At 46.9% G+C, this 135,155-nt stretch overlaps 15 protein-coding genes across 28 annotated transcripts; 8 read left to right on the top strand and 7 right to left on the bottom strand.

The window, feature by feature from the left end:
• Positions 1 to 838: 838 nt before the first annotated feature.
• On the top strand, positions 839 to 1,375 carry LOC133918140 (zinc finger protein 36-like). The gene has a single exon (XM_062361877.1). The coding sequence runs from the start codon at positions 839 to 841 to the stop codon at positions 1,373 to 1,375; it is 537 nt and encodes a 178-aa protein (XP_062217861.1).
• Positions 1,376 to 10,573: 9,198 nt separating this feature from the next.
• Positions 10,574 to 15,113, bottom strand: LOC133920125 (ethylene receptor 3-like). Of its 11 annotated transcripts, XM_062364782.1 has the most exons (7): positions 14,815 to 15,113; positions 14,684 to 14,703; positions 14,476 to 14,588; positions 14,022 to 14,361; positions 13,767 to 13,913; positions 11,862 to 13,666; positions 10,574 to 11,604 (listed from the first exon to the last, which is right to left on the bottom strand). In XM_062364782.1, exons 6-7 carry the CDS (start codon positions 13,647 to 13,649, stop codon positions 11,080 to 11,082), a joined length of 2,313 nt encoding a protein of 770 aa, XP_062220766.1. In that variant the 5' UTR covers positions 13,650 to 13,666; positions 13,767 to 13,913; positions 14,022 to 14,361; positions 14,476 to 14,588; positions 14,684 to 14,703; positions 14,815 to 15,113; the 3' UTR covers positions 10,574 to 11,079. The 11 variants fall into 11 exon arrangements, with proteins under 11 accessions (XP_062220766.1, XP_062220769.1, XP_062220771.1 ...); XM_062364785.1 differs by having other exon boundaries at positions 14,022 to 14,131; positions 14,272 to 14,361; positions 14,476 to 15,113; XM_062364787.1 differs by having other exon boundaries at positions 14,022 to 14,079; positions 14,272 to 14,361; positions 14,476 to 15,113.
• A 20,750-nt stretch (positions 15,114 to 35,863) lies between these two features.
• LOC133918139 (AT-hook motif nuclear-localized protein 20-like) lies at positions 35,864 to 46,449 on the bottom strand. Its single transcript, XM_062361875.1, has 2 exons — positions 46,275 to 46,449; positions 35,864 to 36,955 (listed from the first exon to the last, which is right to left on the bottom strand). The coding sequence occupies exons 1-2, from the start codon at positions 46,447 to 46,449 to the stop codon at positions 36,126 to 36,128; spliced, it is 1,005 nt and encodes a 334-aa protein (XP_062217859.1). The 3' UTR covers positions 35,864 to 36,125.
• A 6,249-nt stretch (positions 46,450 to 52,698) lies between these two features.
• LOC133920124 (bet1-like SNARE 1-1) lies at positions 52,699 to 56,572 on the bottom strand. Of its 2 annotated transcripts, none has more exons than XM_062364779.1 (6): positions 56,454 to 56,572; positions 56,292 to 56,338; positions 54,274 to 54,421; positions 53,309 to 53,365; positions 53,166 to 53,225; positions 52,699 to 53,076 (listed from the first exon to the last, which is right to left on the bottom strand). In XM_062364779.1, the coding sequence occupies exons 2-6, from the start codon at positions 56,303 to 56,305 to the stop codon at positions 52,987 to 52,989; spliced, it is 369 nt and encodes a 122-aa protein (XP_062220763.1). In that variant the 5' UTR covers positions 56,306 to 56,338; positions 56,454 to 56,572; the 3' UTR covers positions 52,699 to 52,986. The 2 variants fall into 2 exon arrangements, with proteins under 2 accessions (XP_062220763.1, XP_062220765.1); XM_062364781.1 differs by having other exon boundaries at positions 54,274 to 54,418.
• A 91-nt stretch (positions 56,573 to 56,663) lies between these two features.
• On the top strand, positions 56,664 to 59,943 carry LOC133920123 (deoxyhypusine hydroxylase-B). 2 transcript variants are annotated; one of them, XM_062364778.1, is made up of 7 exons: positions 56,664 to 56,952; positions 58,233 to 58,366; positions 58,446 to 58,672; positions 58,755 to 58,893; positions 59,309 to 59,435; positions 59,521 to 59,639; positions 59,730 to 59,943. In XM_062364778.1, exons 1-7 carry the CDS (start codon positions 56,796 to 56,798, stop codon positions 59,757 to 59,759), a joined length of 933 nt encoding a protein of 310 aa, XP_062220762.1. In that variant the 5' UTR covers positions 56,664 to 56,795; the 3' UTR covers positions 59,760 to 59,943. The 2 variants fall into 2 exon arrangements, with proteins under 2 accessions (XP_062220762.1, XP_062220761.1); XM_062364777.1 differs by having other exon boundaries at positions 56,667 to 56,952; positions 58,446 to 58,686; positions 58,802 to 58,893.
• Positions 59,944 to 65,113: 5,170 nt separating this feature from the next.
• On the top strand, positions 65,114 to 68,157 carry LOC133920122 (uncharacterized). Its single transcript, XM_062364776.1, has 5 exons — positions 65,114 to 65,403; positions 66,547 to 66,830; positions 66,919 to 67,008; positions 67,167 to 67,567; positions 67,657 to 68,157. The coding sequence occupies exons 1-5, from the start codon at positions 65,184 to 65,186 to the stop codon at positions 67,919 to 67,921; spliced, it is 1,260 nt and encodes a 419-aa protein (XP_062220760.1). The 5' UTR covers positions 65,114 to 65,183; the 3' UTR covers positions 67,922 to 68,157.
• A 1,147-nt stretch (positions 68,158 to 69,304) lies between these two features.
• On the top strand, positions 69,305 to 70,334 carry LOC133917766 (LOB domain-containing protein 16-like). The gene is made up of 2 exons (XM_062361625.1): positions 69,305 to 69,759; positions 69,865 to 70,334. The coding sequence occupies exons 1-2, from the start codon at positions 69,430 to 69,432 to the stop codon at positions 70,180 to 70,182; spliced, it is 648 nt and encodes a 215-aa protein (XP_062217609.1). The 5' UTR covers positions 69,305 to 69,429; the 3' UTR covers positions 70,183 to 70,334.
• Positions 70,335 to 78,724: 8,390 nt separating this feature from the next.
• On the top strand, positions 78,725 to 80,510 carry LOC133920120 (malonyl-coenzyme A:anthocyanin 3-O-glucoside-6''-O-malonyltransferase-like). The gene has a single exon (XM_062364775.1). It carries the CDS (start codon positions 78,990 to 78,992, stop codon positions 80,346 to 80,348), a length of 1,359 nt encoding a protein of 452 aa, XP_062220759.1. The 5' UTR covers positions 78,725 to 78,989; the 3' UTR covers positions 80,349 to 80,510.
• A 2,100-nt stretch (positions 80,511 to 82,610) lies between these two features.
• LOC133920119 (RING-H2 finger protein ATL1-like) lies at positions 82,611 to 84,451 on the bottom strand. The gene has a single exon (XM_062364774.1). It carries the CDS (start codon positions 83,659 to 83,661, stop codon positions 82,705 to 82,707), a length of 957 nt encoding a protein of 318 aa, XP_062220758.1. The 5' UTR covers positions 83,662 to 84,451; the 3' UTR covers positions 82,611 to 82,704.
• A 408-nt stretch (positions 84,452 to 84,859) lies between these two features.
• Positions 84,860 to 86,565, bottom strand: LOC133920118 (2'-deoxymugineic-acid 2'-dioxygenase-like). The gene is made up of 4 exons (XM_062364773.1): positions 86,283 to 86,565; positions 85,788 to 86,035; positions 85,342 to 85,663; positions 84,860 to 85,252 (listed from the first exon to the last, which is right to left on the bottom strand). Exons 1-4 carry the CDS (start codon positions 86,472 to 86,474, stop codon positions 85,004 to 85,006), a joined length of 1,011 nt encoding a protein of 336 aa, XP_062220757.1. The 5' UTR covers positions 86,475 to 86,565; the 3' UTR covers positions 84,860 to 85,003.
• A 6,493-nt stretch (positions 86,566 to 93,058) lies between these two features.
• LOC133920117 (serine/threonine-protein phosphatase PP1) lies at positions 93,059 to 97,120 on the top strand. 2 transcript variants are annotated; one of them, XM_062364772.1, is made up of 5 exons: positions 93,059 to 93,252; positions 93,419 to 93,644; positions 94,900 to 95,459; positions 95,548 to 95,742; positions 96,789 to 97,120. In XM_062364772.1, the coding sequence occupies exons 2-5, from the start codon at positions 93,467 to 93,469 to the stop codon at positions 96,804 to 96,806; spliced, it is 951 nt and encodes a 316-aa protein (XP_062220756.1). In that variant the 5' UTR covers positions 93,059 to 93,252; positions 93,419 to 93,466; the 3' UTR covers positions 96,807 to 97,120. The 2 variants fall into 2 exon arrangements, with proteins under 2 accessions (XP_062220756.1, XP_062220755.1); XM_062364771.1 differs by having other exon boundaries at positions 93,401 to 93,644.
• A 960-nt stretch (positions 97,121 to 98,080) lies between these two features.
• On the bottom strand, positions 98,081 to 99,933 carry LOC133920116 (lysM domain receptor-like kinase 3). The gene has a single exon (XM_062364770.1). It carries the CDS (start codon positions 99,801 to 99,803, stop codon positions 98,538 to 98,540), a length of 1,266 nt encoding a protein of 421 aa, XP_062220754.1. The 5' UTR covers positions 99,804 to 99,933; the 3' UTR covers positions 98,081 to 98,537.
• Positions 99,934 to 116,964: 17,031 nt separating this feature from the next.
• LOC133920115 (uncharacterized protein C24H6.02c) lies at positions 116,965 to 118,737 on the top strand. Its single transcript, XM_062364769.1, has 2 exons — positions 116,965 to 117,105; positions 118,004 to 118,737. The coding sequence occupies exons 1-2, from the start codon at positions 117,033 to 117,035 to the stop codon at positions 118,486 to 118,488; spliced, it is 558 nt and encodes a 185-aa protein (XP_062220753.1). The 5' UTR covers positions 116,965 to 117,032; the 3' UTR covers positions 118,489 to 118,737.
• Positions 118,738 to 118,798: 61 nt separating this feature from the next.
• On the bottom strand, positions 118,799 to 124,559 carry LOC133920113 (ABC transporter G family member 28-like). Its single transcript, XM_062364767.1, has 14 exons — positions 123,973 to 124,559; positions 123,742 to 123,818; positions 123,183 to 123,461; positions 122,879 to 122,942; positions 122,651 to 122,797; positions 122,441 to 122,475; positions 122,260 to 122,333; positions 121,295 to 122,142; positions 120,897 to 121,193; positions 120,334 to 120,816; positions 120,053 to 120,201; positions 119,668 to 119,957; positions 119,476 to 119,597; positions 118,799 to 119,362 (listed from the first exon to the last, which is right to left on the bottom strand). The coding sequence occupies exons 1-14, from the start codon at positions 124,218 to 124,220 to the stop codon at positions 119,206 to 119,208; spliced, it is 3,270 nt and encodes a 1,089-aa protein (XP_062220751.1). The 5' UTR covers positions 124,221 to 124,559; the 3' UTR covers positions 118,799 to 119,205.
• Positions 124,560 to 124,737: 178 nt separating this feature from the next.
• Positions 124,738 to 128,846, top strand: LOC133920114 (serine/threonine-protein kinase PCRK1-like). The gene is made up of 5 exons (XM_062364768.1): positions 124,738 to 125,074; positions 125,919 to 126,298; positions 126,853 to 127,113; positions 127,299 to 127,421; positions 128,083 to 128,846. The coding sequence occupies exons 2-5, from the start codon at positions 125,921 to 125,923 to the stop codon at positions 128,602 to 128,604; spliced, it is 1,284 nt and encodes a 427-aa protein (XP_062220752.1). The 5' UTR covers positions 124,738 to 125,074; positions 125,919 to 125,920; the 3' UTR covers positions 128,605 to 128,846.
• Positions 128,847 to 135,155: the final 6,309 nt, after the last annotated feature.

Here is a 135,155-nt window from a genome sequence, read left to right as displayed (position 1 = left end):
TGTGAATACCAATTATAAATCATCTGGTGTGAGTCTGCGAGTTTAGAGGCCACCAAAGGGTGAGCTATAAATTGGACAGGCTCGCCCGCAAGAAAGATGGGGCGTATAAGACTCGTTTGGTTCATATTTATATGTTATCGTATTTTGTCACGTTTAAGGTTAGGTAGATTTGAAGTCATAGACTAAAAAAAGTGTAGTAAGATTATGTTAGTCAGTCTAAGATGGGGTGATGATTATTTTCATCACAAATGTGACAAGTTAGACAAAAACATTTGACAAGCTTATTCTTAGGCTGTGAAACAAACAAGCCCTAGTCTTTCCGCCATGAATTAACCAGCCGGCCGGGTGCATGCAACTGTAGGCATTAGCAAGTTGAACAAGTTATTTAATTAGCAAGCCTGCAAAACCCTAGCTTGGAGAAGCAGTCCAGTTCAGGGTAAAAGATTTCGGGCCGGTATATCTGATTGCTAATAATACCGGGGAAAAAAAACCCTAGGTCCAGTTGCAGCTAGGCCAGAAACGAACCAACAACTCAAACTAATTCGCAGCATGCACTTGACTGCAGAAGAAAATAAAAATGTTCAGGCCGGCAGGATGACGAAAGAAACATTAACAAGAGTAACACACACATCAATGCACACTAAGCTCTGATATTGTAGTCACGGCAGCTAGAAAATAACCACATATTATACTTGCCACCTCGCGTTTCTTTGTCGCGCTTGACCATATCAGGCACCATTTGCATCTGAAGACCATACCAGATCCTCCAAGAAATAGCCTAAAACCCTAGCTCGTAACTCTGCCTACCTAGCTTCCTCAATTTAGCTCCTGTAGACACATGGAGTTCAGCCAAGAACGGAAGGAAGATGGTGCAAGAACCCCGAGCTCAGAGGCTGATGACGTCGAAAAAGAGCTGCACAATAAGCGCACCGGCGCCAACGGCGACGACGACGAGGGAACAAGGCAGCCGTACAAGTGCACCTTCTGCATGCGGGGGTTCCCGACGGCCCAAGCGCTGGGTGGCCACATGAACGTCCACCGTAAGCACAGGGGGAAATCAGGACCGACCGTCGCCGCAGCGGCTCAAGGAAGCAGCAATTGCTATGAGCAATACTCGACGACGCTTGTGGCGATCGGCCAAACTCATCCGGCGGCGAGTGCGAGCGAGGTGCCGTCCACGGCGGCCTGTGAAAGCTTGTTCCATGCCGAACGGGTGGCGCCGCAAGAGCTGCGGCTGTTCGGCCCTTACTGCGCCGCTGGTCGTGGCAAAGAAGACCGACGAGATCATCAGTACTTCTCGAAGGATAGCGATGGTGATTATGGTGAAGGGGAGGATCTGGATTTGGAGCTCAGACTTGGGGGTGCTGGTTCATGATGAGAGTAAGTAGATCTACCGTGCCATGCTGAAGTAGTATATATGTGTATCTGCATGAATCTCTCTCTCTCTCTCTCTCTCTCTCTCTCTCTCTCTCTCTCTCTCTCTCTCTCTCTCTCTCTCTCTCTGGCTAATGAAGCTAGATGCTGCCTACACAGGAATTAGAAACATCTGGAGTTCTTTTAGATTGATGGAAAAACTAATTCCAATGGAATAGAAGATTTCCTGGAAAGATCTGGTTAGTACTTTACATTAGACTGTGATCATGGTTCGTGCACAATACCTATTTCTACCGAGGATTAATTATTAGTGATTTTGGAGGTCTTTGCTGATTCCCAGGATTCAGGAAGCCTAAATTTGTGACCAATGAATTAGGGAGCACAGCACATGGCGGCCGAACATCTCTTTCTCTCCCCAATAGTCAATAGTCCTCCGTAATAGAGAAATTGTACACATATACTTACCTTGTATACATCTTCTGATTGAGGATATGTGTAACCTTCCAAATACCGGTTTTAACCGTCCATATATGAAAGGACACTCCCATTGATCTGGGAGTGCGGTGCTTGCCTCATTCTCCACCTTTCTACATGGTATCAGAGATTCTTCCGACCCTTTCCGCTTCCTCCCTCTAGTGCGTCGGTGCAACCTCTGCCGCACCCAACCTCGCCGCGTGACGCCCCTCCACACGTGCCGTCAACGCCATGTCGACCAACTCCACCACCTCCTTTGCCACAAGTGCCTCTCTCATCGACACCACCGTCCATGCCTTCATCAACCCCTACGCCACCGTCGCCATGAAATCCCATGTTTTTGTCACCCTCGAACTCAAGAACACCAACTTCAACAAGTGGGTCTCTTCTTCCAGTTGATGTGTGGAAAATTCAGGCTCATGTCTCACATTGACGACTCTCCTCCACGCCCCGTCGATGCTCAATGGGAGCAGGCCGACTACTGTGTTCGCAGCTGGCTCTTTGGCTCTGTCTCGGACGACGTCCTCAACCTCGTCATGGAGCCGAATCAGGACACACGCGCTCTATGGGTCACCATCGAAGAATTGTTCCAAGCGAACAAGGAACTGTGCGCCATCTTCTTAAGTCACCAGTTCCACTCGATGACCCAGGGCGATCTGTCCATTTTAGAGTACTGCCAGCACGTCAAGAGGTCACCGACTCCCTCCGCGACGTCAGTCACATTGTCTTTGAATCACAACTCATCCTCAATCTCCTGTGTGGCCTCAATCCTCACTACTCCAACACCGCCGAGGACATCGCCAACATGCCTGTGCTCCCCATATTCGCTAAAGCCTGCTTCATGCTAGACCTCAAGGAGCTGCACCTAGCCAACAAGGAGAAGGTCACCACTGACACGACTCTCCTCGCGGCCGGCCCCTCCTCTTCCTACGGCTTGGGCGGGTGTTGCTCTTTCACCCCATCCCTGGCAACCGGTGGCTCCTACTCCTCCAGCCGTGCCAGCGACCCCAAGCGCTCTGAAAACCATTGTGGTGGCAGCCGCAATCGCCCCAACACCGGCCGCGCGCAACAGCAGGCCGCCCCCCAGACCGCCCCCCCCTCTGGGTACAGGCACCCCAACAATTACCATGGTAGATATTTATTTCCTGTATAGGGTAAAAAGTAGCTATTCTAACCTAGCGGTCCATGGATTTGTTTTAATATGTGGGCGGCTCAATCCGGCGCGTGGCGTGCCCCTAGAGCCGACCTCCTTGGCCCATATCTGCAGGCCCATACGGCTTTTGCACCCTCGTAGGCCTCCCTGCTACCGACCCAGAGCTGGGACTAGGCTGGCCTAATTGCGGCCCTAAATCAGTTGTCGGTGCAAGGTCCGGGCCCTTGTGTCATGGACTCCGGAGCTACCTCCCACATGTCATCCACGAATGGTATACTCCTCTCTCGCCTCCCTCCCTATCATTCTGTCATTACAGTAGGCAATGGCACCATCATACCTATCGCCCCTCGTGGTCATTCCATTGTTCCAACTGCCTCCTCTAACTTTGCCCTCAACAATGTCCTCGTTGTCCCTTCTCTTGTTCATAATCTTCTTTCGGTACGACAATTTACTCGTGACAACCATTGTTCAATTGAATTTGATGCCTTAGGTTTCTCTGTCAAGGACCTCCTAACCAGGCGCGCGATTCTTCGCTGCAATAGTTGTGGCGATCTCTACACCCTCCCTTCGGTCCGCTCCACCACTGCCGCTCAAGCCAACCTTGCTGTCTCGACAACCGTTTGACATCAACGACTCGGCCATCCTGGTTCCACTGTCCTCGACACCCTTCTAAATAAGTCAATTATTTCATGTAATAAAACAACTCACACGCCTTGCCACTCATGTCAGCTTGGCAAGCATGTGCGCCTGCCCTTTAGTAGTTCCACCTCGTGCACCTCTGCACCTTTTGAACTAATTCATCGCGATGTATGGACATCCCCAGTCACTAGCATTTCAGGCTATTCATATTACTTGGTACTCCTTGATGATTTTACTCACTTTTGCTGGACTTTTCCCCTTAAATGCAAATATAAGGTTCATCAGCACATCGTTCATTTCACCTAGTACATACATACTCAGTTCGGCTTGCCTCTAAAATTTCTTTATGCGGACAATGGCACTGAGTTCGTTAACCACGCCACCACCACTTTTCTCACAGCCCACGGCATCCTATTACACCTCCCCACAAAATGGCAAGGCCGAACGAGTTCTCCGCACAAATAATAACTCCATCCGCACCCTCCTGCTCCATGCATCCATGCCTCCCTCCTATTGGGCCGAGGCACTTGCCACTGCTACCTATTTGCTCAAACAGCGTCCATCCTCTTCAATTAACAACTTCATTCCCTTTGAGCTCCTACATCGCAAACAACCTGACTACAACCATCTCCGTGTATTCGGTTGTCTCTGCTATCCTAACCTCACTGCCACATTCCCACACAAACTTGCATCACGTTCCACTGTCTGTGTTTTCTTCGGATATCCAACATCTCACAAAGGGTACAGGTGCTTTGATCCCACAACGAAACACGTGATTATTTCGTTCCACGTTGTTTTTGACGAATCCTCCTTCCCTTCCATGACCTCCTCAGCTACCAGTGACCGTAGCTCCTCCTTTGGTTTTCTCTCCGATGACTATGTCATGCCGGTGTTACGCACTGCTGCCACAGCATCCCCCACTATGACAGCTCCGTCTCCTTCTGACGTTAAGCGCTCGCAATCTCCCTCGGTAGCTCCGTTGCACAGCGACGTTGAGCAGTTGCGGCACTCTCCGACCCCCTCGACACAGTGCTCGAGCAGGCCTAGCGCAGGCTCCCTGGTCGCGCCCTCTTCTTCACCACGGACTGCACCCGCGCACCTGGTCGTGCTAACAGTGCCCATGCCTTGCCTCACTGCTGGTGATGCCACCATGACCACGCCCGGCCCGGTCGCACCTGTGGCCCACCTGGATGGACTCGAACCTCCAGCGGTCGCGCCCGAGCTGGTCGGCCCTCATGTGTTCACACTAGCACCCTAGGTAGTCGCGCCTCCGTCACAGGTGTTCGCGCTCGTGCCTGGTCCACCTGCGCTCCTAGCTCCAGGACTACATCACATGGTGACACGAGCCCGACCAGGCATCGTCAAGCCAATTGACAAATTCAACCTCTCCGCCACTCATGCTTCGATTTCTCCGATCCCATTGAACTATCACAATGCGTTGGTTGACCCCAATTGGCGGGCTACAATGGCGAATGAGTTTCAGGCTTTGGTCAACAATGACACATGATGTCTCCTACCTTGACCCCCCAGTGCCAATGTCGTGACGGGCAAGTGGATTTTCAAACATAAATTCCACTCCGACGACACTCTGGCCCATCACAAGGCACGTTGGGTTGTTCGGGGCTACTCGCAGCAGCACGACATCAACTACGATGAGACGTTCAGCCTGGTTGTCAAGCTCTTGACAATGCGGGCTGTCCTTAGCATCGCCGCTTTGCACTCCTGGCTGATTCATCAACTTGACGTAAAGAACGCATTTCTCCATGGTCACCTTGAGGAGACGGTTTACTGTCAGCAACCCTCGAGTTTTGTTGACCCCTTTGCTCCTGACCATGTCTGTTTACTACAGAAATCACTCTATAGTCTGAAGCAGGCTCCCCAGGCGTGGTACCAGCAGTTCGCTACATACATTTGTTGTCTCTGCTTCGTCGCCTCGTCATCTGACACGTCTCTCTTTGTCCTCAAAGATGGAGACCGCGTCTCCTACCTACTACTATACATCGATGTCATCATCCTCACCACTTCTTCAGGCAACCTTCTTCGGCACATCACTAAGCTCCTTCACTCAGAGTTCGTAATGACAGACCTCAGCGACTTGCACTTCTTCCTCGGCATCTCCATCATGCGTTCCTCCGAGGGGTTCTTTCTGTCCTAACGCCAGTATGCGCTGGACTTCCTGCAGAGCGCCGGCATGGCCGAGTGCCACTCCACTGCGACACCCCTGGACACTCATGCCAAGCTATCTGCCATAGAGGGTGCCCCTGTCGCCAACCCTTCGGAATACAGGAGTCTCACGGGTGCTCTCTAGTACATCACGCTGACTCGCCCTGACTTGGCATACGTTGTTCAGCAAGCGTGCCTCTTCATGTATGATCCTCGTGAGCCGCACCTTGCGTTGATCAAATGCATTTTGCGCTACGTCAAGGGCACCCTATCGACTGGTCTCCATCTCGGCACGTCTCCCGTCCAATCCCTGACTGCGTACTCCGACACAGACTGGGTTGGCTACCCTGACCCATGATGCTCCACGTCCGGCTACTGCGTCTTCCTCGGTGAGAACCTAGTCTCTTGGTCTTCCAAGCGCCAGGCTACGGTCGCACATGCTATTACTGAGTGCTGCTGGCTTCGCCAACTACTTCAGGAGCTCCACGTTCCGATTGCTTCGGCGACCGTTGTATACTGTGACAACATTAGCGCCATTTACATGTCATCCAACCTTGTTCAGCATAGTTGCACGAAGCATATCGAGATCGACATCCATTTTGACCATGAGAAGATCGCTCTTGGGCAGGTTCGAATTCTTCATGTCCCGTCCTCCCACTAGTTCGTGGACATCATGACTAGAGGCCTGCCTGTCTAGTTGTTTATGGATTTTAGATCCGGTTGTTGTGTCCAAAATCCTCCTGATGTGACTGCGGGCGGGTATTAGAGAAATTGTATAGCTGTACTTACCTCGTATACATCCTCTAACTGAGGATCTGTGTAACCTTCCAAATACCGGTTTCAACAGGCCAGATATGAAAGGACACCCCTATTGGGAATGCGGTGCTTGTCTCATTCTCCACCTTTCTACACTCCGATTGCAACATGCGGTTGCATTGCAGAACAAGCAGAGGTAGCACGATATGATTTTTTACATCAACTGACCATAATGAGCCTATGTGTTTGCTTTCATGAGTAGTTAGTAAAATGATTAGAGTGACAAATGGGATGGGGGCTATTCTATTCAGATGGATGTATCGTGTATAAATAGACACATTTGTTGGTCGATGCCATAGAAACAGTAGATGCTTCACATCATCAATATTCGCAACTAACCTTTTATTCATTCTAAAAAAAACAATGCCGGGTTGTGGAGGGCCAAAACCTTACTGAGCCAGAAGCTCGTCCGGATCCAAACGATGCCCAAGTGGATCCACTTTCCTCCCGGGAATACTCCTACTGTACGTCACCTATGTTACTCGAATCCCAATTTCACGCACCCCGCTCCCACTCCTCCTTCGACTCCCCGCATCATGCCGCCTCCTCGTTCAAGTTCCCCATTGCCCTCGCACAGAGAGCGCTCCCTATCAGCTTCATTTTCCAGGCGGCGCGCCTCCACGAATCTTACAAGGTATGCCTCTCCTTCCCTCCCTTCGACCACAACGCGCGTGCTTGTGTGCTTTATCTCCCTAGCCCTCTTCTTGTGTTTGGCGTGGATCCTCCCGCTCCCCTCCGCCGCCAGCATAGGCACCTCCGCCTGGAACATTCAATGCATTTTCTTGTAACTTTTTTCTTACAAAATTGGAACAATTTTTTCTTTCTATGGGAACAATTTTATTCTGTTCCGGAATAATTTCTTACCGCGTTATGGGCTCACCGGTGTTGAGGAAGACCTTGACGAGCAGCGGGAAGACACAGGGTGTGTGAATGGTGGCGGCAGAGTAGTTTCAGGTGGCAGTGGGGTTGGGCTTGAGGTGGAGGGTGTGCAGACAATGGTTTTTTGAGCCCCGTAAGTGACATATAGTAGAGAAAAATATTTTTTTGCCATCACTAAGACGAGGCTTCGATAATTTGCCACCTTCAACCTGCAACACCTTGTTGACACTTTGATTATTTTTCATTATGGCATATTTTAATTTATTTTATTTTCTTTTCAATTATGCAGCCATGTGAAAGGACCAACTTACCCCTCCTATCACCACCGCCGCCAGCGTGCTTCCAGCAAGTCAATGGTGAGCCGTCACCGCTGGCTGTGGTGAAGACATCTCTACCTCTCATTCTCTTCCCTTTTTTCTCTTTTCCTCCTCCAACAAGGAGTTGCTCCCGTTCAAGATCTGGGCACAGCTCGTGCAACTCATCCCTTGTGTAGTCAGCAAGCTCACACGCCTCCAATCCTGGCCTCACCTATGTTGCACTGAATGTTGACACCATCGATTTGGGCCATCGTCGCTCGCTACCGCAAGGGAAAGGGCCACCGTCCCTAGCACCACCCGCCGTCGCCAGATCCAAAGAGGAGGGGTAATTTGGCCCTTTCACGTGGATGTTTAGTTGAAAAGAAAAGAAAATAAATTTAAATAGGCCATAAAAGCAAATAATCAAAGTGGCAATAAAACTAGTGGCAAATTATCAAAGCCTAATCTTGACGGTGGCAAAAAAATAAATCAATTTTCTCCCTCGGCGGGGGTGGCCATGTCCAGGAAGTGGTCGGCGGCAGATCGGAGGGATGCCGCCCGGCGCATCTCCTCGCGGTCTCGCCGCACCCCCGCCGCGTCCAGTTTCGAAGGCTCCTTCCCGGAGCATCTTCCGGCTTTATTTCCTGCTACGAGCAACTGGAACTCTTCTCGGAGGCGTTGGGGAGCCATTCCCGCAGATCAGATGTTCACACCCATCTTCTAGCTGCAGCTAGTCAGCTATTCTAGCAAGTCAATTAATCAGACATTCAAAAAATATATGTACAACATGTGTGTTGAGGGAAATGTTTATGCAATCTCCCAGCATTATGGAAACCGCGCATGTTAAATTCTTTTGGACACCTGAGAAACTAATTTGGACCTATTTGCCAATAACTGAAAATGTTCAGGACTTATGTTTCGGGAGAGCATAGAAGAACTGCTCTAGCTGAAAGTATTTCAAACCTCTCAAATGAAAAAATTCAAAAGTGTTTTAATTAGATATATGCAATATTTGCTAGTTATTTATCCACGAAGACAGTTTTTTTTGTTAATCGATTGTGATTCATCTTGAATTGGGATTTGGTTCTCAGCTAAGCGCTAGTAGCTACTGAATTTACGCAATTGGAAGTTTTGTTTTCTTCCTCTTTCTTTGGTGAAACTTTGATCTATTAATTCATCATCTGATGTATGCGTGTCATATGTAATCAATTGTGGTTCTTCCTGTCTAGAGAGCAGCATAACAATGCTTTCATATTTTTTCCTGAATCTATTTATGATAGATACAACAAATGGTTTCAGCAGATATCATTCCTGACTGAAAGTTTTGAGGCAATTATTTTCCTGATAGTAATTTTGAACCAAATTAAGATATGTGTGCTAACTGCTATCCTTATGCTGACAGATGTCTCATTTTTAGGAGTCTCTTTTGGCCATACATATGGATGAATAATACAACAGAGTATTTTTTTTTTCAATAATAAAAACAGCAGAATTGGCTTCAAACATTGATGATGTAATACCAATTCTTTGGAAAGGTTGTTGAACCTAGCTACTTGGTTTGTTCTTTGTGGTGGAGAAGTTGTTTATTTGTGGCATCCTAGTGCAATGCATTTAGCCTGCAGGTGCAGACATATATACTGATTGAAATAAGAACACGACATTATTGCCATGACTTGGGCATTAGAATTATCAACAAACTAATTATTGGCAGTTTATCGTAACGAGTCATCCTGAAAACATTTTACTTGCAATATTGATTCTACTATAAGTTTGCTTAATTTGTCCACTGGTTAAATATACCCACGGTCGTCTTCCAAACACTGAAGCAAAAACAAGTTGTAGCAGGACTCCCAGATGAGCAGAGGGCTTGGACGTGCATGCCGATTGACACGCCGGCGTTCCACCCGCCGGTCGCCTCTGATAGAGCAGCAGAAGTACAGGGGGTCGAAGCCACCGGGGAGGGAAAAGGAGGAGGCCGGAGCGCCGGGGAGTCCTCATCATGCCGCGGCTGCAACTGAGCAGAGGCAGAGCTACTAGTCCGTGATCGCTCACAGCACAGCAAATGGAAAGCGATTGAAGCTGGTCGTCAATCACGCCGCACCGCCTCTGCTTCTGCTGCTTGTTCTTCATGTACAGTGGGGTCGCAGCGCGATAAACATGAGCCCTGGTCCTGCGACGACAAGGTTTCGTTTTGCCTTCCGAATCCCGATGGCGATGCGCATGCGGCGAACCCTTGAGGCCAGGGAGTCGATTGACAAGGGCAGAGGGCATGCACCATGCAGGTCTTTGATCCGTCTGCTGATGAGGAGCAGGAGATCTGCAGATGCTTCTACTTCCAATCCTGATGGCTGCTTTGATTAATCGATCTAATCCATCTCTGTGCGACTCTACCTGAAGCTCGAGGAAAGACCTGTGTCATGTGATGCGATGCGAGCTCGATCCGATCACACGGCCCTCGTGCCTGCCTGCCTGCCTGCCAAGTTCATCGCCACCACCTCGATCCTCCTCCACCACCCCACATGGCCACGTTCTGCCACTTCTAAACTCGAGAATCATGTCTGCTCTGCTAGATCTGCTGCTACTCAAGTCAACCATCAGATCTTTCTTTCTATTTCGTGCTGCAATCCTGCAACCGTAGATGGTAGATGCAACTGGAACCACATGTTAGCAATTCTAAATACAGAATTGAAACCCATGCAATAATGCTACCAGAAACAAGTAGGAGCCCGCATTTACGAAATCTGAATTCAATGATTTCTTTTGGGTTATCGTTCGTGCCTGCAGTCCAATATGCATGGCTGAGATCAATAATTTGCTCATAGGAGGATAAATACATCATTGTAGATAGTTTTTCTGCTTCCCAAATTGGGTCAATCTTCACTTCCTAAATACAATTCTGCATTTCCCCCCTTAAACGGGTCAGCTAAGTAACAAAATTTCAGTCTTATTGCCGGTACTGATCATTACATATCACCTAAGTTTCTATCAGAAACTCTTTTTCAGGCACTTCCCATCTACTGATTGTCATTGCCACCAGCCCACTACTTACTGAAGGAGGAGGTCCCCGGCAAGTCTTCAGTACTCCAGCACACCAGAAACCCTTAATAGGCTAGCCAATGTGTTCTCGGCGTCAATGCGACCTTTTCTACCAAAGGTCTTTCAGACTCTTCCGTCTGCTATGCTGGACGGTGTGGTAGTATTCATTGTCAGTCACAGCAATGCCAGATTTCGCCAAATTCAGAGTTCAGAGGTCTGGACAAGGAGACAAAAAGAAACCAGCAAACATCATGAGTTCTGAAGAATTCGCGTGAGCTCTTCTTTAACTTCATGCAGAATAAGCGGCTTCTTCAGGACACCGTTGATCCCTGACTGAGCGCACTTCTCCCAAACATTTTTCTCGGATGTCATGGCCATGACCAAAGGCCATTGCACGCTCCTGTACTGCCTGATCCTCGAGGCAACATCCAACGGATTTACGGATGCCATTCCAAGGTTCACCACGACGAGCTGGAATGAGGTAGAGGAGGGGCCAACGGAGTTCATGAATCCTGGACCTGAGGGGGGCGAGGAAACTATGCAGCCAAGCTTCTCCAGGAGTTTCCGAGCCACAACTAGGTTGATGTCATCGTCATCGATGAGCAGAACCTTCAGACCTGCTATTTGGCTTGATGGCGATGAGTATTGCAGATCAAATGATCCACCGAGGCTGAAACTCGAGAGAGAGGGTTGCAGCTGGAATCTCAGGACCAGGGTCATGCTCTCCGGGAGTCCTTGGCCATCAAGAATTGCCCAGATGTTTCCTTGCATCATCTGTTGTAAGCATCAAAAGGAAAAATGACAGCAATATTAGTGACTGAAACACAATTGCTCTATGTACTGCTAGTCCTCTACAATCTAGGCTCATGACATGAACTGAATTTGAATTTAGACACCATAAGCCAACATGTTTCAAATAAATATTTTTAACAAAAGCAATAGATGTTTATTTGTTTGAAGGTAGTAGTCAGATTCAGGTAAAATGCAAATGACATACATAAATCATGATGAGCAGACTAGTTTCAAAGTACCTGCACAAGCTTCCTGCACATGCTGAAGCTGAGCCTGAGATCAAACCCCTCGGCACTTGGCTTCCGCAAGAACTGCGCGAGAGAGCTTGATAAGTCAGCACTCTGCTGCCTCTTCACCCCAATAACAAACTTAACCGACGAGTGCCCACTGGAGTAGCTTGGCCTCCATGGATCCCACCTCTGGACAAGACTGTCCTCGGGCGCCTCATCATCAGCGCGCACCCGGAACGTGACATTCCCCGCATCAATACGACCAATCAGATTGCCAACCATGTGCAGCAAGACATGGAAAATCCGCCGCTCGTCGCCAATGACAAGGTCCGGCAGCGCGTTCTCGATGTGCACTGCGAAACCAAACCCCCTGAAGTCACAGAGACACCTCGTGACGCAGGCGGCATCCCTGATCATGGAGTGCAGGTGGAATGGATGCGTCTCCAGCGGGAAGCGCTCCTCGTTGACGGCGGACATCTCCATGACATCGTTGATGAGCGTCGAGACAACGGTAGCTGTCCGCGCCATCGTATCGACTACAAGCTTCTGCTCGGGCGTCAGGCCTTCCTCCTGCACCACGGACGCCAGTCCCAGGATGGAGTGGATGGGCCTCCGCATTCCCTGGCTCATGACGTGCTGGAACGCGTCCCTCGCCTCGCTCGCCATGAGTGCGTCCCGCCTCGCCTGCAGCAGCTCGCGGTTCTGCTCGGCCAGCCTGTCGCGCATTGCCTGCGACTCCTCGAGGAGTGAGGCGTGCGAGAGCGCGACGGCCACCTGACCGGCGACCACCTCGACGATCTCCAGCTCGTGCGGTGCCCAGTTCCTGTCACTGGGAGGCACCAGAACTAGCACGGAGTAGCTCGTCTGGATCACCTCCGGCGTCCCGCCCTTGAAGTCTGCGACCTTGAGCATCGGCATCCGAATCGCGGCCACAGTGCCGGTCCCCTCCTTGCCGCTGCCGCTGGCCGACCCAAGGACCGAGTCCGGCGGGAGCAGCTTGACGCCGTCGCTGCTCTTGACCTGGAGCACGTCCGCGTCGTCCGCGCTGACAACAGCTTCGCCGTCGCTGCCCCGGCGGAGCTCGTGGGTGAGGCACATTGCGGACTTGTCCTCGGAGGGCATCCAGACGGCGCAATTGTTGAGCGAGAGCACTCTGGAGAGCTCGATGAGCGTGGTGTAGAGCACGGTGTGGCGGTCGAGTGAGCGGCGGATCTCCCGGGTGAGCATGCGGACGTGCCAGCTTGCCTCCTCCTGCCGCTTCATGAGGACCACCTCGCGGTCGAGCTCGCGGGCCTTGTTCCAGAGCAGGCTCTCCCGGACCTTGACGCGCAACAGCTGAGGGATGAGCGTCAGCAGCGTGATGGCGGTGAGGAAGGACACCAGAGCCGTCAGGAACTTGGCGGCGGTGAGGAGCAGGACGGCCATGAACGGGTGGGGCTCGTTGGTGAACGCCGCCAGCAGGTGGGTGAGCCCGCACAGCACGATGAAGGCGCCGAACTGGACCAGCACCCACCGGAACGGGAGGAGGTGGCGGAGGCCCGCGACGAAGTAGAGGAGCTCGAGGGGGATGGAGAAGTAGGCCGCCGCGATGAGCAGGTCACTAACCTTCTGCCACTTGAAGATGTTGTCCAAGGTCCAGAATCCAGTGCCGTCGCCGCCGCCTCCGCTGTCGCAGGCGCAATGCGGGTACCCCGCGTCGCCGGCGGCGGTAGGCGCGGTAGCAAGCACCAAGAGCAGGAGCCATCGCATGGCGATGGGGGAATGGCGTTTCGACGAGCATCTGAATCTTGGAGGCATCGTCTGGTCCAGTTCAGCTGCGCCAACGCAATGACGCAAATTGGATGAGCAAATTGGCCCAAGTTGCCGAGGGAGAATGTAAAAAAATTCCAACTTTCGCATAATTTGAGACTGTACCATTTGATTAGCGCAATCTATAATCTTGGCAGCATTGTAGCGTCAAGCAAGCAGGAGATTAGCGTGGCCTTGGTTAGTCCGAAATGGCGGCGATTCCAACCAACAAAAATATCAAAACCTGGCGACCACTCCAGCATTATCCGCCATCTGTATCAGCACAGCAAATCAATCAGAATCAAATAACATTCCGATGATTTTAGGACAGTTGGAGTTGGTAGATTAGTCCCAATATTGTAGGTTCCTTTCTCAACTTACCGGAAAGACCAAAACTTTAGCTGTCCCACATATCAGAGGAAGGACCAGGGGACTAGGACTAGAAATCGATAGATTGGTTCGAATTAAACGCTGTTCTGCGTGAATATGAGCTGAAAGAAAGAAAGAAAGAACTAATTGGGGTGATCTCTGTCGCATTTCTATCCTTGAACAAGGGAGAAATGGAGCAAATCCCACAAATTCCGAAGCTGCAGACATCGACACAAGCTTAGGGAAAGATATGAGACGACACCTCAAGGCTCATCTCAGCACTTGTTCTTGCCTGGAACAGTGATCCTTGCAATATCTATCTGGTAGTAACAGGGAAGGGCACCATCCAGATCTGCAGGTGACAATAGGCAGCAGATTGCCTTGATTAGTGGGGGAAAGAGAGAAACTAAACCAAAATGAAAGCACTTTAAAGCGATCGACCAATTGGAGACTTGCTCCGACCAACCTGACGAACCACCAAGGCTACTGGAAGGTTAGGCCAAGAGGACGAAGAGGAGGGGATGTCTGAGAGAGCAAGGGGAGACATTGGCTAGTCGTGGAAGAAACCGAAGCATCAAGCTGCAAGTGGGAGAACAGGAAGGTTCCGGTGGGGATTTGCCACTAATTAATATGATGAACAGTTTTCTTAATTGGACTAATCGGGCGATTCATACCACTGCAGCTGCAGAAGAAACTGGCCCGGCACAACAAGACAGGAGAGAGAAAATATCAAGAGAACCCCACAAACAAAACCTTCTCTCTTTGTTCGGATTGATTTGTACAAAATCTATTGTATAGTACTTACTTTGGGCCAGGATTTACTGCAGTTGTTCCGGAAATGTAACCAGCTACAATCTGCAATTTTTTTTAGAAACCAAACACCTCCTCGCAAAAAAGGTACCAATAAGAAACCAAACACCTCCTCGCAAAAGAAAAAAGAACCCTTGGCGCAGTTGGGAGAAGAAAGATATTTTTGGTTGGGAGGAGGCGAGGAGCCATTCCAGCCAGCCACCCAGAAAGCAAGCGTTGGTTGTGGAGTGGATGGCAGCCTGCTGGGCTGAGGTGGCAGTCCATGGATGCCCGAATGGAACACGTCAGTGAGGGAGGAGTAGCATCGCGTTGCCAATTGCTATCTATCTACAGTTCATCCCCAAAGGCCAAAGCAAAGCAAAGCAAAGCAGAGATGGTGAGGAGAACCTAGACATCCTCTCCGTCCGCCGGATCTTCTGCGGCGGCCGGCAGCCTGAGAGCTACCTTTCCTTGGCTGCAAATAGTTTAAGGCTGGACTTATTCTCAGCTGCTTACCCTTATCCATTTTTTTTTTTAAAAAGGTTTCTCTTTGAGCACTAGTTGCTGGTCAGAGAAAGGGATGTGAATAGGCCTTGCAATGCAAGGTTCATCTCCCCTTAGCTGCCTGATTATTATTATATATCGATTATGTATGTCCTGATAGTATATGGGAGCTACATGCATGTGGTCGCCATGCCATACGTATAGTATACGTCGCAGCTTCTACCACTGAGCGTACGTATACGATGTTATTCTTTTTAGATCCCGGCCAGCAGCAGCTAGCTGCTAGCGTCACCAATAAAATAATCAATGGACGCATGCATCATGATCCATGCAGGTTTTAGCCTGATGCATTTTCATCTTTGAATTTCTTGTTACAAGACATCTGATTTCATTGATTACATCTAAAAAATAATGTTTACCAGTGCTATAGATTTCCAAAGAAACCTGAACCGTCTCGTTACGTTCCTCTCGCTATAGTAAAAGAGGTGATTTTGTTTCTGGTGTCGATCTCATCGACCTCTCGGGCCTAGCAGCCTCTCCGGCGCTAGTGGAGGGGGGAATAGATGGATGGACGCTGAGAGGTTTTAGTAGGGTAGGTTTTGTTTCGTAGGCTGTAGATTAGGTTGCTTTGGTATAAGTTAGGGTTTTAATGACACCTACGGAGATGCTTGGTCGGTTTTTCTCCTGCAGTCCATCTCTGGCGCGGCCATCACCCTTGTCGACATCTCCTGCGACAGATGGAGGTATGTGGTACCAGTTGTGTTGTTGAAAATGCGTGTGTGTGTGTGGGGGGGGGGGGATGTTCTCCAATCCCTTTGCCTTGTTTGTGTTTCCGAGTAGCTGGGCCTTGATTTGGTGGCGTCGGACAATTGATTTACTCTATTGATTTGGATGATGAAGCTACCGATACTCGTTCATAGTGAAAGATGTGCTATGGAGGTCGAGATGGAAGTGACTCAGTGGTGCGGGATCTTGCAGCTTTCCAATGTTTAGGCCTTCTCATTCAAATCAGCAAGAGGAGGGATGTCCTTTGTTTTTGTCAATTCGCATCTTTTTGCGCTAGCACGACAGCAGGACACACAGCAGATGGCATGGGACGGGAAAAAGAGAACGATAAGGGTCTCAATATCATTTTCTGTGTTGTTTAGGTCTAGTTGTAAAAAGGTTATACTGTTTCTTTTAATATAATCCTAACCCCTCACCAAAAATTTATAATGATTCATGCAGGTGTTGATCGCTATCAAATATTGATGGATGCATCACGGGGCTGATGGCAAATGCGGCACGTGATCCAAGTGGACCCGTCTCTCTCGAGACAAGACTCGAAAGAGAGATGATGTGCTTGGTTTTGCTTGCGAGCAGCTCCCTCACCGCCATTCTAGTACTCTACTGCGATATTGCATTGCCAATCTCTCATCTCTCCGCTACCTTAGCCTTGCTACGTTTCGATTTCAGCTTCAATTTTCCTCTCTTCAGAAATTACCCGCCCAATCTTGGCAAAATCAATAAGAAATTAGCAACCAGTCGAAAGCGAGGGACGACATACCACACTACCAGCAAGCTAAATAGATAGATTATCAAAAAATAAAACAGAGAGAGAAAAGAATTATAACGACCTTGTGTTCATATTTTCATGGGCCGGAGATAGTAGCCACATCAGTAAGAAAGAATTAGTTGCAGAATTAAACGTAGACTGCTGGACCAGGGAAAAAAATTTCGTCGTCCTAGCAGGCCGAAAGCACAACTACGAGAAAATGGGCCTTGCCATACACTGTTGTAAATAGGCCGAGCAAGGATGTACTATGTAGGTAACCGAAACAAGAAGTAATTACACGCAGTATAGATTCCTCTAATAAATAAATAAATAAATAAAAAGAGTAAACGCAGTATTGCTATCTAATCTAATGTGGATTAGGAACTAGCTCACAGCGCATATATATTACTATCTAATGTGCGATATCCAAGATTGATAGAAGAATTGGTGGCTATTCCAAGCATGCATAGCATAGGATACGATGAAAACTCCAAGAGGTTGTTTGGTTGGGCTGATGTTTTTAGTTTTTAGTTAAAAATTTTACTTTTGGTTTTTGTTTCTGGCTAATGGTCTTTTGTTATTGGTTTTTATAATAAATTTTAGCTTCTCACACACTAAAAACTAGAAAAAATTATCTCAGCTTGCTTCTCAATTTTTAGTTCTTTCCCTCGTAAGTCAGCTTTTCAGCTTTTAAAAGTTAGCTAAACAACCAGCCGTTTGATTGGGCTTTTGCTAGCTTCTACTTGTGTGTGATTGGTTACTAGTATGGGAGTAGAGATGGGCTCTCGAAACCCGATATTCGATATTCGACAGGTAATTACTTCATTAGGGGGTAAGTATGGATCTCTTTTCATACCCGTGTGTATGTTAACTGGGCAAAATCACCACATATTAGGTAGATTAAGTACGTGTCCATTCTCCTGCCACCCGTACCCGTGTATCCATAGGTCTTCAACCTCCCATGCCACCACCAGATGGCCCAACTAGCCCAATTGTCACACTGTAAAACCCTAGAACCGCCCATCACTCAAAGTTCCTGAAAGCGTTGTATATTTTGGAAGAATACAGGATGTATTGATCTGTTAATGAAAGGTTACATATATAAGCCATCCCGTCCTTATCTCTTGACCTGGAGACCGGTAGATTAGGAAGGGAGGCAGCCCAGGAAGGCAAGTCGGATCCTTATCTGTATGCGTGTGCATGGCGCAGGAGAATAGGAAAGCCGGCAATCCAGGGAGGCAAGCAACGGCAAGCACTGTCTATACGTATGCATGGCATGCATGCATACGTATAGTCTAACACTCCCCCGCAGTCGCAACGGTAGAAGGACGAACGTTGAGACTGGACCAAAATTCCGTAAAGACGGACGTAGGCAGACCCTTGGTGAAGATGTCGGCGTACTGAGAGGTCGTCGGGACGTGTAGAACGCGCACTTCGCCAAGCGCAACGCGCTCACGAACAAAGTGCAAGTCGATCTCCACGTGCTTGGTACGTTGATGTTGTACCGGGTTGATGGAGAGGTACACAGCGCTGATGTTGTCGCAGTAGACCACAGTGGCGCGCCGAAGGGGACTGTGGAGCTCGAGCAACAATTGGCGTAGCCAACAAGCCTCTGCGACTCCGTTAGCAACAGCACGATACTCCGCCTCAGCGCTTGATCGGGAGACCGTGTGTTGACGCTTTGAAGACCAAGAGACAAGATTGTCACCAAGGAAAACACCGTAGCCCGAGGTGGACTTACGTGTATCGGGACAACCGGCCCAATCAGCGTCAGAGTATACAACAAGGTCGCCGGGATTGGTGCGATGAAGAAAAAGGCCATGATCCAAAGTGCCCTGAAGGTAGCGCAGGATCCGTTTGATGAGGGCAAGGTGCGGCTCGCGGGGATCATGCATGAAGAGGCAGACTTGCTGGACGGCGTAGGCAATATCCGAACGAGTGAAAGTCAGGTACTGTAAGGCCCCAGCAATACTGCGGTAGTGTGTCGGATCAGCGACTGGCGCACCTTCTGCGGAGAGCTTGGAGTGAGTATCGACAGGAGTGCTGCAGGGCTTACATTCGGTCATACCAGCACGCTCCAAAATATCCATGATGTACTAGCGATGGGAGAGGTGGAGAGAGCCATCCTGACGACGAACAGAGACTCCAAGGAAGTGGTGAAGAGGGCCGAGGTCCTTCATGGAGAAAGCATTCTGAAGAGCATTGATTGTCTTCCGAAGGAGAGAATCAGATGAAGCTGTCAGAATGATGTCATCCACATAGAGAAGCAAATATACTGTGTCGGCATCGCGATGAAATATGAAGAGTGATGTGTCGGACTTAGCTTCCACAAATCCAAGTGACAAGAGATGGGTAGCAAAGCGACTGTACCATGCACGCGGAGCCTGTTTCAGACCGTAGAGAGACTTGTTCAAGCGACAAACATGATCTGGGCAGGCAGGGTCAACAAATCCAGACGGCTGAACACAGTACACAGTCTCAGTGAGAGTACCATGAAGGAAGGCATTCTTCATGTCCAGCTGATGAATAGGCCAATCACGTGACAGAGCTAGAGTGAGAACTGTGCGAATAGTAGCAGGCTTGACCACTGGACTGAATGTCTCATCGAAATCAATACCGGGACGTTGCGTGAATCCGCGGAGAACCCAGCGAGCCTTGTATCGATCGAGAGAGCCATCAGGAAGATACTTGTGGCGAAAAACCCATTTTCCTGTCACAATGTTGACTCCTGACGGGCGAGGAACCAAATCCCATGTAGCATTAGCCTGCAGAGCATCATATTCCTCAGTCATCGCAGCACGCCAGTTCTGATCAGCAAGAGCATCCCGGTATGTTCGTGGCACGGGAGAGACTGCGGACGCATGAAGGTTGAGCCTGGCAATCGGGACGCGAAAGCCGGTCTTGCCCCGAGTCACCATGCGGTGATTATTGGCAACAGGGGTAATGGGAACAGTAGTTGACGGAAGGGGTCGTGCTCCACTGGCAGCAACCTGCGGCAGGGTGCCAGCAGGGGCAGTGGAACTCGGACCCACAAGCGTGGCGCGTGGAGAAGAGCCATGCGAAGAAGCCGTCGGTGTGAAGGCCGCCGAGGGCGCGCTCGGAACAGCTGAGGAAGGCCCAGGCGCACGCACGTTCGGCCGGGGCGACGAGGACCCGGGTGCATGCACACTCGGCTTGAGCGACGCAGGCCCGTACGCATGTGGCGGGAAGTCGGGCGGACCGGGACATGGCGCAGGCGGCAGAGGGTCGGCAGGTGATGGAGACCCCACCGACGATGTACCTGCAGGACCAATGGGCAGCGGGAATGTACCGAGCTCGGTCAAAAAAATCAAAATCATCGTTAGTGAGAGTGGCATTGGATGCTTCGACGAAGGGAAAGGATGTTTCATCGAAGGTGACATGCCGGGAAGTGATGATTCGGTTGGAAGCTAAATCAAGACACCGATAGCCTTTGTGTTCGGAGGAATAGCCAAGGAAAACACAAAGGGTAGAGCGAGGTGACAGCTTGTGTTGAGTGGTGGCGGAGAGATTGGGGTAGCATTTGCATCCAAAAACACGAAGATGAGAATATGATGGTTGAACTCCGTGAAGAGCAAAGTACGGGGTGGAGAAGTTTAGAGTTTTGGTTGGATGGCGGTTCAGAAGGTAGGTTGCAGCGTGCAAGGCTTCAACCCAATAGGAGGAAGGAAGGCTAGCCTGAAACATGAGAGAGCGCACAATGTTATTAGTGGTGCGGAGGATACGTTCGGCCTTGCCATTTTGTTGAGAGGTGTGTGGACACGACATGCGGAGTGCAACGCCATGAGTAAGGAAGAAAGTGCGTGCTGAGGAGTTATCAAACTCACGTCCGTTGTCGCACTGAACGCTTTTGACAGTGATGCCAAACTGAGTGCGAACAAAGGAGAAAAAGTTAGAGATGGTGGAAAAGGTGTCGGACTTTAAGCGAAGAGGAAAAGTCCATAAAAAATGGGAGCAGTCGTCGAGAATTGCGAGGTAATATTTGTAACCTGAGACACTGACAACCGGAGATGTCCAAAGGTCACAATGTATTAAATCGAAATTATGGGAAGCATGGGAGCTAGAAGTGCTAAAAGGGAGACGCACATGGCGACCTAATTGACAAGCATGACATAAAGGTTCAGGCACACTTTTATTACATGAAATAGCATTGGAAGATACTAGCTTATGCATAGCTTCATGACCAAGATGGCCGAGACGACGATGCCACAGAGTGGAGGAGGTGTCAGTGGCAAGGGCATGTGGCGTGGAGGAGGCGCTGGTAGGGTGAAAAGGGTAGAGCTCTCCAGAACTATTGCACCTGGCGATCACGCTCTTGGTTCGAAGGTCCTTTACAGAAAAAACCATAAGGATCAAACTCGACAGAACAGTTATTGTCAATTGTAAACTGACGAACAGAGATTAAATTTTTGATTATTTGAGGAGTGACTAGGACATTATTAAGAACAAGTGGACCTAAGGAAGAAGGAAATGAAACTGAACCAGTGGCAGAGACCGGCAAGGATGACCCATTGCCGACAATGATGGTGGGTGGACTAGAAGGAGAGACATGGAAGGAAGTGGAGAGAGTACCAGCGTCTGACGTCATATGCGAGGTTGCACCCGAATCCATATAGAATTCGGTGGATGACGGCGGTGGCGTGAGAGTCATGGTGGTGAAGGCGTTGGTGAGGCCTGCTGATCCCAGGAGCCGGGAAGAGACATGGGGCCCCAGAGGCCCGGAGGTGCCATTGTGGGCGTGGGTGTTGGCGCACCGGCCGCGGTGGTCGGATAACCAGACAGATGGGTCACCGTGAATGCCTAAGCGCGCTGGGTCTGCTGCTGTGGAGCGTTCGGCCGAGGGCCGAGGATGGACACCGGTGGCCGTGCGGGCCAGACCTGGACAGTGCCCGTCCAGGGGTTGAAGAAGGAGGGCCAGCCCATCTGGCCAGAGGAGGTGCCATTGTTGCCGCCGAAGGAGTTGCCGGAGGAGCTGCTGTTGTTGCGGCCGCCCCGGTTGTTGTTCTTGCGGTTGTTGCGGGTGGCAGAGGAGTTGGAGGATGCACGATTGCTGCTAGACTGGGGTGCTCCACCGTGCTGACCACCGATGGAAGAGCCGGCGCCCGTAGTTGATCCCCTATTGCCGGAGGAGGCGATAAGGGCGGTAGACATGGAGCCGGGCTTCGACGCCATGGTAAGCTCCTCAAGAAGAAGATCCGAGCGAACCTCAAGGAAGGAGGGAAACGGACGTTGTTGCTTGAGTAGCGTGGTCATATACGAGAATTTCTCGTTTAATCCGCGCAAAACGGCGAGGACGAGGGTGCGATCTTGGATGGCCTCGCCTAGGTCACCGAGAGCATTGGCCATCCCTTTCATCTTGCGACAGTAGTCGGAGACGGAGAGATCGCCTTGAGCAAAATTGCGGAATTCTGCATCAAGATGCAAGCCGCGGGTCTCTCGGTTCCCGAGAAACCGCTGCTCGAGGGCAACCTAAATGATCCGAGCCGTGGCAGTGTGAGTCATGACGATGTCGAGGAGCTCGGAGGTGATGGTGCCATAGAGCCAACCGAGGACGGTGCACTCCATCCGTGCCCAGGCGGCGTTGTCAGGGGCAGCAGCATCAGAAAGGACGTGGTCGCTGAGGGCATACTTGCCCACGGCGAGGAGAAAGAGCCCGCGCCACTTGGAGTAGTGAGGCGAGTGCAAGTCGAGGACGACGGGGACGAGGGACTTGATGCTGAGGATGGTGACTGCCTGTGCGTGGAGAGAGGCGATGGTGGTGGCTTCAGAGAGAGCCACGGCCTGAGCATCGGCCACGGCGTGCGCGACGGGCGTGATCGGAGCTTGCTGATGGGTGATGTCGACCCGGCGAAGACGCTGGAGCTCCGCCTCTTGATCGGCGATGGCCTTGAGAAGGCGTTCGATCTCGGCGTCCTTCTCTGCCTCAGTCAAGAGACGAGCCATGGGAAGGAGCCGAGGAAGAAAGATGCTGCGGCGGCGAGCTTGGAGAGCCGGCGGAGGCAGCAGAACAAGGTTAGCGGAAGCAGGATCGAGCGGCTGCAGGATCAGCGACTCGTGATACCATGAAAGCGTTGTATATTTTGGAAGAATACATGATGTATTGATCTGTTAATGAAAGGTTACATATATAAGCCACCCCATCCTTATCTCTTGACCCGGAGACCGGTAGATTAGGAAGGGAGGCAGCCCAGGAAGGCAAGCCGGATCCTTATCTGTATGCGTGTGCATGGCGCAGGAGAATAGGAAAGCCAGCAATCCAGGGAGGCAAGCAACGGCAAGCACTGTCTATACGTATGCATGGCATGCATGCATACGTATAGTCTAACAGTTCACAACCCCAAAATCTCAGACCCGTGCTGTGCGGTCGTGCGTGTGAAGCACTGAAGCCGTTGTCTCCTTCGTTGCCCCTCTTGGCTACCACCGCCTCCTCCTCCTTCGTCGCCCCTCTCAGCCGTTGTCGTCACCCCCTCATGGATCCTAGCTGCCACCATCACTGGATCACCGCTACCGTCACCCCAAACCATCTATTGCGGTGGTGGCCCTACTCGGGTTCACATCATAGAAAGCAAACAAGTCTATTACATCATAAAACAAACGACTCTAAACGACACTAAACTGCTACTGAGGGAAAACTACTAGCTCAAGAACTGTCACCACCCTCATAAAGGTCCTACGGTGCAGCACGCAGAGCGGCATCAAGGCGGAGCTTCTTACGGGAGGGAGAGCATGGCAACTCTGGCCCGGGCATCTCCTCTGGGTCCTCCTCCGAGTCATCACTCATCATAGCCTTGAGGGTGCAAATCCTCTCCTCTGCCTCGGCGAGCCTCAAGTGCACATTGTCTAGCTCGTCAAGGGCTCTGTCCAGCTCCTAATTCAAGGTGTCGATGAAGCGAACCTGCTCCACCAGTCTGACATCACCCTCCCTATTGGTGGTGGCAAAGGTGACCTCCAAGCTACCACTCCTATGTTGTAGGTAGAAGCTGTACCCTGTAGTCTGAATAGTGTTATGGTACTCTGCGTAGAGGACTAAAAGTGCCTCGCGAGCTGCGTCATAGATCCCAACACAAAGGTCTGTCTCAGCGCGAGGGTCGAGTGGATCATGCGCACATTATGGCCGTCGTTGCCCGGGCGCTTCTCGAAGATGATCACCTCCACCATTCAAGTGTAATTGTGGCTATTGAGCAGGGTCCTAATCCCCTCGTAGATTGGGACTCCTGATAGCCTAGACCCTCGAGGATCTTCCAAAGCTTACAAGGGAACTCTCCCGCCTAAAGTCCTGAAGAGTAAAACTTAGCCGGCTGCTGGAACGCCCAAGTGGCCCCTGCAGGAGCTCTAGCAGGAATGAAACCATTAGTCTGCTTGCGGGGCATCTGCTTCGTGCATGCCATCTAAAAATTTTGAATGAGAGATGAGTTAGTAACTATTTTACAAAGTTTTATAAACAACAGTGATAGAAGGGAGAGCAGAAGTGAAACTGGTAGAGAAAAAGGTTGTTAGAAATTAATTTTGATAAAGACAAGTCCTTAATAACAACTATTTTTAGCTAGGCTTACGTCCTACGGTCAACTTGGCTCTAGTACCACCTTTGTCACGCCTGGTTTAAAAAACAAACTAGATGCATTCTACATGTATACCAGAATTAAGTTTCCATACATGTCGTGACGACATAAGTGAAATCATTACAGTGCCATTACATAACGATAAGGTTCAAATACAAAAGGATCCATGAGCCTTAAAGAAAACACTAAGATAAATCAACGGTAGTGGGTCTTCCATTAATCCACATGCGTTATCCGGGGGGACACCAGCCTAGAACATTGTCTCCGAATTGAAGTCTTCCTCCTCCTAGAACTCAGCTTCATCGTTCGAGAGATCCTTGAAGTCTTCACCATATGAGTAGCAACAAATGATTAGGGGAAAACAAGCATAAGTACATAGAGTATTTAGCAAGTGTGAAAAAGTATGCCATGAGGGCTTAAGATAAGAAAGATTCAACTCAGATTTACTACATCTATGCCATCCTAATCTAGGACTCAAAAAAGATATAGCAGTCCTAATTACTATGTATGATGACACTAACATTAAGAGAAACAACTCATCGGATTCCATCCGACTACCAAATTCAACAAATATTCTATATCCGGCTACCAACTCATCGGGCTACCATCACCCGATTACCAAAACCAACCATCCAAAATCCCCCTCTAATCCTGAAGAAGTGCAAGCCCGCTATTGACCATGAGCATGGCTGATATATCAGTTTTACACTCTGTAGATGTTACACACTTTACCCACAAGTCGTGATTCTCGTGTTGCTTCACACTTCTAAGGTGTAGAACCGAGATCTCACTACAAGGCCTTTACAAAGTGTCTCCAAATCTGTATGCACCCACTAAGGTTTCATCGCTAACAAAATTCACTGTAGAGGCTCCCTCTTATGCCACTCAACAAACAACTGGTGCGTACATAATAAGGAGAACATCTAATTAATTGGTCAGGTCATACTCATATAAGCCTCATTTTTGTGCTGTTGTGCTGGGTTACATATCCATAAATCGGTCCTTAGGATCTAAAGTAGGCACTCACACATCACACAATGCATACACAATAGCCATACGAACCAGTCTAGATCTCTATAATTCAATATTGCTACAAAGATTATTCGAACTGGTTCATGTTACATAGACTATTTAACAGATTAATATTTAAACCACCTAACTCAACAGCATGACTATGTATTTCTACCCGTGACACTCAAACTACAACACAAACGACAAAAATAATCATGTAAGAATCTAGTAAAGTCTAGTAATGAGATTCATATTGACAAGCATACAACTAAAAGTAAAATACACACTTTTCTACAATAGGGTCAATATGATCAAGGATAATTACCTTCAACAGTGGTTGCTCAAACTCTTCAAAAAGTTTGGTCTTTCAAATTCACGAACTGCTCATCTCATATTGCATTCACGAACATCAAAGCAAGAAAGTATAAATATTTAAGAACAGTACACCAAACAATAGCAAATCACTATAAATGGGCTACTAACGGAAAATACTAGTTACTACGATCGTGTGAGTGCAAGAATCGTCTAAAACAGAGCTATAACGGAAAAGTTACAAGGGTTTTAAGCTAAGGAGCCTTTCTGAAAAAGAACAATGGCTTTTTGGTAAAAACAGAAAAGTTCTAGGGACTTATCTCTAAAAGTTCAGGAACCTATATGTAAATCTATAAAACTTTAGGGGGATAAATGTAACATAACAATATTGATAGGGTCCTTTTGTGAAAATGGAAAAGTTTAGAGAACTAAAAGCAAAATTACCTAATCTTAGAGAATAAAATGGTTTATTTTTGTATTGAGAATCCTAATTGTTGTGATGACTGGGCTCGGGTTGACGACGTGGTCGTGCCACATAAGACAAAAATGCCGGCGTGGTGCTTCTGTGAGAGCTAACTGAGCCTATGGTCTCGTGGACCGGCTGAGGTGGCATGGTCTACTGGTCCATGGTGGACCGATTACACAAAAGAAGGAGTATGTGATCTTGGCCCTCGTTTTTAGATCGGATGGCTTAGGACGGTTGGGGGAACGAGCGACCGACAGTGACTTGAAGGACGGCGACGCTGCCGTGGGTATGGCCAGAGCATCACCGGAGAGACACGCTACCGTACTACGGTGCACTAGGAGGTACGATGAGCGACGAAAAATGAAGAGAGGCGCACAAGGATCTCACTGAGGGTGTCGCGCTCGTCGAAGAGGGCTCGGGGGTGTCTGGCGACGGCGAGACAAAGATGGCGAGGCCGGAGTTCGACGGGGGCTCGATTACGATGATGGAGAAGTGGAGCCAAGGGTCAGGAAGCTCGCTAGGGTCCTACGAAGCCGAAGAGAGAGTCAGTAGACCTCGGGGCACAATGGGGAAAGCTAGTGACTGTGAAGAGGTAGCAAGACTCACTGAACCTTGGCGAGGAGGTGGTTTCAGTGGCGAAATGAGGAATCCGGGGGGTCGGGAAAGCCTCCTCATGCTCCTGCGAAGCCGAGGGCGGCCTCAAGTGTGCTAGGGAGGGCTCAACTGCGGCGGTCGATACTCGGCAGACGAGATTGGGGGCGGCGGGGTTAAGGAAGAATAGGAGAGCTGCGGGGCAGGGGTGGCTTTATAGGTGCGAGTGGCTGGGGCGGTTGCGAGGTCATGGGCATGCGCCGGTAGTTTCGACCGAACGGTTGCGAGCGTGACACATAATCGGGAGGAAAGGGAAGGGCTGATAGGTAGGCCCAGGCTGGGCCACGCGTGTAGAGAAGATGGATCGGGCTGGCGAGAAAAGAAAACTGGTGTCACACTAGCTCGGGAGGGAAGCTGATCAATTCAAACTTTCCTCCACAGCCTGGTTTGGTGGATGCAGGCTCATGCTTCCGTTTATGCAAGCTGATCCACTTATCAATGTCAAAAAAATTATTTTTATACGAGCAATCAATCACAATACCAACTTTTGTATCCCCTCATGCAACATCAGATTTGGTCAACCAAACAGAAATCCAACTCAACTTGTCCAGATAGATACAACAAACTAAATATTTTTCTTTTTAATAAATATGACTCCACTCAACCTACATATACGGTCGGTACAGATAAAACAATACAACAACAATTCACACCCTAACTGAAATGATCTGCACGGTGCAAGTTGCCTAGATGCAGGCTACTACTGTTCTGGTACGGCACGGTGAAACAAGCTAGAGTAGTCATAGTCAGCCCCGATGACCGATGTTGCAAGCCAAAGTGCGTGAGCCCGGGGGTTCATTCGCCTGCTGCTGCTGCTGGCTAGCTCTATGAGAGATTAATAACTATATTTCTTCATGTCGACGATGGTGCGTGCAGTCTCCAAATTAAGTTAAGGCTCGATCGGGATCGGGATCGGCAGCGGCAGCTATCTCTATCGATCTGATCTGCAGGGAGGGAGGGTGCCTGGCTGCGACTGTTAGTTACGTTGTTGTCATTCAAGGCCTGACTGACGATCGATCCTGCATCGCTCCATCTCTGGAAGCGAATTAAGCATGCAGAGATCGATCAGCTTTTTTCAATTCTCATCTTGCAAGAAAGAATGCTGTCTCCACGAGTGTTCAATTAATTCGTTAGTATATTCTAATAGAGAATTGAAGCTCGATCACAACATGTTGCTAATTCATTAAACATAAGCAGCTTTGTCGCCTTAATTTGCCGCGCGCCATCCAATTAATTGTGGCACTACTGTACCTCTCTATCTCAGCACCCGGCCTCAGATTGGTGAGTGCAGCTGATATCATTATCAGCAGCTTTCTTTGGTCGTCGATCGATCGATTATACTCCTTTGTTTGCTTGTGTATGCTTAATCCCTTTCAGTACAACTAACTTAATTTCTACCTAAGCAGCTGTAAGCACTAAGATATATGCGATCATTTCCGTCATGCATGTGTGTGAGCAACTAATCGATTAAGTTGCTAGCAGCTCTGGCCGGATCCTCGATCGCTTGCAACATTGGGGCATGCAATGGCGTGCAGCAGTTTTATGCAGTGAAAACTAATCGTGGTCCCCAACCATATATACTACTGTACGTAGCCATCATCGTCTTCAAGGAGCTGCTCTAGCTACCTTTAACGGTTCAGCTGACAGCGCGTGTCGACAACTCGACATCAGATCAACTCGAATTGGAACACTGCTTTGCCTATATATGCATTATATACACAACTCGAGGTTAATTAAACATGAGAGTCAGATACGTGTTACACCAGCTAGCTAGCTGCCGTGGTTCATCGAGATTTTTGACAGCATGCATGCATATTTGTGTGTATGTATGTATATGCATACCGTCACTGTTGTTGCAAAGTACATTTTAGCAACATTATGATTAAATTGATTTTGAATTTAAACATATGAGAAAAAACATGACCGTCAACCACAAATATCACATTGACTAATATGAGTATTTCAAACGTGAATATGATAGAACATATGCTTCTCATGTTGATAAGGATATTATATATGGCAATTGACATAAAGAGGTGGAATAACATATGAATAAATATAGCAAGTGTTAAAAGGATAAAAATACTTTCAGTGCGGATTACCGACTTAACGAACATCCAATGTATACCAAGCTTTATTGATTAGTGTGATAGATTTCACTCAAGAGTTAGACTGAGCTACCCAAGCTATTGATCAATATATCATACAAGTAACTTACCACCAAAGCCAATAGAGCAGAACAAATATGCTGAACAGAGAGGTAAACTGAAGCAAAAGCTCACATTGATAGATATGAATAGAAACTAGTGACTATAACCAAGCTCAAGTGCATAAATGTCACACTAATCACACTTAGCCCGTTATCATCACAATCACACCCACCTCAACTAGCATGTAAGTTTATTAATACTGACAGAGATCATGCAATAGCACGCTAGACAAGAAACAAGAACAGGGTCAGGAACGTGCTTACAGTCTAGCAAAGAAGCCGAAGGGAAGGCGCGCAACAAATGTGCTATACAAGAAAACCGAGACACCCCCTCTATGTTGAGGTCAACAGGGTGTATGTTCTTAGAGATATAATATCGTTGTACCAGCTGCAAGATACACTGCAACTAGTACTTGAGGAGCAGGAACACTACAACAGTGAGAGGTCCAACTCCGAACCAGGGAGGAGTTATCGAACACCAGTCCAAGTCAACCAATGCCAGAGCATGATCACCACGAGCAGAGCACGCACATGAGACGAGCCTAGCAGGATAGCCGAACGCACGGCTCAATCGCCACGCGCATAGATCACGCACGGTGAGGTCTCCGCATGCAAAAACACGCACAAAGGCATGACACAAACCACCACAGCACCATCACCGCCATATCCAAGGCACGAGCACAGGCGTGATCCCGAGACTGAGCTCCACCGCGCACAGAGCCTCAATCGCACTGCGTCCGAGCTTGCACGGACTAGCAAGCGCAAGATGACGGGACACATGACTAGGGGAGGTGCACCATCGCGTCACGAGCACCCTTGCTGGAGTGGACAAGGTGCAACCACAGAACATGGGAGAAGGATGGAGAGTAGTAGAAGATGGAGAACTCCAAGAAGTTGGATCTAGAGGAGAGAAACCGCCCCGATTTTATCCACCCGAGCTAAGGACGTGCGCACACAGCCCCCATCAGATTTCATCAGAGCACGAACAGGTCATCGCCTAGGGCGAACACGCCTCAGCGCCCAAAGTGGCGGTGGCCCGTGAGCTCATAGAGGATGGCCGGGCTAGATGGGATGGTCGGCCACATTGGCCTGGAAGTGGCCCACCGATCCAAGGTTCTTCTCCTCTCTCTTTTTTTTTCTCTTATGAAATTTGCTCAAATTTAAATTTAACTTCATTTTTAAATTCGAATGTTAAAGAGAAAATCCTCTCAAATCCCAACCGTCACGCCATCTTTGATTCTATATGTACATATATTTTACTGTCCTTCTCAAAAGTACGTTCCGTTTCGTTCTAATAAAAATATCATCAGTCAAACGGACCGCACAATAAAAATATCATCAGTATCTTAAGGGCTTAATAAGCTCTTATACGTTTTATATCTTACTGATGTAATGATAAAATTTAATAAAGATTTTATTATAAAAAAGTAATTTAAGGGCCTAAACTGAAGTTAATTGAAGTTGATTTTATCTGATCGCTCTATATATGAGCGCTATATATAAATACATAATCAGCGCATGCACGTACGTATCATTGTACTTCACACAGTTTTTGTACACTCTAGTTAATAATTTTTCCCAAAAATATGAAAATTGATATGTATTCAGCTGCCTTATGACAGGTGTTCATCGGTTGATGTAGCTGAACTGAGATCTTTGGCATCAGGGCATGTTCCAAATTAGCATATTCCATGATTCCATCCCTTGCATGTTATCCCTTTGTCATCGAATCCACATTCTCACATTTCGCAGTCATGTTCCGCTACATAATTTAAGTACACAAGGCAAGTACAACAGGCGCCGGCACATCGTAAGCAAAGTCAACAAGAGTAATCTCGACATTAGCTAAAACTAAACGACGAAACATGCAATGATATGTTTATACACATAAGGAGCAAAACGTACCTCAACTGCATGCATATAATGTGTTTACATGCCAAGTTCGATCGGGCACATAACCACATTATGGATGTACAAATGGCTAATACACCCTTGTTCGAATAAAATAAGGTTTTTAAATATTTCAACTTTGATCTCTCTCCACTTACACCAAAATCTAGTTACATTCACTACTAAAAATAGATCATCACTGCCGGTTCAAAATTGACATCACTATAGATTTTTGAACTGACAGTGAATTAACAACAGTAATAATCACTATCATAAATTATCACTGTCGGCTTATTAATAACAATCAACCATGCCGATTCAAGGTTAGAACCGACAGTAATAATCTATTTGCATATGCAAAAATACTTTACTGTAAACTTTTCATCATGGGATCGTCAAACTTAGACATAGACCCAAAACTGAAATGTTCGTTTTACATCTTGTTATATCCGAGTGACAACAATACATCTAAATATATTTTCTGCCACTCATTTAAATACGCATATTGCCACAATCTAGCTTGAACGAATGATAATATTTACATCTACCTTTTCAGTAACAATAGTAAGCCTAAAGAATGGCAAAAACATAATCCATCTTCAACACATTTGTGTTTTTTTACCATTTATTTAGATCTACCTATTACCACAATCATCTTCACGTAACATTCTCGTGTGCAGTGGAGACGGGGAGAGGAGATGTGCAGGTGGGGAGGGTGCGCAGCTGCGTGTTGGCTCCAGAGAGGCCAGATCCAAGGGTTAGAGGCAGCCGCAGTGGAGACGGTGACCACCACTCTACTTTGACCGCCACTACCCCTCGGGAGCGTCTTTTTGAGATGGGAAGCACACAACAAGCTCGACGAACGATATGTTTAGTAGACGCAAGGTGGCTACAGCTCCAAGGATGCGTTGAAGCCGGGCTGTCGGAGAATTAACTCCTGTCGCAGGGATCCCGAGAGACTCCTTTTTAGAGATTCGACCGGGGGATGATCCTGAATGAGTTCGTCGGAGAAATAAATGGGAATGAATGCAAATGGCCGGTGGTGGGGGTGTCGACCTAGTGCAAGGAGAAGTAAATGCACTGGAATTTAGACAGGTTCGGACCGTACGGGGGCGTAATACCCTACTCCTGTATGGATGCTATAACTACCTTGAGGAAGTCCCTCAAGGATGTTGCTGGTTACAAGAATGTTAGCCTAACTAAGAGCTTGAGGCTCATTGTTCTTCGGCTGGAACTGTGCTCAACCTCGCTCACAGTGTCTACCCTTGCGTTGTGCTCTTCGCCTTGTTCCTTAGGATGGCCTCTCGCTGTTGTTCGTTGTTTTTCTGTGTTGCCCACTATTTTAAGGACTCGTCGGCCACGGCATGCCCCGAACGGAAAGGAAGGGGCTCGAGTTCCGAGAAGCCATAAATAGAAAGGGCGTCATCATTTCTTCTGGGTAAAGTGATCGGGGGTGAAAAATGCGTCGCACGCCCGGTCACCTGTCACCATAAACGCCCTGGCAACAGGCGCTGTGGAGAGGGCCCACCGGGCAGCCGCAGAACAACCGGCGTGCCCGTCCTGTCCCATTCTCCTGCCACGGCAGCGTGGCAGACGGAACGCCTTGGTCCTGACGACGTTATCCCAAGACAAATCGGATGACACGGGACGGGACCCGTGCAATTAATAACCCCACGCCTCTCTGCCAGAACGTGGTAGGAACTGACGCTGAGCGCGGCGGGAGCAGTTGGAGGTGTCAGGCCACGCACGCTCATTAAATGCGGCCTCGGACCTCTGATTGATTGACACCTCATCGGCGGGCCCCTCGGGGGCCTTTCTGGGTCGTCGGGGCACCGAGTGCTCGGGGGTACTGTCCACATCCCCGAGCACTCTCTCCCGAGCACGCCTATCCTTGTCTTCGGAGTACCGGGTGCTCGGGGGTACCGTTCGCCTCCCCGAGTACTCTCTCCCGAGCACTCTTGCACGAATCTTCGGGGAACCGAGTGCTCGGGGGCTGCCACGTGCAGCCCCAAGCACTCTCTCCCGAGCACTCTTGTACGGATCTTCGGGGAATCGAGCGCTCGGGAGCTGCTGCACGCAGCCCCGAGCACTCTCTCCCGGAACTTGGCTCTTTTGTTCGTCGGGGGACTAGGGTGCTCGGGGGTGAGCGGACACCTCCCCGAGCACTTTCTTCCCGGTACTTAGACTCCGTGGATCATCGGGGAACTGGGGTGCTCGGGGACCACTGACTGTGGCCCCGAGCACCTTCTCCTGGGACTTGATCTTTTCTCCTCCTACAGGAGAGACCTCGCGGGATGGCGCCATGTGGCGGATGACTGGCCTGGCCTCGGGATTTAGGGACTCCTGGTTCCTGATACACCGACACGGGCACAAGGGGTAAAGGCGGCCGTAGTGGAGACGGTGACCACTGCTCTACTTCGACCGCCACTACCCCTCGGAGCGGCTTCGGAGATTGGAAGCGAAGTGAGTTGGGGGCAGCCGACGGAGATGTGCTTTATTTATAGAAGATAATAATTAACACCCTCAATTTGTCTTCGCCAATTATTGCTCCGTCAGTTTAAATTATGAACCGACAATGATAAATATTATTACTGTCGGTTTGAAATATGAACCGGTGGAGATAAATATTATTACTATCCGTTATTAAATGCACGTCTTTTTAAGAACTGGTAGTGACGTATCATTACTGATTTGTAACAAAAATCAGCAGTGAAAGAGGATAGGGAGGTCCCTTTCTGTAGTAGTAATTGTGAATTCAAGATTTTTCTATGGGAATTATGAGAATTTAGGATTATATAGCACCGAACCTAATGCTCTTCAAGTTTCTTAAACTATCAGCCAAAACCCATCCAGAGACCAGAGGACTAAGATATAAGATCACAAATTGTCTCCATTCTATATAAAAAAACATTTCCTCCCGTCGACCTAACATTATACTGAGTGCAAACAAATTCCCGTGTTTGCTTTGAAGAATTGAAGGGCTGTGTATAATTATCATATACCAAAGAAAAACTATACCATCAGCTTCTCATTTTTTTTGGTCAGATTACAACGGTATTTTTTTTTTGTGAAAGCCAGGTATATATTTAATATTGGATACACATCCAAGTTCTCTTTTATAATGAACACAACTATGTTATCATTTTTTAGCTATTATAATATATAACTAAAATATATATTTCTAACGGAAATAATTCATCCTATTTTTGTCTTAAAATGTGCCTACTTGGGGAGTTTGAAGAAACGGTACTTACTTTCAAAAGATACAAAATGGCGCACACCATAGCATGAAACGAACGCTAGATACATGGCTAGGTCGTTATGTATAACACAGTTGCTCCTGTAATGCAGCACGTAGCAGTTTCAGCTTACATACACAAGTTTAGGTTTTATCAGAATTATTAGAGTTTCACTGTGCGCAATCTGTATATATCAACACAAAGCAAGAAATAAAAGCTATATACAACAGATTCAGTTACCTATATAAAATCAGTTTTAAATCAGAACCGACTCCAGGAATGCATGCATATTGCTTGCATGTTAGTATTCTTGCATATGCACGTTCCTTCAGATGAACAATAAATGAACAGAAGATAACAATCAACTATCCATACTATTCGCGCGTACAGACGCCCACTTTTGTTTGAAAAATAACACAAATCTACCGAGAGGCCAGAAGTTAGGGTTAGGGTTAGGATTAGAATTTCAGGTTAAGGATTATTGTGCCCTCCGGTTGTAGAGGGAGCTTCGGGGGAGGCCACCGGCCTGACGTTGGTGGCGGTCATGAGGGCGGGGTGGCAAGGCGGTGGGGGCACCGCCAGTCATGGGCGACGGAGAACCAACAGTTGGGTAGAGATGGTGGCGGGGGTGTCAAGGTAGGATGGGTTAGTGGTGGTGGCGTACCTGACGGCAGGGGTGTTGCCGGAGCCAGGCGAGGAGGCGGTGGCGACGTTGGAGCGCAGGGAGGAGAAGTAGTGGCGACAGAGGAGGGAGGGGCGGTGGAGATGGGCAGGCCGCGCCGAAGAAGGGGCACAGCGCTAGCAAGGTGATGGAGAGCCGACGCGTAGGACGGGGGCGGAGTGGCGGCAGGGAGTGGGGTGCTCGGGAGTGCTCGATCCGATCTGAGCATGGTATCTTGTAGAAGAAACCGGGAGGAAGATGGAACCGTTGGATTTCTATCCTACAATCACAAAATCCGACAAATGTAAGAGCAAATAATCTGTCAACAGATAGTTAGTCGCTCCTTATATGTAAAGATTGTGCACATGAGCACACAATACAGTCAGCAGGCCGGCCGCTGCATGCACCTCTTTGCTCCAAACAAACTTCAGCTGAAATTGAAAGGGTCGATTTATATAACACAAGTGCACAATGCAGTTTAGTGAAAATTCTTGCTTCCATTATATGTAAACGATTGTGCACATGAGCACACAGTACAGTCAGCAGGCCGGCCGCTGCATGCACCTCTTTTCTCCAAACAAACTTCAGCTGTTGTACAGGTCACATTTTCATTGGATTTAGGGCTTGGCTAGATAACGAGGATTGAAGTAAATCGTAAGTATTAAGATCCCAATATATTCCCCTATCCAAAGAGGACTTTAGAGAGAGATCAAATACAAATAGCATGCCAGATATGGGACCAACAAATTAACACTATGTTATTGCTCCACTAGATAGATAAAGTACTGAAAGATGGTTGAAATGAACAAATTATATATACTGAACGGCCAGATAATGCAAACTCCTTTGTTGTAAGATCTAGCTAGGAACGTGCTTACAAGTCGCACTACACATATCAAAAGAGATTAAAGAACAACATTAAGAGCACAATGCAAGTTGCACAAAGCAACATGACGGCGATGAATCTAATCCCCACCTCTAAGAATTATCTGACATTTAACCATGGATCCATGAGAAATAATCAAAAACATTGCATGCAATACAAATCCGAGCAAGCTATATATAGCTCGCTCAATTAAGTACAATAAACACATCACACATTTGATAATTTCACGATAACAAAGTAGTACTGAAGTACTCTAATCAATTACCACTTCATCATATGTACTAACCTATTGGCGCCACTCCATCTCCAATGGAACAGTAACCATGCACGCCAGTGCCGCCATTTGTGCCGTGCTACCTATTGCTTGCTTGCATTCCATTCCATCGATCAGTACGGTGGCCGCGGGTGCGCCCAAGGGAAGCCGTCTCCCCCGCCGAGTTGTCCGTTGTTCGGCGGCAAGTTGAACATTGGCAGCGCCGATGGGTCGGCAATCCCGTGGCCACCGCCCATGAGCGGGTCAGCCCCGCCCTGCATCGGCGGTGCCGGGCCTTCCTCCTCCTCGTCGAGCGGCAGGCGCTCGTAGGTGGCGTTGGCGAACGTGGACGCGATCACCATGACTGGCCCGGCGGCGATGAGCGAGCCGACGACGCTGCCGCCGACCACCTGCCCCTGGCCGCCGGCCAGGTACACGGTGAGCCCCGTGGATCCCGGCGGCGCGGGGCCCGGGAGGAAGGTGCCTGTGAGCGAAAGGATCTCGAAGCGGCCGTGGAGCGCGACGACGGCGCCGGGCGCGGACGGCTGGCGCAGAGCGACGTTGGCCACGGTCCCGGAGCCGCTGAGCACGCAGACGCCGCGCTGGCGGCGGCGCGAGAACTGCGCGATGGCGTCAGCCACGTCGGCGCCGCCGACCACCTCCATGACGTGGCTGCGCAGCGCGTTGGGGCTGTCCCGCGTCACGAAGATGGGCGGCTTCGGCTTGTTCTTGGAGCCCGGCGGGCGGCCGCGGGGGCGCCGGTTGGGAGCCACGACCACGGCGCCCTCGCGTGGCTCGCCTCCACCGGACTCGTTCTCATCGGCGTGTTCGGCCGGCGGCCCCCCTTCCGGGCTGTGCTCCGGGTCTTTGATGGCAGGGGGTTCGGTATTGGGGCCCGACGAGCCGGACGGCTGCTCCGGCAGGCCCAAATGGCCCGTCCACCACCGGTTCGCCAGCTTGACGGCTGGTTAATTGATTAGCGCATGCAATCAACAAGCAAAACACAGAGATCAGCTGATTGTGAGCTTACTTGCATACAGATGATTGCTTGTGAATGTTTATATATGCAGCACCAGATCAGACAAGAAGGGGAAGGCAGGAAGCAAAATAAAAGATTGCTAACTGTATGTGTATATCTGAGGAGATCTAGATGTAAAGATATGAACTCAAATATACTTGTTGCATATATACCTTGGATGAGAACTGCTGCACTTGCTGTTGAGTGATTTGTATGAAGATAGCTAGAGAAGCATATACATAGCTCACAACATATGGATCTCTCTTTAGCTAGGTTTCTCTCTGTCTAGCTCTGGTGCGAAGTGGAAGTCTGGTATGTGTTCAGAGAGAGAACTTGGAGAGATCAAGAAGCAGCTTGCTCTGAACTTTGAGGAAGGCAATGGACAAGTGGGTATAAGAATGATGGACACGTAAGTAGGGAGACTTGACAGAGGGAGGGGGAGAGACTTTGGGTGCCACTATAAAATATGTAATCTAGTTGGCCTTTCTGCAAGGAGTACTCCTCTCTTTTCACCCTATTCCCCGCTGCGTGTCCCTCCATGGGTTATTTGATTCTTATTTTGACTGGCTACGGATCCCCATATGCCATGTGAATTCAAACGATATATATATATATAATGTACAGCTAGCATTTTACTTCAAAGAATTTTCTTTGTCGATAAGATCACATTTATTTATACGGATTCCCTCTTAAATGGATGGTGTGTTATTTGATATTAAAAATGACAACTCGTGTAAAATCTATTTGTAGGGGTTACATAAATTTACACCTATGAACTAATTTTTAAATCCGTGCTTGCACCTATTACCTGTCATAGGTAAGAAATGAAACTCATGTTTGTCATCCGTGGGCACGACCGTATGCCCGCCAATGATATAAAAGACCCTTCATATTTTGGTGAAAGAAGAATCACTACAAGCTCGTATATCTTTGGTGGTCACCTCTTCAAATATTATGTCTTTAGTAATACTCATGTTTAGGTAATATACAAATTATACAGATGTGTACTAGTTACAAATTATACAGATATGTACTAGTTACAAATTATACTTGCAAAAAATAAGAATAACAAAAAATCAAGGGCAAGTAATAAGATGAAAATAAAATAATGTAAAAGTATTTAGACATATCTGTTATACTATACAAGTATTTGAGCATATATTATGTGCTTGAAGTGGTAGTGGGTAAAGCGGGTGCAAGTAAGTTTTTTTATGCTCACATATGTGTGTCTGTTGAGTTTGGATACAAACCCACACCATAAATAAATAATACAACCTAAACCCATATCAATAGGTTTTTACTCATAGACACATGGATAATCTACGCCCATTACCGCCCCTATTTGGTATGATATCCACGGGCATAAAAAAAGATTTGCTAAAAACTCTCTCTCTGTAGGCATGACTGAGAATTAGTACCCAAACATTGTTTACATGGCAATCAGTAAGAATCTAACACGTCAATAAGTAGTGTCGCTCTTATTAAAAAATGACCCTTTTACCCATTAGATCCCTTAATTTAACTAGGAGAAACATTTTCCATGTCCTATTCCTCCACCGGCCTTCGGAATTGTTGGTGTGTTGTTGGTCCTGAATTAGGATGGTGATAAGCACTATGTGAAAAAATATTATGAGTTTTGAGTGATAACTGTTATGAATAATGGGTCTCGTATATGTTATTTTGAACATGTTACTGATCACTAATTTTTAGAGTCTCGTTACCAATAAGATCATACGTGATGGCTCTTTATCATGACCCGTTACTAACGTGTATCTCCTAGACAGAAAGACATAAGTGACGGGTCACTTATTTTAAGACGTAAGTGACGGGTTAATAGGTTACCCATCACTTATGTTAAGACATAAGTGACTGGTAACCTCTTCACTCGTCACTTATGTGTAGGTTACCTACATGATTGTCCTGTTTTCTAGCTGCATCCTGGAGCATATCTAGTATTTGATAGTCGTCTTCTCCTTATAAACAACAACAATACATCTAAATCCATATTGACTAACACACTATATAACAACTCCCTTTATCACAGAATCGCAAAGGTTCCAATCAATTCATCACGGAGTCGCAAAAGTTAAAAAGTTCTGATCAATTCATATTATATAAGACATCACAACCTAGAGTTTCTATAGTGCAACTCGTCGTATGGGTTGATGACTTCAGAGACTATGAACTCAGCGATCTATTGTCGAATATTCGAGAGTGCATCATCATCGAAAAAATAAGCTAAAAATCCTAGATAATTTGACACGTAACCAGTGTAATGTTATCATGTAATTAAACTAATTACTAAAATTAGTTAAGAATTCTTGTATTGAACTTACATCGAGGGATTTGATATCATTTGTTTAGATCATGAGGGGCATGTTTAACACAACATAGAATCCGCAGGTGTTGCACTATGGTTGTTGGTGGCACTGCTGAAAAGAAAATTTACTGTTAGATCAAAAGAAAAAACAGCAATAGAGAGTATTTGGTAATCTATTTTGCAGCATTTACCGCAAACCCGATCGTCTTTCACGTTGTATTCAGGATCAGCTCAAATGTACTTGCCAAAAGCCCTGTATAAAGAGGGATTGATTAGGGAACATTTAAGTGTTAGAAAAGTTAAATATGTAAACTAAGTTAGGCAGAACTTACATGTCAAGGAGTCCTTTTACAACGCTGTAATCACGCTCTTCAGGTTTGTCTTTTGGTCCTACTGGTCTTGATGAGTCGAGGTACCACATCAAGTTCCACTTGAGGCAAATAACCAGTAAAACCCAATGGCCACCGGTGTTGGGTCGCCCAACAGGTAGTCCATTTTGAAATATTGTTGCATTGCCCTGGCTATATCGTCCATAGCGTAGTCGCTATGAAATTGGATGACCAAGATTGAAATTGCCTTAGGGTCAAAAAATTCAATTGGCTCTTTGTTCTTCTTTGTTTCTTTGATCAAATGTCTACAGATAAGATAAATAGTTATATTTAAGACTTAGTGGTATTAATTAATGAATGTCTAGTTTTAAGGGACTTACAATGTGAAGATATGTAATAACGATACGTCCATGATATCAAGGTTAAAGATGTAAGACCCCTGTTACCGGGATCTCCTGTGCCTCCTGTACCAGTCCCTGGATTACGTAGCTGATACGCACAGTATAACAGTCATAGTATCACAGTAAAACTCCGTACATCATAGAAAGGTTCGGAATACAAAAGGTTATAAACAGTATTGTATATTACAAGCTTGGCCTAGCAGCCATCAAAATACACAGCAGAACAAAAGCCCAAGCGATAAGCAGCATGGGTGCGAACGCAACTTTAGAGACTACTCTTCATCCCTGGCTTCACCTCCGGCGAAGTCGACATCGGCTTCTTCATCTGAATGACAGCAAGAGTGAGTATGGAAGTTACCTAGTAAGCCATATACTACTTAAAAGTGTTGATAGATGCATAAAGGGGTATTTCAAGGGCAAGACTTTACAGTTTTAGCTTTAATGTAAAGCATTTTTATGCAAGTAGTCAGTGGTATCATCAGCTAATGACTTTAAAACAGTTCAAGTTGTTCAAAAACCAGTAACAAGCTGTGTCTGGGGTTTTTCGGTCCTAGGAGGGGCTACACCTCACTCTGCAGTCCCTATTATCACATCTGGTGTACCTCTAATACCACACAACTTCTGGCAAATCGAGCTAAGAACCTCATCACATGGACATCTAGTCCACACACTCACTCATCAAGACACATGCACCAGGAGTCTATTCAAGTGTGACCATGCCTTCGTATGTCCATGACCGTGAACACGGCTATTCGAATAGATTTACACTCTGCAGAGGTTGTACAGCTTTACACACGTGATATGCTCAGCCTCTAATCGTAGCCAGCGGAGGAGAGAATCATACTGAGACCCTTCAAACACCTTTTTTGCCAGGTTTTTCCATGAGACACGCCAAGTACCAGAGCTGCATGTTCCGAAGGTCAGCTTCCCTTTTTAAGCCTAGGCCAGTTCTTGAAACCTTCAAACAGCGGGACAGATAGAATCTTTGCTGCTCGCTACTCTCAGCCTCCTACTATGATGCCCAAACTAGTCCGATGAAGGAGAAGTCAAGTCATGCCCATACAGGACACATGGTTGCATGAGGTGGCTAAGCAAGACGATGCAATGACTCGGACCTTAAGCGGCCAGGCCAGACATCTTCAGTGGCAATGAATACCACCAGGTAACTCAAGCCCCCAAGAGCATCCTCCCTAGAGGACCACTCTATCTTCCCACGTCAAAACAGTTTTCACCCATTTTTACACATCTCCCATCATATCCCATACGACATCAAGGATTTCACAACCATCAACGATTCATGGTATATGAGTTAATATTGATCATGGTAAATCACCATCTCCGAGGAGATGTATTTTAAAAGTGACATCTCCGAGAAGACGTATTCAATCCTAAACATGCTAGATATCAATGCATCGTCTATTGTTATTGTAGTTAAGAATGGGTAATCTTAGGGTGATATGTATACTGGATGATAACATTTATGGCATGACGGGTGTTTAATAAGATTAACTATTGCAAGTGGTGTGTAAAAGCGCAATACATAGCACATACGATAATAGGTCAAGTTTTACTTGTTCATGTAGATTATTTGAAAACATATGTTCAATATGATCAAGGAATTAGGACTTGCCTTCTCCAGAGTTTTCCCCAAAGTCTTGGTTGAAATTGGGATCTTCCTCGCTTCTGACACTTCCTGCGCAAAACTCGCAGAAGTCGTGCTTTTCTGCAATTATAACTATGATCAACAACGAGTTATACTAGAGAATAATCAAATAACACCAAATGGAAAACCAAATAAGCCCTAATGGGTATCACAATGTGACAGATGAGTAGATCTCAATTTTAGATGAATTTCGACGGAAGAAGTGCCGAAATCAGAGCTAGAATGGAGAAGTCATGACTCCCGAAAGATTAAACCGAAATTAAATCAGAAAATTACCAAAAGTTACTATTCATAGTGGGACCCATGTGAACAGTGAATGGGGACCCACTGAATAGTAGCCTGGTAGGGCCCACATGAACAGTGGTTGGATGGGCCGAGTTAGGCTTAATCTGGGTCTGAATGGGCCGAGCTTGGGTTTAGATGGGTCGGGCTGCACAGTGTCGAGCTCGCACAGTGCAGACCCGCTCGGGTCTTAGGCTGGTTGGCTAACAGGCTGTGAAGGTGGTCCAAAGCTGGGTCAACCCATGGGGCACGACTTGTTGGTGGCTGGGTCGGCCAGGGCGGCTAGTCGGCCACTATGCCGAGCCAGGGCGACTCGGCCAGGCCGGTTCGCGTGAGAGCGTAGGCGCGCGGGCGCGCAAGCGACGGAGGGGAGAGAGAAGCGGTCGGTGGCGAAGAATTCCAGTGTGGCGTGCACGAAAAGCTCGCTAGAGAAGCACGCTGGCCAGAGCTTCGTGATAGGAAATGCACGTCAGGCTTCTATGGAATATCACAGACTTGGCTGGGGACTCCTTGATGGTGGCCGACAGTGAAGGAAGCACCATATGACTGCCAGAGGGAAGGCAACGGCATGGCGCGATTTGGACAACACCTCCCTTGCACGGGGAGGTGCCAACCTGCAAGAGAAAGGGGCCCAGGGCACCCTAGAGCACACGACATGATGGCCGCCGACAACACGGGCACATACGCATGCCGGCGACAAGGATTGCATGGCGGTGCACAACTATTAGCCAACAAAGGGCTTGGGGACGCTCACACGCTATCTAGGAGGGCACGAAGGGGGCCAGGAATGCTCATCGGAGGACGAACGGCGGTGGGTTGGTCACGGCGAACGGCTCGGCTCCATTACACGGGCGGCTCACATCGGCTTCCGACATACGGGTGGTGGCACAAGGATGGCATCGAGCTCCTAGGGCTCCTCGGTAGCAAGTCGACGGCAAGATGACAACATCTAGGATGCAGCAGCGGTAATGGCGACAACGAGAGCATGGGGTGAGGCGAGATGGAGAAAGAGAGAGAGGTAGCGGCCGGGCTCTGTTTATAGAGGGGAGGGAGAGCTGGAGAGAGGAGGTGCGGGTTGCTGGCGTGAAGGGACATCAGCGGCGAGGTGGCGGCCGGTGCCCACCTTGTTTCGCGGAGCATGGGTGTGCTCTGCACCGTCCATGCACAAGTATGGAGCGGAAGTCGCGCGTGCAGGATATGGGTGGGGAGAGAGCGCGCGCGCGCGCGTGAGAGAGAGAGAGAGAGAGAGAGAGAGAGAGAGAGAGAGAGAGAGAGAGAGAGAGAGAGAGAGAGAGAGAGCGGAGAAGCGGGGAGCTGGTTGGGAGATTTTCTCGAAGGGAAATGGCAGCCGACGCGGTGTGAAGTGGAGGAGGGAAAAAGGAGAGGAAGGCGCACGGGACGGAGGCCGGATCAGTGATGTGTGGATGGCCAAGGGCGCGCGTGAGCCATCCAATGTGGGTGAGCTGGGCCGTCCAGCGCAGTTGGGGGCCGGGTGCGACGCGCGGGAGAGGGGGAACGGCTGGGTGGGCCGCATGGCTGGGCTGCGCAGGAGGAAGAAAGGGAAAGGAGCCAGGCCAAGAAAGAGAGAGGAGAAAAGGAAACCAGCTCGGGAGAAAAATAGAAGGAGAAAAAGAAAGAGAGAAAGAAAAAGGTTTTGGAATAATTCAAATTGGAGAATTTGAATTTGGTTTCGACTTTGGATTCAGATCAACTTCATTTGGAATATTTGAACTTGGATCTCGAGACCTTCTAAGATGATTTGAATCAAAGGATTTGAACTCAAATTTGGATTTGTGCTGAATAGAATCTACGAGTAGATTTGAAATTGAGAGACATTCAATTCCAAATCTCCACACAAAGAACTACGAAAATCTCAACAAATGCATATAATCCATCTTAATGCAGAGATTATTTTAAAATTGATTCTAGTGTATTCTGGGAATACCTATTCAACTTGATACCCTAAACACACATATGAATGTATACATACTGGTATACCTATATATTCATACACATATATATACTTCCTTGACTTTAATTATCTTAATTAATCATAAAAAGTTTTAATTTGGAGTGAATTTTGTAATTAATCAACATGCTTAAACTCAGGATGTTACAGAAGAGATCATATAATTCATTGAAACACACAAGGAAGTAGCTATCTTCAGTTAAGAAGTGATGTCATTGGTACTGTACGACTATATATTAAGTCTTGGTGTCTCTAGAAGTTTGTGTTTACATGTAGGTCGACATATGCTTCTCCCACTCTTGTTAGGTCATTCACCGTCATCAAGGGTTTCTCATATTGGAACTTCGTGTTAGCACTATTCCAAGCTACTCCAATGTCCATGAACTTCTTCGCCGGTACTATGGTCTTCGACCTCTTCAGCAAGTGCTTCTTAGAGCCTTTCTTCCTGGCTCCCTTTTCCTTGTTATTTGGGCTCTTTGGGGAGACAGAATTGGAGATAAAAGCGAGGCTGCCGGATACGGAGGCGAAGACACTGAAGTCGGCTTATCTAGAAGAGGAGAAGACACTAAAGCCGCCTTCTCTGGAAGTGAGGGGCGCGACGGTGGTGCACTTGAAGCTCGTCCAGACTGGGATGCACTAGAGACCACGATGTTACCCCTCTTCCACTAAATCCTTTGACGAAGAGCTTTACCCAGAGTTGTGACCATCATTGGGGGGGGGGGCTCCAACACATGATCGATGGTATTGCTATGTGCCATGTCCACTGTAACCATGGCATAGCCAGTACGTAACATGACCGTATGTAAGATATGGACATCTGTAGGCATCTAGGCCCTTGCAACCTTGATGTAATACCCATCAGACCTGATTATAAGTCTGCAGGGCGTAGGCCCTTCTAGCAGGTCAATCATATCTGGATCAGTTACGGTGGCTATTGGTTGATTGACCTCCTTTGAGACGCAACTACTTTTCCGTACATTTTCGGGGCTAGCTTCCTCTGGGATGGAAATCTCTATTCTCTGTGCTGCAAGCATTTGCATGATGTTTGCATAAACTTTCTGGTCGATGTTATGTGTCAATGCATCCATGTCCACTGCACCCGATCTCTTCTTCTTCTTGTATATTCTGAGGTCTTCGGGAAAGCCGTATTTCCAACCTTGGGAACTGGATACACCTCGCACATAATCTGGGTGCTTTGGGTTTCCCAGCACTGATGAGAGAACATCATATTCTCTAACCCTGGTGAAAGAATATTGGCTAGCTTTGGCTGACTTTTCTTTTACTTTGTCTGCAATTGGCTGGGTTTTACTGTTTCTAAATGTGATTTCTCTGCTTTCGGACATCTCACCCCTTGCACGCAAATAAGACCGCGATCGTCTTGGAAATTGAAACCAAGGATTCTCGTAGCCTTCTTTGGATAACTTTTTATCCTCTTCCTGTCATTTCGCCCTTTTCCCCACGTACCCGGTTGCACTAGTCCTATGGTTGTGCTTGTTCCTAGCTTGAAGCTGCTTCTTCTCCCTACTCTCCTTTTTGAATTCCTCAAAGTTCCTTATCTACACAAAAGCATCCAAATCTTCCTCTTTCAAGTGCTTGTAGCTCTCGAATGGGGCCACCCCTTTAGCCAAGTATCGATTAATAAGCTTGCTCTTAAAGCTTCGATGAAGTTTCGCGATCGCTTTCATTGCTGCATTGACCAAGGTGATCATTTGACGCTCACTCATGTTTCCAGGGTACTTCAAATACTCATTGACGATATTATCGAACAAGTCCCTCTTCGCTTCATCACTGAGGTCATCGAACTTAGTTGTTATTGGCACCCTCTCTTGATCAATGAGCCCCACGACCCTCCAAAATCTGTTCAAGGCATTTTTCATCCATAGGCAGCCTATCAGCATCGATTCTTGTGACGGTAACCTTAGCTTTCGGGCTCGTGCACCAATACTAGCTTTCTGACTTGGATATTGTGCTCCCTCCATCTATAGAGAAAACAAGAGGAGTTGACATAAACAAATCATATTTTTCAATTTAAGATATATAAAATACATTGACTCATCTCAATACCTCCTTGGTGAGATCGTAATCAGAGTTACTTGCCCGACATCGAGGGGGATACTCGCACGGAACAAGGCTCGGGATGTGCCCGACGTCTAGGGGATACTCGCACGGAACAAGGCACAGCCCAAGCACGGCACATCATGAGGGGTAGGTGGGCCAGGATGACACGGCACGACTAGCCGAGCTATGCCTGGGCTAACGCATCAGCACGACGGGTGGCGCGGTGGGCTAGCACGGCAAGACCTGGGTTAGACATGCTGGGCTGTGCTTGGACGAACCCCTCCCCCCGCCGCTGCCCTGCCACCATGCCACCCTGCCGCTCGGTCGCCCCGCCCCCGCGCCACCTCCCCACCTCGCCCCTCAGCCTTCCCGCCACGCCCCATGTCGCCCAACCGTCGCCCTGTGCCCGTCGGGCCATCGGGTCGGCTATGCTGTAACAGTGCCTGACCCAAGCTGGCACAACACGGTGGCTGACGGGCCGTGTCGTGGGCCGCACCTTTGGCACGTGGGCTATCACGTCATGACCCGTAAACCTTACCGATCCTATTGGGTCGTGCCATAGCCGGGTTGTGCCTAACTGGGCCCATGCTGGGTCTACCCGATAGGCCTATTTGGACAACACTAGTGTAATATAATTGTGGTGATTAAATCTACTAGTCGAACTATCATATTGATTATGGTATAAGGTGCATGATATGTTTATCAAAGACAGACAATGGTATATCAAAGACATATTTCATTACCAAACCTACATCGCATGATTACCATGTCCAACCTTGACACAATAGCTAAAAAGCTCACTCGGCTGAATTGTTGAGAATCAAAGATGGTAAACTTTGTCTAAGCTAACAACTGCACTAGAACTAGGGTTCAAAACAATAGATAGCTCACTGGAGAACCAACACAACAAATGTTCTCCAGTGAACTAGAATAGACCATAGAGTATCACTAACAATAGTCTCTAGGGCTACCAAATATATCAAACAATTCGAGAATTCATAGGTCTAAAACTATTGTACTTATTAAGCATGCCCAATCTCAATGCATTTGTTCATCATCGAGCTTTTCACAGGTCTAAATAGAGAGAGGATGGGAGAGGAGTGAACCTTGAATACTCACAGTGCTATGCACTCAAATGAATGGGACTCCTCGTGGACGATGGTGGCGAGGTGGACGGCGTCAGGCTCCTAGTCCTCCTCCTCGTTGGTGGGGGCGACAACGGCACGAGCGGCCTCCTCCTCCTCCTCCTTTGGGACGGTGGCGGTGCGGGCGGAGGGCTCTTGGTCTGATGAGATGACAACAGGCTCCTGGGCTCGGAGGTGGCTCAGGGACGAGTTAGAGCTAGGACTTAGGACTTGGGCAAAATGACATAGAGGAGGGCGGGACCTTAACTAGTATCACTCGTCACCTATGACCGATCAGTGACCGATGAAGAAAGTCATAGGTGACGGGTGAATACTATTCACCTATCACATATGACTTGTTATAAGTTATGAGTTGTTATAATAGGTGATCGGAGAATAGCATCACCTGTCACCTATCAGTTGTAACAAGGGACTAGTTAACATGATCACTCATCACCTATCACTTTGACAAATTTTATATTAATGCTACAAATTCGACATTATAAATTTAATATGTACAAATTTGAATTTGACATTAAAATTACAAATTTGACATACTATTACAAATTCAAACAACTTGAAACCAAAATTCAAATTTGACACTACTATTACAAATTCAAATAACTTGAAACCTAAAATTCGAATTTGATATTAATTATTACAAATTTGACATTAATATTACAAATTTGACATTACTATTACAAATTTCACATTACTATTACAAATTCAAATAACTTGAAACCTAAAAAATTCAAATTTGACATTACTATTACAAATTCAAATAACTTGAAACCTAAAATTTAAATTTGACATTAATATTACAAATTTAATATATACAAATTCAAATTTGACATTAATATTACAAATTTGACACTCAAATTCAAATTCACAGTTGTCGTACTTTCTTGACATGGATCCCTTCGTTATGGTCGGAGTGCAGGTATGGAGTTTTTTCGGTCTGCGAAAGGCATGGCATGATTGTAGTCGCAAAAGGGGAGATTTCATTGAACTGACTGAACTCCTACTCATCAACGACGTTTGCAACTCTGACAATGCGTTTTTTCCCAACAAGAACCACATGTCGTTTCTTCTTTATTATGTCAGTCACATAAAAGATTTGGTGAAAATCTTTAGCAAGTACGAAGGGTTCAGACTTGTATCCGACGTATTTGAGATCAACACTAGTGAATCCATACTTATCATTAGTAACGCTCTTTGCCCTATGTACCAATGACAACGAAACATGGCTACCTTAAATCCCGAGTAGTTTAGCTCTCATATCTCCTCTATTTAATCGTACTATATACCCCTCTGCATGTCGTTATCATAGACATCTATACAGACACCACTGTTCTGATATATGCTATTCTCATCTTGCACAACCGTATAAAATATGTATCCATTTATATCGTACCCTAAATCATATTTGTTTATCTGTTTTTTCACATAGTGAAGGTTGGGTGGACTTAGTTTTGTTGTGGATGGTAATTAGGATTAGGAGGCCTGATGGAACTGTGTACATGTCTAGTGGGAGGTTAGGGTTTTGTGTGTCGGAATGTGTCTCAAAACTCTGACATCCCAACTAAACCAAACCAGCCCTTCTCTTTCATTTCTTGTTGCTCTTGCTGCCAATGAGAAAGTGTTTTCCTTCTTAATTACTTTCCTGTCCAATAATTGACACTAGTGTTTTCACATGAAAAAATGTCTGTCTCCATCTTTAGTGGAGTGTTGTGTTATTTAATTGTTTTTTAGAAGGAAGCAGTTAAAAGATATGGAGTGTCAAGTGCATGCCTTCTACAATTTCGCCATTGAAAATTTAAATTGTCTAATCATATGATGAATGGAATGTTTGTTTCCGAAAAGAAGCAGAATAAAATCCAATGTGTTATATGTGTTGTTCCTTTTATAAGTAATTTTCTCAATAATGATGTCAATGCTGTATTATTGAACTAAAAATCTCTAGAAATCATCCTACTTGACAAGTTGATTTAAGTAAGCGAAAACTACATATCACTTCCTGGACTTTAACGTGATCTTCAAATTTCATCCTAAACTATGAAACCAGATATAGTTTATCCTAAACTTTATAATACCACTTAAATTTCACCCTGAACTATGAAATTAGATATATTTCATTATAAACTTTATAATACCACTCAAATTTCACCCAGAATTATGAAACTAGATATATTTCACTCTGAACTTTATAATACGACTTAAATAACACCATAACCGGTTTTAGATGGTAGTTTTGCCTATGTGGTGCCTATGTTTTTGCCAAAGGGCATGCTGACATGGCTAATTTGGTCCAATTCACCATCCACCTCACAGAGATATGACAACACAAACTCTAGCAACAGCCTGTGTTAGCTCAGCTAGACGTCGAATAATGATAAAGCAACATGACCGAGTCAATATATGGCAAAATCACTTGGAAAAAAAGAAGAATAAAAATAAGATTAAGTGACATGTAGCACAGACCCTGGCGACAACCCGTGTTAGCTCAGTTAGATGTCGAATGATGATGAAGAAATATGACCGAGTCAATACATGGCAAAACCACTTGGAAAAAAAAAGCATAAAAACAAGATTAAGTAACATGTAGCATAGATCCTGATGGCAGCCCATGTTAGCTCAGTTAGACGTTGAATGACGATGAAGCAACATGATCGAGTCAATATATAACAAAACCACTTGAAAAAAAAGAATAAAAATAAAATTAAGTGACATGTCAGTCTGTATGGCTTAACTACCGATGCAAACTTGCTACATAGATAAAACCAACCTCCAAAACCGGTTAGGATGTTATTTAAGTGATATTGTAAAATTCAATGTGAAATATATTTGATTTTATAGTTTAATATGAAGTTTGAGTGGTATTGTAAAGTTCGTAAATATACTCGTGCTTCTATCCGTACTATGAATATTGTTTGTTTGCTTGTCACTTGCAAGGTTGTCACATCTGACCACAAACAAACGACACTTCCAGTCTTGGTCTCTTTCTAGATAGCTCGATCTGCAGCCTGCTAGCTTGTTATATCTGGATCTGATAGTTAATAATTAGCTACAATTTGTACGGCATTGGTCTTATTTCAAGATATCGTAACCATTAGATATGCCGATTGTACAAATGCATAAAAACAATGGCGAGTTCATGTTTCTTTTTTAAAAAAGGAAGATATGTGCTTTTTTATTCCGAAAGAGTACGTGAGCATGCATCCAGTCAATTAGTTTTTTTCCTTGCTCTGGATAAAGTAATGACAAAAATTTGCATATTATTTACTCTTTATCCATTGGAATAATGAACTATCAAAGAAGTTATACCATGTATATTGCTGCTGGTGTCTACAGGTTGTAAACTAAATATTTTATCTGCTTATCATGCTTAATTTGATTTGCTTCTTGGTTGGTTGCGTTCAAAGTTTGAGACAAAAGCAATGATCAACCGAGATGAATTATGAACGATCGAAGACCATTTATAACCTGGGCTGGAGTGCTTGACACATGTAAACGTGCAGTCCCCTTCTATTTTGGCAAATTTATATGCTTGAAGAATTATATATATAGGCCTTCAATTACTCGCATATATCGTTATGGCTGCTCAAATGGCAATAAAGAAATGGCATGGGATTTGTTCTATACGATGATCAGGCCTAATTGACTTGTTAGCCATTAACTTCAATAACGCAGACAAGAGTAGCGGCCACAGGTTAGGCAGCTAGTAAGACGTGAAGACTTCTTCAGTGGTCTCAGGCAGGGATAGATTTAAGATTATGTCAAAGAGAGGAGCTACAATTAGGGTTTGCTTTAACAAATCAAGGCAAAGTATAAACAACATGTATGTTTTTTATGTTAGATCTCTGTACAATACAAATGGATGATGTCTTGTGACCTGAAGAATACATATATACGTTGTTTGTGTGTTAAGAGTGAGAAACTTTCTGACAGAAGATTCCCATTCATAGCATCTTTCGTCAGATTAATTAAATAAGCCTTGATTGCCCCCACATATGGTTACCTTAACTAGGCAAATATTTACTAATACTCATCATAAAGTATATATGATCCCTCGTTTCACAATGTGAATTAAGTCACTTCAGCAATGCTTTCGCGATTGATTTATATTTTTTTAAGGGAAATTAGTTAGTACACCTCCTCACTGTATATATCCTTGCTACAGAAATCACAATATTGCAGCTTAACGTCACTCAAATTTACATGTGGTTTTTTTGTGTGAGAATCTTCAGAACCATGCATGAAAAACTTGTGCAGATACCTAACAACTCTTGTCGTCCATGACAAATATGGCATCGCATTTGCAAAGTACAACCAAAGGCACCCAAATAAAGATCCTGTGATGCTCTCATGCTCATGCCTCCACTCTAATCTAAAGAAGAAAGGTACAAAACAAAGCTAACTGAAACCAATTAAGTACATTAACCCCTAAGCTTTTTTAATAAAGCATTGCCCACTAATAATTAAACTAGTGGCACATCTCCCAGCGATGGATAACCTAAGCTTTGTCAAACATTGATGGGGTGGTGTGCATGACATATCTAACCTAAGCTAGCCCAACCAAAGTGACACTAGTACACACCAACCAAACAAAAGAAAAGGAATAATTAGGAGGAACACCAAGCAGTGGCGAAGCTAGAACGAACAAGACCCTGGTGCACTATTTCATTGTGTATATAGCAACCGTTCAATTTTTAAGTAATACACTACAAAATAGCATTGCAATTTTCAAAGGACCCTAGTGCATGTGCACCATGGTCCATGAACCTGGCGTCGCCCCTGACACCAAGGAGAGTGGAGTTTTGAACTCATGGCCTGACCATACTATTTGCAATGCACCAATATCTCAGTTTGCAACCTAGATTAAAAGAAAAACAGTTAGCCAAACACTTAATTTCGAAAAGCGGCTTCTGTGAACGAGATTACCATAGTGCACCTCAATACCAAACACAGCCTACATCTAATGAGATTTTGGTGTTCATTTAGTTAGCTTTATGTGTATATATATGTATAGAACAACTCCCTAATTGCTAGTTTAACTTTTGACATGTTTTGTTCTTACTAATTCTAAACCCATCCCTCTTTCAATCAATTAGTAACAATAAGCCAAGGATATGGTGGTAAACGTTGCCCAGGTGAGAAGTTGGAAATCAATATGACAAAATCTACAATTCAAAATCAGATTGCCAAAGCAGGTACATTTAGCAAGATAGTATAGAAATACGTGTGATTAGGACCGGTTGGTTCAATTATCTATGCTAGTTACAGGTGTTTGGTGCTAGTTCCCGCACGATTAGGGCATCTTCCCTTAATAATTATTGCATCCTTGATCATTGCGTTGGTTGTGATTAAGCACCGCTGAACAGAAGTCTTCAACTTTATAAACTTTTATTATACCAGTTGCTCATGATACAACCGTAGTATTCCTTCGATCTGGATTTGTTTGCCTGATGCCGCGTGACACGTGTTGACCTCACAGCTGCCTCTAAAATAAACAAGTCCAGCTACAAATCAACCAACGCACAAAATACTGAACTGGATACATCTTAGTAAAGATTGCAAGTACTACTAGTGTCATACAAATAGTATAACAAAGGAACAGACGGCAAATCTGAATCCATTTTCTGTAGTTACAGCGACAGAGCAAAAAGTCGATCCAACAGGCTGTAATCGTTATACAGTGCAGAATTCGCGACACTCAGATCAGCATACTTCGCATTTAGGACGGTGAGTTTGAGGTATATACTGCGACGTAACAGACCGGCACAAATATTTTCAGCAGGTTCTTGACCCGCATAGCTTCATCGATGATGCTTCTACCTGGTCAAATAGTACACCAGCATAAAAAGTGTAACGAATGATGCTACAAGGGTTCCCATCCTCCGCCTTGATTTAGTCTCGAACACCTGTGTCACGCTCATTTAGACACGAATCCTCTCAGAAGAATATGAAGGGCATATGAACTAGCATATTATTTGTTTCCATTGTTGCTTACCATCTTGAATTTGTCCACGGTTCCAGAGAGAAAACCCCTTGATGTATCCATATCATTCCCCTGAATCAGGCATGATGGTAAGGGAGAAGCACAGTAGATTGAGATCATACAAGGAAGAGGTTAACAAGATATATATAAAATACCATTCGGTCTAGCATTCTGTTATGAGTCTCCACCTCTTCATGGATATCACCTGACAACTACAGGCAGGTAAAAGAACTTCAGTACCCAACGAATATAATATAATTGTCTAGAGACCTCTCCAAATTGACAAATGGGGAAAGATTCCCATAGCTAGAACAATTAAAACAAGCTCAATGTAGTCAATGGAAGGGCCGACAGAAAATATTCATAAATTTGAGTAAAGCGCACTAAAATACAGAAGCGACTTCTACTCAGTATCTTATATGTTAATTTGAGGCAGCCCAAATATTAGAGTTTTCTAGTTTCTAAAACTGGGCATGTCTACACTGAGATTAGACAGCCAAATTCAGAGAGACAAGGCCCAGAGTTACATCAGAATTATGTCACGCCCCATGGCCTCCACACCTTCCATTTTGCTGGCTACTTCCACCAAAATACTAAAGAATCCTTCTACATTTCATCTAGTTGATAACTTCTAAAGAGAGCAAAACCCGTTAGAGCTAAATGCATCCCACAGGACCCACACTCAAGAGAAAATTGATCACAAGAGAATATCAGAAGTCCAATCAAATATTCAGATAGCATTAATGCTGCCACCATTATGTCATTACATGGGCCATCAGATTAGTCAGATACATTCTTCGCCAAATTTAAGCGGTAAACTCATGCCCAAATGCTGTGTCGAACTACTTTCCAAATTTCAAACCAAAATGGTCCAGGAAGGCACATGGTTGACATGGACCCCATATCTACACTTATACTATGCATTAAAGTTGTGGTCCAGAGAGGAACTATTTTTTAAACAGTACAACTTTTTTTATTTTTTAAATAAAAACTATTTTATGATCTTATCTATGCGACATGGCTTAAAATAAATGTGAATTGCAAACACGACAATTCCTTTACATAACAAAATCAATGAACATAGAACATTAAGAATTTCAGTTATTAAGTGGCACAATACCCGCTTAAGAATGCTGACACGATCCTGTAATCCATCAATAGCTTGATCATTTTCTTGCTCGTCTATCTCATGTGAAGAATAGGATGTTTCTCTGATTCCACCCTCCTCAATGCCATCAAAGAGAGAAGTTCTGGTGCTACGATATCTGCTAAAAGTGCAGCAAATAGCCATATAAGAGTCGGCACACAATTGATAGGTACATAACAAGGAATAATATGCAAAAGAAACAGGGTTCGGAATATGCATGTCATCACATCCAAACTAACTAAAGTACTCAGATGAATCTTAAATTTTGTCACAATGGGGCGTTTACCATAGGACATACAAATAAATTGGAACATTCCACGCCAAAATATAGAATACAAACCCAAGTCCTAGCAAAGGATTCACAAATATGTAGAAGTGTGAAGGGACTAACATTTCTATGTTTTCAAGTTCAAAATTCAATGGTTATGAGTACACGATCACCTAGGCACGTGCATCAAGAGGATGAAGAAGGAAAGACAGCCTTATGCATTTGATAAACAAGCTGAACAAATACATTGAAACAATCCAAACTATAAATTGCATGTTAAATACTTTGAAACAAACATGTTGCCCTAAAGGGTATATACTGCTGATTTCTATCTCTAACTTTGACAGAGGTCAACTAAGCTCTACAATAATCAATATCACAATGTGCTACTCGCTCGTAGTTATAAAATATATCTGAGTAATCTGACCCATAAAGCAGACACAGGGAACTTGCATGCTCTGATATGGACCAATATGTAAAAATTCTTCTAGACCCATATCATGAAATACGCCAAACCATCATTGTCTGCTGAAATACTTAAGTACAGCATAAAACTAACATAAATCAGTGACAGAATGTGAAAAGACAGCGCAATAAGCACTAGGCATTGATGTAAGTAGTTCATGTTAGCCCCATTTAGCAATTTGAAATTGTACTCAGTTGGCCACAGACCATTCCTAAATGGTCTGGAAACTGATGCTCATGTAAGTAACAATATCATCGCAACAGTCACCATAAAAAAAACAAAAGCTTAAGAAGCAAGGCTTGCTGGTTGGCACAAACTTCATCTACAAACCTAACACAAAAAATTTCAACATTTGAATTAAGCTATATTGTTCGAACTGGTTCTTTTTATCCCCTTCCATTCTTGGATTCTTAGTACAAATTCAGTGTTAGGCACAGCAAAGAAGCTGGAGAGCTCGAGACAGAGAGAGACAGAGAGAAGGCTCAAGAGAAAAGAGTTCTTTGTGACCACAAGGCGGTGAGAGTCTACCAGGATACCTAGTGTTCTGATCACCTTACATTCATTTCTAAAACAAGATATCATTTTAACTTCTTTGTTCTTTAAATTATCTACACACACTACCACAATCACTTAGGCATTTAGCAAGAAGTTTCAAGCTGCCATGGCCCATAAATATCAGCAGGCAGAAATGAAGAGATCGGTAACTTTGGAGTAGTAGCTCTCAAAGTCCAAGTTACAAATTCAGTGGTCTGATGGGATAGATAAGCAAAAGCCCAGTCAAAACCAACATCCATGTCTAATAAACCTATTCTCATCACCTTCAGCGGACTATACAAATAAACTTTCAGATGACAATTTGACGATAATGACAGACATAGAGCACCCCGACAAATCTGATGGAGCTGAAGAAATGAAACTGTCCTATACAAGAATTGGTAGGGGTTGGGTGTGGAAATTCCTCAACCGTAACTACACAACAACAACAGAGTTATCTAAAATTTTTTTTCGAGCAATAGAGTTGTCTAAAAAATAACTACACAACAGCACTAATCATTCATCTTAACAAACGGTGTATACCGTTCGCACCAATGGCATGCCGTTATACATTACAGCACTGTATCAGAACGCAGGTAATCCCTGCAGTTAGCCAGCCACATTCGGTCCTAATAACGAATCTCTCGCGCTCATCAACCCTAAATCCGAGCTGCATCTCACACAATCCAAAGCTCTAAACAAGAAGCAGGCGCAGAATCTTACCCCCTCGGGTTCATGGCGCTCGTCTCGATTCGAATCGTGTCCCCTGCCTGCACGGATCAAACACAAAACCCATCAGAAACAAGGCTCCAAAAACACGAGAAACAAAAATCCGGAGAGAGATGAACGGGTCCGCGGATCTGAGGGTGAATCCGGCGAGCTTACCTCTCAATTCGCGTCGGATTTGGGATTCGCGAGGAGCCGCGAAGGGGAGAATCCGAGAATGTTAAGAGGGGGGACACGCTTCGAGATTACAAGTAGCCAGTAACTGCCACGTGGGCCCGTATCCTGGGTCAACTGCATGGGGTCCAGTGGCAGTGAGAAGAGCCAGAAGGAAGCTTCTGGATCCGCGTGGTGACGTGGCTTGTTTCGATCGAACGGCTGGCGTCGACTCAAACGCGAATTCCATTCTTGCCCCTCTTTTCTCTGAGCCGTCGCCGGATTTTGCCTTACAGCCGCCGCCGCCGCCAGCCTCGCCGCCGCGTGAATCGTCTGGAGTCGCCGCCGATGGAGGCTTCCTCCGCGTTCGAGCCGTCCCCGGAGATGGAGCGGTTCCTGTGCGAGCGGCTGCTGGACGCGAAGCAGCCCATCGCCGAGCGCTTCCGGGCGCTCTTCTCCCTCCGCAACCTTCGCGGGGACGCCCCGCGTCGCGCCCTCCTCCAAGGTCTCGTCCCACAGACTCACCACCCTCTTATCGTTGCTAAATCTTCAACGCCTGTGGAGGCTTTAGCAGCTTTGCCTGTGGATTGGTCTTCGCGAACTGAGTAGATTCCGTGCTACTGTGCTTGTAGTTCACTAATTAGCTGCCTTGCTGTTACCTGGTAGTAGTATTGGTCTAAGGTATTTCTTCAATGTAGCTCCAAGTTTTAGTGGCCTCATTATTCGCCCCAGTTCAGTGACCCTCGCCCTGTTTAGTAGTGCTGAGGTGTTGATACTAGAAAGAATTAATCTGTTATAGATTCTTCACCTTATTCATTGAATAGATCTCAAGACTAGGCTGTGCTAGTTGATCGTACGCTAACACTGGTTGTCTTATGGATCACCCTTCACAAGATCTGGTGTGTGGCTAATAATGTTGGATAATAGTAGTTTTTGTTTGAGCTAATTAGCAGGTTTTGAATTTTGGAGTTTCCGCGTGTTAAATTTCTGCCGGCACCAGTAATTTTGGGGATATCTCAAAGAAAGTTGTAAATATTAGCTGCTAGCTTTGGCGTGGATTACTGAACATAGAACCAATGTATTTGTTGTCGAGGGTCCTTATCACAAATAGCTTTCTTTCTGCTGGCGCCAGTAATTTTGGGGATATCTCGAAGAAAGCTGTAAATATTAGCTGCTAGCTTTGGCGTGGATTACTGAACATAGAGCCAATGTATTTGTTGTCGAGGGTCCTTATCACAAATAGCTTTCTTTCTGCACAGTAATTTTGGGGATATCTCGAAGAGAGCTGTAAATATTAGCTGCTAGCTTTGGCGTGGATTACTGAACATAGAACCAATGTATTTGTTGTCGAGGGTCCTTATCACAAATAGCTTTCTTCTTCAGTTTTACTTATTGCCATGCACATATTAATTTGCTAAAAGTTCTTATGTCTACCACCTTTTTCTGTTGTTCAATACCACTTGGAGTAGAGTTTACTTTTGTCTACTGTCAATAGTAAGTGTGAACATTGCTGACACATTAGCTACCTCTTAATGTCTATTAGTATTTTGTTATCACTATGGAGAAAACTGTGCTGGAGGAGTAGTGCTTCTATTCTCTTCCAAGAAGTGAAAAAAAAAAGAGACAAATATAAAACATATTAAGCGACTGATTTGGAACCACCCACTACACTAGTAACTGTGCTTCCAATTTCTGCAACTTAGTGTTTGAGAGACCATGGAAATGCTACTCGAACTAGAAAGAAAAGGGCTCAAGAAAACCTGACATATTTGCTGCAATTCTCAGCTGCAAGGGATTCTTCAAACTTGCTTGCCCATGAGGCTGCATTTGCACTTGGACAAATGCAGGATGCTCAGGCCATCCCTGCACTGGAGTCAGTTCTCAAAGATCTTTCTCTACATCCAATTGTTCGCCATGAGGTAGTTACTGAATTTAATGTTATATGCTGCTTCTAGTGCTTTGCTTCCATTTGAATAATTGTGTATGCCTATTGATCAGGCTGCTGAAGCTCTTGGAGCCATTGGCCTGGAAAAGAGCATTCCTCTGTTGGAGGAGAGTTTAGCTGCTGATCCTGCTGTGGAGGTACAAGAAACTTGTGAGCTGGCACTACGACGGATAGAAGAGCAGAAAAATGTGAGTGGTGCTGAGAGTTCAACCATTTCACCCTTCCTCTCAGTTGATCCAGCACTGCCTGCAAAGCAGGGACTTTCAGTAGATCAACTAAGGTATCTCTTTCGAGGTAGTCTTACATGTTGTCATTATACTTTACATAGCCTTGCTGTTACCTACGTGGTGAATTTTTATCAGGGATCTTCTCCTCAATGATCAAGAAAGCATGTATGAACGTTATGCAGCTCTTTTTGCGCTTAGGAATGATGGTGGAGATGCTGCTGTTTCTGCTATTGTTGCAGCTCTAAGTGTCAAAAGTGCTCTTTTACGCCATGAGGTTCCCTTCAAACTTTAGCTAGTACTTGTTCGCACCTGTTTTCCACAATCATGAAGCAGACAACATGGAATGTTTAATATCTAAATTCTGAAAGGGATTTGTTCTGTTGTCCCATAACTTGTGTCTCTAGCAACCTAGCTTATCATTTAAAACTGTAAGAAGTTATATCTAAATTCTAGGGGCTCTTTCAAAATAAGAAAACAATTACCAAGAGATAAGGGTAGGATTGGTGCCTTGGTGGCATGAAAGTGCTTCAGATTCCCGAAGGCACATTACCTGATTTAATGAGGTCATATTCACTTATCAGCATTGATCAATTTGATGAATTACTTGAGATAATTTGTTCTTGTCTTACCATTCCAAGGCCTATTGGTTTATACAATGTAATTGCATTTTTCTCTGTATTATTCTGCAGGTTGCTTATGTGTTAGGTCAGCTGCAAAATAAAGCTGCTTCAGATGCACTTTCTACTGTCTTGAAGAATGTCTGTGAGCATCCAATGGTCAGGCATGAAGCTGCTGAAGCCCTTGGCTCAATTGCAGGTAACTAATACTGCAAGTTTTTGCAGAATGCCATTTACCATATCCAGTCCATGCAGACATTTTTTAGTTTCCTGCTGTGCTGTAGATCAAGAAAGTGTCGCACTTTTGGAGGAATTTGCGAAGGATCCTGAGCCCATAGTCTCGCAGAGTTGTGAAGTAGCTCTCAGCATGCTTGAGTACGAGAGATCGGGGAAGTCCTTTGAGGTACTTGTCTAGATCGACACAAAGAAATATTCGTGATATGTATCTACATACTCTCGTGTGGATTTTAACCAGCGTACACTTTCCGTGCAGTTTCTTTTTCTGCAGACTCCTCATGCGTAGTAGGAGTCGTCTCGTTGCTGCTTCCCCTTCATCACCAGACATGCTTCCATGGGCTTCGATAATACGCTTGTCCTGATAGATTTCTTCTTCTTTTTTTGAAATTGTGATGTGATGGAACATGAAATATGGTGAAAGAAACAAAATCATGTAGCTATGAAAATTTATCGAGTTGGGTGATTTGCAATTGGTTTCGTTTCCTAGTTGTACTCTTGCAATGAAGAAAACGGGGTTGGCACCGATGCCAATCGTGGTTAACTCATTGAGACTGCCACTGGTTTGCAATGGATGACTAACGTCGTGTAAATGTAATAAGGGAAAATCCGTTTTATACCATTGAAAGATCACCTGTTTCAGAATTTTGCACCGAAAGATCATTTTATAAAAACATCACAGCCTGGCGGTGCGGCTCAGATTCAACAAGGTAGCAGCAGTGTCCGATTCATGGCAGATCCGAGCACCAGCGGTGTGGTCAAGCTGTCACAGTTCTTATGCCCTTGGGAATGTACATATCTCTTCAACGAATAGACATTCCGAGCTTCCAAGTACACAATTAAGCTCTAGAAAGTAGTACGTGCAAACACTATAAGAGTAAATAAATATGGGTATATGTTGTAGTAACAAATTATTGGATGGTGGATTTCCAATTGCTCACTTGCTCCTATGCCAACAGAAACTTGTTTTTTTAATCTGCCAACAGAAACTTGAGAGAGAGAATGAGAGAGAGATCATTATCACGGACAGGGATCATTTGACATACCAGATCCTATGTGTCAGCGGGCATGCAGTAGCGGTGCAGTACATCAGTGGAACCACGTCCGTGCCAAGCCTAACACAATTAGTAGCCAATGCTCATGTGTTGCTTTTCCGAGCCAGCACCGATGTGGAATCTCACGTCACCTCCAGAGCCATTCTTTGAGACGCTCCTGCAACTTGAGCAACATTGTTGTGGAGTGGGAGCTCTACTTGATGCTTGTGACCGAAAAATCCGGTAATATAAAACTAGTAGACATCATCACCAGGAGCAGCTAGGCACAACCATAGCAAGCCTCATAACTGAATGGAACATGTCTACTTATAAGAAATTGCTCTGATGATGTTAGGAGCAGAACCAACTACCTTCCGGGTAGAACCTTTGGAGAAGGTGAGCGATGAACATAGATGAAGAAGGCAACCAAGCGAGTATCAGTATGAGAGGACCGATGTTGTAACCATCATGATGATATAGCACAATATGCTCGCAGGGGTGCTGGTGACTTGCTAGGGCACTGAGCGACCGACGCAGCAACTATAGGGAGGAATGTCCGTAGTCATTGTCCTAGGGATCTAGACTTCAGCTAAACCTCGTTAATAAACATCGTATTTCCAATATTGTCTGTGATCTTACATTATTCACCTCGATAGATCTAAGTTGTTACACGGTCTAATTTTTCTAACAAGAAACTACAAAGCATCAGAACTTAGACACCACCAATAAGGCATTGTGAATTTTGCAGAATGGAGATATATTTCACTTTTCAAGTTCCAGAATCAATTCATCAGCTCTCAGGCCCTTGTACCATAGACTAGCGATGCTACAAAAATTGTTCTTGATTTCTATTCAAGGTTGACCTGGCTAGTTCTCAATCTCATACTCTTTCACGACATGGACAAACTACTGAGAAAGATATGGACAAAAAAAAAAACAAGGGCACCAGAACCTTGGGCTCGAAGCACATCTATTCAGGGGTTGGACTATCTCATCACCTTGGTTCCATCTACACATGGACAAACAAGAGACATACAACAAAGTAAACACACTGGAGGGTTCAACAATATCATTATGCATCCCTAGGGTTCCTTTTAAATCTCTAGGCCAGACCACCCGGTCCATGAATTGCATGATAGGACCTACCTCCTTTCAATCTGTTCTCCATCCTATCCCTGAAGAAGTTCTTCATCAATTCGGAGGCGGATTTCTTCACCAAGTTGGAGATGAACTCCAACGTGGACTGCAAGCAACTCATGGTTCTTTCCAAACTGATCGTCATCACACCCCTAAGGATCTCTTCTTTGACTCAGAGATCGACTCCTTAATCGGATCGGAGATAGACTCCATCGCTGACTTCATTCAACTCACGCATTCGGCAGCCCTACCGCTTGTCTAGCACCTAGCGTCTAGTGAACTCTAATTAGAATGAAATAAGTTTTGCAATTTCCCCACAACCATATCAAAATTATGCTAAATTGGTTTATGTTTACACAATTGGTGTTTTGATATCTGCATGGTTTTCATTATGTTGCTAAAGAAAATGCCCATTGTAATGTGTTACGAGTGCACAGATGAGGGGTCCTTTGAACTGAACCTTGATATTGTGTATTGTGTTAGGTGGCGCACCATTACGGAATTCCAATACTTGGCATGGAACCTCAGTGCTTCTTTCTAAAAGCTACTAAAGATGGGTTGATTCTCTTTCATTCACTTCTGATGCTCTTGAAGTAGCTGCATTAGAATGGTTTGTGCATGTCTCCGAATACTCCTTTGACACTAAAAAATATTGTCATAACAAGTAGAGGAAGATTTGTCTTTACCTTGATCATATCTTTGATGACCTGAGGTCATCTTAAGGTTGACTTGAATTTGACTATAAAAACACATCAACACTATTGAAATATTTGCTTAAGGTGTCCTTAGGCCCATATGTAACCACATGATCATCAGGAATGGTTCAAACTTCTTGTTTGGGTGATGAATATTTGGTTTGCAATCATTGCTCCCTTCTCCCCCTGTGCAACAGACATGCGGTCTTTCTGAAATTCTACAATTCATCATTAAAGAGCTTTGGAGGGTGAATGGTACCTGTGCACTGGAGATACTGAAAATAATGCCCTTCTGTGTACTGGTCGTGACCATGATATGAGATTGCATTCGAGAACACCGTCTTGAAACCGTGGTTTTACTACAAGATATACGATGACTCCAATAGAGGACTATTTCACCTCCACAAAAACTTGTTTTACCACCCGGGCCTATTAGCTATTTTGCCAAATCCTATTCTATCACACTCACCTGTATGGGTTGCCAGTGGCAAACACATAAATTTACAAATGGGTGTAATATTCTAGGATTCATGTTTTGTTACTAAAATATATGTCATTATAGTACACGATATTCTAAAGAAAAATATTAGCATAGCGAAGAATTTTATTGTGACCAACATATTATCTATGCATATTATGAAAAATTGGCATCTATTATGGAATATAAGAACTAGCGAGTAGAAAGATTCATATCCGCGATAGCAAAATCAAAGTAGTTATTCTACTAACCAACATATCAAAATAACAAATGCTCCCATATGGCTATCTCTAAAACTTATAGCCTAGATTATTCATTGCATCATTATTACGTAGCAGTGCCAATCTATTTTCTGCATAAATATCTTTTCTCTAGAAACATTTTTTTAAAAAAATATCAAGATTTAGATGATTTTCTACATTATATTATGATATTAGAGTATTGTAAAAATAATTGTACATTTAGTTGATCTTAATAACATTCTAGAAGTTTTCTTTATAAGAAAAAGATTTTAGAGGTGACAATGGAAATTTTATGGTAAGATAAGATGTTGAAAAAAAGGGAAAAATATTAAAAGGATTTCTATCAAATGCTTGAGAAATTATGAGGTGATGAGGCGATTTGTAGGTTTCTTATGTTATATATTATATATTATGCTTTCCAACGGTGCTTATGATGTAATGTCAATAATTGTATAATTATTTGTTGAGAAAATTAAATAGAGCTCCAAAGAAGATAATTCTAGATGTTATGAGTATAGATTCTAGAAGACAAACCTCTAGATGCTTGCCATAGCATTCATATTCTAAAATATTTAAAAGAAAAAATAAAGCCCTTAATTATTCTTCTAGTTATGGTTGTTGTTATAAGCAATATTAATTGGTACCGTTTGTTTGCCCCATGTCGCCACATATCTTAGGCCCTGTTTGGTTCGCTGAATTCGACATAAAATCGAGCTCTATCGAATACAACTGTTTGGATGGGCTAAGAATCAGAATTAGAATTGGAGCCCGATTCCATCTAGATTTGAGAGCAACTAAGATTGTATTTGGCATAACTCTAGCTTCAAGATCCATGCAGGATTGGAGTTTATAGGATAAAATAAAGTGATTTAAATATATGTTTTTAGTCTAAAATAAGAACAAGATGTCTAAACCAAAGACCATCAATCTGACTACAGCTCTAGCTCTAAGAATTTCTAGAATTCGAGATGATCACCTCCAAAAAAAATTAGAGCTAGAACTCTACCAAACATGACCTAAAGTCTAGGCATCTCAATACCGTGCTCCGCCCCTTTGAATCGTAGCTCGTTGACTCAACGGTTCCAACTCGTCGTCTCCTCTCTCCCATTTCAACAACACACCTAACCACATCCACCGACGGTGACCCAGCCATCGATTGCCACCGACGAACTTGCCCACAATGTCCACGTTCGAGCCTCCCCCACCCCTCATCGCTTTAACTTTCTCTGTCCTCTTCGACCCACCATGCTGCTTTAGATCCAAACAACCCCGCCGCTGGCCAATGCTTCTTCCTTGTCTGGTAGCGAGACCCATGCTACAGTCGTCGACTGTGGTATCTTTTTCTAACTCTTAGGCGCTCAGATCCGGTGAAGATGTAGCATGGTCATCACCGTGAGCTCCATGGTTGCCACTGTCGCCGAGCACCCGATGGCATCATCTCCTTCACCTTTGCCTCCATCACGCCTTTGTCTGGGCCAAGGCCATTGCAGCCTAGCCCTCATCATCTTCTATGACGCCAGCATCGTTATCTCGTTGGCCACCAATCCAACGAGGGGCCACTTTGGCCACCGTTCCTAATGCCCTGGCATGGTCACCATGAAATTTCCTGATTTGTTTTATCCTTGGTTGCTGATTAATTTTTAAGTTGCAACCAAGTATGATTTATAATCATTTGGGAGTTGTTTTCATGCTGTGATTTCTTTGATTAATTTTCAAGTTGCAACCAAATATGATTGTAGTATCATTTCAATTTATCCATGCCAATACCAAGAATCAAACCTAGCCTTAGGTAACTTTGGGCATTTGTTGTGTTGATGGCACGTGTGTCCACCTTAACTATAAAGCTAGTCTAAACTTTTTTGATTCTTGTGCGTATATATCACTGACTAAAACTTAAATTTATAATATATTATTAATCTTCACACATCAATAATTAAGATTATCTCATATATTATAGATTTTAAAAGTTTTATCAGCGGCATATAAAGAATCGCCCCGAAGAAGAACTCGAGCTTTAGAGTCACTCGCCGGCCGTTGATGTCTTCCAACGACCTCTTCCTGCGGGCCCTTCTCTCTCTCGCACGGGGTAAAGAAAAGGGGGGAAAAAAACGAAGCAAACTACCGTCCATGTCTTCCAACGACCTCTTCGAAGGCCTGCCTCCGCCGGCGGCCGCCCCGGCCGGCAACAGAGGTCGCGCGGCCTCCCCCTCGCCGCCTCCTCCGGCTCCGGCGCCGCCAAAGCCCGCGTTGAAGAGCTCCCTCAAGCGGAACAAGTCTTCCTCCTCCGACACTACTACCTCCACCCCACCCGCCGCCGCCGTCGCTACCCCCGCGGCGGAAGACCATGGTTAGATCTCTGCTCCATCGCTTCTTGTAATTTTCAATCGGATGTTGTAGTTGTGCTGCTGCTGCTGCTCCTGTTGCTTGGAATTTGAGTTGGAACTCCCTTACTGGTTTAGTTGGACACTGTTGACTGTAAATGGTGTAGCGCATTGGGATTTAGGAGGAACCGTCGCCTTGATTGTTTGGTGAAGAGATCGTATTGCGAGTTTTGTTTTGTAGGTGGGGGGAATTTCTAAGTCGGGGTTAGAGAGTTCCCAATTCCCATGTTCCAAAAATGAGTTCAATCAGGGCAGAACAGATTGCTTCATGGCGAGATTTGGATGGGTGTCTTGAGATTGGTTATTAAAGCATCCAGAATATCTTAGTTGAGCAAATTACTTGGATCATGTGAAACTAGGCACGAAAGGAAGATCGACAACAGATGAGATTCTTAGCCCTACTACTGCCCTAGGGCTTCTGTAAGACTCAAGCAGTAGTAACCTCCTCTTAGTTTTGCGCCGGAGGCCCGGAGCCAGGATAATGATAGGCGTTTCTCATTCTTTACACTAAAAACAGTGTAGCTTGGAGTAACAGATGCCTAAATTAACTCAGTCAGAAGGTTCAGGACAATGATAGGAATTCACACCTGGTTTAGATGAGTTATATAGAGGCCCCTGATTGAATTTTATGGTTACCAATACCAAACTTTGCTCACTGAGTTTTTTGGTGTGCTATTTGCAAGAAGGCACCTAATAATGATGCATTTCTCACGAAGTAGGCTTCCCATTTTCTATTTGGTGCTGGACATAATTGGATAGTATGATGACAGTGTTGACCATTAGATGATATCCGGCACTAGGTTACTCTTAATCTATTCAACTGTAAGCGATTCTGCATCTTGTTTTTCATCTCAGTTCCATAATCTGTTCAAGCAACCGAGTGGATAGCACTGTGCCTGTTCCAAGTTTATGCGGAAGAAAAAAATAGTCATATCTCCATCCGCCCAAAGATTATGATTCCTCCTTGTTACCTCTACTTTTTTTTCTTGTATTGGTATACAGAATGTATGCATGTTATCTTCTCGCCAGTTGCTTTTGGTATGAACAAATAAGGAAAAATCGTTTTACTTTGCACACGGTTATGTTATAAGGTTCATATTTTCTTGCAGTTCCTGAGAGACGTCTTCGATTCAGAACAACTGTTGATGCTTCAGAAACGCAAATAATTGAAGCCATGCAGAAGATAACTTCACACATAGCGAATCCTTCTAAATTCAGCAAGGCATCAAAACTAGCTCTGCAGCTTTTTGAGGCTGGGAGCGTCAAGCCTGGGACAATCAGTCACTTCTTTGCTATACTAGAGGCTGCAATGTCTTCACCAGGAGCATGCAATGAGCCTTCTGTACGAGCTGATTACCACACACTATTCAATGCTGCTCAGGGTATAACAGAGGTGAAGTTTCCACAGTCATTGAAACGAATATTGTTCAGTTATGTCAAGTCACTACATGATGCACTTACAACTTGTGATTAATGTGCAGTTGCTCGACCAACGGCAGAAATATCAGTTTGACATATGGGTGCTGCATGCAGTTGTGGCTAATGATCTTTTTACTGATGACAGCTTTGTGGTGAGTATATTTTTCTTAAACGCCCATGTTGCTTATTTTGATATTTTCTCAATCCAAGTTTGAAATTGATTACTCTAGTTGTATGTGGCGGCTGCTGTAATTATGCAATCAGACTGCCCAGGGGATACTTGATCGATGTACTTGTTTTTATGTTGTAGTTCTCAAAGGCTGTTGGAAAGATCAAAGACGCCATCTCAGCCCTGCCAATGGCAACGGTGGATGATGACAATGATGAAGCTGCTGCTCTTGCAGTTGCAAGCAAAACTGGCACAACAGAGAGTAAAGCAGATGATAGCTTTCCAACTGCAGCTTCCAACTCTCTGTCACATGATAGCACGCATGCTGCAGCCTCCAACTCAAGGGAAGAATCCTCTGATCCTTTTGGATTAGATGATCTCCTTGAGCACAAGTCGAAGAAATCTGACAGAGCTCGAGAGAAGACAGTTGCTGCTTTGAACAGGAAAGCAGATGAGGAGGAATCAAAGAGATTTCTGAAGTCACAGCGAGAAGCCCTTCTGAAATGTCTAGAAATCGCTGCTCGGCGTTATAGAATACCATGGTGAGTTCTCTGATAAATCATCGTGTGGTAAGGTGTTAACAAACATATGGTAGATTTTATACCGTGTTAAATCATATCTTGCTTGTCAGGACACAAACTGCCATTGACATCTTTGCCAAGCACGCCTACGACAACGTGAACCGGTTCACAAGGCAGCAGAGGGACGCGATCGAGAAGCTGTGGAACTCGATCAAGGAGCAGCAGATCCGACGGAAGCAGGGCAAGTCGGTGAACGGGAAGCTTGATGTGAACGCTTTCGAGCACCTCCAGGAGAAGTACTCCCGCGAGAAGATCAGCATTCGCCATGCTGTCGGCGGTGGGGGTGAACGGCGCGCGACACAGTGGCTCGGTTGAGTCGGCAAGCTGCCCCGTCTGATCCCGCTACCCTTGTGGTGTAGCCTGATGATGTGAAGAGTGTTTCCCCTGAAAAAAAAAAAGAAACATGTAACATCTGATTCAACAACGACGGCATTTGCCTGATTTGTTGGCTCCATGGACTTCGGTGTAGGGTGTGATCATTACGGATGATGCGACGATGTATTCTTGGCTGTAACCTTGTGACTGAATGTGAAACCTGTTATCTGGATGCATCTCCACGAGTTCTTCCATCGTTGATGGCAACCGTGTGCACGTGCACGTGTGGTGGCGCACCGTTCTTTGCGTCGTCTCCTCGTAACTGCAAGTTAGGGTTGACAATGTGTGTGATATTGGTAACTGTGGTGATGTAGCAGAGGTCGTTGTGATTAGAATAACCAGTATGATAACCTCAAGCTGTGTGTTTGTTCCCTTGAACCTTCTTCCATGGTCTCAGACAGCTAGCTTGGACTGAAACACAAGAGGGGGAAAAGGCCAAATGAGTCAAAGGCGTCGATTAAGCAATCATGCATGCATGGGCGTCGTCATCAGATGAGCTCGCGATAGATTAGTCATTAGTACTACTAGTGCTAGATTGATGGGAGAGGGCCGGATAAATCCAGCGGCGGCAGGTGGCCGGGCCGCCGGGGGAGTCACTCGACCGTGCCAAGTGCTGCGGTCGTTCGGCGCGAAATGCGTTGTTTATGCCACCAGCACGTACGTGCACAACCACCTGCATTTTTTTATCGATTCAATTCAACTCAGCTCAACTCATCGCTACCAATCCAATCCAATCTAATTCCCACATTGATTTGATTGCTAGGACTACTCCCTTCTTTGTTACCTGTGATGTGCAACTCCAAACGTGCGTACCTGCAGGTTTTCTTTTACTTGTCATCTTACAGGTTAGAACTAGAACTAGACTTTCTCCACGAAAAAACAAAAAAGAACAAGTTAGAACTAGAATGCATATAGTTTTTAGATAATCTTGCACAACTCACCGGTTATATACACATGGAAAAAAATTCAAAAAAAATATATAAACGGTACCGCTAGATTTTCTACTATCAATCTAATCGTGATGCATTAGAGATTGCCTGAAGCAATTGCAAGTCTTAGTGGCATACCTTATCTATTACTCCGTGGCAAAAATCAAACATGATACAAATCGCAGGGCCGTGTAGACATGTACACTCGAAGCAGGAGGAAGTAGTACTAGCTAGGAGAGCTTGGTTTTTTAAGCTAAGCTAAACAAAGCCAAGCTGGGGGCAGTTTTAACACGTTTGCTCCCTTCGAACCAGACACCCTGCCCTACCTGTTTACTACCCCTCCCCGGCCGGCTCCCCCTCCTCTTCTTCTTCGCCAGCCTGAGCCATCTATAAATCCATCTCAAGTTGCACCGGTAGCTAGTCCAGCACCACCACTAGCATCGATCGTACGTACAAGAGTACTAGTTGCATCTAGTTGGAGTAGCTAGGGAGACTACTGGCAGCAAGTGATCGACCGGCATGGCCGGAGCTACTGCTGCCAATGGAGGAAGCGCGGCCGCCGCTGCTGGTGCGACGGGGGTGGGGTCGCCGTGCGGGGCCTGCAAGTTCCTGCGACGGCGGTGCGTGCCAGAGTGCGTGTTCGCGCCCTACTTCAGCAGCGACCAGGGCGCGGCGCGGTTCGCGGCCATCCACAGGGTGTTCGGCGCCAGCAACGCCTCCAAGCTGCTCTCCCACCTCCCCGTCGCCGATCGCTGCGAGGCCGTCGTCACCATCGCCTACGAGGCGCAGGCAAGGCTCCGCGACCCCGTCTACGGATGCGTCGCGCAGATCTTCGCCCTCCAGCAGCAGGTGACTGGCATGCTATATAGCTGTTCGATCTTGTTTGGCTCATCTTGCATGCGTGTCGAGGCATGACAGATGCTGACATCCTGCTCCTGCTCGATCACTATTCAGGTCGCGATCCTGCAAGCGCAGCTGATGCAGGCCAAGGCGCAGCTGGCGTGCGGCGTCCAGGGCAGCGCGCACTCGCCGGTGAGCCACCACCAGTGGCCGGATCACAACAGCATCAGCTCCCTGCTCCGGCAGGACACAGCATGCAGCGCCAGAAGACCCGGGGCCCTTGACGACTGCTTCCCCCCCGGCGCGCTCTTGCCGGAGCTCATGGCCGGCTTCAGGGACGACGTCGGCGTGCAGCATTGCGCCAAGGCGGACGCAGGGGACCTCCAGTACCTGGCCCAGGCCATGATGAGAAGCCCCAACTACTCCCTGTAGATCGAATAAGGCCATTTTAATTTGCTGCCGTCTCCACTTGACTAATGCAAGTGCCAGATCTAGGATTCATGGAAAAGGAGATCGATTAACATGTACTCAACTTTCTTATTATTATCAGTGTTCTGATCTTAATTAGTAGTAGAAATCATATATAGCGGGCAAGCGTGCATGCTTTTGATGATTACTAGACTTGAGTCTGTTTAAATAAGAACTTGCTGTTGCAAGTATTGATACATAAACCCATATTCCTATGACATCACTGGCCACTGGCAATGTGGAAGTACAATATTGTGCTGGCCATAATTGAGTGATAGACAGGCTCCACCGCTCCAACAAGACTTGTTTGAAACAAAGTTCAGTATGTTTTGTCATTAGTCAGCAGATGATGGAGCTATTCAAACTGCACTATGAACTTCTGTGCTTATTTTGCTCTGGTCCTGAAAAACAGCCTCTGCTCCAAGTTTTGTGCAAACATTCATTCATGTCTTCGTGAGCCTTGAAAATGTTTTCCTGATTGATGTAACTACAGGAAGTGACGATAGATGTTCCCTTGCAAGCCAACAAGATAAAAACTGTCACGAGTTTTTTTAAGGGATACTAGAAGCTTCAGAAGTTGAAGCAAGAGTTATTACACACAACTTTGAGTTGGCACCAAGTTCTTGCTCTCTATCTAGAGACCCTAAAAGGACTTGTATGCATTCATAGGCTGCTGCTGATGATAATCCTAATTTTTCATGCCACACACAGTGACTGTCCCCTTGATGAAGGGCAGGTATGAACTCCTCAGCCACAGCACCGTGTACTTTTGATTCCTGCAACTGGATAAATGTTGACTGAAGCACGGTGAAAAGAGAAGGTCACTGATCCCAATGGTTAATTTCTTGGTAGGATTGACTGTGATTGAATGATTGACCAACTTACCCAATAGTTGTACATTACTGCTCCTTCTACTTGTTGGTGTTCCGGATTGGATTGCAAATAGAATTGTGTTGCCATTCATAACCCAATGGTAATTGCATTGCAACAACTGAGATAGATGTAATCAATATTACTCTACAATATCTATATTTTAGTCGTCAGATAAGAACAGTGCTACTGTAATAGGTTTGTAGGGCTGGTACCTTGGGACTCTACAATTTCATTCAGACATGTTCTTACTTAATCCGTGACGAAAGGCTAAAACGTTTGAGAGCAGAAGCTCTATAGATCAAGACTCTTAACGCCAATGGATCTGAAAACTGCGGCATGTAAAGCAAGCAAGAACCTCGAAACCTTGAGTAATGTGCTTGAACACGACGAATGCGTAGCTGATTTAACAATAGGGATAGGTCAGTGACTTTTGTGATCCGCCCTCTTTATCGATCGTAGCAAATCAAGCGTAGATTTAACGTGTGATTAATGTGGGTTTGTAGGACCGAGATAGGCAATTAGAAAGAGGTGAATAGACGTCTAATGAACTTCTTGCGAAATATATATTCTACTCTTTAGTCGACTAACGCTTCTAAAAAATGCATAAACGAAAACATAAACTTTAGAGAGACAAAACGAGAAAGAAAGTTTCAAATCAATATGACTCCATAGATAGAATATGAATCAGTCTCTATTCAAAATTATTTAATGTGTATTTGTGCACAAGAGTTTAAAACTTAAATTAATAACAAAACAAAATGACAATCACCGAAAGAAACGACTCTTCAAGTTGATGGTCTAGAGGCAAGGAGATTTAAGACCTTCTCAAATAAATGAGTATATGAACTTTTATGCATTTAGCAATAAGAAGAATTACTTCACAAATATGGAAAAACAACAGCTCAAAAAGAAGAAGAAAATCATGATTGAAAAAGTACCAATAAAGAGATACTAAAATGAGGGGAATTCAAGTATATACAAAAATATAAATTTCATTACTCAAAGAGATCAACTCTATTTTAGGCGGATTATAAAAATTTTCTCTCAAAAACTCTCACATATTACATAAGTTAAGCACCCATTTTCTTCTCCTCTAAATCTCTAACACTAGGCTCTCAAATGGGTGGAACAAAAGGCTCAACTAGTTGAAAAACTCTCTCGTAGCCCTATTTCTATATTTATAGGCCTAAGAAATTTGATCCTTAAATGTTCTAGTTTGTTACCAAAATACCCCTCTTTTATAATACACGTCTACCTATTACCGATGGTACTTTGTTTCATTTCTTACTTCGTCCATCGAACGGCCGTGGCATCTTCACGATTTAGTTTCATCTTGACGCAAACTTCACGATGATGCCACATACTCCTTCAGTCCTCCCACAGATTTGAGATCCAACTGTAAAACCCTCTACATATTTTAAAGTGTGACTTATCACTTGCTTACACCTTAAGCACGCTCTGATGTCGACACGCGTACTCTATCTTATAATCCTGACTACCGATAAGTCTCTCCCACTCCTGATCCCTCAGACCGTCTTGTCACTTGCATCAACATCTCTTTCGTTTGATTTTGTCAATATACCATTTTCATCCTCTGTTTAATGCTTTGTTTGACATCCACATGTTCAGCTAGTATCACATTTGACTCCGTTTAGATTTTTTGATCATTCGACACCAATCACTCGCTTAGCCCCGATCACCCACTGTCAACCTCCAAGTTACATCTATTACCTGCATATCATGAGACAAACAAACATATTTTTTTCAACTTTAACTCTAGTTAGTCTATAATCAAATTATTCAAAACAAGCTCAAGCAATCCAAAATTTAACAAAAAAAATCAATAATTTTATTAATCACTCATCTTATATAAACCAATACATATTTTAACTTGGTTTCTCAGGGTTAATATAAGAGGATCTACACATAGTTAGGTAGCCTAGGATGCTAGCCAGTGAATGCTGTGTCTCAAGATAAGAAGCTATGTTGAAACCGAGGGAGTACCATATTTCACAAGCTCAAACTTTGCAAACCGGACAAGGACGAAGAGAAGCATGTTCTCCTCTGGGAGTATCTTTGGGTAGGTCATATCTTTCATCATGTCCATCCTAAGTTATTTTCTTTTAGCAAGGACAGGAGGCTAACCCTCCAGGCTGCATCCAACATGAGCAATCTTCGTGATGTTTTAATCTGCCTCTTTAGGTTCAGGATTATGATCAACTGCAGGTTCTCCAACAACATATCAACAATGCCCCTATGAGCACTTCCAATGACACATGGGCATATATCTGAAACAATACTATCTTCAGTGCTAGCTAGGCTTGTAAATCTCCAGTGGGTCATTCTAGAGTTCACCCAATCTTCAAATGGATTTGGAAATGTAATTGTCAAATGAAGCATAATGTTTTTTCTGGCTTCTTCTTAAAGACAGGCTTAATACAAGATAGCTTCTCCACAGGAAACAAATGCAGCTCCCTTCCTACACCTGTTATTCTTCAAATTAAAGAAAGTAGGTTACATCTTTTTCTACTCTGTCCATTTGCAAAAGCTTGCTGGTCTCATTTGGGTTTACAAGTTAACGATACTCATAGAACCCCGCAATCCTTAACGCTCTTCAGAAAGAGATTGGATGTTCCGTTTGCAATGAAAATTATTATTCTTATGTGTTGGAGTATTTGGAACATACGAAATGACTAGGTATTCAATGATGCTGATCCAACTCCGGGTTTAGTTTGATGTTTCTTAAAAAAAGAGTTTGCCTTGGTTATTCATAGGGCAAAAGGATCTCGAGCTGAACTTATGAAGATATGACTTGCCTCTTTAGAATAACTTGTACATGTCTTCTTTTGATTTTTATTTTTGGTTTCTAGCTTCCTTTTGTACTTTTGGTTTTAATATTAATATATAATTAGTAGGGGATGATCCTACTATTCTATAAAAAAATGAAGACAAGCACATTTCTGTTATGTAGCTCTCCTTAAAAAATTTGTGTTATATATCTCGATTTGTATATGGTTTATTTTTCTTTTCCGAGCAAATTCGGATATGGTTTGCTGCTGATCAGATGGCCTGAGAAACAGACCCTGAAGTTTAGATGGGATTGTCTCTTAAAGTTGAATGCAGTTTCATTATTTTTGTTTGCTTTGGTGCTTTGTATCTTGTGAGTTTTAGATGGAGTACTAGTATTTATTTGGATTCAGCTGGTCATCAGTCAAACAAAGCTAAGCACACAAAAGGCAAGATTATTATGGCATTTGAGAGTAAGTAGACCCCACTAATAAAAAACTTTAGTAGCACTGATCCCTAAGTATAAAGAACCAAATAGAAAGCAAGTTCCTGGCACAAAACGAGGGGAGGTCTTTGGTTCTTTGCATGACGGTTTGTAATGGAGGAGTCAAAATATGCAAACTTTGCCCTCCAAACCAACTGTGATCACCATAATAACACTTGTTCCAAACAGGATAAAGCTTGCAAAGCAAAGGGCATTATACTATCGATGATGAACAGATGCCTTGGGAATTGTGCTTGTGGTGCCTGTGCCTCTCCATCATTTCTGCTCAAGAGCTTTCTGTTATTCCTTTTCTCCAAAGAGTTTGTTCTGCTTGGCCAGACTGCCTTTTTCAAAAAAGAAAAGGAAGATAGACTTCTGCTCATTGTTTTTTCTCTAAAAACTACTCTTGTTAAGGACGCTGCTTATTACTGGTTGAAAAGAATAAAATATTTGAAGGCCTTCGGTATGTTTTAGGCCCAAAAATTAATGGGCCTGGGCCGAAAATAGTGGAACACCAGAAATGAATTTCCAGCTTGCGGCCCAACTTTTTGCTAAGAAAGGTCTTTCCGGTCCAGCTACACCGATCGACCCTAGGCGCGGCTCAAGTGCCACGATCTTAGCCTTCCCTTGTCACGGGATATTTAAAATTTTGCTATTCTTAAGGATAACCACTCTTCAAATGCCACCCTCTATAATACCCTTAACTATTTGCCACAAGACAATATTTCTTACTCGTGTGCCATTTTGACCCTTTTAAAGCGCCACGTGGCCCTTCCGATGTGGCACGGGAGGGAAATGACCCCTTTGCCCATGTCTTCACCGACACCCTCACCCTGCACATCGACACACTTCGTTACACTGTCATTTCTCAGTCTCCCTCTACCTCACCCTGGATGGTCATGTCGATCCCTCCCTAGTCGATGGCCACACATACGACTCCAAGCGGTGGAGGAGTCCTTAAGCTCATCACGGCTATGGTCATCTTCATAGAGATGGAGGCGTCGAGGGAGTTGAGAGCAGAGAAGGCGAAGTCCCCCTCGGTGTCGCATGGGTCCATGGTGGTCAATTGCAATCAATGTTGATCCAGGACACGGTGGTGCAGTGGTGAGGTGTGGGCTCATGCAGGGATTGCTCGGGATGAGAGGGGAAAGGTGAGTGGCAAGAGGCATGCATGTGGAGGAAGCAGACCGACGAGAGGAGGAAGATGACTCGGGCCAATGCACGCTTCCCCCAAGGCAACGAAATCATTTCATGTACTGTGCCACGTTGGAACAGCCAGGTGGCGGTGAAAAGAGGCCAAAATGACATGCGAGTAAGAAAAACTCTATTTCCAATAGCCTAACGAAGTTGATGACATCTGAAGAGTAAGAAAAACTCTATTTCCAATAGGTCTAACGAAGTTGATGACATCTGAACAGTGTCCATTCTAAGTATTGACAAAAACTTAAATCCCCTCTGTCAGCAGCCAAGGAGGAGGAGACGAAGGCGCACTCGCCATGGACCAAGCCGACATGCCCGGCCGCGTGAGCTCGCCCGCGACTGCTCGATCTTTCGGCTTGGATGCTCCCGCTGAATCAATCAAGCGCTTGCTGTGGGAGCAGAGCAGAGGAGTGGAGAGCTCGTGATAGGGCTTGAGCGGGGAGTCGGTCCTTTTGCGCTTCCGTCCGGGATGGAAGGTGCGGAGGACGTAAGTGGCGGCGGCCATGGGCTGACGGTGCGTGAGGAGAAGCCGATGAGGGAGAAGAGAGAGAGAGAGGACCAAACAAGCCAACCGTCCAATTGATACCCAGGGGGTTTTGTGCAAAAATAGGTCATGATTAATAATAGGGTTTTATAAAAAATATAGGATCACGATTATTAATCGCAATCCAAAGGGGTTTTCAGAGAAATACATGATCCAAAACAGGTGTTTTCTGCAAAATATTGGATCGTGATTAATAATCGGGATCCCAAATAGGGGCCAATATGTAAAAATCCTAACCGGCGACATGGTAACCGGCGAGGCCGCGCTACCGCTGGCCCGCCGCCATGCATCCCGCGAGAGCATCCTTCAGGTTCACGCGACCATCCGCTCTCTCCGGCCCCGCGCGCCGCTTGCGGACATCGGTGGCGCAGGCTGGCGTCTGCCTGTCGCTAGCTCTAGCATTGAAGAGGGGACCAAGTGTTCGCTGCTTCGCCAACATGGAACTCTGCTGAGGAGTGTCTCCTTGCGGTTGGGAGAAGTACCACGAGCCCATGACGCCGGGAAACCCTCCTCGGCATCGCCCTCTTCCTACTGATTACTGAACACGAGGCACAGGTGGAGTTACGCCCACACCGCCACCTCCTCTCTGCTCTCGCGCGGTTCGATTTGTTGCTCTTCAGGTATGTGAAGTCTGTCCGTCTGATTTGGTGCGAGCATGAGATGAGACTCAACTGAAGCCCTGATTTGATTTGGTGCTCTTAGGCAAAGTTGGTTTGGTGATCCGGCGAGGTTTGGTTACGGTGAGCTTTGATTTGGCTCCATGATCCAATTGCAAACTATGCAAAAATTGGCAAATGTCATTCATGTGATGTGTAGCAGATGGAAGAGAGAAAATCATCATCTTTTGCTTCTTTGTTGATACGAACATAAGTGCTCAGTTTTGTGGCTATGGCTTGCCGATCTCTGATTTTCTTTTTGCACTGTTTCTCTACTTCTGAAAATTCTTATTGCTTTCAGTTAGATGCCGGTGTATAACTACTTTTGGTTTTGTCTTGAGTGGAGAAATATAGGCTTGTGCCAGGCTAATTTCATCCTAGGAGCTAGCCTTTCCTTGTGCTTGTAGTTGCGGTTCATTTCAGCCACATGTAAGGAAAAACACTAGAAAGAAGATTAAACTTTTCGTTGTGATGTGCCTTTGTAAGCTTAGCTTTGACTTGATGCATTAGTGCTATAGTTGTCTATTCGTTTCATGAATGCCCATGTCGTAATAATTGGTAATTGTGGTTAGTATTACTTTTTTCTCTCTTAAAGACTTCTGGTTAGTAATTGATACTAGTAGAACGAGATAATATGACAAAAGAATTTGTCTCATGGTGTTATAACTACTTACATTCACTTTGGTCTGCAGATTTTGCTGTTTTGGGTGAAATTAGATCGCATTGATACTGCGATTTAGTTCCTGGGCAATGTAAGAGATAACGGTCGGTCATATCTCATTTGTGATTGTGATTTACCGATTTGCATCATCATACTTTCGAATCTTATGCTGGCACGCATAGCTCGTGTTCTGTTAGTATGTTTGACATCATGAAACACACAATGGAAACTTAGTGGTTTGATGTTATCCGCTAATTATAACTAGTGTCAACCTTTTGCCATTCTAATGCTACTACATTTTTTTAGAGATTCTTGTACTACTACTTTATGACCAAGATTAATGTCTGGATAGTTCTCCATTGAGCGATTGATGACTAACCATTGCATCTTTTGATTTTCGGATATACACCATTGGATTGCCGTAGCTCTTCTATTACCTGATGAAACCCCATCAAGGACAATTAACTGAGTGTTTCGTTCGATTTTCCTCTGTGCCTCAGTGATGCCCGTGATCGACCTTACGAAGATTGAAGAACTGCTTGCTTCAAACTTGGCGTACAAGCTCCTTAAATTTCAATTGAAGTAAATAATCATTTCTCCTTTTCTTTATGTTCTCTCTTAGATCAGTTATTGACAGCATGAGCTTGAGTTCGTGGTTTCCTGACAGATTTAGACATTTTAGTTGATACTGGTGCAGCCTTAGAGAACATGGAGGGACTCCATTCAGTTTGGTTGGTGGCTACTACTTGTACCACCAAAACAGTCCGGTGTCTTTTTTTTTTCACGAGGTTCACATCCCTAGCTTCAGAGTGCCGGGGTGTCTTAGGGGCGAACGATACCCATCAGAGATAGAGACGTGTCACGAAGTGGCAACGCCTCCACATGTAAACACCCGGGGTTCAAACCCACGGCAGCAGGCAAGGCTCCACCGAGCCTTACTGCTGGGCTACGAGCCCGTTTACAAAACAGTCCGGTACTAGCCAAGTAACTATCATCTGCCTGTCATAGCAACTGCATTTGGTGCAAAGTTTTCCTCTTTGCAACTGCTTCAACCACAACAGCGGTCCTGAATATCCTAAGGTTTGCAGGATTTCTGTGCGCAGTATTGCAGTAAAGTTAGGAATTAATTTCGTAGGTCTAACTTCTGCAAAATTATGTGATTAGCAGGATTTTGAGCTTTGATAGCCCAGAGTTTCTTAAAAGATATTGAGATTAAGTACATGATCCAGATGGGAGAATCAAACAGGAGATAATGGCACATGGCGCCGACACATATTTTGACCAACTTATTTTTCAATCAGAGGCCTGACTTTTCCTTCTCTTATGTGGTTTCCAGGCCTTGCTGGAGCACGGATCGTCAGTTCTTAATGTGATTTAAGGGGATCCCTGAAAGAGACTTGCAGGTTTAAAATCACAATCAGATTGTAGGATGCTCACCACTTTCCTCCCTCTTCTTCCCTCCCTTCTCTTCTCCCTGCTGCAGCTGCAGGCACAGGGGCTAGCCGCACAAGTGCTACGCCACGACCACAGCAACAGCAGCAGGAAGCAGAGGGGTCTCGAATTCCCATGGCCACCAAGGTTCTTGACAGGCTCACGGTGGCGGCATCGCCTCCCGCGCTTGGCGGCGTGCTCCCGCTGACCTTCTTCGACGTGCCCTGGCTCTTCACCGGCCCCGTGGAGCGCGTCTTCTTCTACCCCTACCCCCACCCGGTCGAGCAATTCACCGCCCACCTCCTGCCTTCCCTCGTCTTCTCCCTCTCCGCCGCGTTGCACAGCTTCTACCCGCTGCTTGGCCGCGTCCGGCCGTGCCCGGACGGGGGCGGCGGGTATGAGTTTTGCTCCTCGGGTGGGGATGCGGGCGGCGTCGAGCTCACCGTGGCCGAGAGCGATGATGACTTCGAGGAGCTCTCCGGCGGCGGCCCGAGGGATGTTGCCCGGCTGTACGCGTTGTTGCCGCAGCTCCCGCGGACGGAGGACGGGACCTTCTCTCTCGCGGCGGCGCAGGTCACGGTGTTCGCCGGCCGCGGGCTCGCCGTCGGCGTGTCCATCCACCATGTGGCTTGTGACGATTCCAGCTACATGAACTTCGTGAAGACCTGGGCCGGCCAGTGCCGGGTGGCCGCCGGCGAGGACGCCGCCGCGGTGCCACCGCCACCGTTCTTGGACCGTGGCGTGGTCGCGGATCCCGAGGGCCTTGCCGGCAGGACGCTCGATGAAATGCGTCAATTGGCGTCCAATGGCCCGCCTCCTCCACCGCCGCCAGGGCCGCCGCCGAAGCTGGTCATCGCATCGTTCGCGCTCACCCACGACTGCATTGATGGGCTCAAGCAGCGTGTGGTCGCCAAGGGCGCGGCGAGTGAGAACGGCTGTGGGCGCGTCCACTGCTCGGCGTTCACGGTGGCGTGCGCGTTCGCGTGGGCCTGCCTGGCGAGAGTCGACGGCAGCTGCACCGGCAAGAAGCGCGCGCACCTGCTGTTCTCAGTGGAATGCCGTCGCCGCCTTGCGCCGCCGATCCCCCAGGAGTACCTCGGCAACTGCCTCCGGCCGTGCTTCGTGGAGGTCGACATGGGCCTGCTTGGCGCCGACGGCGTCCTGACGGCGGCTGCGGCGATAGGCGCGTCCATCAAAGGTCTCGACGACGGCGTGCTCGACGGCGCCGACGGGTGGTTACACAAGATCCTGTCGCTTGTCCCTGAGCGGCCAATGTCGGTGGGTGGCTCGCCGAGGTACGGCGTGTACGACACCGACTTCGGCCTGGGCCGTCCGAGCAAGGTGGAGCTGGTGTCCATCGACAAGACGCCGGGCACGGTGTCGCTGGCGGAGGGCCGTGACGCGCAGGCCGGGATCGAGATCGGCGTGGTGCTGCCGGAGGCCGAGATGGTGCAATTCAGCTCGTGCTTCTCGGATGGATTGAAGCAGCAGTGACGCTCAGTTCGTTCAGTTGTGGTGTCGCGCTGTAAGAGCTGCTTGCAAATTGCCACTGTCAGTGACGTAAATCGTTGCGTTGATTAAGTAGTAGTAGTAATATAGAGATGACCGGGAGTGTATATTTGAGAGATGGATACATACATATATTAATTTTGGTAATCTCATGTGAGTGTGTGTGAGAGAGAGAGACTGTGGCAATTATTCATGATTTTGAGGGTCTCGCGTGTTCGTCGGGCATTCACCTGACCTTACCTTTGATGAATTCAATTCATTCAGACGAACGTTGAGAGCATGTTCTTTTCAGGCAGGTTAGGCAGTGCAAAGATGAATGCAGAGGAATTCTCTAGTGGATGACTTGGTCTAAGCCCATGTTTATTTTAGCTTTAGATGGTGAGAACTCAGTTTAGCGTGTAAAATCCGTAAAAGCTCATTCGTACCGGATATTGTGTGATTTTATAGTACAACTTGATTTGTGGAGTGTGATAATCCGTTTTTACATTGTGATGGTTTGTTTTTGTTTTTGAAGCTAGAATTTATAATGAGAATAAAAAACAATCCGAGCCTCCAACGCCGTCTCGCTCTCCATGGCCCTCCACCTCGCCGGCTCCGCCTCCTTCGACCTCTCTCGCTTCCACGACTCGCTCTCCTTTCTCTCTCGCTCCTCCTTTCCTCGCAGAAATGCATTACATTCAAAGGTTTTTTTCGTTTTTCTCGTGAAACAATCCTGAGCATGATCTTTGATAGCTTCAAATCTAATATAATCCGACACATATTTTGGACGTGCTAAGATAATTCACATGCCACTCTGCAAGTGTGATCTTTTTTTTTTTTTTTTTTTGCAGAACTTGTTCTTAAGCTCTTGTTGGGTTAGAACATACTGAATACAGGCTATGCTGTAGAATGTGCAGAGTATTCTAGCACACTCCATATTGTTGGGTGTTAGATACTGGGATTACAAGGTGTTATATATGCCTTTTGTCTCGTGTACAGAAACTAGGTATGTGGCATAGTGGTTGGCTAATATTAATATCAACATCACAAGCACAGGGTTCAGATATGGCTTTCCAAAAGTAGACTGGAACTTCATGTTTGCTGTTTTATTGTCGGAATAGCAAGCTGTTTTGTCTTCCAACTTCGAATTGATCAGTAATATCTCCTCTTGGTTCTGACTGCAGCTATGCCCTGGCTATGGAGTTCCAAAAGAGAGTGGTTGATTCATGGCGAAGCCATGGCCCTGATGCTAGGGATGAGCTCAAGGAAGCTATTCGAGTCTACAACCAGATCAAAGCAAAGGCTCTGGCATCCCTATCACCTGAAGATTCAGCAAATGCATTGCCTGAACCTCATAAGCAGGAAGCAGATTCTGATTCTGCCAAAGCTGTGCAACAGTAATCTCTTAGTTCAATGTTGAGCTACAATCTTTTCTGTTATTATTATTATAACATTTTTTATGTTTAGTTCGTGGTAGAAGAAATTTTGGCTGTATATCTAGCGATTGCGATTTCCATTAAGCAACCTTTTGTATCATCTAGAAGACTTGACAGTCTATCTAAAGTGATCGAAACGTAGTGTTGTCCACATCATGAAGAATAGGAGCTTGATGCGACTATTGGTTGAGGAATTTGAGTTTTCTTGTTACATACTTACATGACTATGGGGAGCAGAAATCAATGTTTGGTGAACTGCCAGTTTCCTGCAACAAGGAAGACCTGATCAGTCAAGCTATGATGTGTTTATGACAGAAATTTCCACATGCTGTGCTCTCTAATAAGTATATTTGGTGAAACTTTTAGGTCTGGGGTTTAGATTAATATAGAGAGTAAATTCAAAAGGTTTCTCCTTTTGTCCTTTCAGTTTATGTTTTCCTGGGTTTACATCTGTAAGTGTAAAGTTTCAGCTTCTAGGCTGAGGCGTCACTGTTCTTCCATCATCATAAGATTTACTTTCTGTTATATACTTAGTTGTCCTGGTTTCTTATGCATCACTTATGAAACCTGAAAGTTGAAAATTGTGGTAATCTTTTTCCCCTAGTTAGTGGGTCCTTGTTATGACCGCATGATCATTCTGGGCTTGCTCGCATCTGCAACTTAAATGCAACTTTAGTCATGCATTGTTTCATGGACAAGTCAGGTTTCTCTGATGGAATTATGGATTGTTCCAGTGAAAAGTTGTCCATCTTGAGTTAAACATTAAGATTCATCATTAATAACTCTCCTGTTACGATATATCTTGCACTTCGCTAAAAAATGCAAAAGAACATCACAAAAGAAAACTTGCACACATAATGACCCAAGATATATTTTTTCTCAGCAAAATTATATTACACCAATTGATCAAACTAAAAATCCCTACTCTACACTGTGCTGCTGCTGTCACTGTCATCCCCATGGAAGTGAGTGTTCCTCTGCAAAATCTTCTGAATCTGCAGGTGAACCTCCCCACCACCCAGTGAGCCCATCGAGAAGGACCTCCTCAATGGAAGAACATCTCTATCCTTCCTCACTCCAATACACTCATCTCCCTTACTGCTGATATCACTATTATGCCATGCATTGTTGCTCTTCCTCTTCTCACTACTGACCTGTTGATCTGTAGTAGCATCTCCGGCAGATCCAGCAGCTGCAATGCTGCCTTCTTGCTGCTGTGCCTGTGTGTCTTCTTCTTCCTCATTGCCAGCGACCACCTGGATGACTACCTCCTCGGACCGCCGGAGCTGATCCAGTGGAAGCAGGCAGTGGCTGGTGATGGCTGCTCTGCAGAGTGGGCAATTGGCGTTGCCCTGGAGCCAAGTGTCAATGCAATCGACATGGAAGGCATGGAGGCAACTGGGCAGCATCCTGACCCTCTCCTCCTCCTCGAACTCACTGAGGCACACTGCACACTCGCTCGTGGGAGCTGAATCAGCAATGTTCTTGATAGCCTTCCTGTATCTGAACGTCGGCAGCGCCTGGATGGCCGACTCCTTGAGCCCACGTGCCTCCGCGGGCGTGCCGGAGACCGGGAGGGTGCTGCTGCTGCTGCTGGAGGCGGCGCCACCGCGGCGGCGGCTGATTAGGCCAGCCATGTCGGAGGAGCCGTGCCAGTTGAGGCAGCATCGGATGACGAAGACGTAGTAGGTGAGGAGGAGGACGGAGGTGGTGAGGATGCCGAGCACGGTGAGCACCAGGATGGGGAAGCTGGTGATGGATGGATGGTGAGAGGTGGAAGAAGAGTAAGAGTTGAAGTAAGACGGCAATGGCGGCGGTGGCGGTGGGAACAGCAGCGCTGGAATCTGCGGCATCGGGAAGATGGTGCCACTGCCAGTATCCATGAAAGATATTGGCAGCAGAGTCCGCAACAACCGATCGATGGATTCTGCTGTTTGTGCAACTTGCAGCCTTCAGCTCAGCGAGAACAGGATTACAGAAACTGGTAGGAGCAAGAACCTGCTAATGGACTACAGATGAACGGAAGGTTTCTGTTGGATGCTGATGCATTTGTAGTGTGCTGCCTTAGCGAGGTAGGAGGGAAGAATGGTGGTCAGGTTGGAAAAACGTGGTAAAGGCATGGAAGAAAAGGAACGAAAGGAATGGCTTTGCGCGTCCAAGCTGCAAAGTCTAGGAGAGCAAGTGAAGTGAGCAACAGTGCAAAAGCAGCACCCTGCCAATCGAAGGTCAGGCACTGTGCATGCCTAGTCCATTCTGCCTTAACTGCAGCAGCTTGCAATGGCGTGCTTGTTAGGTCACCTGGACCGGGGGGCGGAGGAAGAAGGAGATGGAGGAGGAGACAGGGACACTGGTGAAATGAAGCTGGTGCGGTTGTCTGACTGACTGGCAAGAAGGAAACGCGGCTTTCTTTCCTTGCTCGACGAGTCGACGTACGCCGGCGGTGTTCCCGACGAGACTATGCAACTTTTGCTCCCTGTTCCACTCTAATTCCTGCTGCTCCACAGTTGCCGTTGCTTGATTGATGCAGCCATGCGTTGGAAGGTTTCGTTTGCTTTCTTGTCACTTGTAGCCTGGAGTGGTAGCCTTCACCGGTCAACAAATCGAGCTTGCTTTTTGGGGCGGTGACAGACTCAACATCTCTGGCCTGGTGATTGCCGGTGCCCAATTATTTGTTACAATGCTACTGCTCCTACCTGCTAATGGTAAAATTAAAATCGCCAGTGCCCAAGCCAGTCTGCTACTGTTACCTTTTTTTTTTTCCCTCAGAGAGCCACTACCACTTCCTGCAAATGGTAAAATAGTTCGACACTCAGAAAAGAGGGGAAGAAATGGAAGGCTGGTTCGAGTTGGCCTGATCCACAACTGTACGTACCTTATTATTAGGTGTCCATTTTGGTAGGCAAAATGTGTGTATCTTGTAGCAACTAGCAAGTACAATTTAGGTCAGGAGGTGATGGCCTTGAGATCTCATTGAGGAATAGATAGATGATGGGAACACTGATGAATCATGCCAAGCTTTTTCAGCAGGAAAAAGAAGACAAACATTCAGACTATCTTTTCTACTGGGGAGAATCGAATCAGAATCGATTCTCAGACTGTTTAGTTATTCCCTTATGTTGTTCTTTATATATTCGGATGCAGATTTGATTAGCTCAAGAAAATGGTCCACAGAAAATGTGCTCTCGAATAGCCATTCCTCTGCAGCATACTATACAGGAAATGCAGTCAGTGCTTGTTCTGGAAATGCGCCAGGACGGCAGCTCTGTCCCCCGTCTCCGAAGTGTAAACGCCGACGAACTCCTCGTAGGTGTACGGCCTGCTCAGAGGGGGCTCGCCGTCGGGGACCAGCTCGGGCGCCGGCGCGACGGCGCAGCACATCTCGGGCATGACGAACGTCGCCACCGAAGTCCGCGCGGCGCGCGCGTTCGTCACCACGCGGTGCTCGCCGCTCCTCACGCCGCCGTTGCTGATCACCTGCACGCCCAGATCCAAGAAATAAGGCCAAATCAAGAGCAAACCGACAGACACGATTTCGTCAGTGCTGCACTGATCCTGGCGATCACCTCCATCTGGTGCCCGAAGTTGACGATGAGCGCGCCCGGCAGGGGCTCGACGTCGACCCAGCCGCCACCGTGCAGCACCTGCAAGCCGCTGACACCGTTCTCCATGAGGAGGGTGACGAGGTTGGGGTCGCAGTGCGGCGCGAGGCCAAGGGTGAGGCTCGGGTCCGGGCACGGCACGTAGTGGTTCACGTTCATGAGCACCGGCCCGGCGCTGAGCTCTCCCTCGAAGTGGCCCTCGTTGATCCCTAGGCCCGCCGCGGTGAGCTGCAGCAGGCGCAGCGCCACCGCCCTCACCGCCGTCGTGTACGCCTCCAATGCCGCCCTGTGGCCACGACTCGGATTCATCAGGATTTCTTGGTTCTGATAACACTACAAGTAATTAAGCTTATATGGTAGTAAATAGTAATGGCCAATTGTGAATCCTGTTAACAAAATTTGTAAAATACCTGAGCCCGGCTGGTTTTTCAGGCCATTGTTGCCTGAATTGGTGAAAGGGGTAGCAGCCGAGCTTGAGGCAGTCCCTCCAGTACAGAACCTTCTCCTGGTCGTTCCCGACGCTGGAGTGGAACCGTGGAAGCTTCTTACTGTCAGTGGAGTAGTGCACCATCTTCTCCTCCGTGGGGAGCATGAAGAACTCCTCTGCGCTGCTCATCATCTCTCTCATCACCTCATCTGCCACGCCATGGTTGACCACCTGTTACAGCCAACAACTTGTGATGATTTCAGAATTCAGGCCACACAGGTTCAGTGTCAGGCGCTGAACAATCTCCATGGTCAGCTATTTATGATCGAGAATTCAAGATCTGTGTACTGCCATAGTGCCATCAATATCGTCAAGCTGCACGGCAGCCAGTAACGGTGAAAAAAATCAATCACGTCGTTCGTTTAGTTCAGACGGAGGCTAGGACCGATAAGCTACTGAAAATCAGATACAAATTCACCTGAAAGAAACCGAACTCTCGCCCTGCGTCGATGATCTGCTCCACAATCTTGCCATGGTCATCTCCACCAAGGTCAACTACAGGTATCGCTGCTGCAGAACATGGCGAGCTCCCCGGTCTCTTTTGCTCCGGGAATACGTAGGATTCAGGCACTGATTGGTAGGCAGCGCCATTCGAGAGAGGCTCTGCCATCTCCCTGGCTCTCTTGCTTGCTTGCGTGTTTCAGACGTGCCTCTGTGTTTCTGCACTTTTATGCAACGATGAAAAGAAGCATCTTTGGATTCAGGGCTTCTGACCGCAGCTGGAAAAGATGCATTTGTCGTTGCATGGAGACTGGTGAATACTCTACCTGCGCAAGTTGACTTTTTTAGGAAAAAAGATCAGTGCTTGTTTACTTGGCCGGCTTGATGGTATTGCAAGCAAAATAATAGTTTTTGATGCCTTGGTCCAGATGCTGATTAGTTTTAGATTTTTCCAATTCTCCAAAATAAAAGGACATCTTTTTCGTCCTGATGCTGGATGCTGAGCGCATCTGTGTGCCCCACTTTGCTTAAACTAACACTCGAATTAATTAAATTTAAACCACTTCATGCGCCAATTAATTTATTTCTGTGATTAGTTCCTGCCACGATCATGTATCTTTTATATTTTGTTGGGGGAAACCTGAAAAATAAGGACTAAGAATCTTAGGAGCATCAAGTAAATCATGCATAATGCATGTTGGTGGTGGCCAACAAAATGTCAGTATCTTATTTGTCATGTCAAAGCAGCAAATGAAAATTGTGCATCTCGGAAGCATGCAGTTCCTGCTGGAAAAATGCATAGCAGCACAAACCCTGCCCTATTCACGATTACCTACTTCTGTGAATGCATAGCACTCATAGCCTCCATCTTCTTAAAATTTAAAGAAATTAAGCAATCTTTATACATCGTTGTAATAAAAATCCATCCCCTTTTGCATTTTTTCACTCTTAAGATGCTCTTGCCGTTCCATTTTCATGCCAGAGGACATGAAAATATCATGACAGAATGAAAAGTAAGCATAGCATGCGTATGAATGCATATCTCTTGTAATATATTTGTAAGGGACTAGGGATATGCTAAATTATGCACTAGTACATCTTGTAGATTTCACCAGTCGTTTATTCCAAGCAAAGACAGATGATCTCTCATGTCCTGTTTAAGCGATCGTTCCAGCAGAGATATCTGACGATGAAGAGATCTCACAAATCTCGAAGCACTTGCAGTGGGATATCTTTTTGTCCCGTGGAAATCCTTCTTTCTTGTACATTGAGTGATCATTTTTATTTTATTTTTGTGAACACCAATGATTAGTGAGTCAGCTTTGAACGAAGTTCCCATGGCATGGATCCTCGTGTTCAAAGATTCCAAAGGCAGGATGACAAAAAGAAAACATGCAAGTATGAAACCATTCAACAGTAATCAGTCTTCAGTCCTCACCATCCATGTTTGTTTTTTGTCTAGACTATGTGCATGATCACACATGAGAACACACCTACCTCCCATTGAGAAAAGGAGAGAAGAAAAAGGGAAGGGTCCAAAATCAAATTGAGAAACATATATACTCCAGGCTTGCATCATTAGAAGGGTAGTTCACTCATCTAGAGAACTGATGCTATCCTTGGAATAGAATACTCTGAAGAAAAGACTCACTATCCTCTGTAAGTGCTAGTAGTTGTAAATGGATGACCTCGTTTAAATCTAGGGGCTTTGATACATCACTATATGCCATTGGAAAGAATTTTCTCAATGGTGTATAAGTGGTGAAATCTAGAACTGCAACACCCTACTCCTGCAACTAAGCATAATATAGCTAAATTTCGGCAGCATCTCTTTTGTATTATGTAGCAAAACAGGCATAAATAATACATGCATGATAATAAGGATTTCAAATATGATATAAGAAGTAAAATAAACTCATAACGGCACAAACCACACCCTTATATCTCGCTTAGCATAAACAAGACTAACTCCCCTTTTAGACAGTAGTTTAACCTGAGCATAGAGTCACATTACTAAAGTGAGTTTTAAAGCATGGACTAGATTATTATTGTGATGAAGAAGTACGTGCATGCTTCTAAGTCCCAAGCCCATCATGATCGTCAACCAGCCTAAACACACCAATAAAATATATAACAGGGTGAGATAAACTCAGCAAGCAATGGTTTGAATATACACATATGTCACATGCGGTTTATTATTAAGTTTAAAACAAAGGTTATATCACAATGATATGCAAGGACATGAGTAATTAAAGGTACACTTCTTCATGAAATAACAACTGCCATTCAATTTCCTAGAATGCCCCATAACCATTTCTCCAAACATTAAAGATGCATGAATGCTATGATGCAACTTCATTTGAGAGTCTAATGTTGGTGACCAGCTTTTATCTCTATATGAAATGCATATGTATGCATATGAATCAACATGAATGCTCAATTCTTTTGATAACCCTTATAATGAACAACACAAGCACCAATCCATAAGACCAATGGCATAGTCAATAGTAATAAAATAGCATGGATTCAATTCAAGGAATGCAAAATAACATACACCATGCACCATCGAACAACATCATCCATAATCTTAATAAATCAGGAAATGAAGCATTCTAGTATAACAACTATAAGTTCAAAAGCATAATTCACTTGTATAGCTTAACAACCAGCAATCATACCATGATTGAGCATGAAGATAAACCAAATTATTGTTCTTAATGTTGTGTACTTTATTTTATTCATAAGAGATGCAAGACATGAATATAAACATAGCATCGGTCACACCGCTATGTTATTTGTCTCTTTACCAAAGATGATGAAGGAAGTTTTTCTAAGAACGACCAGAGGCAATACCACCTTATTCAACAAAAGTGATGACATATTTAAAACTACATTATCAAGTAATTTCATACCATAACATGTTACTACGCTCAAACGCCTCAATTCCCCCAAAATAGCCCCAACAACCATCGATTCACTACAAAACTGTTACTCAATAATTTTGTATCTATTTTTCTACATAACCTATGGAGGTAAATAGATACATTTACCCCATATATAAAAAGAACTAAAATATTTTCAGTCATGCCCTAACTTAATTTGGACATTTAGCATGTTTAATTTGAACTTCAAAGTAGACTGGCAAAAACTCAAACCTAATGCTGGCAACAGAATTTAGAGCTCCATATTAATAAAATTACTCAGGATAAAAAGATGTATGAGTAATGCTTAGAAAAAAAGTTAAAATATCTACAGCATTTTCAATTACACCCATAAGTGATTTGGGCTCTAAAGCCCCCAAAACTACTCAAAACCTGGACATCATAATCAGTCGACGGCATATTATTCAAGAAAATTTGAAAATCCATATCCCTCAATTTAATTAGCCAAAAATTGCATATAAATACAATATGGGACTATTATGAAATCATCTATAACTTTCGTTATTACGGACCTGGTTAATTCGAAACCTAAGACCCTCGAAAATGCAGGCTGTGAAACAGGTGCACAAAAACCCATTTTGATCCATGTGATCCCCATGGGTTCTAACCCTAAATCCCTAAGTCTAAGACCAAAAAATCATCCAATTGTTTGGGACACATCAATTGAACACTAACCTTGAAAATAAAAACTAGGGCTGTAGATCCTCCTCGTTTCCCCTTTCACACCTTTTCTCTTTCTCTTCTCTTCTTCTCTTCCTTGGTTTGGTATTGTAAAAAGTGGCTACTATAGCACATGCAGCAGCAAGACCAAGATGGCAGCAGCCAAGGTTACAGATAGGCTAGGGATTAATGTTTCTAGCCCTCTCGACCATCCAATTGTCCATTGCTTGTAACTCTGTGATCTGGGCTCCAAATGTAACATATGAGTAGTCAAACATAATTGTTTGACGAGATATATGCAACCACGGTCGTCGATCACAAGTAAAAAAAATATATCATTTTTTTGCCCTCTTGCCGCTCCCGTGGTCAACGTTTTTTTTTTTTCTTGAATGTTCAGGGTATTACAAGAAGTATAGGGATGGAGTTTTAGATACATCTGTTATGCACAGGCAATTTTTCATAAAATGGAAATTTTCTTATTTACAATATGTGACTGTGAGTAGCTGAAAGTTATTTCTACATAGCAGTCAACAACTGTAAAAGTTGGAAGTGAACAAAGTGAAAAGCTTCTAAGAAAACAAGCAATCACAATTTATGTACTAGGAAGCTCGAGAAGAAATACCACTAAAAATCTTGCTCACCCTCAAATAAAAACCTAGTTCACTCCTTTGCCCTAGAATAATTTTGTCCAGATACAAGTCAACATCATGATTAACTATGGATCTCAACAATTCACACGATATAAGTGTTGTTTTGTTTTGGACGTATTAATTTTTTTATTCATGTGAAAATTAAACTATTTTCTACCGAATTCATGTGTTCTATGAAACTATTTTTTAGAAATCATGACACTAATTTTAAATTTCATATGCTTCTTCAGAGCATTACTTCAATTACAATTAGCAGTTGTGGAGACAAGACAAAAGGTACATACACAGTACAGAAAAAGGAGTCTCTCCAACTCATAAATACTTTGAGCAATTTTTCTACAAACATCACTAGTATTGGCACTGACTATTGAGTAGCTTCCATCCATCCAACACGCCACTAGTATGCAAAGCAACAACACTACACCAGACAGACGCAAACAACGAAATGCCAGATGAAAAGGAGATGGGCGGAGGAGAAAGAAAACGCAATCGTCCAAAAATGTTCTTGTAAGCTCCAACCAAGGATTCAAACATAACAGATTAAGTAAATGGAGGGCTTAACCATAAAAAGGGATTTGCTTTTCGGACAGCCTATAGATCACCCTCGGAACCTTAGCTTATCTTTAAATTTTACCTGATCTATGAGACCAGATATATTTTATCCTAAATTTTATAATATTATTTAATTTTCATCATAAACTATAAAATCAAACATATTTCACCATAATATAATACCACTCAAATTTCACCCGAAACTATGAAACCAGATATATTTCACCTAACTTTACAATTCTACTCAAATAACACCATAGCCAGTTTTGGAGGGTGATTTTGCCTATGTAATAAGTCTGCATCGGCGGTTAAACCATGCGGACTGACATGTCATTTAATCTTTTTTATTCTTTTCTTTAAGTGGTTTTGCTATATATTGACTCGGTAATGTTGCATCATCATTCAACGTTTAACTGAGCTAACACAGGTTGCCGTCAGTGTCTGTGCTACATGTCACTTAGTCTTGGTTTTATTCTTTTTTTTTTCAAGTGATTTTACCATATATTGACTCGGTCATGTTGCTTCATTATCGTTCGATGTCTAGCTGAGCTAACACGGGCTGCCGCGAGAGTCTGTGCTACATGTCACTTAATCTTATTTTTATTCTTCCTTTTTTTTAAGTGGTTTTGTCATATATTGACTCGATCATGTTGTTTCATCATCATTCAACATCTAGTTGAGCTAACACGGGATGCCATCAGGGTTTGTGCCGCCACGTCTTCGCGAGGTGGATGGTGAACTGGACCAAATTAGCTATGTCACCAGGCCCTTGTGGCAAAAATATTCATGCATACTCACCATTATGGATGAAAATGGACAGGAACCGTTGGAAAAACCCTAACTATTTTTACTTTCACATTTTCTCTAAAAACGGAATCGAAAACGTGAAAGCTAGAAACAGATACAAACTCAAGAATGTCAGGATATCGAAAACGATTCAATCCGAATGGAAATAAGCCGGTATCGGTCGGAAATCGATAATTCAATCAAAAACACCGACCATACGCTACAATTGCCAATAGCTCCCTTTGTGATATGATTTCGCCGCTTGCTATAGATTTACATCATTCACTGCATGCCTCAGCCATGTTTACCACCGCTTATACAGTTACACTAATAATCTCTGTACGAAATGGAACATACAAATTCCCTTCACCATACGCTAAACTACTTCTACTTAGCTAGTCACTAACCTTAATATACATAGCATGTTAGGCTCGAAAAAGAACACAAAAGAACATCTTCTACTAGCTAATTTCTATGCATTTTTTTTGCAGTTCTTTACACTACATTGAGAGTGACAAGAAACTCTGGTGAAGGACGGTGATAGCGGCAGGAGATGGTGGAGCTGGAGCGGTAGAATGGTAAGAGTGGTAGTGGAGGTTCTTGCCGCCGTCAAACTTGCTTCGGTGAAGGACGGCGGGAGCGCGAGCTCAGGTGGCTCAACGACGACCGATAGGAGTGGTGCGCAGAACGGCGGGTGAGCGTGAGCTCAAGTGTCTCAGCGGCGGTAGCTAAAAACGAGAATCTGTAGGAATTTTCTGAATAAAAATGAGATTTAAAAAAATGATAGGGAAAATAGCTAAACCGTTTTGGCTTCGTTTTCACATTAATTTTTCTGTTTTCATCTCGTTCCTATTTAAATCCCAAAAATACAAAAACGGTCGGAAGAAAAGTAGAAAACGGAATGAGATTTTTTCCACCCATTTTTATCCCTACCCATCATATAGGTAAAACTACCTCTAAAACCAGTTAGGGTATTATTTGAGTGGTATTATAAAGTTTAGATGAAATATATCTGATTTTATAGTTTATAATAAAAATTAAGGGCATTATAAAATTAACGATAAAATATATCTAATTTTATAGTTTACGGTGAAATTTAAAGATCAGACAAAATTCAGGGATTGATTTGTAGTTTTTCCTTGCTTTTATTCCAAAGTCCAATACAAGTGTTTGGGGAATTGGTACAGGGGAGGAGAGAGACAGGCAAGACCTAGAAATCAGAGAGGGCGGTCACAAATCCAATCCGAATCCCCTCCAAAAACCCACCAAACAGCCTCCAAGAACAAGAACAAGAACAAGAGAGCATCCTAGGAAAAGAAACAGAGGCAATAAAGAAGCCCAAAAAGACCAAGGAAAGGTAGTATCTTTGTGCCCCAAATAAACTGATCACAAACTGAATCCCTCTTCCTCCTCTAATCACTCCCAAGAGCAGAGCAAACAAGATTTCTTCGATCTGTACTTGAGTTTTCCTTGTAAAGTTTTTGTTTTCGCTTAACTGTTACTAGTCTTGAGTTGTTGAGAAGTTTCAAGAGGAGTGGTGGGAGGGTTGAAGAGCTCGGAGAAGGAAGGAGATGGATCCGGCTTTGCTAGACGACGTCATACGGCGGCTGATGGAGGTCAAGAATCTGAAGCCGGGGAAGAACGCGCAGCTGTCGGAGTCGGAGATTAAGCAGCTCTGCGCCGCCGCCAAGGAGATCTTCCTGCAGCAGCCCAACCTCCTGGAGCTCGAGGCCCCCATCAAAATCTGCGGTATTTCTCCTATTTCTTGTGGCGCCTGAGCAATTTCTTCATGCCGGTAGCACCCGAGATGTCATCTTGGGGATTGGTTTGGTTGGTCAACGGGTAGCACGCTATTTGGTCTGTGCCTTTTTGGGGGTCTTGCTGATGTACTAAACCCGATCTTCTGATTGAAAAGCTAACCATGTCCGTTCCTTCTTAGGTTTTTCATGGCTTGAAGAATCGATTCAGAACTGGAGTGGAGGTTTATTGTATATTAGAAGCTGTTTCTTGTGATTAGGCATTCTGGGAATAGAAACTCTCTGATTGTATTTGCTCACAGAAAACTGCTAATTCTTTAGGGTTGATTCGATGGTCCTACTTTAGATTTTGCACATACGTGCTGATATTCGGATGCTAACTCTCGAGGAATCAATGCATTAGGTGACTGGTGAGTCATTGTGGCCTTCGTCTGATGAAACTTAGGGATGGGGATGGAGCACCAATGGATATCCATGGATCCCCTCCAGTTCCACTTAATTAACTAACTAGACAATTTTTCTACCTCATATTGTAAAGTTAGTTATGTAAGTTGAACTAGAGTGGATCTATGGATCGCTCCACGCCCATCCCTAATGAAACTGCAATGTCAAGATCGTGTTTCAGATGCTCCAAAAATCTGCCATATCCTCAATCTTTTTGGGGGCTCCAGTTACTTGTAGAAGGATATTATCATGTGAAAACCTTGGAGAGAACATTGATGTTTATAACCATGTGAACATATAAATAACAACATCCTATATGGGAAATCAAAGCAGTGTACTTAAACTAAAGTTCACTAAAGCGATTGTAAACTGGATAACTATCATCTTTGTCCTGTATGGAAGTCTTGAGTGTTTGGTATTTCACTTGTATTGTTGACAAGATTGCACACTAAGATAAGCCACTGACAGTTAACATGTGTTTAATTGCTGATAAAGCACGACTATTTTAGCTCCCTTATGGGTTTTCATGCTGTGGCATTGTTGTATGTGACGAGCAATGGCTCCAATGTGCAGATCTATAGGTCATGCAAACAATTTTCATAGCAAAGCTTCATACCATGATATATACCCCTTTCATGCTAGATAAAAAAAATCCTTCAATTAATATCTTGTCGGATAAAAAAAATCTCAAGTTATCTAATGATATCTATAATTACTTAGTTATTTCGAGTATCAGTTAGCCTCAAACTCCTTTAATAAAGCTTCATAACAAATGTTGATCTTGCATATTTTCTTCTGACCAGGTGATGTCCACGGCCAGTATTCTGATCTCCTGAGGCTGTTCGATTATGGTGGATATCCACCTCAGGCCAACTACCTTTTCCTGGGTGATTATGTGGACCGTGGAAAGCAAAGCCTCGAAACAATATGCCTTCTTTTGGCTTACAAGGTCAAGTACCCAGAGAACTTCTTTCTTCTAAGGGGCAACCATGAATGTGCATCAGTAAATCGCATATATGGTTTTTATGACGAGTGCAAGCGCAGATTCAGTGTAAAACTCTGGAAAACTTTCACAGACTGTTTTAACTGCTTGCCAGTGGCAGCATTGATAGATGAAAAGATTCTCTGTATGCATGGTGGTCTTTCTCCGGAGTTGAACAAGCTGGATCAAATACTCAACCTGAATCGCCCCACAGACGTTCCTGATACTGGATTGCTCTGTGATCTTCTTTGGTCTGATCCTTCAAATGAAGCACAAGGCTGGGCCATGAATGATCGAGGTGTTTCATATACATTCGGGCCTGATAAAGTGTCTGAATTCCTTGAGAAGCACGATTTAGACCTCATCTGCCGAGCCCATCAGGTGTGTTGTGCTCTGAAAGAATGTGACTTACTTATTCCCTTGTCAAGCGAATCGAATGTTTACTTATGGTTATCTTGTTGATATTCAGGTCGTCGAAGATGGATATGAGTTTTTCGCTGACCGCCAACTCGTAACAATATTCTCGGCCCCTAACTACTGTGGAGAATTTGATAACGCTGGTGCCATGATGAGTGTAGATGAGACATTGATGTGCTCCTTCCAAATACTGAAGCCTGCGAGGAAGATGTTGGCTGGTTCAACTAATACCAAATCTGGCTTCAAGGTACGCATAATTAACATGGAGGCAGTTTATATGTACCCTCTGCTAAGCACACTATTGTTGCCCTATAAAATTGTTTGGTCATTTTCCTATGATTATGACTGATGTTCTTAATTTGCAAAAACAATATAAACTGATAATGTGGTGTGCTAGTGTTACCATTCGCTACAAAATATTGCAGCCATTTACTTTTTGAACGTGTGAGTATTCAAGCACTTCTCAGTCTGAACACCAAACCTTTCACCAGAACTCTTTCATTGCTTAATGGCACTTCCAAGTTGGCCCAACTGGATGCAATAGTGATTTATAGACATAGTTAAGCCTATCTCTTGCAGTACCTATTATACCAACAAATGACTGCAACCCCTTTACTATTAGCTTGGCGCCTTGCCATTGGCCTTTACAATTGAAATTGATCTGTGCATGTCTGCTTTGACATTGTTTTTTTTTTGTCATTTGAAAATTTATGCCAAGTTGCATGGTTTATCAGATTGCTTTACAATATCTTTGGGCAGATTTCAATTTATCCCATTATATTTCATTTCTAGTTTTATGCTGTGGCAGTGCATGTCATAATCATTAGGGGCATAGTTGGTTCTGGCATTGACCTTTCATACAGTTCAACCCATAATAAAGGTTACATAACAGTTGAACCCATATTTCAAGTAGACCTATCTTGTTTTGTTCCCCACTGAGTATGGCAGAACAAGAATGACAGATGGTCTGAGATGCTAATTCGATATCATATTGAGGATGTAAGGAAAATAGCATTATATCCTCGAATAGTTTGGGTGAACCGTCCATATACATTGGAATAAAAATGAGGAACTGACCCAGCTCTGGTCCTGTACTACATTAACACATTATCATACTTATTGGGAAGGTTGATTTGGATTTGAAACTTGGTTAGCCACAGCCAAAAAGAAAAAGGGAAAAAAAACATTCATTCATAATCGCATGACTCTTTGAGTACCTTTGTGTTTTGATAAATTGGTGACGCCAACACTTAAATGCGACTAAATTTCATATTTTCCCCTCTTTTTTGATAGTCATTGAGAGGATGGTGACAATGGCCTGATGATGAGCGAGCTGCGATCTACCGGGGTATATCTTCAGCGGCTGCAACTAACTAGCATTTTTGCATATACCTCTGGGCCTGAAACAGCAAAGCAGATGTGTACAACTCTCCTCTCGATGGAACTGTACATCTTCCATGTTGGATTAACACTCTTGTAATGTATTATTGTTTCTTTTTTACTGTGTGGATCTCCTATCATATGAGAGGATGTGAATGAAGACTGTTCTCCGTTTCCGTCCTAAATTCGAAAGATTCAGGCAGGCATACTCTAATAAAATAGCTAGAGCCTTTTGGGTGCCGTTAGTCCGAATTTCCATCCAGTGAGCATGGTGATCACAACTGTCAGCGTCAGTTCCTTCCGATTTCTGAATAATATGAACATGGATCTTTTTCCTTTCCTTTTCTTTTTTGGGTTCAGCTGTTTCAATCTGCGTTCAACGTAATATGAGCGTCTGGCAGGAATGAGCAAAGTTATCCATGGTGCAACGCAGCATTGTCAGTTTGCAGTCATCCATAATGCAAGGTAACATATCCAGCACCCAGGCACTGGCAGACTAGCAAGGAAAAAGAAATTGGAAAATCCATGCTTTTTACCCGTAAGACATCATAGACCATGATTCATGAAAAGGCTATGTTTTTCTAGGGTGGTAGCCTACTGCTAGTAGAATTCTGAACCTATGTTGTTGGGAAGAAAATTATATATGATCTTTTACAAAAAGGTCTCCGTAAGATCTGATCCATGCTGTTCGTTTTAGATCTAACGATCTGATTGAACACATATGAGAAAAGTAGAGGATACATATCACAAACCGATCTCATATATATTTTTTTTCCTATTGTTGCATTCCTTGAAGCACTTTACAGATCGAGATATAGCACAGAGCCAAACTAGCAGAGCTACTAGTAGAATTCGATTTTTTTTTTCTTCTTTTCGAGGCATCGGAATTAGGTTCTGTCAAAATGATCAGAATAGATAGGACCTGTACGAAGAATTTTGACAACCTGTCGTTGCAACATGTAATCCTGGACGCGAACTGGGAGAGGAGAAATTGCACACAGCAACAGCGTCAGATTCCCCGTTGCCTACGACATGCCGCACTCACTCAGCGACCTGGTTCGGTCGATGAAATTTTCTCCACATTGAATTGACGATCAGACACATCCACGCCAGGGGAAGAAATAAACAACAGCAATTTTCTGCCACAGTAGGCCAAGATCCAAAAGACACCAAAACCATTAATCCATACATACTTACACAGAGCATTGACAAATTTCTACGATTTCCTGGATATTTCTTTCTTTCTTCACTTTTAGTAAGCGTGTACATCTGCCTAATCTCAGATATTTTATCAGCCAAAGCTGAATCTATGTGTAATACTATATGCAAATGTATCACTCCTGTTTACATCAGCAATAGGAACAAGAGAAAGAAAACAAAGCAAAATTTGTCTAAATCTGCCTAAATTCCCAAATTAACAATGAAAGAACAATCAAATTATTGGCAAGGCAAGCTACTGTATGTACTAGCAAGATATCTACGATACTGTAAGCATCTCAACTCTACCACTGGCTGGCTAAGCTTCGTTAGCGTGATGCGATCAGCAACTCTCTGTAGGAGTCAATTCCGGCGACGAAGCCAATGCTTGCTTGACTCGCCGGCGTGCGGGGGCAGAGCAATGGCGCCTGGCTCCGGCGTAAAGGAGCATCACCTCAGATGATCTCACCTGGGAGCGATGGAGATGGAGATGTCGGTGGGCACGCGGAACTTGCTGGCCCACTCCGGCGCCTCCAGGAACAGCTTCGACACCTTGGCGGCGACCCACGACATGTCCGGCCGCGCCAAGGGATCCTTGGCCACGCACCGCAGCGCCAGCACCGTCAGCGACTCGGCCGCGTCCACGGGGAACGAGTCCCTCAGCCTCCGATCCACCCACCGCCGCATCGCCTCCCCGCCGCCCTCTGCCGCAGTGGCCTCCGCAGCCTCGATCAGCGACGTCCTCTCGTACTCCCCCGTCGCGCGGTTCACCAGCTCGTACCTCAACGGTTCCTGCCCGGACACCAGCTCCAGGAGCACCACGCCCAGAGCGAACACGTCGGAGCGCCGCGATGGCGGGCCACCCGCGATGAGCTCCGGCGCCATGTACCCGCGCGTACCCTCGATCCGCCTCCCTCGGCTGCCGGTGCGGCGGTGCCCGGAGCCCTTTGCTTCTTTTTCATCTTTCTGGTCCACCGGAAGCTCGCCGGCGAGGTCCGCGGCGCCGAAATGGGCGATCTTGGCGCGGAAGAGGGGCCCGTCGCCGCAGACGAGGACGGAGGAGGCGGAGAGGCGGTTATGGACGGTGTCGGCCTGGAGGTGGACGTAGTGGAGGGCGTCGCAGACGTCGGCGGCGAGCTGGAGCCGCGAGTGCCAGGAGGCGAGCGGGGTGAAAGACGGGTTCTTGGGGTTTCGGAGGAGCGCGGAGAGCGGGGCCGCGTCGGAGACGAACTCGTAGGCGAGGAAGAGCGTGGTGCGGTCGGGGGATGCAGCGGCGCCGAGGAGGCGTGCGATGGCGGCGTGGTGGCAGTGACCGAGGACGGCTAGGCGGGAGGAGACCTCGCGGGCGTCGCGGCGGAGCGGGCGGCGGAAGACGGCGGCGGGATGGCCGCGGAGGGAGCAGCGGAAGGAGTTGGAGGAGGAGGAGGCGGCGGCGTGGACGAGGCGGTGGGAGGAGGAGAAGTTGGCGGTGGCAGCGGCGAGGTCGTGGAAGGTGAAGAGGAGGGGGAGTTCGGGGAGGGAGTCGCGGAGCGCGGCGAGGGATGCGGCGGAGGAGGAGGTGGTGGAAGAGGAGTAGGAGAAGGCAGCCGGGTAGGTGGTGGTGGATCGCGGCGAGCGGTGGTTTCTCGGGGTGGAGGCGGCGGCGGCGGCCATGGAGGAGGAGGAGGTGGTGGTGGCGATGGCGCTCTTGGACTTGCACATCCGATTCGGCTGCGGCTTGGGGCCGACCATGGGAGGCGCCTGATGCAACAACCCGACCCCTCTTTCTGTCTGTTTCGAAGTGCGGGCGTGATAAAGCTTGCTCCTTCTCTCCGGCGTGGAGCCGTGGTCCCGTGGACAGACTAGAGAAAGACTCGCTGTCGCTGGGGGAGGGAGGGAGGGAGGGAGGCGACTAGAGGCAAAGGTTTATAATATAGTTTGGACACCAAAACCGGTTTCAGTAATCGAAAATTCACGGTTATTACGAAAATTAATCAAAATTTGGTAGAAATTTATTCAAAATTCACTCAGCCAAATTAAAATTGGAGAAAAATCGATCGAATCGATATTTGGTAACCGATCGAATTGCACCGATAACCGAATGAATTCAACGATTTATTGACCATTATTTCTGTATTGACCGTATTTCTTGAGTAACGGTTCAGTTTCCCTGATTTATAGAGCGGTTTTCTCGAATCTCAGTGAAATTTAATAAACAAATTTAAAAATAGCTTAAACTTGTAAAATCAATAATAATTCATTTGAGGTTCAAATCAAATAAAACAAATTTTGTTGATTCTCTTGTAACATGATCTACATGATAAAAGAATTTATACTCATAACAAAGTTGAATATTTTCTGTGAGAAAATATATTTGCTAAACATAGCTAAATACATAGTTAACTCTTTGCTAATTAAAAAATCATGAAACCAATTTTGTTAGTCTTTTTACATAATCCTATGTCTTTTAAAAACACATGAGCTCATGAAATAGTTATTGTAACATGTATAATTGTGTAAATGTGTTACAACTAGATTAATTCATAACTAACTCATCGTACCTCCAAAATTAGTGAAACCACTTTTATTAGGTTACTTATACTATGTTTTTTGTAGGAAAATAATGGTAGATATGATAAAATTAATTACAGTGATGTTTCTTAACATATTCACTTTATGCTTGTGAACTTTGTAAAAATTATGGAGAAATTAATAAAGCTCTAAATGAAGTGAAACTAATTTTAAAGATCCTATTAAGATATACCATATACAAGAAAACTACATATTTGCATGTTTAATTTTTCCTTAACATGAGTTAATACATGAGCTGCACGTTTAAACTTTTTTCTTTTTTTCAAACTTCCTCCCTATAGAATATGATGCAAACGACATTATTTTTGAAAAAAAAAAACCATAGAAGGTCTTAGAATGGTCTCTACTTTTTTTTAGGATTTTTCTTATTTTTTATTTTTAAAATTTTTAAAATTCAAATTTGAAAACCGTTCGTATTATAAAATCGGTATGGATCGGTAAGCTCGATAACTATAATAATTATTGAATAACTGTCGTATTTTCGAACCCTAACTAGAGGCTGATTGATAAGTGCGTGCAGTGCGACTGGTCCTAGTCTGGATCACAATTCACAAGAGCTTCAAGCTTAGTTGCCAGCTTGGTGCTTTTGCCTACTTCTTCTTCTTCTTTTCTCTCTGATCGGTCGATGATGAGATAAGACAATTAAACGAGGAGAACAAATTGTTTGTTGGGGTTGACAGCGATGTGACTGTGAGCCTGCGACGTCTGTCCAATACCATCACAAAATCAACTAGGCGACTCTCTCCTCTCTCAACACTCAAGCCAGTGCTGATCTATTTGTGCGGTTGGTTAGTTGCAACAAAGAAGCAACAATGAATAACAAGTCAAATTAACATAATTTTTTTGGAATGACGCATTTGCTCCTCCTCATTCTCATTTCAGCCGCCTCCCATCCAATCCACGAACTGGTCGCCCTTCATGATAGCAACGCAGCAAAAACCAAACAATTTGTGTGTCACCCTTTCCTCACATAACCAGATCCTCTGATGTTGGTCCAGCAACATTAGAGCGCACTGTAATTCGTGAGATGCGTTACAGTAATAAAAAGCGGCAATTTTTACTGTTTGACAAGATGGTGTAGTGATCTTACTGTTCACATGTCACTGTAGCATTAGCTAAAAAGAACAACTGCACTGTGACGTTACTCAGCTTAACTTCGTATAAGACTAGCTCCAAGGGATGCTTTTCGGGGATGATATTTTTGTCGTGAAAGATTTTTTATTCACTTTAGTATTTCAACGGTTTTACTTTATAGTTCTCGTCATGATGGGATTCTCAGTGTCATTTTCTTCATGACGGGATTCTCTCTCCTTTCCCTTCGTGAGGGTAGGAAAAGCTGTTGGAGATGAGAGAAAATAAATGAAATGAGAACAGAAAAATAAACAAAATAAAAGAAATATAATTAGAGACGGTCTAATCCCGTTTCCTACCCTCACCCCTCCCGCTACCCACCTAATAAAAGAACCAAAAATAAATTAGAAAAAAATCCTGCAAAACTAAAAAAAACGGACCGCCCTGTCCTTCCCCAACCACCTGCCCACACGCATGCGCACTTCAACGAGACCGGCAGCGGCGGAGGCCATGTAGTCGGGCCTTCTGAGAGATCTATCGCTGTGCCTTCTGAGAGATCCACCAACACCCCGCCGGTTTCTAGCTTCCTGCAGCTTCAAGTCGACGCAGTTCCCATCCAAAACGACGGCAGTGGACTTGCTGTGAGAAGGAGTTGATCTAGTGCTTGGGATTTTGGACTTCCCGTGAGCAAGAAGAACAGAGGTAGTGTCGGAGAGTGAACTCCTGTCGCAGGGATCCCGAGAGACCCCTTTTTAGAGATTCGGCCGGGGGGATGATCCTGGAAAAGCTTGTGTGGGAAATAAGCGGGAACGGAAATAAATGCGATGGCTAGTGGGTACGCCGGGTTTTAGACAGGTTCGGGCCGCACGGAGGCGTAACACCCTACTCCTGTATGAGCGCTATATTTATCCTTGAAGGGGATTCTTCAAGGAGGTATCTGGTTCTAAGGGGAGAACTGTTTACAAAGAGCTTGAGACTCTTATGTTCCAGCTTAACTTGAGCTGGTTCGAGTGTCTGTCGATCTATCTTTGGCCTGGCTCGTCAGAGATTGTTGGTTATCTGGTCTCTTGGTTGTCTTGTGGTCGGGGGCTGTCTTTTTTTTTTAGTGTTCTCCATCCTTTCCTTTTATAGGCGCGCCGACCTCAACATATCCTGAATGGGAAAGAGGGGACGCGAATGCCAAGGTGCCACGGAGAAAAGGCGTAATCATTTCATCTTGACGAAGTGACAGGGGCGGTGGAGAAATGCGGCGCGCATTCGACCACCAGCCGCTGCGGAAGCCTCGGGGCGCCATGAAAGGGGCCCACCGGGCAGTCTCAGAGGTGCCCGGTGCGCCCACCCTGTCTTGTTCTTCTGCCAGGGCAGGGTGGCAGGCCGAGCGCTTCGATTCTGGCAACGTTATCCCGAGGCACCTGGATGAAACGGGACGGGACCCGTGCATTTAATGGACCCACGCCCCCCTGCCAGTGCATGGCAGGGTCTGACACTGGGGCGTGGGCAGCTGAGAATGTCAGGATGTCAGGATGTCAGACCACGCGTGCCTATTAAATGCGGCATTGGGCCTTTGACTGGATGACACCCTGACGACGGGACCCTTCGGGTTGTTGAATGATCTCGGGGGCTACCACGTGCAGCCCCGAGCACTCTCTCCCGAGCACTCGAGTGAGACCTTCGGGGAACCGAGTCCTCGGGGGCTGCCACGTGCAGCCCCGAGCACTCTCTCCCGAGCACTCGAGTGAGACCTTTGGGGAACCGAGTCCTCGGGGGCTGCCACGTGCAGCCCCGAGCACTCTCTCCCGAGCACTTCGGTGGGACCTTCGGGGCACCGAGTCCTCGAGGGCTGCCACGTGCAGCCCCGAGCACTCTCTCCCGAGCACTTCGGTGGGACCTTCGGGGCACCGAGTCCTTGAGGGCTGCCACGTGCAGCCCCGAGCACTCTCTCCCGAGCACTTCGGTGGGACCTTCGGGGCACGAGTCCTCGGGGGCTGCCACGTGCAGCCCCGAGCACTCTCTCCCGAGCACTTCGGTGGGACCTCCGAGCACTTCGGTGGGACCTTCGGGGCACCGAGTCCTCGGGGGCTGCCACGTGCAGCCCCGAGCACTCTCTCCCGAGCACTTCGTTCTTAGTATTTGGGCCCTGCAGATCATCGGGGAACTAGGGTGCTCGGGAACCAGAGGCGGCGGCCCCGAGCACCTTCTCCCGGGACTTAGCTTTTTCTTACCTTGCAGGGTGGTGACATGTGATGGATGGCCGGCCTGGCCTCGGGACTTAAGGACCCCTGGTTCTGAATACACCGACAGTAGCCCCCGGGCCCGTTGGTAGCCGATGGGACGGAGACTGCGAATGGGCCCTTCGTTGCGACCGAGGCCAAGGCTGGTGCGGACGCCATGTGGCAAGCTTTCGAGGGGTGGCCCTTGCGGACCTAGACCTCAAGTATGTTCCAACGGGAAAATGAGTGGACGCGTGTCCACACAACTTCCGAAGGGTATGATAACCATACGGGCGGCACGCGCGATCGCCGCGCAGATCGAGGAAAATACGCCTGGCAACCGCTGACATCGCGCGATCGGCGGGAGATTCGCCTGACAGTCGCGCCGATCGAGGCGACGCTTCGCCGAGCGAACCGTTCGGGCGGCAGTTTTTGAATTTTGAGATATAAAAGGGGGAACGGATCGGTCCGTTCCCCTTTTTACGCTCTCTTGCACTTGCGCTCCTGCCTTCTTTGTGCTCCGAAGCCCTCAGGAAACTCCCAGGCGACCGGAGCATTCTCCCTTCTCTCTCTTTTCACCACCAGAAAACATCCCCCATCTTGCCGAAATGACGAGGGTTGGAGGAGGACGCCGGGACAAGACTTCGGACAGCATCTTGCCGGAGTCTCGCCTGAGGAACGAGGAGGCGGCGGACAAGATTAGGAAACTGCTGGTGCCGGAGGGTCAGGAGGGTGCTGTGGCGGTGAGGCCGGCGACTCTGACGCCGGCGACGACCGTCCCTGGGCGGACCGTCCTCTTCACCTCCTTCGTGGCAGCGGGGCTAGTGCCGTCGTTCTCCGCCTTCTTTCTGCAAGTGCTGGAGACGTACGGCATTCAAATGGTGCACCTAAGCCCCAATTCCGTCGTGGCGTTGGCGGTCTTCGCGCATCTCTGCGAAATGTTTGTGGGAATGATGCTGTCGGCGACGCTGCTTCGCCATTTCTTCGTCCTTCGGCCGGTGGGGAAGAAGAGGGGGCACTCCACGGCGGACGTCGCGGGGTGCTGCAACCTTCGACTCCGGGAAGGCCTAGGGGACCATTACATTCCCCAGGTGCTGCGCAGCAAGTGGGAGGAATGGCGACGGGACTGGTTCTTCGTCGACATCGACCCCCACGAGCGCCTCGAATTGCCAGAGAAGGCGGCGGAACCTCGGCGATCGACGTGGGAGGCGCCGCCACCAGAAGATGCGAGACTGAAGCCGGTGCTTGAGCGCATCCTGGAACTGCGCGAGGGCGGGCTGACCTCGGTCATGGTGGTTGTGGACTTTCTGCGCCGTCGGTTGGCGCCTCTGCGAGAACGGGCCCGGCCGAGCTGGTTCTACACCGGGCCGGAGGACATCACCTGGACCCAGATTGGCGCGAGCTGGGATCTGGGGGCGGCGGAACTGCGGGGAATGACAAGGGTGATCACCGGAACGGAGGACATGAGCCGGACGGAGCTCCCGTGGCCGGAGATGGCGCTCTGCGCCAACCCCAACCGGGTGGCTATTATGGCGGGGCTGCCGGGGTTCGATGCCCAGGGGCCCGTGGACCGGCCAAGAAGCCGGAGTCTTGAGGCCTCCGAACTCCCCGGGCTGGAGGAACTACTTGGCGATGAGGTTGCTGGTAGTTCGGCGCAGGCTGGTGAAGGGGTCGCCGCAAGCGGCAGCCGCCGTACCAGAGAGGAGGGCGCCACTGAAGTTGTTGAGGAGTTGGCGCCGGGAGATCGGGGAAAGCGTCCCCGGGCCTTGATCCTAGTGCCGGATTCTCCGCCGTCGCCGACGGCAGCGGCGGCATTTCCGGTGCTGGAGCCGCGCCTGGTGCGGATGGGGCCTGCATCGACGCCTGCGACCTGCACGGCGGAGACCGAGACCTGTGCGGCGGCACCCGAGGTCCGCACGACGGCGCCCGTGGCCCGCGTAGTGGCTCAGCCGAGCCCTCAGCGGAAGAGGCGGCGGGAGGAGTCCGGACCGACGGCACCGGACCCGGACATCAGGCTCCCAGCGGCCAAATGGCGGTATCGGTGAGTCTTCTTTCTTACTTTTCCATGGGCATTTTCGGCCCGAACTAAGTTTTGACAACTTTCACTTGTCTCCCGTAGGCCGGCTGCAGGCGCTGCTGTGACGGAGAGAGAGCAGGCGCCGGGGCCAGAGCCGAGCCTGCCCGCTGCGACGGCGGAGGCTGGCATAGGATCGGCGGAGGTGCCAATTGACGTGGCGGCCCCTGGGAGAGAGGCGGAGGCGGCGGCCGAGAGAAGGGTGCCGGTGGAACCTACCCCGGGCGCGGAGAGCCCGGGGCGGATAATGGTGGAGGTGGATGTTCTGCCGGGGCCGGCGGACAGGACGGATGATGCGGGAATGCGGCCGTCGTCCGAGACCTTGGCTCCGACGGAGACTACCCCGGGGAGGCAGAGCCCGGGGTGGATGGCGGTGCAAGGCCCGGCGGAGAGCTCGGCCCCCCTGGAGACATCCCGCGGAGAAGCCTGGGCCCCCGCAGTGCCCGGCCGGCCTGCCGATCCCTTCCTGGCCGCCATTAAAAGCGTCCAAGTAGCAGTCGGGCAGCTGGGCGCAGTGGTGAAGGCCAAGGAGGGGGAGCTCGAAGCCGAGTGCGCCCGCCTGGCACTGGAGAAGGCGCAGCTGGCGGGCGCCCAGGAGGAGGCCCGTGCGGCAGCCACGCGGGAGCAGAAACTCCTAGAAGACATCCGCGCGGAAGCCGCGCGGGAACGAGAAACTCTGAAGACCACGCGGGCAGAGGCCGCGTGGGAACGAGAAGACGCCGCCCGCTTGGCCGAGGCGTCGAGGCAGCAAGCTGCCGAGGCCCTTGCCAGGATGGGGCAGGCGCAGGAGAGGGAGGTGGCTGTCGCAGTCCGGGAGCGGGCTGCGGAGGAGCGGCAAGCCGAGCTGGTCCGCCGGGAGGGCGCGGCCGAGAAGACGCGCGCCGACCTCCAGCGCTGGGAAGACGATCTCCGGAAGATCAGAGAAGAATTCAAGCGCTGGGAGGAGGACGTCTCCATCCGGGAAGTGGACAATGAGCTATCGGCGTCGGATCTCGGTGCCCGGGAGGATTCGGTGGCCCAACAGGAGGATGTGTTGGCCCGGCGGGAGAATGAGCTGAGTCGCCGAGAAGGCCAATTGAGTCGCCGAGAGGGCGAAGCTGCTGCTGCGTTGGCCGCCGCGGCTATCAGGGTGGAGGAGAATGCGAAGCACGAGGCGGAACTGGCCGAGCGCGAACGCGCCTTGTCCGAGATGGTGGCCAAGACGAAGCACGCTGCCGCCCCCACCGCGGCTGGCGGTTCTTCCGGTCCGGCCAGGGACCAGGGACTCGAGGCACAGCTGCGGGCCGCCAAGGAGAAAATCGAGACTGCCTTTGTCTCGCGGGTCAACCTCGAGCATATGCTGGAGGACATACTCCGGCGGATGCGACGGGCCGTGGAGAAGGGTGGTCTCGGACGGCTTGTCGACGACAAGAAAGGCGACGGCCCCGCACGACAAGTGTTGGGGTTGCAGCAGGTCTGCGAGCGCCTCGAGACCCTGCCTTGGGCAGTCCAGGAACTCGCTGCCCGGGAGGGACGTGGTTTGGCACGTGCCGTGGCCGAGCACGTCCTGGCCTGCTACCGAAGCAGGGACCCGAACTTCCCACTGGAGCCGGCGCGGGAGGGAGTGGTCGAGGCTGAGGGGGAGGCCGCCCGGGCAGCGGTCCGGAGCACCGCCGCTGAGGTGGCGGCCGGCTTCAGGCGAGAGGTGCCGCCGCCGCCAGCCCCCGGGGATGACTCAGAGGATTCAGCCGACGCTTCTGCCGCCGACTAGATCTTTTGTAGCCTCTTTTCTTTTGTTTGTAGATGTAGGAGTGAACCCTTAGAAAATGCCTTGGAAGTATCCTGTGAATATTAAATGGCTGTTTTTCCCTGGGCTTGCAACTCCAGTTTCTCTATGTGTTCAACGCTTCTTCCGATGTTTTACTTTGAAGTCCCAGGGAGTACTCAGTCGGGCCGTTCCCGACCTTCCCGTCCCCGAGGAGGAAGTTGTCTTGATCGCTGTTGCTGGCACAGTCGGCCTTCAAGCTCTCGCGAATTCGCATCGCCTAAGTTAAGAACAAAGACACATACTTCCTTGCCCGGGAGATGGATCAATCCCGCTCGGAACACGCCGTGCCTGATGAACACTTTTTCGCCCTGCGACCACTCAGTTAGTAGAAAGGAGACGCGTGCGGGCGAGAATGTGACCAAGAGTCCTCGCGGTCCGGTGGTGCCCGGGCTTAAAACGGGCCAGGCCGAGCACTAATAGCCCGCCCCCGAGACCTGAGCTCCGGACTACCCGAGTAGCTCGAGTGATAGGATTACCCAGGGCACCCGAGGACTCGGTAGTGCTCGGGGTCCTTAAAAGCGGACCGAACACCACGACCACCACGAAGGGCTTCGGTCAGACGTTATCGCAAGCACGCTACTCTTTTCTGCAAACCGTCTGTCGATCTGGGAAAAAGTAGTCACGCGGCAGGGTTTTGCGTGCGAGGAGGCCACCTCGCCGAACAGATTAAACCGCGAGAGCCCCCGAGAGTGACTCGAGGACATACATTTACTTAAAGCAGACTTGTCTGAATGTAACCACTCACCGGACAGCTGTCGGCCTTCCGGCTCATCGATCCAGGAGGGATGTGCTTCCGAGCTCGGGTGCCCGGGGACTCGATTCTTTCAACGGAGCGCCCGAGTGCCCAGAGGCATACGAGGCTCCTAGGGTCGGGTGATCTCGACCACCCAAGCCTAAGTGGCAGGACCACCCGAGGACCCTTGGGGCCGACCAAAGACCGGGGCATTGAAGCCCTCGCGGCCGAGCTGCTTGCGATCGCCAGTCTGTGACTTAAGAGAAAAAATAGGATTTCTTTGTCTGGTGCGCTCTGCCAGTGCGGTACTTGTTATAGATTACTCTTGCTTCCAACCCGAGACCTCTCGAACACCCAAATCGGCTGATAAGAGCGGGCAGAGGCATAACCCAGAGGTCCTATAGTTTGGTGGCGCCCGGGTATGACAGACCAGACCGAGCACCAACAGCCCGCCCTGGGGGCCCGAGCTCCGGACTACTCGAGCAGCTCGAGCGATGGGATTACCCGGAGCACCCCGAAACTCGGTAGTGCCCGGGAGCCTGTCACGACACCGAACACCACAGCCTACCATGGCGGACGTAAGTCAGCGGCGACTGCTCGCATGCATACCGATCGGGATTCTTTTGCCAGCGGGGAAAGAGAGAGAGAGCGAACTTTTTCTCGCACAACCGAGCTCCCTCACCAGACAGATTAGACATACGGAATCCAGAAAAAGTATTCTGACATAGCGATTGCTTATTGAAAAACTTAATGTGCAATATTTACAAGGTTGGGCGACAGCGACTTACCCCATGGGGCGAAGCCTTCAGACTGCTTGGGCGGGGAGAAGCCTCCGGCCTTGCTAACCTGAACCGCGAGCACGACAATCTACGGGTAGAAGCGTCGAAGATGCTCGATGTTCCATGGATTCGGGAGTGGCTGTCCTTCCTCCGTCGCCAACCTGAAAGAACCTGCCCGGGGGATCGCGATCACGGTGAAGGGACCTTCCCACACAGGGGACAACTTATTCATTCCTTCGCGCGACTGGATGCGTCGGAGAACTAGGTCCCCCACCTCGAGAGACCGGGCCCGGACATGGCGCAGATGATAACGCCGCAGACTCTGCTGGTACCGAGCCGCCCGGACAGCAGCACGCCGCCGGCACTCTTCCAGGTAGTCCACGTCGTCGCGCCTTTGATGCTCCTGCTCACCCTCAGAGTATGCATGCACTCGAGGGGAGCCCAGAGTGAGCTCGGAGGGGAGGACTGCTTCGGCGCCGTAGACGAGGAAGAAAGGAGTCTCCCCGGTGGCGCGGCTTGGCGTAGTCCGATTGGCCCACAGCACGGCTGGCAGCTCGTCTACCCATCCCTTCCCGTGCTTAGCGAGCACGTTATAGGTCCGGGTTTTGAGGCCCTTCAGAATTTCCGCGTTGGCGCGCTCGACCTGCCCGTTACTCCGAGGATGAGCGACGGAAGCGAAGCAAAGCTTGATGCCGAGATCTTCGCAATAGTCCCCGAATAAGGCACTAGTGAACTGGGTGCCGTTGTCGGTGATGATCCGATTGGGGACACCAAAGCGGCTAGTGATGCCGCGGATAAACTGGAGCGCCGTGTTTTTGGTTACCATGATGACTGGGACCGCCTCCGGCCACTTAGTGAATTTGTCGATAGCGACATATAGGTATGCATAGCCCCCGACTGCTCGGGGGAATGGACCCAGAATGTACAAACCCCAGACCGCGAAAGGCCATGACAGGGGAATGGTATGGAGAGCCTGAGCTGGCTGGTGAATCTGCTTTGCATGGAACTGGCACGCCCTGCAGCGCCGAACCAGCTCGGAAGCATCCTGGAGAGCTGTAGGCCAGTAGAAACCTTGCCGGAAGGCTTTCCCGACCAGCGTGCGGAACGATGAATGGCCACCGCACTCGCCCTCGTGGACCTCAGCGAGAAGATCGCCGCCTTCTGCCCGAGAGATGCATTTCAGGAGGACACCTCCTGCGCTACGTCGGTAGAGATCCCCATCTACTATGGCATAGCGTTTGGACTGCCGAGCAACCCTTTCGGCAGACGCCTCATCCTCGGGTAGGAACTTTTCTTTCAAGTACCCTCGGATGTCAGACATCCACGAGGCATCTTGAGAACATTCGGCGAGCACAGCGCACTCGCCGGACGGCGGCGCCCTGACGGGGCTTCCCACTGAGGGTACCGCCGGGGTCCCCTGAATTGAGTTCGAGGTTTCCCCTTCATCCTGTTCGGCAGGCAGGACGGAAGGCCGTGCGAGTCTTTCTTCAAAGACTCCGGCAGGGGCCCGCGCATGTGAGGAGGCCAGGCGAGAGAGCTCGTCGGCCGGAGCATTGTCGCGGCGAGGGATATGCCGTAATTCGAGGCCGTCGAAGCGTCTCTCGAGCTTTCTGACTGCATCCACGTACGCTGTCATTTGTGGATCCGTGCACTGGTACTCCTTGGAAACCTGGTTGACGACCAGCTGAGAGTCCCCTTTGACCAGGAGGCGACGAATCCCGAGCCCCACCGCAGCCCGGAGGCCGGCGATGAGACCTTCATACTCCGCCATGTTGTTGGACGCGCGGAACTGCAACTGTACGACGTACCGGAGCTCTTCACCCGTTGGGGAGGTGAGAACCACTCCGGCCCCTGCGCCTTTCAGCGAGAGGGAGCCATCGAAGTGCATAACCCAGTACCCGGGCACGTCGTGCCCAGGATAGGCAGAGATCTCTTCTGGGATGACGCAGGGGACGGGCGTCCATTCTGCCAAGAAGTCGGAGAGTGCCTGGCTTTTGATTGCCTGGTGACAGACGAAGTGTAGGTCGAACTCCGCCAACTCAACCGCCCATTTGACAACGCGCCCGGTGCCCTCCCGGTTCCGGAGAATGGGTCCCAGTGGATAAGTGGTAACCACCGAGGTCTTGTGCGCCTGGAAGTAGTGGCGCAGCTTCCGGGAGGCGACGAGCACGGCATAGAGTAGCTTCTGCGCCTGGGGATACCTTGTCTTGGCCTCCCGGAGGACCTCGCTGACGAAGTACACCGGTCGCTGTACCCGGCGGGCCCGGATGGTGGCCCCACCCGGGGGGCTGCCACAGCCCCCAGGGTCGGCGGTATGGTCGGGGCTGGCCGGGCACTCGGGCTCGATTCCTTGGCTGGGAAGAGCAGTGTGTTCGGGCTCGACCCCTTGCCCAGGGGGAGCCGCGAGGATAAGTGAACGGTCGGGGGCCTCTGGGAGCTGGGACCCAGCACCCGGCCCCGAACATTCGTCGCGCTCCACCACCAGCACTATGCTCACGACCTGTGGAGTGGCCGAAACATAAAGTAGTAGGGGCTCACCTTGGGAGGGAGCCACCAAAACGGGTGGCGAGGTAAGGTACTTCTTTAAGTCGCGGAAGGCCTGCTCGGCTTCCGACGTCCAGTCAAAACGACCGGATTTCTTCAAAAGCTTGAAGAGGGTGAGCCCTCGCTCCCCGAGCTTGGAGATGAAGCGCCCGAGGGCTGCCATGCAGCCGGCGAGGCGCTGGACCTCCTTGAGTCGAACCGGGGGTCGCATCTGCTCGATGGCCCGGATCTTCTCCGGATTGACCTCGATTCCTCGGCCAGAGACCAAGAAACCAAGGAGCTTGCCCGCCGGCACCCCGAAGACACATTTCTCCGGGTTGAGCTTGAGGCGGGTAGAGCGGAGACTGTTGAAAGTCTCGGCAAGGTCCTCGAGCAGGGTGGCGCGGTCTCGGGTTTTGACCACGAGATCGTCGATGTAAGCCTCGACGTTGCGGCCAACCTGCGAGTTAAGAGTGATACGAATGGCGCGCTGGAAGGATGATCCAGCGTTGCGCAGGCCGAAAGGCATTGACATGTAGCAATAAGTCCCCACCGGGGTAGTAAAAGCAGTTTTTTCCTCGTCCCCTACGGCCATGCGAATCTGGTGATACCCAGAGTTTGCATCTAGGAAGCACAAAAGATCACATCCCGCAGTTGAATCTACGATTTGATCAATGCGAGGTAAGGGGAAGGGATCTTTAGGACAAGCCTTGTTAAGGTCGGTGTAGTCCACGCACATGCGAAGCTTGCCGTTGGCCTTCGGGACGATGACTGGGTTTGCTAGCCAGTTGGGGTGAAGGACTTCTCGGATGAATCTGGCGTCGAGGAGCTTGCGGACCTGCTCGCGGATAAACTCCTGGCGCTCTGGCGCCTGCCGCCGGACCTTCTGCTTCACTGGGCGAGCGTCCGGACGCACAGCCAAGTGATGCTCGATCACCTCCCTAGGGATCCCGGGCATGTCGGACGGTTGCCAGGCAAACACGTCCACGTTAGCCCGGAGGAAGGCGACGAGCGCGCTTTCCTATTTGCTGCCCAGGTCGCTGCCGATACGGACAACCTGGGTAGCGTCTTCGCCCACCTCGACCACCTTCGTTGGAACAGAGGTGTCGGCGGCGAGTCGGGGTCTGGATGAAGAGGGTCCCGGGCCCCCTGAAGAGCCATCAACCTCGGCCTGCGCTGAGACCAGAGCCATGTATGATTGTTCGGCGCAGGAGACAGCGCCGCCGGAGTCAGCGATCACGGAGATAGAGCCTGCGGGGCCGGGCATCTTAACCGTAAGGTATGCATAATGCACGGCCATCATAAACTTGGCGAGCGCCGGACGCCCGAGGATGGCGTTGTAGGGGAGAGGGAGCTCCGCGACATCGAAGAGGACGCACTCCGTGCGAAAGTTGTCCCGACTCCCGAACGTGACAGGCAACTCAACCTGCCCGAGGGGCAGGGAGTGCCCGGGAGTTACTCCACAGAAGGGGAGTGACGGCTTTAGGCGTCGGGAAGATACTTGCAGCTTCTCAAAAGCCTCTTTGGAAAGGAGGTTGAGGCCGGTACCACCGTCGATCAGCACTCTGCCGACCTTAACATTGCAGATAGTGGGAGACACAACCAGAGGTAGCCGTCCCACGGCTGCAGTACTGACGGGGTGATCAGCCATGCTGAACGTGATCGGAGCATCCGACCACCTCAGGGGTCTTGTGGCCTCCTCGCTCGGGGTTGCCGAGCACACTTCGCGCCGCATGACCTTGATGCCACGGCGCGAGCAGGGTGTGTAAGCGCCCCCGTCGATGAAGGCGACCGCATGCTCGGGCTCCTGGAAGCCGAGCTCGGCGTTGTTGGGGACGACCTTGGTATCGCCTCCTCCGCGGGACTCGTCGCGCTCCCTCTGGCGCTGCTCCACGAGTCCTTTGACCGTACGACACTCCGTGAGGTCGTGCCATCTGGTCAGGTGTATGGGACACCATTTACCTGGCTCGGGCCCCGCGGGAGCGGGGGCCCTCGCTGGAATAGGAGCTCGGCCAGGGGCCGGGGCTCTTGCTGGAGCTGGCGCCCTAGCCGGTGCCGGGGCCCTCGCGGGCACAGAGGCCCGAGGAGGAGCCCGAGCAGGGGCCCCGACGGGGCGCCGATCGACACCCGGCCGACGCTCTTGCCGGTGATCGGGCTCTTGCGGTACCCTGTGAGCGGGGACTTGGGCTGGCTCGACGGGAGCTGCCTCGCGCTTCCTTCTCTTTTTCTTTTCCCGCTTATCAGAGCGGGAAGAACTTGGCTGATCGGAAGCGGGGCGAGGAGCATGCCACGCCCTGGCCTCCGCAGCCTTGGCGCACTTATCGGCCAGTGCGAAAAGTTCCGCAGGGGTCTCGATCTCGTGCGTACCTAGCTTCTCGAGCATCCGCTCATCACGGACGCCCTGCCGGAAAGCAACAATAACAGCATGGGGGGCCACTCGCGGAATAGTATTGCGAACCTGGCTGAAACGCTGTATAAATCGCCGTAGCGTCTCCCCTTCCTGCTGTTGGACGGTGTGGAGGTCGCACTCCAAACCGGGACGTGCGAACGTGCCCTGAAAGTTGGCCACGAATTGGTGGCACAGGTCATCCCAGGAGCTGATAGATCCTGGGGGTAAGTTCATAAGCCAAGAGCGGGCGGAACCCCTCAAGGCAACATGAAAATAGTTTACCATCACCTTTTCGCTGCCTCCGGCCGCTTGGACGGCCGTCGTGTAGATCTGGAGGAACTCGACGGGGTCGATGGACCCGTCGTACTTCTCCGGCAGCTCGGGGCGGAACTTGGAAGGCCACCTCACCCGGCGGAGCTCGGTGGTGAAGGCACGGCAACCGGTGCAGTACCCCGCAGCACGAGCGGGGGTTCTCGGTGGCGAGAAGCGGCGAGCCGGGGATCCCCGGTGGTCGTGGGCTGGGAGAGAGGAAGCCTGGTCCTCTGCCCCAACCCCCTGCCGGGTCTCCCGCTGACGTTCGAGAGTGACTCGGGCATCTTCGTGGCCCCTTCGCTCGTCAAGATGCAAACGAAGGTCCCGGGCTTCGGACATGGCCAGGGGGATGGCGCTCCGCCTGGAGACCCCTCGGCCCGTGCGGGTGTTGCCCGCTGAGGAGCCGGCTCTGGCGGCACCGTGCCGAGAAGTGGCGCGAGGACTCCCGGCCTGCACTGGCGACGAGCAGTGCCGACCAAAGCGACGACATCTTGCATCCACCGGCCTTCCGGAGTGTTTGGCGTGGCCTGAATGGGCGGGTGTCTGAGGAGAGCTTGTGCTGCAAGCAACGCGCTCCCTGGGCTGGCCTCACTGAAAGCGAGCCTGCGCCGAGGCGGCACCCGACGTGGTCCAGAGGCGGACCTGGCGGCCGGGGTCCCGACCACCTGCTGGGGGTCGCTAGTTTGGGAGAGAAGAGAGATGAGAGATGGTTCTGTGTTGATTTGGTAAGGAACATAGAGTGGCGGCTGGCTTGGGAAAAGGGAGAGGGAAGATTGGGAAAAGGACATGAGGGTTTTTATGGACAGAATCCTCTTAGGCCAACTCTAACAGGGTCATGCAAACGATTTCGAGTGCTACAATATTTACAGGTGCAGAGAGAGAAATATGTACTCTAAATTTGCTGATTATCTCTACTGTCTGTATCACTGTTCATAAAAGATGACTGTGTGTCTAAAAGGAGGGGGAGAGTAATGAAAAGTATAAAATAAGGTAGCTGATAAAGATAAAAAAAATAGATGATGATGTAATAGTATTATAAATGATGAATTTTTAGAGTAACTATTGAAGATGACCTTATGAGCTATTGTACTTTTGCTCCACATATGTCAGCGATAGTGCAGTACGTTACAGATTCCTGTTTAAATTTTTATGGTGGTAGCCATGGTTAGGGTTAGACTAGAAAACAACGTGCAATTGGCATGCATAGCATCTTGATTTGTGTGTTTTTGATATTTGTTGATAGGTTGTTGGTAAGATCTTTGATTTTTAAATTTGATATTACAGGTCTATTTTACACATATAATAGCTGATGATGATGCTCTTCTACGTAAAGCTATTATTTGTATAGAAAGTAATCTCATCTGCGGGTTTAATAAAATGCTAGAATACTTTACATGTTTCATTGTTGCAAATTCTTATGCTTTAGGCATGGTTTGTCTGAAACACAATTATTTTGTGTAGAACAGAAAACCATTTCATGTAAAACATGAATTTTGTTGTAACTAGTGATGGCAACGGGGTCAATTCCCGTCAGGGAATGCTTTCCTATCCCCGTCCCTATTTAGCTATCAGGGGAAGTTTTCTCCCATCCCTGTTCTCACGGCAAATTTTGTGAGGATCGGGTGCCCAATATGGATGTAAAATTGAATTATAGTTGATTATTTCTATATATTAACAATATTTGTAGTATAAATAAGTAATTTATTTATGCATACGAGGGTAATTAATATAAGATGAGTTAAATATTGTAGATTAGATAAAAAATACAAGTATAATTTATTATTTTCCCTACGTAATATAATATTTATATATAAGAAGCACATATAAATTCATGGAGATTAAAATTTTCCATATCCATCCCCTAATAAGGGAATTTCCAGTGGGTTACTAAAGAACATACCCCATTTTCATCCCTAGTTGCAACCCATATACACTAAACTAGTCATCACCTAAATAACTAGCTAACGATACATCCGATGCTCCATGCAGCACTATCAATCCTACTACCCTTGAAGAAAGATGAACAAATCTTCAACTTTTCTAGGCTGGCTCCCTACTCTACTGTAGAAACTGAGCCTATCTCAATTGATCTGAGGGTGATGATGTATCTTTGGATCACCCAAGCTCAAATTCTCTTAAATGCAAATTTAAGTGTATATTTTTTAAAAACAGTCATATTCATATTGAACATCTCGACATCTTATTCGTACATAGGCTAAAATTTATACTTATATTATTAAAAAACTGTATTATACTATACTTGTATTTGTTTTTACATAGAGACGCAAACCACACAACCCACACGCATATTATATGCAGACATGGGAGAAGAAGGCCCAAGAAGGAAGCCCAACGTAAGTGTAGAGGCCCACTAAAAAGCCCAATATAGGCCCGCATATAATCTTCCCTTCTTTCTTCTCCACCAACGCACACTACCTCCCAGGCTCCCGCATCTCCTCTCTTCCTCTTCTAGAGGCTTCGCTCCGCCGCCATGGCCGCCGCCCGGCTGCTGCGACGCCGCCTCGCTGCCGTCCTCGCCTACTCGACCGCCCCCTCCTCCCGAGGTGACCACCCCCCAACATCTTTACCTCTCTCTTTCTCGGTTGCTGGGTTTATCTTTCTAGTGCTTCTCCTCCTCCCCCTCGGATGGAGTGCTGCGAGGTTGATGGATCATGGATGGGTGGTCAAATTGAATCCTGGGTTAGTGGTGTACTCCACTTTTTTGTTTAGGTTGGGTTGAGTCCTCTCCTCTTGCGTCAGCCGTTCTGTAGGTCCAAATATGCATGGATAACTTCTTTAAAGATCACAGGTGAGAGAACTAGTCTCTGGAGTAGTAAGTATTAAGCTGTTGTGGATATAGTTCCCCGCTTTGCTTTTTTTTTAATAGTATGATTTATGTTCTCGGAATTGGAATATTGTTGTTGTATTTTGGGCTGTGTGCATCATTAGTTATGCAGAGAGGCCGGAGGTGAACTCTTATGTGGTTATATTATGTCGATGTAACGATGAGAGTCAATAAAGCTTCCATTATCGGGGAAAAAAATGTATCAATGCGGGGGCAAGTTCCCAATCTTGTTGGTTTTTCTTTTTGGAGGAAATATAAGTTCCCCATGTTGGTGAGAGACTGGACGAATGCAGCAATGGAAAACTCCGTGCTGTGTCTGGCTTGCGCATGTTTCTAAATCCTTTCATGAATGAAACACGGTAGAGTTTGGAATCTGACATTGCTCTCATGAATAGACTACAGTTCCTTATGTTGTATCCTGTGATATTCAGCTACATCCTTTTAATTACTAGGGAACTACTACCCCACTTGTTAAGAGCTAAAATTACCGACCGGCTCCCGAGTTGTGAGAATAAATTCTAAAGATAGTTATCATTTCATCTTTGTGCACAATAGCTATCTGCACTTTTGCAATTCAAATGAGTTAAGCACTGAACTGGAAACTCATGTTACTGCAGGATTTTCGTTTCCTCCACCTGTAACTGCGGGGCTACGATCCCTCCTAACTGTTACCGAAGTGAGCAATAACGCTTCAGAAGAGCGTTCCCAGGACCAAGAGGATTCCAAAACCGATAACCCACTGGCTTCAGTCCCTACACCGGAGTCCAGCTTCAAAGTTAGAGATACCTCGAACCTGAAGATCTCACCCAGACATGACCTTGCCATGATCTTTACATGCAAGGTCTGTGAGACCAGGTCTATGAAGATGGCCAGCCGGGAGTCGTACGAGAAAGGAGTGGTGGTTGCACGCTGTGGTGGCTGCAACAACCTCCACCTCATAGCAGATAGGCTTGGCTGGTTCGGGGAGCCAGGGAGCATTGAGGACTTCCTAGCAGAGCAAGGGGAGGAGGTGAAGAAAGGTTCAACAGACACACTCAACTTCACTCTGGACGACTTGGTTGGGTCCCAGGTGAGTTCTAAGGGGCCTTCTGGCCAAAGTTAGGATTCTTCCTAGCATGGTAGCTTTTGGTCCATTAAATCCCTGTAGAAGCTTACCTTCTTAGGGAAGTCCCACAGCTTCTGCTCAATTTCATGGCTTATCATGTGTAGCTAGAAAGTTCATGGCTTATCAAGTTTTTGGTTCAATCAAATATGTATTATATGTGATACTATTGCAGTGTACCTCTATTACAAAAACTGCATCCAGAGGTTTTAATCCCACAAAATATGACGACGGTAAGTTTCTTGTGTACTACCGACATTTTGTACTAGGTAGTGCTTCATCACTCAAGTAATGCGTACGGATATTTATGCTCGTATTATGAGCTCACAAATGATCTTTACGGATCATTTTAGGCGTATACGCGTTGAGTTGTGATGTCGCTGCTTCATTACTAAATTCATCCTGAAAGTAAGGAAGCTGCTTTCGAAGAGCTACAAATTTCACAATTAGCAGCCATACATAAACTGGCATTTGCATTTCAAATTTACACTGGAGGTAAATGAATGAACTCTGACGTTTCGGCTAATCTGAAATTGATAAACGCCTCTATAATTTAGGGCATTCCTGACAGTTGCTTGCTATTCAAGAATCTGTCCTCATCTACACCTGGGGACGTGACTGTAACAAGAAGGGCTCTAAATGTAAATTTCTATTACACTGAAATTATTGAAATGAATCGGCTATATGGACAGAGAAAGTTATGGGTTTTTCCTTGCCTTAGTGCTTCTGGAAGGTCACCATGCAGAAGAACGCTACGCAGCGGAAGAGTAGCCCATTAGCAACGAGAACCACTATACAGAGAGCCTTGTTTTCGATGTTGTAGCCGCTCCTGATCAGTGAGCCACACCGTGTTATTAGCCACACCCCCGAATAGCTGCAACCACGAACAAAATGGGGTGTGTGTTATACTTATAGGGCTACAATGGTGCCATGGCCAGTTGAAACTTGAACTCATATCGACCAAAAAAAGGACGATCCGATCCGTACTTCTGAGCATTTGCAATGACAAACGCTTCCAGGGCCCACTTTGTGTAGCACAAATCAGCAAAGATTGTGTTCTTCTGCTGAGTTGCTACTAGAGTCAAAACAACTGGAAGCAGCGCAGACCACTGCAAGAACAGCAGCATGTGTTAGGACAAGTCTGGCTAGAAGTGAAAATTGGAGATATACACGACTCACCAGCTGCGCAGAGCTTGGCTGGAAGAAGATGGCGAAGGTGTAGCCAATGCCGGTCACACAGTAGACGAGCGCGACGAGAACGACGTAGTTCTCCCAGATGGACGACCTGGGGTTGTTGAAGAAGTAGAACATGGAGAGGTAGACGATGGGCTTGACGATGGTGTTGAAGTGATCTATGGTGTCCTTGGACAGGAAGTAGGCCAGTGAGCTCATCCCGGAGGCTCTCTCCCTCCAGTAGTAGATCTTGTCGAGCGCGAACGATCTCAAGGCTCCGATTTTGCAGAGCAGTGCTGCACCACGTACGGCCACATTTCGTTTGCATCACTCGAGTCGGAAGAGCGGCATATATTGCTCAAGAGTCAAGAGAGAAACCATGCATACTTACAGACAGCAATGACAGTGTATGTGTATCCCAGCGCCCCAAACGTCTCGTCGCTCACTTTGGCTAGTGTTCCCAGGCATATCCCGGCAAGACAAAGTATCAAGTAGTCGACTCCTTGTATTCTCGCTTCACGGAGCCTCTGCTTGCCGCACCTGAACAAGAGGAGAGGTATATCATTAGTTGTCATATACTCCTAGTTGAGACTTGAGAGGAGGCAGTCAAGTTCAGAAGAAGAATATACTTAGTAAGTAATCTCTAAAGCCAGCCAAGAGATGTTACTGTACCTTCCCAGGAAGTACCGGTACTGCCTTAGAATGCCGGGAGTATTGCGGTTTGACAGATCTTGAGAAGTTTTGTTATAATCATACTCATCCTTCTTCTGCCCGAGGATATCCTTAGCATTTCCCCATAGCACCGAAGCAATGGATGGACCCGCATCCTCGTCGCTCGAAGCATGATCAGTGCTTCCTCTGAAGGACGCCGATTCGGAATCTGAAAAACTCTGCAGCATATCCCGCGGAACATCGTAGCCATTGTGCAGCATCCATCTGAGAGGCAAATCCTTCACGGTGACACCTTCGCTTAAGCTGGGCTTCACGATGCCCTCCAAGATGTCAATGTAGTAGTCCGGTGGGTTCACGCGCTCTGGCACAAGGATGCCCAGCCCTGCGAAGTACTCTTCCACCTTCTTTACTGGCCCGTGGTACACCGTCATGCCCCCTTTGGCTAGAAGTATCAAGTCATCGAACATTCTGTAGAGCGTGTAACTGAAACAACGCAGCCATCAGCAACTCAGGGTGCCGACCGACAAATTAACAATGCAACATGTTCAGGGTGCTAGACCAACCTGGGTTGATGAACAACCATGGAGATGTTGACGCCTTCGAGAGCTTCACGGCGAAGGGCGCGGAGCAGAAGCAGGGAGGAAGCGCTGTCCAAACCAGACGTTGGCTCATCCAAGATCAACACCGAGGGCTCCATCACCATCTCTAGACCGACATTGACTCTCTTGCGCTGGCCACCAGAGATGCCTCGCTGCTCCACTGTCCCAACCAGAGAATCTCGAACTGCCTGCAGCCCCAGGGACTCGATGACCCTCTCCACAACGAGGACCTTATCAGCCTTGGACATGTCTGCTGACAGCCTGAAATGCATCAGCTTAGCATACGTAAGTTCACCGAGCCAGCTAATAATACCTGAAAGGGTCCTGAAGTGATAATTTCTACTCCGGTTTCCGATACGTACCTGCATCTTGCATTGAACCAGAGGTTTTCTTCAACGGTTAGGTTCCCATGGACGATATCATCTTGGGGAACAAAGCCAATGATCCTCTTGTACCCGCGAATCGGTTCTATTTTACCATTTATAAGCACCAGGCCTGAGGTTTCACACCCAGTTGCCTTACCCGCGATAGCACTAAGAAATGTGGTCTTTCCAGCGCCAGACGGGCCCATGACGGCAGCTACACGGCCAGGCGAGAGCTTTCCTGTCACTGACCTCAAGAGCTTCTTCTTGCTCCCCTTCAGCGTTAGTGTTAGGTCCTTGAATGCGATCTCAATGACTGGTCTCGTACTGACATCATGTTCTTTGGCCATTGATATCACGCCCGAGAAAGTCATGTTATGGTTCTCCTGTTGCATGGCCTTTTCCTTCTCTATTTGACCATATGCATACTTGAAAATTTGGCTCCGGGTGTGCATTTGTTTCCCTTTGGGCTTTTTCAGGGCCTTATCTCCTATTTCCAGATTGAATCCTTCGTCGCTCTCCGGGTTCTCCTCGAGCGAGCGCATCATGTCAGTGAGGTTGTTCTTCTTTCCACCCGCATCTGGAGTCACGCCTGCACCTACTTTCGACGGTCCCGCCTGTGCCTGGCCAGGCTTCCTGCGCGAGAACGTGCGAGACAATTGCGTCTGCAGACCCGCGCCCGCCTTCTTGGCGACATCTTTAGCTGATTTCCACCTTTCTCGAGCCTGCGCGGTCTCTCTTGCATGCCTTGCCGCGGCCTCTCGAGATTTTGCTTGCTTTTTCTCACGGTTGGTCAGGATTTGGCCGGAGAAGTTGTAAATGATCAAAAGAACTAAACAAGAAGCAACCTACAGAACCGCGAGAAACATAAACTGAGAGTTAGTTAGTTAGTTCAGTCAGCAAATCAATAGCAGCAGCATTTCAAGAGATATTATCATGCTACTGGTGGAGTACTGGAATATTACCACTAGCAATGCACCAAATATTGTTATGTCCTGAGTTGCTGAGTTTGGTGGGCAAGAGCTCTTCTTGTAGCATCCTGCAGTAAGGAAGCAGCCAGAATTCAGAACTGGCTTGGCATGTGCAGAAACCAAAAGGACTTCTGATGGCCAGGGGTTCCAGCTTTTTGTAGAAAACTGGGCTTACTAGTTTGTGAGGTTGATCCCTTCCTGCAATAAAACCTGCAAAATTGCACGTTATACTCTTAGCATTTGCTCAAGACAATGCAGAATGAATCTGTCACACAAAGAATGCACATTTGAATAAATTTTGTTCCGAGGGAACACGCACGCCTGCATTGTTACTAGAATGGGAACATAACAAATAAAATTGGAAACGCTAGATAGATAGGATTACCCACTACTACAAGGGAGCTTCGTTGTAGTCGTTGGGCAGTAGAATCCAGGTGGGCAGAAAATATCATCCGTTGTTACCACATCTGCCCAATTATCAGCAGCACCACAAGTATGCTTTGGGTTCCCAGGAGGTGGTTGATAGTTGTATCTGGAATGCATCTTGAGAATTAAAGAGTGAACACATGAAACTTTTATGGAAATAATTGAGTATTAACGACTGACAACTTACGGGTCGCAGATGCTTGTAGTTTTGTTCAAGCTGGACAGTGGACAGTATGCACCCAGAGGGCAAGCTGCACGCAGCAACGAAAGAGAATCACTAGAATATTGTATTGCATTGAGATGGATATAAAACTTGTAACATATAACACACGGTCACCAGTTTTTATTTACATGATGAGATGTAGAGAAATGATTGATACAAACAGGATATGTCAAGAAGCAAATCTGAGAGAGAGAGAGAGAGAAATGGTGATTATATATGTTCGTTAATTGATGCCCAGTAGCTTCATCTTGTTGTGATGAGAACGTACGTATCATGCAAGTGAGACCATGGGGGCAAAAGAAGCCAGGGCAGCAGGTTTGGCATTTGAGGGCCCTGTAAGGGATATCCTTTTCATCTTGCAGGTTGATCTTCTGGTCCTTGCCGACGCTGCAAGCCCATCCAGGCTCGCAGCCGTCAATCCACGACGAGAGGTTGCAGTTCTTGTTGGGCCTGACGTAGTTCTTCTCCCCGTTCTCCCCGCTGTCGAGCAAGCTGTTGAAGTAGAACTTCATCTCGGCAGCTGTGCACACGCGCTGCTGAAAGTCTCCTGTTCATTCATGAAGATAGATAGATGCATCGTTACATTTTCTTTTCTTTTCTTTTGCATGCTGGGCATGTGTATTAATCGCTGCTGCAGCAACAAACGCTGTCCCAAACAAATTAAAGCCAATATTCGTTTCATTGACATGCATGTCAACTAAAAATGCAGGGAAATGAGAGTTCAACATCAGCAACAGCAAATGTTACCAAAATGATCACCACATAGCAAAGACAATCAAACAGACACAAGGAGGAGATGAAAATTCCATCAGGTAGCATATGCATACCGTTGGTCTCCTTCATGCAATTGGTGAGGAAGGTGGTGTCCTTGGAGAAATCGAAGGCCGCATTCCACTCCATATCCCTGCAAAAGTGCAAAAATGAGAAGAAATCGATCGAAATTCCCTAAGCATCAGAAATTCAGAATCGCATGCGAACCTTCCTCCAAAAACAGAAAAGAAACCGAAATAGCCAGAGATGATATCGGAATGGGTGGTGCTGCTGCACCGATCACTCACGTGTCCTTGATGCAGTAGTCGAGCTTTTTCCCGATGGCTTTGGCGAAGGAGGAGGTGAGTGCCTTGAGGCGTTCGTTCATGACTCCGGCCACCACGGGGCTCCCGGCGATGGCCTGGGCCCCCCTGTCCCCCGCACCCCCAGTGCCGTCGTCGTAGTCGGTTGTGGTCTGCGCGAGGGAGAGGCGGGGGACGTCGATGGCGCGCGCGGCGGCGAGGAGGAGCAGCAGGTGCGCCGCCACCCAGGCCATGATGGCGGTCGGAGGGGGACGGCGGTGCTACGCCACGGGCGCTAGGGTTAGAGGGAGCATCATCATGCGCGGTGGCGAGCAGAAGTAGGCGGGAGAAGGGGGTGGAGCGGTCGGTGCGCAAAGGATGGCGGGGAGGAGAGCGGGTGCATGGTCTACGAGCCCGAGGCGAGGTTGGTCAGACGGCCAGGATGGCGGCTGCCGAGACGTGGGTGGTTGGATGCATGTTTGGTGCTGTGGAACGGGTGCAGGGAACGAACTTGGGCTGCCAATGCAACGGTTGGCCCTAGACCTCTTTCTTTCTTTCTTTCTTTCCGGATCGGATCCTTTGAGCAGTTGAGCTCCCGAGCTCTCCTCAAATAAAAAAAAAACGTATCTTTAACAGCGGATGGATCTAGTAATTACTAGGTTTATCGTACATTTCTTAAAGGATCCGATCCGATGATCCATCTCCCTTTCCGGTTCGGCTTGGCTTCCTCCACCTCGTGGTCCTATCCGTCAGCTCATCAGTCCTCTCCGTCTCGTTCACAAGTGAGCTGACGAGGAATTCTTCCTCCTCCTCCTCCTTGTCGCTTGCATTCGCGGGCAAAGCGAAGAAAATTAGGGTGTAAACAAATATAAAAATAAAAAAGCTTCTTGGTTGGTGAGAAGAGGGGAGAGGAGAGGAGAAAATATTAGGCAAGCTCCTCGAAGTTTGACTGCTGCTGCTGCTGTTCCCTCCTGCTTAGCCCCCAGTCCAAAGTTGTTCTCTGCCCTTATCTTTCTGCCTCCCCTTTCCCTGTCGCTTCCCGGATCGGAGCTCCCTCCCCGGGACACTGCAGGGCTCTTGCCTCCGGATCAGCTCGGAGATAGGCAAGGTTTGTTGCTGTAATCCTATTTCTAGTTTGATGTCTTTGTGCTCACGTTTGCTTGCATCTTTGGTCCGTATGCTTCATCTTGTCGTCCTTTTTCCCCCACCGATTTATATGAAGAGTAAGTAGAGATTTGGAAGAATTAAGCTAAGATTTGATAGAGCAAAGGTGGTTATAGTTCCAGGTTTATTAAGGTTGTTGGATGTAGTTTCAGGATTGATGCTATTTTGCTTCTCTCACGCCTTCTTTACTGCCTTGGTCTTCTCGTCCGTACCTCAGGATTTAGACTTGTTACAGCTGCAGAACTCTTGCACAAAAATTCTGTTACTTTTTTTAGGATTGCAGTGGAGTCTATCAAATATTAATTAAAAAAACCTGCGGGTGGTTTTTAGCCCGCTTCTGTTACTTCGGTTCAAAGGCATGATTTTTAGCCCAGCCTTATCTGAATTTTAGCTTTATTTGGGCTTTGTAGTAATAAAAAGTGCCTCCTTTTTACCAAGATTGGTCGCGACAGCCAATTATGAGGATTTTTTTAGCCTTCTTTTCACACGAGATAGTTACTGTCGTAGCACGACTCGAGTTCAGAATCCGTGAAGTTCTCACTTCGGCTTCCATTCGATTATGAGTTACTAATCATGTGAATCTATCTCCACCGGCTTCAACTAAAAAATTCCTTCAAGGAAGAAGAGTTTTACCATCACCTGTTGGTTGACAATACATTTTGCAGAACTTGAATTCAGAACTCACTAACTTGTTCTCACTCCATAGTTTGATTTGTATTTGTATTTTGTGGGGAAAAGCATGAAGTCTTTCCTAATTGTTCCCCTAATTAATTCCCTTTGCATTGCAGCAATGAGGTGCCTGCCTTTCTTGCATGGAGGGATCAAAGAGGAGGATCCCGTTACCAAGTCGGCCTCTGTACGGTCCTTCAGCACAACATCGACGGAACGCGACGTCCGCTCTGGTTCAGACTTCAACTCCATGAACGTCTCTGATATGAGCGCTGAATCAATACGGAGGATGCAGTACCCCAGCTTCACTGACCGGCCTAGTAACCTCAGGGTTTTCTCCTTCTCTGAACTGAAGAATGCCACCAGAAACTTCAGTCGGTCGCTCATGATTGGGGAGGGTGGGTTTGGCTGTGTGTATAGGGGCACCACCAAGACCTCCGACGAACCTAGTGAACGAATTGAGATTGCTGTTAAGCAGTTGAATCGTAAAGGACTTCAGGCAAGCTGTTTCACCAACTTGTCATTCCCTAAAACTTTTTGAAACAAGATTCCCTAGCACTTAACCGTGGCAGGCTAGCCTGGTTGCAGCTCTTTAGGTTTTTAAATGATAGTTACTCACACATGTTATCATCAGCATCTCCATTGTGTAGGAGGCCTAAGAACAGTCTTATTTGGACTTAGTTCTGAATCTTCAAACTTGGCATAGTGAAAATAAACCAAGAATTCTGAGTCATCGTTTCTTCAGGAAAGAAACCATTCAGTAGGTCCATCTGCTTCAGTGGATGCACGATAGTTTATTTCCTTGTGTTTCCAGTCCATGCTTACATGTTGTTCTAGGTATGGTGAGTCAACAAGTGCCATCATATAGTAAACAGTAGTGAGTCAACTAGTGCCATCATATAATAAACACCAGTAGATATAAAATTGCAAGTCAAGCATACCTTGAAATCCTTTCTATTCCACTTGCTTGATGAGTCCTTTTGAAGTCACGTCAACTGGAATCTAGATCTAGCTACCTGTATTGATTCCTCATAGAATATGATCTTTCTTCAGGGGCAGAAGGAGTGGTTAACAGAAATGAATGTGCTTGGAATTGTTGAGCATCCGAACCTAGTTAAACTAATAGGCTACTGCGCTGAAGATGATGAGCGAGGAGTACAACGACTTCTTGTGTACGAATATATGCCTAATGGAAGTGTGGATGATCACTTGTCGAGTAGATCAACTTCAACTCTATCATGGCCGTTGAGACTAAAAGTAGCTCTTGATTCTGCTCGGGGACTGAAGTATCTGCATGAAGAAATGGATTTTCAGGTAACTCATTTACTTTCTGAGGATCAAGATCGTAACACTTGTATGATCTGAAACATTCGTGTGACATTAGCATAACTCCACATCTTCATCCTGCAGAAGGAGCAAATGAAATATCAAAAGCTGCAGTATGCTTAGCTGTTTCAGTAAGCTATATCTATCCTGCTAAATTTATGATATGCATGCAGGTTATTTTTCGAGATTTGAAAACATCTAACATTCTGTTGGATGAGAACTGGAATGCAAAATTGTCAGACTTTGGTTTGGCTAGGCATGGACCATCAGAAGGTCTGACCCATGTCTCCACAGCGGTATGCACATTTATAAATCAACAACCATGTTTACATTAATGTGTTACTGCATAATGTTCCATATTCTTTTGGTAACTAGGTACTAGTGTTCTGACGGTATTCAACTGACAAAATGTGTTATAAAGATAACCATGTTGCCGAATAGGCAACTTGTAAGTTCATTTTATTGTACTTCTATAGAATTGTTCGTTTTTTTGTGCCAACGAAGTTATATACCGATTTGCTCAACCTCCACCAACAAAATTATTATTGGGTACTACTTACATTAGTAGACAACTAATGTAAGTAGTTTCTGAAGAAGGCAAGAAAAACAGAGTCAACACTTTTGAGAATGGCAACTGAAGTAATACAAAGGTGTGACTACTTCAAAACATTAAGGATGGCTAAATTCATTCATCAAGTAGCTTCAGAATGTAGCGTGTCAATATATTCTAGCCAAAAAGGGGGGGGGGGGGGGGGGACTCGCCTCTTTTTGCCAACTGCAAGTAACAAGAATTCAGTTTTAAACTATTTGTTCCAAGTTGCTAGCTACCATAACATTTTCCCTGTAATAATTTTATGATTTTTTTCATTCATGCCAATGTCATTTGTTCCTAGAACAGCCTTCCTAACATCCATCTAAACTATCATCTTATGCTATTATGGTTCAATTTTTCACTAGGTAGTTGGAACTCTAGGCTATGCAGCGCCTGAGTACATGCAGACTGGACGCCTCACTGCAAAGAGTGACATATGGAGCTACGGCGTGCTTCTCTACGAGCTCATCACTGGCCGCCGGCCCATTGATCGTAACCGCCCAAAGAGCGAGCAGAAGCTGCTGGAGTGGGTTAAACCATACATCTCTGACGTCAAGCGGTTCCCCATAATCATAGACCCACGGCTCGAGGGGCACTACAACCTCAAGTCCATGACAAAGCTGGCCACTGTCGCTAACCGCTGCCTTGTTCGGATGCCAAAGTCCCGCCCAAAGATGAGTGACGTGTATGAGATGGTACAGAAGATTGTCGACAGCATTGAGACCGGCACGCCACAGCCTCCTCTGCACTACCATGGGTCGGTTTCTGAACCAGGTGCGAAGCGGACAAAGAAAGGGTCACTGAAGAGAAGGTTCCAAGAATTCAAATTTGGTTGCCGGCAAATTGTATGGCGTGGCTGGAAACCTGAGATCATAAAGACCTTCTGAAAAGATGGTGCTCCTTGCTGTAAGTATAGCTGTTCATAGGGATAAGGTTGTTTCTCTGTATACTTCTTGTCGTTAGGGTGAGTTCATACCAGGTGCGCAACTGAGTCGCGGTGTGCAACTTTTTATCTTGTGTTCTATGTAATTCACCTGGTTCTGAGAAACACAATGCGAGCTGCAATATGGTGATCAGTAGGACCCTTGCGCCCTTGTGTTTTCAGTGCAATTTCTGGCCTTTCCTTCTATGTACTCGGTTCTGGTGGAGCACTAATCTTGTTTCTTCCAAACTAAAAAAATGTCTATTTTCTTGTAGAAAGGGTCAGGGAATGATTTAGATTCAGGCGAGATGTGACCTGAATGAACGGATTACACCCGGCCAATCAGAATATGCGCCTTATCTTGAGCTCAACTTGAGAATGATCTGACGATGGCCGGTGGTACATGCCGATCATTCTTTTGATCAGATAAGACTCGGTGGCGGCAGATCGAAAGAGACCCTTTGTCCAATTGGGAAAACTGAAGGTGGAGGGTGGACATCAGAAATTGAATCGAGACCGGCTCATTCTTTCGATTGGATGGCCTGCGTGATCGTCAGCTATCCGAGATGATCCAGTTTCCAGTGTAGATCCTGTGCAAAGCATTGTGTAATCGTGTGGTGGTTATATGAATGGTAAAGCTTTCTGAAAACTTTCTGGTGGTGGTTTCGTTCTGCTGTTCCCATGTAGAAAGCACCGTGACTGGAAGCAAGGGGTTCTGCTGCATACGCTTTCCATTCCATCAAACATCAGCTTCTGCCTTTTTGTGATACGATATATGCGTTGAGCAGAATTCTGCCGATTTTGGGTGATGGGCAGGAATTGTAGGGCACCTTTCAAGATTTCAGACTTCTTCTCTTGTTGCATGCAAAGAACTTAAGAAGAGGTTCTATCATCAGCTCATCACCATGTATCTTGCTTTGCCCTGTTATCTTCAGAAAGTTGCACATGATGTATGTGATGGTGTTTCTTGTTTAGCCATCATTCTGTGATTCGTCACTCTTGTTCCAGCATCCAAGATTCCTACTTTATGGATCAATCAAATTGACACTGCAGATTTTGTGGGGGAAAGGGAGAGGAGGATCAGTATCCTGCTAATGAGAGAAGGAAACCGAACCTCCTGTCCGAATGCAGTGCAGTGTAATCAAACCTGCTGGGAATTTTTCTGAAATGCTGTGACGAATTCTGGGGCTGCCTCACGGACACGTAAGGAGCGTGGGGGCGACGCTCCAAGGTGGAGCCGAGTCCGGAGGAGGCTCAAGCCCTTGTCCCGTCTTAAACATGGGCCTCCAATAAAGACCGTGTAGATGGAGTCGCACTGTTAAAAAAAAATCTGAAGTGCTGCGAGGAACAAACACATGCAGCATGCATGTTCGCAAGTGCTCGTGTTTCTGACCGAGAGATGAAATCAGGCAAGATCCAGGCACATGGTTTGCCTTGTCGTCTCTGCACCCATCGCTCTGCAGATTGCAATGGGGATGATGGCGAAGTCTCCTGCTTTCTCAGACAAGTCTCTCAGGTAGCACCATTGCTCCTGTAATAACCAGCTGGATTCAGATTCTCCTCAGAAACTGGCAGGATTCGAGCTAAATGATCCACTTAAACTGTTGATCAGACGGTCTTAGCAACTAGCAAAACCATCCCGAATGAATTCCTAATTCCTAGCCGAAAGTCGTGGGCATCGCCTATCAAAGCCAAAATTGCGGCACCATTCATGCACCTTTTTTATTTTCAAGTTTTATTGTCGTTCCCCCCACCCCCCACACCTTTCTATCGCATAAAGCTAAAACCGTCCAAACCTGAACCTGTCTGAATTTGTTAGTTTCTGGAAAGCAAAATTTCAGTTAATCGTCACCAAACCTTGGACGTTTCTTGCTGAAACTTCTCCTTTTCTTCTGGGCCTCAATATGACAAGAACAAAAAAGCAGCAAATATCTTTTGGTTCTTTTTGTATTTTTGCCATCCATTTAGCTTTTTTGGAGGTGCCTTATTGCAGCCGCGTCCATCCATGGATCTCATCAAGCATGACGGGTTTCCGAGTTGGATCCAAGTCATCTTTGATTAAGATCTCATCAAGCACTGCAAGCATGACGGCTCTCGCTATCACCAACAGTTAAAATGAAAGTGGAAGTACAGGCAGCCCGTGGTGACATAGCATCATCGCAGAGCGTGAAAGAAGACAAGAGAAGAGCATCGAGGAGGGTACGGTTCAAGCGATGCATGCGTACATGTATGGTCAGCAAGAACAGCAACCACGCCTGATTGCTTTGTTCAAGCAACACTGTGACCCATTCATGCAACAGCACTTCTATGTATGTAGTCGGCAGAAACCTGTGAAACTTTTCTTGTAAAGAAAAGTTTTCTTTTTCTTTAAACACACGTGCAAAAGACGTCTTAATCCTTGATGAGCATGTAATCAGTCAGCCTATGACACGTAATTAGAGTCAAAGTTAAGATCCACAAGATACCTCTATTAGCTATGTACTCCGATTGATCCATAAATTATACAGTGGAGTATCATCCAATCTAGTAAGATTAACATAACAGTTTTTTTTTAAACGAAGGTAGGAGGGATGCCTCATATATTAATAAAGTAGGAGAAAAACAAAAGAAAACAGTCAAGATGATGAAAAACTGAAACACAATAGGGACAAGGGCCTCAGGCCTAGAAAAGAAAAGGGCAAAAACACTAGCTCGGATCTAAAAGTTCACTTAGTTTCTTTGCTCCCGCTGCGATCCAAGCTCTAGCTTCATCCTTTATTTTCACTAGTAAAGCATGCGATGTACTCTGTTCGATTGAAGATTTTTGTGTTGCGCTCCTTCCACAGCTCCCAGGTGACAAGCATGATCCTAGTAGCTAGGATCTTCCTTTGCTGATTTGGCCTACTCAAGATGTGTATCCACCAGCTCACAATGGAGAGATGAGAGGGCCACAACGTGGCATCTAGAGTCGTACAACGCGACCATTGAGCCACAGATTGTCAAATTGTTTTAGCATATCTACATTCGGCTAAGATGTGTAGTGCCGTCTCTAGTTGTTGCCGGCAAAGTTTGCACTCCGCGGAGTGTGGCCATCTCCGTGCTGCTAAACTATTAGAGGTCGATAGCCTATTCTGAAAAGCCAGGCAGACAAAAAAAAAAAAACTTGCATTTGGCTAGGGCCTAATTTTTCCAAATGAATTTGTTCATGTCAGAAGAGCAAGCACCTATGAATTGTGCATCGTATGTTGACTTTGCTGAGTACTCTCCCGAAGCATCAAGCGTCTAGGAAATTTGGTCACGCTCTTCGGGGTTGAGTGTTATGGACGTGATCTTCTCCTAGAGGTCCACAAATTGTGCTATGTGTTGGACCGTCATAATTTGCGAGACATTAATGTCTATGATCCACCTCCTATGTTCCAGTGCCACCTTCACACATCTAGTCTTTCTCCTGGATACCTTGTAAATTGTCGGAGCAATGTCCTTTGGTCTAGAACTGTGCAGCCAATGAGAGTCACAAAATGAGCTGTACACCCATCTCCAATTTGAATCTTGGTCATCACTGCAAATAATTATTTGTCAGTGTCATCACAAGGGATGGGCATACCCGCCCAAGGCTTGTTCAGGGCAGTCCATTGTTGCCAGAGCCAACGTAATTGTAGTGCCCGCGCAAACCTCTCAAGATGAAGAACACCGCCCCCGCCCCTAAGGCTTTGGGGTAACATACTTTTTCCCAATTTACTTTGCACTTCCCCTCAGTTGAGGTCTCTTTTCTGGACCAAAGGAAATTGTGCCTCCGTCTGTCAATACATTTCAGAGTTGCAGATGGAACTTTGAGAGCAGTGAGGAAATAAATGGGTTGAGAAGAGAGGACCGACTTCACAAGGGCATTTCTTCCTGTCGGGTTCAAGAATTGAGCCTGTGAGCCACTTTGTCCTCGAGGCCCTGGAGGTCACATGTTGAATTCATCATAGTGACAAAGGTAGGCCGAGGTATTTTATTGGGAAGGTGGCAATAGGCGCTTGGAAATTGGCTTGAACCTTTGAGAGGTCAATACCTTGGCATCTGATAGGTAGAATTTGTGTCTTAATTAAATTTGTTCTTAAGCCTGTAGCCACCTCGAAGTCTTGCAGGATTCTTTCGAGTGTGGTGAATTCCTCCCTCCTTGGGAAAACAAAAATGACTACATCATCTGCATACATGGACACTTGCAGTCCTTCTCTTCTACCTGGGAGACGGGATAGCAGGTTAAGTTTTGTGGCCTGGTTCAGAACATGATGTAAGGAGTCGATGGCGAGAATGAACAAAAGGGGGGGGGGGAGGGGGTCCCCCTGCCTTAACCCCTTGTAGTGCTTGATCGGCTCAGTAGGAACTCCATTAACCATAATCTTGGAGGAGCTTGTAGCGAGGAGAGATGAGAGCCAATCTGTGAATTTTTATGGGAATCCTCTCCTATGCAGGAGGTCGAGGAGGTAGTCCCATCTCACTGTGTCAAATGCCTTAGCGATGTCTAGTTTAACGAGCATACTAGGATTGTTAGTTTGGTGTAGATGTCTCGCCAAACCTCGAATATACATGAAGTTATCTTGTATGCACCTTCGCTTGATGAAAGCACTTTGATTGGAGGAGATTAGATCTTTGATGAAGGGGCTTAACCAGAGTGCAAGGCACTTAGTGACGATTTTCATAATGCCATGGATTAAATTGATCGGTTTGTACTCTGACATTGTGATGGCACCCTCCTTTTTGGGAATTAGCACAATGTTCGCAGTGTTTAGAAGGTGTAGCCAATTTGATCTATGGTCATAAAACCTATGAATGGGCGTCATGACATTGTCCTTTATAATATCCCAGCAAAAGTGAAAAAACATGATGGTGAAGCCATCCGGTCTCAGGGCCTTATCTGGGGGCATTTGGGAAAGGGATTCCTTGATCTCCTTTGGTGTGAACGGTGCAGCGAGGGATTCTAGCTCAAGAGCCTGCATGTTCAGGGAACTCTAGATATGGTCTTTTGTCTCTATTGTGGCCGGTCGAAGCATTCACGAAAGTAATCTGTGACCATATGTTCTTTTTCGTTCTGAGAGATAGCCCAACCATGGCCGGACTGCAGACGCGAGATGTAGTTCTTTCTTCTCCTTGCATTAATTTTTAGGTGAAAGGACTTTGTGTTTGCGTCGCCCTCCTTCAAATTGGTTATCATGGAGCTTTGTTTTTTCGCCATGATGTGTGACGTGGCTGAGCGACGAAGGGGATCGACCGGTGATGAGGAATCACGGCGGAGCCGCGTCGGCGAGTTCGCCAAACGGGGTTTTCGCCGAAGGTTCTCAACGATGAATGGACGCCGGGCTTCTACATGACACGATAGACTCGGTTGGGGGCTTATCGGTGATGTGCTATGGCCAGAGCGATGCTAGACGACGGTCAGAGCAGGTCTAAGCGACGACACATAATTGGGCAGCATCTCTCCTCATCTACATATGATCTCCCTGGACTACACGGCACGATAGTCGGACCATAATTAGAGGCACAAGCACACCGGCAACGAGGTAAAGGACGGCGGTGGAGCAAAAGCTCGGCGGCACATGGCTACACGCGAGAAGGGAGCATGGGGGCGATGACATGCTAGCTAGGGGGGTTGCGTGAGGGGGCTAGAAGCTCACCGAGCACGGAAGTTGGATGAGGGTCGGTGATGCGGTAGAGTGGTGGCAGCGGAGGTGGCTTGGCTATTGGCGCGAGCAGGCTCCCGTCGGGATTCTAGTGAATGGACGGCGGCGTCCTCCTCGAGCTCCTGGGCAGCACTTGGATGGCTGATCGATGACGGTGAGCTGTGGTAGCGTGCAAGGATAGCAGTGAAATGGGGAGAAGAGGGAAGGAGAGGGGATATGGCTGTGCTATTTATAGAGGGGAAGGGAGCTACAGGGAGGTGGTGCGATCGCTTGCGCCACGCGGTCAACAGCAGCAGCGCGACGGTGAGGTGGCGGGTCGGTGCCCACCATTTTTCCTGCGTCATGGGCACTCTGTGTCGGTGGTGCGTGTGCGTGTGTGAGAAAGTCGCGGTGCCAGATGGTATGGGCGGCGCACGTGAGAGAGCAGAGGGGGGGGGGAGCACGAGGGGACGACGAGCGTAGAGGTATGGATGAGAGAGGTAAGTGGCCCTTGCCGGCCGTCGCGCTGGAGGAGGAAGGAGAAGGCGAAGGCGCGGGTTCTTGGATGGGTGACGCGTGGACGGCCACGCTGGTTCAGGCGCGACGAGCGACGGGCTGGGAGTGCGCGCGAGGGAGCGGGCCGGCGATGCAAAAGTTGGACCACACCGGGTTGCGACGGCCTGCGCGAGCGAGGGAGGGGAAAGGAGGCTGGCCAGCTGGGCGTGGGCCACGCGGGGAGAAAAGAGGGGGAGGAAGGTGTGGCTGACCAGGCTGAGAAAAAGATAAGGGAGGGAGAGATTGAGCCAGGGGGAAAATGGTTGAAAAGGAAAACAGGGAAAGGAAAAGGAAAAAGAGGTCGGTTTTGGAATAAATTCAAAAGAGAGTTTTTAAAATT

The sequence above is a fragment of the Phragmites australis genome, chromosome 5, assembly GCF_958298935.1.
Source record: "Phragmites australis chromosome 5, lpPhrAust1.1, whole genome shotgun sequence".
Lineage (NCBI taxonomy): Eukaryota > Viridiplantae > Streptophyta > Magnoliopsida > Poales > Poaceae > Phragmites > Phragmites australis.
This window is presented reverse-complemented; position numbering and strand designations above follow the sequence as displayed.

What these genes read in the sequence shown, in the direction of transcription:
- LOC133920123 (XM_062364778.1), top strand. Translation starts at nt 56,796, where the DNA reads ATGGAGGCTTCCTCCGCGTTCGAGCCGTCCCCGGAGATGGAGCGGTTC. An exon ending in ATCCAATTGTTCGCCATGAG is followed by an intron (nt 58,367 to 58,445) that starts GTAGTTACTGAA and finishes CCTATTGATCAG; the next exon opens with GCTGCTGAAGCTCTTGGAGC. An exon ending in CTTTCAGTAGATCAACTAAG is followed by an intron (nt 58,673 to 58,754) that starts GTATCTCTTTCG and finishes AATTTTTATCAG; the next exon opens with GGATCTTCTCCTCAATGATC.
- LOC133920124 (XM_062364779.1), bottom strand. An exon ending in ACAGAATGCTAGACCGAATG is followed by an intron (nt 53,226 to 53,308) that starts GTATTTTATATA and finishes TGCCTGATTCAG; the next exon opens with GGGAATGATATGGATACATC. An exon ending in CCGTGGACAAATTCAAGATG is followed by an intron (nt 53,077 to 53,165) that starts GTAAGCAACAAT and finishes AGCGTGACACAG; the next exon opens with GTGTTCGAGACTAAATCAAG.
- LOC133920119 (XM_062364774.1), bottom strand. Translation starts at nt 83,661, where the DNA reads ATGGATACTGGCAGTGGCACCATCTTCCCGATGCCGCAGATTCCAGCG.
- LOC133917766 (XM_062361625.1), top strand. Translation starts at nt 69,430, where the DNA reads ATGGCCGGAGCTACTGCTGCCAATGGAGGAAGCGCGGCCGCCGCTGCT. An exon ending in TCTTCGCCCTCCAGCAGCAG is followed by an intron (nt 69,760 to 69,864) that starts GTGACTGGCATG and finishes ATCACTATTCAG; the next exon opens with GTCGCGATCCTGCAAGCGCA.
- LOC133920114 (XM_062364768.1), top strand. Translation starts at nt 125,921, where the DNA reads ATGAGGTGCCTGCCTTTCTTGCATGGAGGGATCAAAGAGGAGGATCCC. An exon ending in ATGAAGAAATGGATTTTCAG is followed by an intron (nt 127,114 to 127,298) that starts GTAACTCATTTA and finishes ATATGCATGCAG; the next exon opens with GTTATTTTTCGAGATTTGAA. An exon ending in TGACCCATGTCTCCACAGCG is followed by an intron (nt 127,422 to 128,082) that starts GTATGCACATTT and finishes ATTTTTCACTAG; the next exon opens with GTAGTTGGAACTCTAGGCTA.
- LOC133920120 (XM_062364775.1), top strand. Translation starts at nt 78,990, where the DNA reads ATGGCCACCAAGGTTCTTGACAGGCTCACGGTGGCGGCATCGCCTCCC.
- LOC133920125 (XM_062364785.1), bottom strand. Translation starts at nt 13,649, where the DNA reads ATGCCTCCAAGATTCAGATGCTCGTCGAAACGCCATTCCCCCATCGCC. An exon ending in TGTGCAGGAAGCTTGTGCAG is followed by an intron (nt 11,605 to 11,861) that starts GTACTTTGAAAC and finishes TGCTTACAACAG; the next exon opens with ATGATGCAAGGAAACATCTG.
- LOC133918139 (XM_062361875.1), bottom strand. Translation starts at nt 46,449, where the DNA reads ATGGCCCGACGGGCACAGGGCGACGGTTGGGCGACATGGGGCGTGGCG. An exon ending in GCCCAGCATGTCTAACCCAG is followed by an intron (nt 36,956 to 46,274) that starts GTCTTGCCGTGC and finishes TCAATTAACCAG; the next exon opens with CCGTCAAGCTGGCGAACCGG.
- LOC133920115 (XM_062364769.1), top strand. Translation starts at nt 117,033, where the DNA reads ATGGCCGCCGCCCGGCTGCTGCGACGCCGCCTCGCTGCCGTCCTCGCC. An exon ending in GACCGCCCCCTCCTCCCGAG is followed by an intron (nt 117,106 to 118,003) that starts GTGACCACCCCC and finishes ATGTTACTGCAG; the next exon opens with GATTTTCGTTTCCTCCACCT.
- LOC133918140 (XM_062361877.1), top strand. Translation starts at nt 839, where the DNA reads ATGGAGTTCAGCCAAGAACGGAAGGAAGATGGTGCAAGAACCCCGAGC.
- LOC133920116 (XM_062364770.1), bottom strand. Translation starts at nt 99,803, where the DNA reads ATGGTCGGCCCCAAGCCGCAGCCGAATCGGATGTGCAAGTCCAAGAGC.
- LOC133920117 (XM_062364772.1), top strand. Translation starts at nt 93,467, where the DNA reads ATGGATCCGGCTTTGCTAGACGACGTCATACGGCGGCTGATGGAGGTC. An exon ending in GGCCCCCATCAAAATCTGCG is followed by an intron (nt 93,645 to 94,899) that starts GTATTTCTCCTA and finishes TCTTCTGACCAG; the next exon opens with GTGATGTCCACGGCCAGTAT. An exon ending in TCATCTGCCGAGCCCATCAG is followed by an intron (nt 95,460 to 95,547) that starts GTGTGTTGTGCT and finishes GTTGATATTCAG; the next exon opens with GTCGTCGAAGATGGATATGA.
- LOC133920118 (XM_062364773.1), bottom strand. Translation starts at nt 86,474, where the DNA reads ATGGCAGAGCCTCTCTCGAATGGCGCTGCCTACCAATCAGTGCCTGAA. An exon ending in GAAAAACCAGCCGGGCTCAG is followed by an intron (nt 85,664 to 85,787) that starts GTATTTTACAAA and finishes TCGTGGCCACAG; the next exon opens with GGCGGCATTGGAGGCGTACA. An exon ending in ACTTCGGGCACCAGATGGAG is followed by an intron (nt 85,253 to 85,341) that starts GTGATCGCCAGG and finishes CTGGGCGTGCAG; the next exon opens with GTGATCAGCAACGGCGGCGT.
- LOC133920113 (XM_062364767.1), bottom strand. Translation starts at nt 124,220, where the DNA reads ATGGCCTGGGTGGCGGCGCACCTGCTGCTCCTCCTCGCCGCCGCGCGC. An exon ending in ACTACAAGCATCTGCGACCC is followed by an intron (nt 122,798 to 122,878) that starts GTAAGTTGTCAG and finishes GATGCATTCCAG; the next exon opens with ATACAACTATCAACCACCTC. An exon ending in GGGATCAACCTCACAAACTA is followed by an intron (nt 122,334 to 122,440) that starts GTAAGCCCAGTT and finishes TCCTTACTGCAG; the next exon opens with GATGCTACAAGAAGAGCTCT.
- LOC133920122 (XM_062364776.1), top strand. Translation starts at nt 65,184, where the DNA reads ATGTCTTCCAACGACCTCTTCGAAGGCCTGCCTCCGCCGGCGGCCGCC. An exon ending in CTGCTCAGGGTATAACAGAG is followed by an intron (nt 66,831 to 66,918) that starts GTGAAGTTTCCA and finishes ATTAATGTGCAG; the next exon opens with TTGCTCGACCAACGGCAGAA. An exon ending in CGGCGTTATAGAATACCATG is followed by an intron (nt 67,568 to 67,656) that starts GTGAGTTCTCTG and finishes CTTGCTTGTCAG; the next exon opens with GACACAAACTGCCATTGACA.